We start from the raw sequence: 144,179 nt of genomic DNA, 5'->3' as shown, positions 1-144,179 counted from the left end.
GACGAAGCTACACGATTTCAAAAGCTGTTCTACATAAAATTAATACTGTTAACAATCTGAGGCTTTCGGTTTAATTATCTGTCAAAGACTCCCGCCCTCTCACACCATTCAATCTGAAAGTGCTGATGCTGTTTAGCACAACAAGTCACGATACAACATCACGAGCAGCGGTTATAGTTACATCCGACACAGCTGGCTGAACAGTCATCCTTACATAAAATCGTTATTCAATTAAAAAGCAGCCGCCAAGTCATGAATCTATAATTAGAAATCCTGAGATGAGGTGCGCCGGACGGGTGGGTGTTTGTGCAATAAACATATACTGTCAATCAAATACAGCGTGATGTTATATAATAGTGCTATGGGAACTAATCAATGTCTTAAAGACATTCATATTACGTGAGGATGATTTATGGAATTCTCTTTTAACGTGTGAATGTCATCACCATCACTTGGTATCAATCAACATTGAATATGCACTATATCTCCTGTATCTAATCACATTTAATTAATTCAATGGTAAATTCCTATATCACACCACTTTTTAATTGATTCAATGGTAAATTCCTATATCACACCACTACTTATTGATTCAATGGTAAATTCCTGTATCACACCACTTTTAATTGATTCAATGGTAAATTCCTATATCACACCACTTTTAATTGATTCAATGGTAAATTCCTATATCTCATCACTTTTAATTGATTCAATGGTAAATTCCTATATCACACCACTTTTAATCGAATCAATGGTAAATTCCTATACCTAATCACTTTTAATTGATTCAATGGTAAATTCCTATATCTCACCACTTTTTATTGATTCAATGGTAAATTCCTGTATCACACCACTTTTAATTGATTCAATGGTAAAATCCTTTATCTAATCACTTTTAATTGATTCAATGGTAAATTCCAATATCACACCACTTTTAATTGATTCAATGGAAAATTCCTATATATCACTACTTTTTATTGATTCAATGGTAAATTCCTGTACCACACCACTTTTAATCGACTCAATGATTAATTCCTATATATCATATTTTTTGATCGATTCAATGGTAAATTTCTAAATCACACCACTTTTAATTGATTTAATGGTAAATTCCTATATCACATCACTTTTAATTGATTCAATGGTAAATTCCTATACCTAATCACTTTTAATTGATTCAATGGTAAATTCCTTCATCATACCACTTTGAATTGATTGAAATGGTAAAATCCTTTGTTTAACCACTTTTATTGATTTAATGGCAAATTCCTATATCACACCACTTTTAATCGATTCAATGGTAACTTTCTATATCTAATCACATTTAATTAATTCAATAGTAAATTCCTGTATCTCACAACTTTTGATTGATTCAACGGTTAATTCCTATATCACACCACCTTAACTTGATTCCATGGTAAATTCCTAAATCTACTTGATTCAAAAACATGACGTTTCTACAACACAGCAGAGAACAATTCAACAGACATGACGTTTATATCTGAACAAAGCAGAGAACAGTACAACAGACATGACGTTCATACCTGAACAAATGAGAGAACAGTACAACAGACATGACGTTTATAACTGAACAAAAGAGAGAACAGTACAACAGACATCACGTGTATACCTGAACAAAGGAGAGAACAGTATAACAGACATGACGTTTATACCTGAACAAAGGAGAGAACAGTACAACAGACAGGACGTTTATACCTGAACAAAGGAGAGAACAGTACAACAGACATGACGTTTATACCTGAACAAAGGAGAGAACAGTACAACAGACACGGCGTTCATACCTGAACAAATGAGAGAACAATACAACAGACATGACGTTGATACCTGAACAAATGAGAGAACAATACAACAGACATGACGTTCATACCTGAACAAAGGAGGGAACAGTACAACAGACATGACGTTGATACCTGAACAAATGAGAGAACAGTATGACAGACATGACGGTTATACCTGAACAAAGGAGAGAACAGTACAACAGACATGACGTTTATACCTGAACAAAGGAGAGAACAGTACAACAGACATGACGTTTATACCTGAACAAAGGAGAGAACAGTACAACAGACATGACGTTTATACCTGACAAAGGAGAGAACAGTATAACAGACATGACGTTTATACCTGAACAAAGGAGAGAACAATACAACAGACATGACGTTTATACCTGAACAAAGGAGAGAACAGTACAACAGACATGACGTTCATACCTGAACAAAGGAGAGAACAGTACAACAGACATGACGTTGATACCTGAACAAATGAGAGAACAGTATGACAGACATGACGTTTATACCTGAACAAAGGAGAGAACAGTACAACAGACATGACGTTTATACCTGAACAAAGGAGAGAACAGTACAACAGACATGACGTTTATACCTGAACAAAGGAGAGAACAGTACAACAGACATGACGTTTATACCTGAACAAAGGAGAGAACAGTACAACAGACATGACGTTTATACCTGAACAAAGGAGAGAACAAGTACAACAGACATGACGTTTATACCTGAACAAAGGAGAGAACAGTACAACAGACATGACGTTATACCTGAACAAAGGAGAGAACAGTACAACAGACATGACGTTTATACCTGAACAAAGGAGAGAACAGTACAACAGACATGACGTTTATACCTGAACAAAGGAGAGAACAGTACAACAGACATGACGTTTATACCTGAACAAAGGAGAGAACAATACAACAGACATGACGTTTATACCTGAACAAAGGAGAGAACAGTACAACAGACATGACGTTTATACCTGAACAAAGGAGAGAACAGTATAACAGACATGACGTTTATACCTGAACAAAGGAGAGAACAGTACAACAGACATGACGTTTATACCTGAACAAAGGAGAGAACAGTACAACAGACATGACGTTTATACCTGAACAAAGGAGAGAACAGTACAACAGACATGACGTTTATACCTGAACAAAGGAGAGAACAGTACAACAGACATGACGTTTATACCTGAACAAAGGAGAGAACAGTACAACAGACATGACGTTTATACCTGAACAAAGGAGAGAACAGTACAACAGACATGACGTTTATACCTGAACAAAGGAGAGAACAGTACAACAGACATGACGTTTATACCTGAACAAATGAGAGAACAGTACAACAGACATGACGTTCATACCTGAACAAAGGAGAGAACAGTACAACAGACATGACGTTCATACCTGAACAAAGGAGAGAACAGTACAACAGACATGACGTTTATACCTGAACAAAGGAGAGAACAGTACAACAGACATGACGTTTATACCTGAACAAAGGAGAGAACAGTACAACAGACATGACGTTTATACCTGAACAAAGGAGAGAACAGTACAACAGACATGACGTTATACCTGAACAAAGGAGAGAACAGTACAACAGACATGACGTTTATACCTGAACAAAGGAGAGAACAGTACAACAGACATGACGTTTATACCTGAACAAAGGAGAGAACAGTACAACAGACATGACGTTTATACCTGAACAAAGGAGAGAACAGTACACAGACATGACGTTTATACCTGAACAAGGAGAGAACAGTACAACAGACATGACGTTTATACCTGAACAAAGGAGAGAACAGTACAACAGACATGACGTTTATACCTGAACAAAGGAGAGAACAGTACAACAGACATGACGTTTATACCTGAACAAAGGAGAGAACAGTACAACAGACAGGACGTTCATACCTGAACACAGGAGAGAACAGTACAACAGACAGACGTTATACCGGACAAAGGAGAGAACAGTACAACAGACACGGACGTTTATACCTGGAACAAATGAGAGAACAGTACAACAGACATGACGTTTATACCTGAACAAATGAGAGAACAGTACAACAGACATGACGTTCATAACCTGAACAAAGGAGAGAACAGTACAACAGACATGACGTATATACTGAACAAAGGAGAGAACAGTACAACAGACACTGACGTTCATACCTGAACAAAGGAGAGAACAGTACAACAGACATGACGTTTATACCTGAACAAAGGAGAGAACAGTACAACAGACATGACGTTCATACCTGAACATAGGAGAGAACAATACAACAGACATGACGTTGATACCTGAACAAAGGAGAGAACAATACAACAGACATGACGTTTATACCTGAACAAAGGAGAGAACAGTACAACAGACATGACGTTTATACCATGAACAAGGAGAGAACAGTACAACAGACATGACGTTGATACCTGAACAAAGGAGAGAACAGTACAACAGACATGACGTTTCATACCTGAACAAAGGGGAAAACAACGACAAATTTATCCTGAACAATGAGGGAGAACATACAACAGACGATGTTCATACCGAAAAAAGAGAGAAAACCCGTTTTTGAAAAAGAAAAGGGGTTTTTAAATTGGAAAACAAAGGGGAGAAAATAAACAACATGAGTTTATACCTGGCAAAGGAAGACTACAACAGACATGACTTTTACCTGGACCAGGAGAAAACAGTACAACCACATGACGTTTATACCGAACCAGGGGAAAAACAGTACAAAACACTGGGTTTTAACCCGAACAAAAGGAGAGAAAAGTACAAAAAAAACTGAGCATACCGAACAAATGAGAGAACATACAAAAGACATGACGTTCTACCCGAACAAAGGGGAGAACAGTACAACGAATACGTTCATACCTGAACAAAGGAGAGAACGTACAAAAGACATGACGTTTATACCTGAAAAAAAGGGGGAACAAAAAAAATGACATTTTCTGGACAAAAGGGGAGAACGTACAACAAAGGACGTTATACCTGGACAAAGGAGAGAACATAAACGACATACACTGAACCGGGGGAAAAGGGGAGAACTACAACAAACGACGTTTTACCGAAAAAAATGAGAGAACATACAACAGACAGGACGTTTTACCGAACAAATGAAGAAAAAGTACAACAGACAGGGCGTTATACCTGAACACAGGAGGGGGAAAAATACAACGACGTGAGTTTATCTGTCAAGGGGGAAAGTACAAAGAAACGTTATAACGAACAAAAAAGAACAGTACAACAGAATGACTTTTACCAAAAAGGAGAGAACAGTACAAAGACATGACGTATATACCTGAACAAAGAAGAAACAGTAAAAAGACACGGCGTTATACCTGAACAAAGGAGAGAACAAAACAACAGACGACGTTATACCTGAACAAATGAGAGAACAGTCCAGACAGACATGACGTTAACTGAACAAATGAAGAGAACAGTTACTACAGACAGGACGTTCATACCTGAACCGGAGAGAACAGTACAACAGACGTGACGTTTATACCTGTACAAAGGAGAGAACAGTACAACAGACATGACGTTTATACCTGAACAAAGGAGAGAACAGTACAACAGACATGACGTTTATACCTGAACAAAGGAGAGAACAGTATAACAGACATGACGTTTATACCTGAACAAAGGAGAGAACAGTACAACAGACATGACGTTTATACCTGAACAAAGGAGAGAACAGTACAACAGACATGACGTTTATACCTGGACAAAGGAGAGAACAGTACAACAGACATGACATTGATACCTGGACAAAGGAGAGAACAGTACAACAGACACGACGTTTATACCTGAACAAATGAGAGAACAGTACAACAGACATGACGTTTATACCTGAACAAATGAGAGAACAGTACAACAGACAGGACGTTCATACCTGAACACAGGAGAGAACAGCACAACAGACACAGCGTTTATACCTGAACAAAGGAGAGAACAGTACAACAGACATGACGTTTATAACTGAACAAATGAGAGAACAGTACAACAGACATGACGTTTATACCTGAACAAAGGAGAGAACAGTACAACAGACATGACGTATATACCTGAACAAAGGAGAGAACAGTACAACAGACACGGCGTTCATACCTGAACAAAGGAGAGAACAATACAACAGACATGACGTTTATACCTGAACAAATGAGAGAACAGTACAACAGACATGACGTTCATACCTGAACATAGGAGAGAACAATACAACAGACATGACGTTGATACCTGAACAAAGGAGAGAACAGTACAACAGACATGACGTTTATACCTGAACAAAGGAGAGAACAGTACAACAGACATGACGTTTATACCTGAACAAAGGAGAGAACAATACAACAGACATGACGTTTATACCTGAACAAATGAGAGAACAGTACAACAGACATGACGTTCATACCTGAACAAATGAGAGAACAGTATGACAGACATGACGTTTATACCTGAACAAAGGAGAGAACAATACAACAGACATGACGTTTATACCTGGAAAAAGGCGAGAACAGTACAACAGACATGACGTTTATACCTGAACAAAGGAGAGAACAGTATAACAGACACGACGTTTATAACTGAACAAAGGAGAGAACAGTATAACAGACATGACGTTTATACCTGAACAAAGGAGAGAACAATACAACAGACATGACGTTTATACCTGAACAAAGGAGAGAACAGTACAACAGACATCACGTGTATACCTGAACAAAGGAGAGAACAGTACAACAGACACGACGTTCATACCTGAACAAAGGGGAGAACAGTACAACAGATATGACGTTTATACCTGAACAAAGGAGAGAACAGTACAACAGACATGACGTTTATACCTGAACAAAGGAGAGAACAGTATAACAGACATGACGTTTATACCTGAACAAAGGAGAGAACAATACAACAGACATGACGTTTATACCTGAACAAAGGAGAGAACAATACAACAGACATGACGTTTATACCTGAACAAAGGAGAGAACAGTATGACAGACATGACGTTTATACCTGAACAAAGGAGAGAACAGTATAACAGACATGACATTGATACCTGGACAAAGGAGAGAACAGTACAACAGACATGACGTTTATACCTGGACAAAGGCGAGAACAGTACAACAGACATGACGTTTATACCTGAACAAATGAGAGAACAGTACAACAGACATGACGTTTATACCTGAACAAAGGAGAGAACAGTACAACAGACATGACGTTTATACCTGGACACAGGAGAGAACAGTACAACAGACATGACGTTTATACATGGACAAAGGCGATAACAGTACAACAGACACGGCGTTCATACCTAAACAAAGGAGAGAACAATACAACAGACATGACGTTTATACCTGAACAAATGAGAGAACAGTACAACAGACATGACGTTCATACCTTAACATAGGAGAGAACAATACAACAGACAGGACGTTCATACCTGAACAAAGGAGAGAACAGTACAACAGACATGACGTTTATACCTGAACAAAGGAGAAAACAGTACAACAGACACGGCGTTCATACCTAAACAAAGGAGAGAACAATACAACAGACATGACGTTGATACCTGAACAAAGGAGAGAACAGTACAACAGACATGACGTTTATACCTGAACAAAGGAGAAAACAGTACAACAGACACGGCGTTCATACCTGAACAAAGGAGAGAACAATACAACAGACATGACGTTTATACCTGAACAAATGAGAGAACAGTACAACAGACATGACGTTCATACCTGAACAAATGAGAGAACAGTATGACAGACATGACGTTTATACCTGAACAAAGGAGAGAACAATACAACAGACATGACGTTTATACCTGGAAAAAGGCGAGAACAGTACAACAGACATGACGTTTATACCTGAACAAAGGAGAGAACAGTATAACAGACACGACGTTTATAACTGAACAAAGGAGAGAACAGTATAACAGACATGACGTTTATACCTGAACAAAGGAGAGAACAATACAACAGACATGACGTTTATACCTGAACAAAGGAGAGAACAGTACAACAGACATCACGTGTATACCTGAACAAAGGAGAGAACAGTACAACAGACACGACGTTCATACCTGAACAAAGGGGAGAACAGTACAACAGATATGACGTTCATACCTGAACAAAGGAGAGAACAGTACAACAGACATGACGTTTATACCTGAACAAAGGAGAGAACAGTATAACAGACATGACGTTTATACCTGAACAAAGGAGAGAACAATACAACAGACATGACGTTTATACCTGAACAAAGGAGAGAACAATACAACAGACATGACGTTTATACCTGAACAAAGGAGAGAACAGTATGACAGACATGACGTTTATACCTGAACAAAGGAGAGAACAGTATAACAGACATGACATTGATACCTGGACAAAGGAGAGAACAGTACAACAGACATGACGTTTATACCTGGACAAAGGCGAGAACAGTACAACAGACATGACGTTTATACCTGAACAAATGAGAGAACAGTACAACAGACATGACGTTTATACCTGAACAAAGGAGAGAACAGTACAACAGACATGACGTTTATACCTGGACACAGGAGAGAACAGTACAACAGACATGACGTTTATACATGGACAAAGGCGATAACAGTACAACAGACACGGCGTTCATACCTAAACAAAGGAGAGAACAATACAACAGACATGACGTTTATACCTGAACAAATGAGAGAACAGTACAACAGACATGACGTTCATACCTTAACATAGGAGAGAACAATACAACAGACATGACGTTCATACCTGAACAAAGGAGAGAACAGTACAACAGACATGACGTTTATACCTGAACAAAGGAGAAAACAGTACAACAGACACGGCGTTCATACCTGAACAAAGGAGAGAACAATACAACAGACATGACGTTTATACCTGAACAAATGAGAGAACAGTACAACAGACATGACGTTCATACCTGAACAAATGAGAGAACAGTACAACAGACATGACGTTTATACCTGAACAAAGGAGAGAACAGTATGACAGACATGACGTTTATACCTGAACACAGGAGAGAACAGTACAACAGACGTGACGTTTATACCTGTACAAAGGAGAGAACAGTACAACAGACATGACGTTTATACCTGAACAAAGGAGAGAACAGTACAACAGACATGACGTTTATACCTGAACAAATGAGAGAACAGTACAACAGACATGACGTTTATACCTGAACAAAGGAGAGAACAATACAACAGACATGACGTTTATACCTGAACAAAGGAGAGAACAGTACAACAGACATGACGTTTATACCTGGAACAAAGGAGAGAACAGTACAACAGACATGACGTTCATACCTGGACACAGGAGAGAACAATACAACAGACATGACGTTTATAACTGAACAAAGGAGAGAACAGTACAACAGACATGACGTTTATACCTGAACAAAGGAGAGAACAGTATGACAGACATGACGTTTATACCTGAACAAAGGAGAGAACAGTATGACAGACATGACGTTTATACCTGAACAAAAGAGAGAACAATACAACAGACATGACGTTTATACCTGAACAAAGGAGAGAACAGTACAACAGGCACGACGTTCATACCTGAACAAAGGAGAGAACAATACAACAGACATGACGTTTATACCTGAACAAAGGAGAGAACAGTACAACAGACATGACGTTTATACCTGAACAAAGGGGAGAACAGTACAACAGATATGACGTTTATACCTGAACAAAGGAGAGAACAGTACAACAGACACGACGTTCATACCTGAACAAAGGGGAGAACAGTACAACAGATATGACGTTCATACCTGAACAAAGGAGAGAACAGTACAACAGACATGACGTTTATACCTGAACAAAGGAGAGAACAGTATAACAGACATGACGTTTATACCTGAACAAAGGAGAGAACAATACAACAGACATGACGTTTATACCTGAACAAAGGAGAGAACAATACAACAGACATGACGTTTATACCTGAACAAAGGAGAGAACAGTATGACAGACATGACTTTTATACCTGAACAAAGGAGAGAACAGTATAACAGACATGACATTGATACCTGGACAAAGGAGAGAACAGTACAACAGACATGACGTTTATACCTGGACAAAGGCGAGAACAGTACAACAGATATGACGTTTATACCTGAACAAATGAGAGAACAGTACAACAGACATGACGTTTATACCTGAACAAATGAGAGAACAGTACAACAGACAGGACGTTCATACCTGAACACAGGAGAGAACAGTACAACAGACGTGACGTTTATACCTGTACAAATGAGAGAACAGTACAACAGACATGACGTTTATACCTGAACAAAGGAGAGAACAGTACAACAGACATGACGTATATACCTGAACAAAGGAGAGAACAGTACAACAGACACGGCGTTCATACCTGAACAAAGGAGAGAACAATACAACAGACATGACGTTTATACCTGAACAAATGAGAGAACAGTACAACAGACATGACGTTCATACCTTAACATAGGAGAGAACAATACAACAGACATGACGTTGATACCTGAACAAAGGAGAGAACAGTACAACAGACATGACGTTTATACCTGAACAAATGAGAGAACAGTACAACAGACATGACGTTTATACCTGAACAAAGGAGAGAACAATACAACAGACATGACGTTTATACCTGAACAAATGAGAGAACAGTACAACAGACATGACGTTCATACCTGAACAAATGAGAGAACAGTATGACAGACATGACGTTTATACCTGAACAAAGGAGAGAACAATACAACAGACATGACGTTTATACCTGGAAAAAGGCGAGAACAGTACAACAGACATGACGTTGATACCTGAACAAAGGAGAGAACAGTATAACAGACACGACGTTTATAACTGAACAAAGGAGAGAACAGTATAACAGACATGACGTTTATACCTGAACAAAGGAGAGAACAATACAACAGACATGACGTTTATACCTGAACAAAGGAGAGAACAGTACAACAGACATCACGTGTATACCTGAACAAAGGAGAGAACAGTACAACAGACACGACGTTCATACCTGAACAAAGGGGAGAACAGTACAACAGATATGACGTTTATACCTGAACAAAGGAGAGAACAGTACAACAGACATGACGTTTATACCTGAACAAATGAGAGAACAGTACAACAGACATGACGTTTATACCTGAACAAAGGAGAGAACAGTACAACAGACATGACGTTTATACCTGGACACAGGAGAGAACAGTACAACAGACATGACGTTTATACATGGACAAAGGCGATAACAGTACAACAGACACGGCGTTCATACCTAAACAAAGGAGAGAACAATACAACAGACATGACGTTGATACCTGAACAAATGAGAGAACAGTACAACAGACATGACGTTCATACCTTAACATAGGAGAGAACAATACAACAGACATGACGTTCATACCTGAACAAAGGAGAGAACAGTACAACAGACATGACGTTTATACCTGAACAAAGGAGAAAACAGTACAACAGACACGGCGTTCATACCTGAACAAAGGAGAGAACAATACAACAGACATGACGTTTATACCTGAACAAATGAGAGAACAGTACAACAGACATGACGTTCATACCTGAACAAATGAGAGAACAGTATGACAGACATGACGTTTATACCTGAACAAAGGAGAGAACAGTATGACAGACATGACGTTTATACCTGAACACAGGAGAGAACAGTACAACAGACGTGACGTTTATACCTGTACAAAGGAGAGAACAGTATGACAGACATGACGTTTATACCTGAACAAAGGAGAGAACAATACAACAGACATGACGTTTATACCTGAACAAATGAGAGAACAGTACAACAGACATGACGTTTATACCTGAACAAAGGAGAGAACAATACAACAGACATGACGTTTATACCTGAACAAAGGAGAGAACAGTACAACAGACATGACGTTTATACCTGGACACAGGAGAGAACAGTACAACAGACATGACGTTCATACCTGGACACAGGAGAGAACAATACAACAGACATGACGTTTATAACTGAACAAAAGAGAGAACAGTACAACAGACATGACGTGTATACCTGAACAAAGGAGAGAACAGTATGACAGACATGACGTTTATACCTGAACAAAGGAGAGAACAGTATGACAGACATGACGTTTATACCTGAACAAAAGAGAGAACAATACAACAGACATGACGTTTATACCTGAACAAAGGAGAGAACAGTACAACAGGCACGACGTTCATACCTGAACAAAGGAGAGAACAATACAACAGACATGACGTTTATACCTGAACAAAGGAGAGAACAGTACAACAGACATGACGTTTATACCTGAACAAAGGGGAGAACAGTACAACAGATATGACGTTTATACCTGAACAAAGGAGAGAACAGTACAACAGACACGACGTTCATACCTGAACAAAGGGGAGAACAGTACAACAGATATGACGTTCATACCTGAACAAAGGAGAGAACAGTACAACAGACATGACGTTTATACCGGAACAAAGGAGAGAACAGTATAACAGACATGACGTTTATACCTGAACAAAGGAGAGAACAATACAACAGACATGACGTTTATACCTGAACAAAGGAGAGAACAATACAACAGACATGACGTTTATACCTGAACAAAGGAGAGAACAGTATGACAGACATGACTTTTATACCTGAACAAAGGAGAGAACAGTATAACAGACATGACATTGATACCTGGACAAAGGAGAGAACAGTACAACAGACATGACGTTTATACCTGGACAAAGGCGAGAACAGTACAACAGATATGACGTTTATACCTGAACAAATGAGAGAACAGTACAACAGACATGACGTTTATACCTGAACAAATGAGAGAACAGTACAACAGACAGGACGTTCATACCTGAACACAGGAGAGAACAGTACAACAGACGTGACGTTTATACCTGAACAAAGGAGAGAACAGTACAACAGACATGACGTTTATACCTGAACAAAGGAGAGAACAGTACAACAGACATGACGTTCATACCTGAACAAAGGAGAGAACAGTACAACAGACACGGCGTTCATACCTGAACAAAGGAGAGAACAATACAACAGACATGACGTTTATACCTGAACAAATGAGAGAACAGTACAACAGACATGACGTTCATACCTTAACATAGGAGAGAACAATACAACAGACATGACGTTGATACCTGAACAAAGGAGAGAACAGTACAACAGACATGACGTTTATACCTGAACAAATGAGAGAACAGTACAACAGACATGACGTTTATACCTGAACAAAGGAGAGAACAATACAACAGACATGACGTTTATACCTGAACAAATGAGAGAACAGTACAACAGACATGACGTTCATACCTGAACAAATGAGAGAACAGTATGACAGACATGACGTTTATACCTGAACAAAGGAGAGAACAATACAACAGACATGACGTTTATACCTGGAAAAAGGCGAGAACAGTACAACAGACATGACGTTGATACCTGAACAAAGGAGAGAACAGTATAACAGACACGACGTTTATAACTGAACAAAGGAGAGAACAGTATAACAGACATGACGTTTATACCTGAACAAAGGAGAGAACAATACAACAGACATGACGTTTATACCTGAACAAAGGAGAGAACAGTACAACAGACATCACGTGTATACCTGAACACAGGAGAGAACAGTACAACAGACACGACGTTCATACCTGAACAAAGGAGAGAACAGTACAACAGATATGACGTTTATACCTGAACAAAGGAGAGAACAGTACAACAGACATGACGTTTATACCTGAACAAAGGAGAGAACAGTATAACAGACATGACGTTTATACCTGAACAAAGGAGAGAACAATACAACAGACATGACGTTTATACCTGAACAAAGGAGAGAACAATACAACAGACATGACGTTTATACCTGAACAAAGGAGAGAACAGTATGACAGACATGACGTTTATACCTGAACAAAGGAGAGAACAGTATAACAGACATGACATTGATACCTGGACAAAGGAGAGAACAGTACAACAGACATGACGTTTATACCTGGACAAAGGCGAGAACAGTACAACAGACATGACGTTTATACCTGAACAAATGAGAGAACAGTACAACAGACATGACGTTTATACCTGAACAAAGGAGAGAACAGTACAACAGACATGACGTTTATACCTGGACACAGGAGAGAACAGTACAACAGACATGACGTTGATACATGGACAAAGGCGATAACAGTACAACAGACACGGCGTTCATACCTAAACAAAGGAGAGAACAATACAACAGACATGACGTTTATACCTGAACAAATGAGAGAACAGTACAACAGACATGACGTTCATACCTTAACATAGGAAAGAACAATACAACAGACATGACGTTCATACCTGAACAAAGGAGAGAACAGTACAACAGACATGACGTTTATACCTGAACAAAGGAGAAAACAGTACAACAGACACGACGTTCATACCTGAACAAAGGAGAGAACAATACAACAGACATGACGTTTATACCTGAACAAAGGAGAGAACAGTACAACAGACATGACGTTTATACCTGAACAAAGGGGAGAACAGTACAACAGATATGACGTTTATACCTGAACAAAGGAGAGAACAGTACACCAGACAGGACGTTTATACCTGGAAAAATGAGAGAACAATACAACAGACAGGACGTTTATACCTGGACACAGGAGAGAACAGTACAACAGACATGACGTTTATACCTGAACAAAGGAGAGAACAGTACAACAGACATCACGTGTATACCTGAACAAAGGAGAGAACAGTACAACAGACACGACGTTCATACCTGAACAAAGGGGAGAACAGTACAACAGATATGACGTTCATACCTGAACAAAGGAGAGAACAGTACAACAGACATGACGTTTATACCTGAACAAAGGAGAGAACAGTATAACAGACATGACGTTTATACCTGAACAAAGGAGAGAACAATACAACAGACATGACGTTTATACCTGAACAAAGGAGAGAACAATACAACAGACATGACGTTGATACCTGAACAAAGGAGAGAACAGTATGACAGACATGACGTTTATACCTGAACAAAGGAGAGAACAGTATAACAGACATGACATTGATACCTGGACAAATGAGAGAACAGTACAACAGACATGACGTTTATACCTGGACAAAGGCGAGAACAGTACAACAGATATGACGTTTATACCTGAACAAATGAGAGAACAGTACAACAGACATGACGTTTATACCTGAACAAATGAGAGAACAGTACAACAGACAGGACGTTCATACCTGAACACAGGAGAGAACAGTACAACAGACGTGACGTTTATACCTGTACAAAGGAGAGAACAGTACAACAGACATGACGTTGATAACTGAACAAATGAGAGAACAGTACAACAGACATGACGTTTATACCTGAACAAAGGAGAGAACAGTACAACAGACATGACGTATATACCTGAACAAAGGAGAGAACAGTACAACAGACACGGCGTTCATACCTGAACAAAGGAGAGAACAATACAACAGACATGACGTTTATACCTGAACAAATGAGAGAACAGTACAACAGACATGACGTTCATACCTTAACATAGGAGAGAACAATACAACAGACATGACGTTGATACCTGAACAAAGGAGAGAACAGTACAACAGACATGACGTTTATACCTGAACAAATGAGAGAACAGTACAACAGACATGACGTTTATACCTGAACAAAGGAGAGAACAATACAACAGACATGACGTTTATACCTGAACAAATGAGAGAACAGTACAACAGACATGACGTTCATACCTGAACAAATGAGAGAACAGTATGACAGACATGACGTTTATACCTGAACAAAGGAGAGAACAATACAACAGACATGACGTTTATACCTGGAAAAAGGCGAGAACAGTACAACAGACATGACGTTTATACCTGAACAAAGGAGAGAACAGTATAACAGACACGACGTTTATAACTGAACAAAGGAGAGAACAGTATAACAGACATGACGTTTATACCTGAACAAAGGAGAGAACAATACAACAGACATGACGTTTATACCTGAACAAAGGAGAGAACAGTACAACAGACATCACGTGTATACCTGAACAAAGGAGAGAACAGTACAACAGACACGACGTTCATACCTGAACAAAGGGGAGAACAGTACAACAGATATGACGTTTATACCTGAACAAAGGAGAGAACAGTACAACAGACATGACGTTTATACCTGAACAAAGGAGAGAACAGTATAACAGACATGACGTTTATACCTGAACAAAGGAGAGAACAATACAACAGACATGACGTTTATACCTGAACAAAGGAGAGAACAATACAACAGACATGACGTTTATACCTGAACAAAGGAGAGAACAGTATGACAGACATGACGTTTATACCTGAACAAAGGAGAGAACAATATAACAGACATGACATTGATACCTGGACAAAGGAGAGAACAGTACAACAGACATGACGTTTATACCTGGACAAAGGCGAGAACAGTACAACAGACATGACGTTTATACCTGAACAAATGAGAGAACAGTACAACAGACATGACGTTTATACCTGAACAAAGGAGAGAACAGTACAACAGACATGACGTTTATACCTGGACACAGGAGAGAACAGTACAACAGACATGACGTTTATACATGGACAAAGGCGATAACAGTACAACAGACACGGCGTTCATACCTAAACAAAGGAGAGAACAATACAACAGACATGACGTTTATACCTGAACAAATGAGAGAACAGTACAACAGACATGACGTTCATACCTTAACATAGGAGAGAACAATACAACAGACATGACGTTCATACCTGAACAAAGGAGAGAACAGTACAACAGACATGACGTTTATACCTGAACAAAGGAGAAAACAGTACAACAGACACGGCTTTCATACCTGAACAAAGGAGAGAACAATACAACAGACATGACGTTTATACCTGAACAAATGAGAGAACAGTACAACAGACATGACGTTCATACCTGAACAAATGAGAGAACAGTATGACAGACATGACGTTTATACCTGAACAAAGGAGAGAACAGTATGACAGACATGACGTTTATACCTGAACACAGGAGAGAACAGTACAACAGACGTGACGTTTATACCTGTACAAAGGAGAGAACAGTATGACAGACATGACGTTTATACCTGAACAAAGGAGAGAACAATACAACATACATGACGTTTATACCTGAACAAATGAGAGAACAGTACAACAGACATGACGTTTATACCTGAACAAAGGAGAGAACAATACAACAGACATGACGTTTATACCTGAACAAAGGAGAGAACAGTACAACAGACATGACGTTTATACCTGGACACAGGAGAGAACAGTACAACAGACATGACGTTCATACCTGGACACAGGAGAGAACAATACAACAGACATGACGTTTATAACTGAACAAAAGAGAGAACAGTACAACAGACATGACGTGTATACCTGAACAAAGGAGAGAACAGTATGACAGACATGACGTTTATACCTGAACAAAGGAGAGAACAGTATGACAGACATGACGTTTATACCTGAACAAAAGAGAGAACAATACAACAGACATGACGTTTATACCTGAACAAAGGAGAGAACAGTACAACAGACACGACGTTCATACCTGAACAAAGGAGAGAACAATACAACAGACATGACGTTTATACCTGAACAAAGGAGAGAACAGTACAACAGACATGACGTTTATACCTGAACAAAGGGGAGAACAGTACAACAGATATGACGTTAATACCTGAACAAAGGAGAGAACAGTACAACAGACAGGACGTTTATACCTGGAAAAATGAGAGAACAATACAACAGACAAGACGTTTATACCTGGACACAGGAGAGAACAGTACAACAGACAGGACGTTTATACCTGAACAAAGGAGAGAACAGTACAACAGACATCACGTGTATAACTGAACAAAGGAGACAACAGTACAACAGACACGACGTTCATACCTGAACAAAGGGGAGAACAGTACAACAGATATGACGTTCATACCTGAACAAAGGAGAGAACAGTACAACAGACATGACGTTTATACCTGAACAAAGGAGAGAACAGTATAACAGACATGACGTTTATACCTGAACAAAGGAGAGAACAATACAACAGACATGACGTTTATACCTGAACAAAGGAGAGAACAATACAACAGACATGACGTTTATACCTGAACAAAGGAGAGAACAGTATGACAGACATGACGTTTATACCTGAACAAAGGAGAGAACAGTATAACAGACATGACATTGATACCTGGACAAAGGAGAGAACAGTACAACAGACATGACGTTTATACCTGGACAAAGGCGAGAACAGTACAACAGACATGACGTTTATACATGGACAAAGGCGATAACAGTACAACAGACACGGCGTTCATACCTAAACAAAGGAGAGAACAATACAACAGACATGACGTTTATACGTGAACAAATGAGAGAACAGTACAACAGACATGACGTTCATACCTTAACATAGGAGAGAACAATACAACAGACATGACGTTCATACCTGAACAAAGGAGAGAACAGTACAACAGACAGGACGTTTATACCTGGAAAAATGAGAGAACAATACAACAGACAGGACGTTTATACCTGGACACAGGAGAGAACAGTACAACAGACAGGACGTTTATACCTGAACAAAGGAGAGAACAGTACAACAGACATCACGTGTATACCTGAACAAAGGAGAGAACAGTACAACAGACACGACGTTCATACCTGAACAAAGGGGAGAACAGTACAACAGATATGACGTTCATACCTGAACAAAGGAGAGAACAGTACAACAGACATGACGTTTATACCTGAACAAAGGAGAGAACAGTATAACAGACATGACGTTTATACCTGAACAAAGGAGAGAACAATACAACAGACATGACGTTTATACCTGAACAAAGGAGAGAACAATACAACAGACATGACGTTTATACCTGAACAAAGGAGAGAACAGTATGACAGACATGACGTTTATACCTGAACAAATGAGAGAACAGTACAACAGACATGACGTTTATACCTGAACAAATGAGAGAACAGTACAACAGACATGACGTTTATACCTGAACAAATGAGAGAACAGTACAACAGACATGACGTTCATACCTTAACATAGGAGAGAACAATACAACAGACATGACGTTCATACCTGAACAAAGGAGAGAACAGTACAACAGACAGGACGTTTATACCTGGAAAAATGAGAGAACAATACAACAGACAGGACGTTTATACCTGGACACAGGAGAGAACAGTACAACAGACAGGACGTTTATACCTGAACAAAGGAGAGAACAGTACAACAGACATCACGTGTATACCTGAACAAAGGAGAGAACAGTACAACAGACACGACGTTCATACCTGAACAAAGGGGAGAACAGTACAACAGATATGACGTTCATACCTGAACAAAGGAGAGAACAGTACAACAGACATGACGTTTATACCTGAACAAAGGAGAGAACAGTATAACAGACATGACGTTTATACCTGAACAAAGGAGAGAACAATACAACAGACATGACGTTTATACCTGAACAAAGGAGAGAACAATACAACAGACATGACGTTTATACCTGAACAAAGGAGAGAACAGTATGACAGACATGACGTTTATACCTGAACAAATGAGAGAACAGTACAACAGACATGACGTTTATACCTGAACAAAGGAGAGAACAGTACAACAGACATGACGTTTATACCTGGACACAGGAGAGAACAGTACAACAGACATGACGTTTATACCTGGACAAAGGCGAGAACAGTACAACAGACACGGCGTTCATACCTAAACAAAGGAGAGAACAATACAACACACATGACGTTTATACCTGAACAAATGAGAGAACAGTACAACAGACATGACGTTCATACCTTAACATAGGAGAGAACAATACAACAGACATGACGTTGATACCTGAACAAAGGAGAGAACAATACAACAGACATGACGTTTATACCTGAACAAAGGAGAAAACAGTACAACAGACACGGCGTTCATACCTGAACAAAGGAGAGAACAATACAACAGACATGACGTTTATACCTGAACAAATGAGAGAACAGTACAACAGACATGACGTTCATACCTGAACAAATGAGAGAACAGTATGACAGACATGACGTTTATACCTGAACAAAGGAGAGAACAGTATGACAGACATGACGTTTATACCTGAACACAGGAGAGAACAGTACAACAGACGTGACGTTTATACCTGTACAAAGGAGAGAACAGTATGACAGACATGACGTTTATACCTGAACAAAGGAGAGAACAATACAACAGACATGACGTTTATACCTGAACAAATGAGAGAACAGTACAACAGACATGACGTTTATACCTGAACAAAGGAGAGAACAATACAACAGACATGACGTTTATACCTGAACAAAGGAGAGAACAGTACAACAGACATGACGTTTATACCTGGACACAGGAGAGAACAGTACAACAGACATGACGTTTATACCTGGACACAGGAGAGAACAATACAACAGACAGGACGTTTATAACTGAACAAAAGAGAGAACAGTACAACAACAGACATGACGTTTATACCTGAACAAAGGAGAGAACAGTACAACAGACAGGACGTTTATACCTGGACAAAGGAGAGAACAGTATAACAGAAATGACATTGATACCTGGACAAAGGAGAGAACAGTACAACAGACACGACGTTTATACCTGAACAAATGAGAGAACAGTACAACAGACATGACGTTTATACCTGAACAAATGAGAGAACAGTACAACAGACAGGACGTTCATACCTGAACACAGGAGAGAACAGTACAACAGACGTGACGTTTATACCTGTACAAAGGAGAGAACAGTACAACAGACATGACGTTTATAACTGAACAAATGAGAGAACAGTACAACAGACATGACGTTTATACCTGAACAAAGGAGAGAACAGTACAACAGACATGACGTATATACCTGAACAAAGGAGAGAACAGTACAACAGACACGGCGTTCATACCTGAACAAAGGAGAGAACAATACAACAGACATGACGTTTATACCTGAACAAATGAGAGAACAGTACAACAGACATGACGTTCATACCTTAACATAGGAGAGAACAATACAACAGACATGACGTTGATACCTGAACAAAGGAGAGAACAGTACAACAGACATGACGTTTATACCTGAACAAAGGAGAAAACAGTACAACAGACACGGCGTTCATACCTGAACAAAGGAGAGAACAATACAACAGACATGACGTTTATACCTGAACAAATGAGAGAACAGTACAACAGACTTGACGTTCATACCTGAACAAATGAGAGAACAGTATGACAGACATGACGTTTATACCTGAACAAAGGAGAGAACAATACAACAGACATGACGTTTATACCTGGAAAAAGGCGAGAACAGTACAACAGACATGACGTTTATACCTGAACAAAGGAGAGAACAGTATAACAGACACGACGTTTATAACTGAACAAAGGAGAGAACAGTATAACAGACATGACGTTTATACCTGAACAAAGGAGAGAACAATACAACAGACATGACGTTTATACCTGAGCAAAGGAGAGAACAGTACAACAGACATCACGTGTATACCTGAACAAAGGAGAGAACAGTACAACAGACACGACGTTCATACCTGAACAAAGGGGAGAACAGTACAACAGATATGACGTTTATACCTGAACAAAGGAGAGAACAGTACAACAGACATGACGTTTATACCTGAACAAAGGAGAGAACAGTATAACAGACATGACGTTTATACCTGAACAAAGGAGAGAACAATACAACAGACATGACGTTTATACCTGAACAAGGAGAGAACAATACAACAGACATGACGTTTATACCTGAACAAAGGGGAGAACAGTATGACAGACATGACGTTTATACCTGAACAAAGGAGAGAACAGTATAACAGACATGACATTGATACCTGGACAAAGGAGAGAACAGTACAACAGACATGACGTTTATACCTGGACAAAGGCGAGAACAGTACAACAGACATGACGTTTATACCTGAACAAATGAGAGAACAGTACAACAGACATGACGTTTATACCTGAACAAAGGAGAGAACAGTACAACAGACATGACGTTTATACCTGGACACAGGAGAGAACAGTACAACAGACATGACGTTTATACCTGGACAAAGGCGAGAACAGTACAACAGACACGGCGTTCATACCTAAACAAAGGAGAGAACAATACAACAGACATGACGTTTATACCTGAACAAATGAGAGAACAGTACAACAGACATGACGTTCATACCTTAACATAGGAGAGAACAATACAACAGACATGACGTTGATACCTGAACAAAGGAGAGAACAGTACAACAGACATGACGTTTATACCTGAACAAAGGAGAAAACAGTACAACAGACACGGCGTTCATACCTGAACAAAGGAGAGAACAATACAACAGACATGACGTTTATACCTGAACAAATGAGAGAACAGTACAACAGACATGACGTTCATACATGAACAAATGAGAGAACAGTATGACAGACATGACGTTTATACCTGAACAAAGGAGAGAACAGTATGACAGACATGACGTTTATACCTGAACACAGGAGAGAACAGTATAACAGACATGACATTGATACCTGGACAAAGGAGAGAACAGTACAACAGACGTGACGTTTATACCTGTACAAAGGATAAAACAGTACAACAGACATGACGTTTATAACTGAACAAAGGAGAGAACAATACAACAGACGTGACGTTTATACCTGTACAAAGGATAAAACAGTACAACAGACCTGACGTTTATAACTGAACAAAGGAGAGAACAATACAACAGACATCACGTTTATACCTGAACAAAGGAGAGAACAGTACAACAGACATGACGTTTATACCTGAACAAATGAGAGAACAGTACAACAGACAGTACGTTCATACCTGAACAAATGAGAGAACAGTATAACAGAGATGACATTGATACCTGGACAAAGGGGAGAACAGTACAACAGACAGGACGTTTATACCTGCACAAAGGAGAGAACAGTATAACAGACATGACATTGATACCTGGACAAAGGGGAGAACAGTACAACAGACAGGACGTTTATACCTGAACAAAGGAGAGAACAGTACAACAGACATGACGTTTATACCTGAACACAGGAGAGAACAGTACAACAGACATGACGTTTATACCTGAACAAAGGAGAGAACAGTACAACAGACATGACGTTTATACCTGAACAAATGAGAGAACAGTATAACAGAGATGACATTTATACCTGGACAAAGGGGAGAACAGTACAACAGACAGCACGTTTATACCTGCACAAAGGAGAGAACAGTATAACAGACATGACATTGATACCTGGACAAAGGAGAGAACAGTACAACAGACAGGACGTTTATACCTGAACAAAGGAGAGAACAGTACAACAGACATGACGTTTATACCTGAACAAAGGAGAGAACAGTACAACAGACATGACGTTTATACCTGAACAAAGGAGAGAACAGTACAACAGACAGGACGTTCATACCTGTACAAAGGAGAGAACAGTACAACAGACATGACGTTCATACCTGAACAAATGAGAGAACAGTACAACAGACATGACGTTTAACCTGAACAAATGAGAGAACAGTACAACAGACATGACGTTTATACCTGAACAAATGAGAGAACAGTACAACAGACATGACGTTTATACCTGAACAAATGAGAGAACAGTATAACAGACATGACGTTTATACCTGGACAAATGAGAGAACAGTACAACAGAGATGACGTTTATACCTGGACAAAGGGGAGAACAGTACAACAGATATGACGTTTATACTTGGACAAAGGAGAGAACAGTACAACAGACATGACGTTTATACCTGGACAAATGAGAGAACAGTACAACAGACATGGCGTTTATACCTGAACAAAGGAGAGAACAGTACAACAGACATGACGTTTATACCTGAACAAATGAGAGAACAGTACAACAGACATGACGTTTATACCTGAACAAATGAGAGAACAGTATAACAGACATGACGTTTATACCTGAACAAATGAGAGAACAGTACAACAGACATGACGTTTATACCTGAACAAATGAGAGAACAGTACAACAGAGATGACGTTTATACCTGGACAAAGGGGAGAACAGTACAACAGACATGACGTTTATACCTGGACAAAGAGAGAACAGTACAACAGACATGACGTTTATACCTCACGTTATTAAAGTTAGACGATCGATCTTTTGTCGTTACTCGGTTGATTATTCTGTGGCCCGAAGTGATTTTCAAGCATAATGCTGCAATCATGTGATGGTTGATATCGTATACATCTAAGAAGTGATTCCAAAATTTCGCTGTTTTACAAGGTCGTGGTTACTAAAACACGCGTCCTCTTGTTTCAGGTATTCACGTGAATCTCAAACAGGACACGTGACGTTGTCTTGTTTATAAATTACCATAAGGTTCTCTCTGTATTTATATAGCAAATATTTTAGTTTACAATACTAATGTGATCCTTTTCCCGTGGGTTTCTCTGTGGTTAGGAAAACATTCCTTTATTTTTTAATTGTAGAGATCTACCGATTGACGAACACTTGGCGTCTTATTGAAGATTGCTTTAAACATTTACGATCAGTTATAAATTCCCCGAACAACAGTTACATTTGCTGTCGTTATGAATGTTTACCATTATTGAACAATTCCAAAAGGTAGCGTCTCGGATTTTTACTAAACGGTCGTTGAGGTAAACTCCTAATCGTTTATTTTCTGTAGCCATTTGTATTGATTTTCTGCTCGCATATTCCTTGAAAATTTGTTCCTATTCATTACTAGTGATCAATAAACATTCGCCTCAAAAAGTTAAGCTTTTTCTTACCGAAAAAAGTTTGTATTAAACAGTTGTTCTTTTTTGCTGATGGCTTTTATCTACCCACTGTCCTATTTAAGAAGAGTATTAAATCAACAAAATATGCTCTTTTCATAGTCATCAAGATTTTTTTTTAGATATTAAGAAAGTATTTTCATTCTCTTTTTAGAAGGTAAGTTATCCACGAGTCTGCCGACTATTTGTCATTATCAAAATAAACCGGTGTGTTTCGTTGTGCACAAGTGTGCTTTGTCTATTCCCGGTATACAAATTGTGCTGTCTATTCCTGGTATACAAATTGTGCTGTCTATTCCTGGTATACAAATTGTTCTGTCTATTCCTGGTATACAAATTGTGCTGTCTATTCCTGGTATACAAATTGTGCTATGTCTATTCCTGGTATACAAATTGTGTTATGTCTATTCCTGGTATACAAATTGTTCTGTCTATTCCTGGTATACAAATTGTGCTGTCTATTCCTGGTATACAAATTGTTCTGTCTATTCCTGGTATACAAATTGTTCTGTCTATTCCTGGTATACAAATTGTTCTGTCTATTCCTGGTATACAAATTGTGTTATGTCTATTCCTGGTATACAAATTGTGCTGTCTATTCCTGGTATACAAATTGTGCTGTCTATTCCTGGTATACAAATTGTGCTGTCTATTCCTGGTATACAAATTGTGTTATGTCTATTCCTGGTATACAAATTGTGCTGTCTATTCCTGGTATACAAATTGTGCTGTCTATTCCTGGTATACAAATTGTGCTGTCTATTCCTGGTATACAAATTGTGCTGTCTATTCCTGGTATACAAATTGTGCTGTCTATTCCTGGTATACAAATTGTGCTGTCTATTCCTGGTATACAAATTGTGCTGTCTATTCCTGGTATACAAATTGTGCTGTCTATTCCTGGTATACAAATTGTGCTGTCTATTCCTGGTATACAAATTGTGCTGTCTATTCCTGGTATACAAATTGTGCTGTCTATTCCTGGTATACAAATTGTGCTGTCTATTCCTGGTATACAAATTGTGCTGTCTATTCCTGGTATACAAATTGTGCTGTCTATTCCTGGTATACAAATTGTGCTGTCTATTCCTGGTATACAAATTGTGTTATGTCTATTCCTGGTATACAAATTGTGCTGTCTATTCCTGGTATACAAATTGTGCTATGTCTATTCCTGGTATACAAATTGTGCTGTCTATTCCTGGTATACAAATTGTGCTGTCTATTCCTGGTATACAAATTGTGCTGTCTATTCCTGGTATACAAATTGTGTTATGTCTATTCCTGGTATACAAATTGTGCTGTCTATTCCTGGTATACAAATTGTGTTATGTCTATTCCTGGTATACAAATTGTGCTGTCTATTCCTGGTATACAAATTGTGCTGTCTATTCCTGGTATACAAATTGTGCTGTCTATTCCTGGTATACAAATTGTGCTGTCTATTCCTGGTATACAAATTGTGTTATGTCTATTCCTGGTATACAAATTGTGCTGTCTATTCCTGGTATACAAATTGTGCTATGTCTATTCCTGGTATACAAATTGTGTTATGTCTATTCCTGGTATACAAATTGTGCTGTCTATTCCTGGTATACAAATTGTGCTGTCTATTCCTGGTATACAAATTGTGCTGTCTATTCCTGGTATACAAATTGTGTTATGTCTATTCCTGGTATACAAATTGTGCTGTCTATTCCCGGTATACAAATTGTGCTGTCTATTCCTGGTATACAAATTGTGCTGTGTCTATTCCTGGTATACATATTGTGCTGTCTATTCCTGGTATACAAATTGTGCTGTCTATTCCTGGTATACAAATTGTGCTGTCTATTCCTGGTATACAAATTGTGCTGTCTATTCCTGGTATACAAATTGTGTTATGTCTATTCCTGGTATACAAATTGTGCTGTCTATTCCTGGTATACAAATTTTGCTATGTCTATTCCCGGTATACAAATTGTGTTATGTCTATTCCTGGTATACAAATTGTGCTGTCTATTCCTGGTATACAAATTGTGCTGTCTATTCCTGGTATACAAATTGTGCTGTCTATTCCTGGTATACAAATTGTGTTATGTCTATTCCTGGTATACAAATTGTGCTGTCTATTCCCGGTATACAAATTGTGCTGTCTATTCCTGGTATACAAATTGTGCTGTGTCTATTCCTGGTATACATATTGTGCTGTCTATTCCTGGTATACAAAGTGTGCTGTCTGTTCCTGGTATACAAATTGTGCTGTCTATTCCTGGTATACAAATTGTGCTGTCTATTCCCGGTATACAAATTGTGCTGTCTATTCCTGGTATACAAATTGTTCTGTCTATTCCTGGTATACAAATTGTGCTGTCTATTCCCGGTATACAAATTGTGCTGTCTATTCCTGGTATACAAATTGTGCTATGTCTATTCCTGGTATACAAATTGTTCTGTCTATTCCTGGTATACAAATTGTGCTGTCTATTCCTGGTATACAAATTGTGCTGTCTATTCCTGGTATACAAATTGTGCTGTCTATTCCCGGTATACAAATTGTGTTATGTCTATTCCTGGTATACAAATTGTGCTGTCTATTCCTGGTATACAAATTGTGCTATGTCTATTCCTGGTATACAAATTGTGCTGTCTATTCCCGGTATACAAATTGTTCTGTCTATTCCTGGTGTACAAATTGTGCTGTCTATTCCCGGTAAACAAATTGTGTTATGTCTATTCCTGGTATTCAAATTGTTCTGTCTATTCCTGGTGTACAAATTGTGCTGTCTATTCCCGGTAAACAAATTGTGTTCTGTCTATTCCTGGTATACAAATTGTGTTCTGTCTATTCCTGGTATACAAATTGTTCTGTCTATTCCTGGTATACAAATTGCTCTGTCTATTCCTGGTATACAAATTGTGCTACGTCTATTCCTGGTATACAAATTGTGTTCTGTCTATTCCTGGTATACAAATTGTGTTCTGTCTATTCCTGGTATACAAATTGTTCTGTCTATTCCTGGTATACAAATTGTGCTGTCTATTCCTGGTATACAAATTGTTCTGTCTATTCCTGGTATACAAATTGTTCTGTCTATTCCTGGTATACAAATTGTGCTGTCTATTCCTGGTATACAAATTGTGCTGTGTCTATTCCTGGTATACATATTGTGCTGTCTATTCCTGGTATACAAATTGTGCTGTCTATTCCCGGTATACAAATTGTGCTGTCTATTCCTGGTATACAAATTGTGCTGTCTATTCCTGGTATACAAATTGTGCTGTCTATTCCTGGTATACAAATTGTGCTGTCTATTCCCGGTATACAAATTGTTCTGTCTATTCCTGGTATACAAATTGTGTTATGTCTATTCCTGGTATACAAATTGTGTTATGTCTATTCCTGGTATAAAAATTGTGCTGTGTCTATTCCTGGTATAAAAATTGTGCTATGTCTATTCCCGGTATACAAATTGTGCTGTCTATTCCTGGTATACAAATTGTGCTGTCTATTCCTGGTATACATATTGTGCTGTCTATTCCTGGTATACAAATTGTGCTGTCTATTCCCGGTATACAAATTGTGCTGTCTATTCCTGGTATACCAATTGTGCTGTCTATTCCTGGTATACATATTGTGCTGTCTATTCCTGGTATACATATTGTGCTGTCTATTCCTGGTATACAAATTGTGCTGTGTATTCCTGGTATACAAATTGTGTTATGTCTATTCCTGGTATACATATTGTGTTATATCTATTCCCGGTATACAAATTGTGCTGTCTATTCCCGGTATACAAATTGTGCTGTCTATTCCTGGTATACAAATTGTGTTCTGTCTATTCCTGGTATACATATTGTGCTGTCTATTCCTGGTATACAAATTGTGCTGTGTATTCCTGGTATACAAATTGTGCTGTCTATTCCTGGTATACAAATTGTGTTATGTCTATTCCTGGTATACAAATTGTGCTATGTCTGTTCCCGGTATACAAATTGTTCTGTCTATTCCTGGTATACAAATTGTGCTGTCTATTCCCGGTATACAAATTGTGCTGTCTATTCCTGGTATACAAATTGTGCTGTCTATTCCTGGTATACATATTGTGCTGTCTATTCCTGGTATACATATTGTGCTGTCTATTCCTGGTATACAAATTGTGCTGTGTATTCCTGGTATACAAATTGTGTTATGTCTATTCCTGGTATACATATTGTGTTATATCTATTCCCGGTATACAAATTGTGCTGTCTATTCCCGGTATACAAATTGTGCTGTCTATTCCTGGTATACAAATTGTGTTCTGTCTATTCCTGGTATACATATTGTGCTGTCTATTCCTGGTATACAAATTGTGCTGTGTATTCCTGGTATACAAATTGTGCTGTCTATTCCTGGTATACAAATTGTGCTATGTCTATTCCTGGTATACAAATTGTGCTATGTCTGTTCCCGGTATACAAATTGTTCTGTCTATTCCTGGTATACAAATTGTGCTGTCTATTCCTGGTATACATATTGTGCTGTCTATTCCTGGTATACAAATTGTGCTGTGTATTCCTGGTATACAAATTGTGTTGTCTATTCCTAGTATACAAATTGTGCTGTGTATTCCTGGTATACAAATTGTGCTGTCTATTCCTGGTATACAAATTGTGCTGTCTATTCCTGGTATACAAATTGTGCTGTCTATTCCTGGTATACATATTGTGTTATATCTATTCCTGGTATACAAATTGTGCTGTCTATTCCTGGTATACATATTGCTATGTCTGTTCCCGGTATACAAATTGTGTTATATCTATTCCTGGTGTACAAATTGTGCTGTCTATTCCTGGTATACAAATTGTGCTGTCTATTCCTGGTATACAAATTGTGCTGTGTATTCCTGGTATACAAATTGTGTTATGTCTATTCCTGGTATACAAATTGTGCTGTCTATTCCCGGTATACAAATTGTGCTGTCTATTCCTGGTATACAAATTGTGCTGTGTCTATTCCTGGTATACATATTGTGCTGTCTATTCCTGGTATACAAAGTGTGCTGTCTGTTCCTGGTATACAAATTGTGCTGTCTATTCCTGGTATACAAATTGTGCTGTCTATTCCTGGTATACATATTGTGTTATATCTATTCCTGGTATACAAATTTTGCTGTCTATTCCTGGTATACATATTGCTATGTCTGTTCCCGGTATACAAATTGTGTTATATCTATTCCTGGTGTACAAATTGTGCTGTCTATTCCTGGTATACAAATTGTGCTGTCTATTCCTGGTATACAAATTGTGCTGTGTATTCCTGGTATACAAATTGTGTTATGTCTATTCCTGGTATACAAATTGTGCTGTCTATTCCCGGTATACAAATTGTGCTGTCTATTCCTGGTATACAAATTGTGCTGTGTCTATTCCTGGTATACATATTGTGCTGTCTATTCCTGGTATACAAAGTGTGCTGTCTGTTCCTGGTATACAAATTGTGCTGTCTATTCCTGGTATACATATTGTGCTGTCTATTCCCGTATACAAATTGTGCTGTCTATTCCTGGTAAACAAATTGTACTGTCTATTCCTGGTATACAAATTGTGCTGTCTATTCCCGGTATACAAATTGCGCTGTCTATTCCCGGTATACAAATTGTGCTATGTCTTTTCCTGGTATACAAATTGTTCTGTCTTTTCCTGGTGTACAAATTGTGCTGTCTATTCCCGGTATACAAATTGTTCTGTCTATTCCTGGTATACAAATTGTGCTGTCTATTCCCGGTAAACAAATTGTGTTATGTCTATTCCTGGTATTCAAATTGTGCTGTCTATTCCTGGTATACAAATTGTGCTATGTCTATTCCTGGTATGCAAATTGTGCTGTCTATTCCCGGTATACAAATTGTTCTGTCTATTCCTGGTGTACAAATTGTGCTGTCTATTCCCGGTAAACAAATTGTGTTATGTCTATTCCTGGTATTCAAATTGTTCTGTCTATTCCTGGTGTACAAATTGTGCTGTCTATTCCCGGTAAACAAATTGTGTTCTGTCTATTCCTGGTATACAAATTGTGTTCTGTCTATTCCTGGTATACAAATTGTTCTGTCTATTCCTGGTATACAAATTGCTCTGTCTATTCCTGGTATACAAATTGTGTTATGTCTATTCCTGGTATACAAATTGTGTTCTGTCTATTCCTGGTATACAAATTGTGTTATGTCTATTCCTGGTATACAAATTGTTCTGTCTATTCCTGGTATACAAATTGTGCTGTCTATTCCTGGTATACAAATTGTTCTGTCTATTCCTGGTATACAAATTGTTCTGTCTATTCCTGGTATACATATTATGCTGTCTATTCCTGGTATACAAATTGTGCTGTGTCTATTCCTGGTATACATATTGTGCTGTCTATTCCTGGTATACAAATTGTGCTGTCTATTCCCGGTATACAAATTGTGCTGTCTATTCCTGGTATACAAATTGTGCTGTCTATTCCTGGTATACAAATTGTGCTGTCTATTCCTGGTATACAAATTGTGCTGTCTATTCCCGGTATACAAATTGTTCTGTCTATTCCTGGTATACAAATTGTGTTATGTCTATTCCTGGTATACAAATTGTGTTATGTCTATTCCTGGTATAAAAATTGTGCTGTGTCTATTCCTGGTATAAAAATTGTGCTATGTCTATTCCCGGTATACAAATTGTGCTGTCTATTCCCGGTATACAAATTGTGCTGTCTATTCCTGGTATACAAATTGTGTTATGTCTATTCCTGGTATACAAATTGTGCTATGTCTGTTCCCGGTATACAAATTGTTCTGTCTATTCCTGGTATACAAATTGTGCTGTCTATTCCTGGTATACATACTGTGCTGTCTATTCCTGGTATACAAATTGTGCTGTGTATTCCTGGTATACAAATTGTGTTGTCTATTCCTGGTATACAAATTGTGCTGTGTATTCCTGGTATACAAATTGTGCTGTCTATTCCTGGTATACAAATTGTGCTGTCTATTCCTGGTATACAAATTGTGCTGTCTATTCCTGGTATACATATTGTGTTATATCTATTCCTGGTATACAAATTGTGCTGTCTATTCCTGGTATACATATTGCTATGTCTGTTCCCGGTATACAAATTGTGTTATATCTATTCCTGGTGTACAAATTGTGCTGTCTATTCCTGGTATACAAATTGTGCTGTCTATTCCTGGTATACAAATTGTGCTGTGTATTCCTGGTATACAAATTGTGTTATGTCTATTCCTGGTATACAAATTGTGCTGTCTATTCCCGGTATACAAATTGTGCTGTCTATTCCTGGTATACAAATTGTGCTGTGTCTATTCCTGGTATACATATTGTGCTGTCTATTCCTGGTATACAAATTGTGCTGTGTATTCCTGGTATACATATTGTGCTGTCTATTCCTGGTATACATATTGTGCTGTCTATTCCTGGTATACATATTGTGCCATGACTATTTCTGGTAAACAAATCGTGCTTGTCAAATTAATTCCTTGTATACCAATACGGCTATGTCTATTCCTTGTATAACCATTGAGCTATATCTTTTCCTGGTATCAGATAATGTTTCTTTTGATTGTTATATTACCCTAATCAGATTCTTTAGGACATTACCCTAACATTTATCGTTTTGACTTTAGTTATTTTTAATTTGCTACTTATTTATTCATAACTTAATATGTTGAATCTTTTTAAGAATCAACATGACGTGGTTTAAAATATTTCTTTGAAATACGTTGTCACCATCCTTATTCTTTTGTAAAGAATGTGACTGATAACCGGGATTTGACCTAGATTTGTATGGCGCGGTTCGTCGATGAAGGAGAAGACACTTATTCTGCTGGAACACCTGGTCCTGTTCTCCTTGTACCTTTTCAAGGGTCTCCATACAAATGTATATTTATTGTTCATATCTATCTATTTTGTGTCAAGCTAAAATTGTGATCCAGAATGTTTACCTTAAGTTATTTCTATACTCTCTCTGTTGATACTTGACCCGTTTACATGAAAAGGAAAAGTAGGAAACACCAATAATTTTCATCAAATTTTTATTTTTGAAAATTTTTATGAAATAGTTGAATTAAGTATGACATTTTGTTCAGAACTGTAGGAATAAAAACATAGACAATATCAAACTGATGAAATCTATCACTATCCCAAATACAATACACAGGACACAAGGGGAATCGCTCAACACAGTATCACATTCACTGGATCTAGAACAATCCAAGCACTGTATTACAATGTACAAATCTCATATATAATCTCCAATACCATGAAGTATACAACATTTCACATGTTGAGGTGTAAGGACTGTATCAGGGGTTCCAGTGTATAAGACACGACGACTCCACAGGGCGACACCAGTCAGTAGGACAACACACCAACATGTGTGAAAAAATCACTTCTCTTGTGAGATTTAATCTTAACTTTATTAAAAATGCAAAATGATATACGAGAACTTGATTGCGATAGGAAAAACCATGATTTTGCTAGACAAATAGAATTATGATATACTAATCCATGGATCCAGTCGATCAAGAATGCCTTATTAAACTCTATGTGTGTGAATATCATTATATATAATTATATAATTTTCAACATCAATTACAACATGCTCCAGTTGATGAAAGAATCACAAAGTTAAAAGTAAACCCCATCCATCTTCCCTTGATTTATTAACTCCAAGATTGGTAAGTAATTATATCAATTACAATTTGTTCTCAATACTGATTTTCTATTTAATGCAGAATATTGACAATAATGTTACAAATCCATGGTAAAAGACACTGTCTTATAATAAAGCACTTCTAAACGAATTACAGAGGTGATATAATCAATCGGTATCAACAAAGCCATATTTACTGGTGTGTGATCCACCACTATCTATTCTGTTATCACACACATCATCAAAACAGTTATAACTGACAACAACAGCAGATTTGAAACTGTGAAAAAAAATCCACACTTTGGTAGAGATATCTTACCTCACGTATAAAAATTACAAAAGCTAAATACGTTAATGAAATTACAACGATGACTCGTCAGGAATGGTATTTACATTTACCAAGCTGTCGGTCCTTCCTTGTAACAATGGTATCCCCATGAATGCTTTAACTAGTTCTCAGAAACCATAACAAATACCTGGTTTGTATTTTTATATCGGAAGTTGTGTAACATTAGATATTTGTGTGAAAGAACTAGCTTCCTACTCTGACGATTTGTAATGATGTTCCATTAGAAATAATTCCACACAGTACATTCTGACAGCTGCTTGACAGTGTTTTTGGTATCACAAAGAGTTTCAATAAGAGTAACAAATAAAGATGTCATTAAAATCCTGAAAATCATCAGTCCATTCAACTTTTAGTGTTGTCCGACAAATTAATAAGCTGCAGATAGATATCAGATTCCAGAAATCTAGGGTAAGAGTCTTTTTCCATTAATGCTTGGATCCGTTTCTGGGCCTCAACAAAGGTTTCTCGCGAGGGTGCATCCAGGTTAGATATAGCCTGCATTCTTGTTTTGGAATCTAAGTTCACCTGAAAAACAAACATTCATTTATATTGTCAATCAAGTCAATCAGAATATTAAAAAGGAACAATAAAATTTGTGGTCTTTTTTTTTTACCCATTAAACAACGAGTTTGTTCTCTGTGACATATGAAATATTTTTCGGCATAGCTGTATAATATTCCTTTTTGCCCCGATTTAACACGACAGGTGGCGTTACTGGTCAAGATAAAGTACAAAAAACTGTATGTGATTGGTCAATGTAGCGTTAAATGCCAAATGCAGATATGCATTTAAAAAGAAACAAACTTAAGATATTGAATGCAAGCTGTATAAATGGATGTATCTTTTCTAATGACACATTAATAAAAATGTATTCCTGATTTAAATGCAGTCTTATTATCTCCAAAAATGATTCAAACTGATATAATTTTGTTATCCGTGCTGAAACGCATTAGTTTGTTAATTCATTTACCAGCAGTTTTACATTATAACCACCAGCATTAAAACTATGCCGTTCATATCTTGTAAAGATATTTCTTGTTATTTGTGAGAACTATATGGACGAGGGACAATTACAGTAATGTAATATTACGATATTACACATCTCCAGTCAAGGCACTACTTACCTCTTTAGGAGCCTGGAAAGCGACAAAATCGGAGTAAATTTTCTGTGCTTGCACCATCAGCTTACTGTCTTTACAGTTTTTATAATCCTGGCAAGCGATCCAGAACTCCAAATTTTCCTCACTAAATTCTGATCGGAGAAAGCCTTTGAACAATTCTACTCCACCTAAAAATAGAGCAACAACATAGTTCACACACTTTTTTTCCTTGTATTTAATTTTCTGTCAACACTAAATGACAAAAAAAAAAGAGAAAAAATAGATGAAAAGGAAAAAAAAACAACAAAAATAAACAGTTTTTGCAATAAAATCTTATATACATGAACATCTGTAACTTTAGAGCACTACAGGAGACCAGTTTAAACTTATTGAAAAAAGTCTCATTTTATATCACTTATGGTTCATTCATGTTAGATAACAGCCAGGCACTGTACTGCCATGAGGGGACACTTACATTTGTCGCCTAGCAACGTGTCGAATGACTGACTCCACTGTGAGGCCTGGTCTGACGATGGTCTGGCGTGAACTGACATCAGGCTACCCACTAAAGCTGTGTCTGTATTTCGGCGTCGTAAAAACTGGAATTTTCTCTTCATGTTCTTAGCTCTTAAATGACAAAGACTTGGTTTGAGAAACTTGCTTCAACTTAGATGTTTAAGAAAGTTATACGTTACCAAAGATATTAAATTGAAATGAAATCATTCAAAAATCCTAATTCCTTAATTTAAATCTTTTTTTTTGGTTTAACAAATATCTCAATTATGTTCTATTAAATTCATTCATTCATTCATTCATTCATTCATTCATTCTCATTAGTTTCATTCATTCAGCAGATTGCGTGAATTAAAACTTACATGTTACGAGATTTCGGTCTTGTTTGTGAGTTGTTGTTATTACTGGCAATGCCAAAGTCCTCTTTTGCCATCATAGCTGCATCTGCTGAACATGTTTTGTGAACTGGGCGACGTGGAAGGTTGGAATTGGCACTGTCAGCCTCGGCATCAACGTCTCCAAACAACTGTCTCTGATACATGGACAGGTCAGCTGCACGACTTTCAATCTGAACATGAGAAAGTAAAATTTGTGGTCAGGTGCTATATTGGAGTATTGATAGCATGTAATTTCAAACTATGGTTTATTTAATACAATGAGATGATAATGAATGTCTTTAAATTATATGTCATTTACATGTAATTATCTATATGAGAATCTTCATTACCATATATGGATACCAACGACCTGTAAATCATGACAGACTCTAATTTACTTGTATCTTAATGAGATTACCATGGCAACCAAAACATGTCTCCAGCATCAGTCTCATTATATACAGGTAAGTCCCATAATTACAGGAGTTACAGGAGGAAGCAGAAATTTACTGAGATGGGGAACATCTATTGCAATAATATTTTTTGATGTAAGTATTAGATACAGACAGAAGATAAAGAAGTAATTGAGGTGTAGGTAAAGGTATACATCTATTATTGTGTTAACCACACATAGTTACTGGTTAATGATATTGTGAACATACTGACGGCCACCTATTGAGTGGTCACCTGTTAATATGGCTCTTTTATTATCACACTTTAATGTCACTCTTTTGTTATCACCTGTTACTGTGACTATTTAGTTGTCACCTGTTACTGTGACTATTTAGTTGTCACTTAATTGTTACTGTGACTATTTAGTTGTCACTTAATTGTTACTGTGACTATTTAGTTGTCACTTAATTGTTACAGTGACTATTTAGTTGTCACATGTTACAGTGACTATTTAGTTGTCACTTAATTGTTACAGTGACTATTTAGTTGTCACATGTTACAGTGACTATTTAGTTGTCACTTGTTCCTATGACTATTTAGTTGTCACATGTTACTGTGACTATTTAGTTGTCACATGTTACTGTGACTATTTAGTTGTCACTTGTTACTGTGACTATTTAGTTGTCACTTGTTCCTATGACTATTTAGTTGTCACTTGTTACTGTGACTATTTAGTTGTCTCATGTTACTGTGACTATTTGGTTGTCACATGTTACTGTGACTATTTAGTTGTCACTTAATTGTTACAGTGACTATTTAGTTGTCACTTAATTGTTACTGTGACTATTTAGTTGTCACATGTTACTGTGACTATTTAGTTGTCACATGTTACTGTGACTATTTAGTTGTCACATGTTACTGTGACTATTTAGTTGTCACTTAATTGTTACAGTGACTATTTAGTTGTCTCCCATTACTGTGACTATTTTGTTGTCACTTGTTACAGTGACTATTTAGTTGTCTCCCATTACTGTGACTATTTTGTTGTCACCTTTAAATGTGACTATTTTTCGGCAGAGCCGTTTCATTTTCTTTTGGCCCCGGATATGACGCGACAGGTGGCGTTACTGGTCAAGATGAAGTATGTGATTGGTCAATGTAGCGGTAAATGCAAAACGCAGATATGCAGTTAAAAACGGAACAAAGATAAGATTGAATGCAAGCTGAATAAGTAGATTATCTTTTTAAATGACACATTAATAAAATCATATTCCTGATTCAAATGCAGTCTTATTATTACCAAAAATGATTCAAACTGATATAATTTTGTTAATCGTGCTAAAACGCTTTGGTTCGTTGATTTATTTCACCATCAGTTTTACATTGTAATCACCAGCATTAAAACTATATTGTTTATCTTTTTTAAAGATGTTTCTTGTTTCACTTGGTACTGTTGGTATTTGGTAAAATATGGAAAGCTGAGATTTACCGGAATTGTACCTAAAAATACTCACAGACTTTTGGATTACAATCTTCATAGATGTCAAAGATTGAAATAATTTTTTAACTCTATCCTGTAACAGTTGCTGATACATTATTATTAATATTATTAATACTTTATTATTACTTTATATTTATTAAGATATATCTACGTCAGAGTTTTATGATTCTAAAAGATCTTTCTTTTATATAATTCTTTTTGACTCGATGAATTAAAGGTTTTATATCACAGCTAACTATACTATCAATATAAGACTGCAAACATATTACTCATAATTCTGACAAATTTTGAGATGTCACATTTATCTTAGACAGGAAATGTTATCAGTTTTGAAGGGCTTACAGTTCTAATCCACAACAAATAGAAAAGTGATCTGCCTTGCAACCGGAAGATTTCCATATGTATTTTACAAAACCTCCATTTCATTATACCCTAGATATGGTAAACAATTTCCTAGAATAATCCAATCTACTTGGAGCCTTAAAGTGGAAACGCTACCACTGTCTGTGTTCCCTTTCTATCTGGAGGCGAAGATGTTTATTTTTTCATTGATGGAAGCTATTTCTGGTAGCTTGATCAATAATTGACAAGTAAACACGGCCCAAATATAGCATATGTTTCTAAAGATAGCACTGATGTTGTCTCATATAGCCTGGAATAAATTGTATAAACAGTCTGCTACAATTTAACAGTGACTATATCTCTATCATGTTTCTATGGGTATCTAGGATTCGTAAGAAATATAATTATGTACTAAGAATAAACTGAGGATCATTCCTGAAATCAAGATTGACAGATTTACGGGAATATTCAGAGACTGCAAATAAATAATTTGTTTTAGAAAATAGAAAGAGTGTAAAAACATAAAGGGAATATTTTGAAATCACAAATGTAGGAATCAACGATCGGACAGTTTCAAATGGAGAATAATATTAATTAGGATAGGAAGGTAATCATATTTTATTGCTTAATTTGGAAACTGTACTCTGAACCCAATATCAAACACCTTAAAAGAAAAAAAATATATTTAACCTATACATGTTAGGGTAGATATATATGCTGATAAGTTTTATTCAGAAATATTAAACCTAATACAACAATAACCGAAAGCTGGTTTAAAGCCCTTAACAAGCAGATTTAAATTTTTTTTTTTTTTTTTTTATGAGTTCAGATAAAATCGTAACATTATATAAATGCTAATATGTTTTAACTGTTATAGCTATAGCAATAGTACTATATTCAGAGGGACACAAGACACTGTGAACGAGTAATGTTTGATGGAGGTGGGAATGACATATACATGTATAGTTAAGCTTGTCGATACTTTGTGTATCAGTTTAACATAAATTTATTCTTCATATTTGTATATAACACAACCCTGTAAATGTTATCTAAGTATCTGTTTTACTTTGGTAAAAAGTTTCCATGTTTGAATTTTCAAAAAATATCTGTCCCCTAAAATTTTGACTTTTTTTTTATATATCAACAAGATTCAGCCCTAAAATGCATATAAGAAACTTACCGTATCTTTTTCTGGAGATACCTCTTCTGTACGATGTAGGAATAGAGCGTGGACTGGTATATCCTGCTCGCATCCAGCACTCTGACTCCGGCGCAAGGGGCGTGTTATCATGCGGCGAAACCGGCGCCTTTTCGATTCCTTTACTGCCTGTGTGTCTTTGTCCTTTTTAACATATTTTTGTCCATAAAGTGCGGATGATTTGTTTCCCTGTGTCAGTGTTGACTCTTGATCAGAATCCTCCGGTGTGGAATCACCATGAAATAAGACTTTGGAATCACGAAGCCCTGATGACGTACTGTCAAAAGATATTTCTTTGACATCTAGCCCCTCATCATCATTTGAACCAAATGAAATCTCCACAGCCTCGTCAATATCGGTGGAGTTTGTCCCAGATGAGACGCTCTTTCCATTGCGTCTCTGTAAAATGTGTTTCCGCCAGCTTTTACGAGGATTGTTTACTGCTTCACATATATGTTTCTCCTGTTTCTCAGCAATTTCTGGAGCAGATCGTCGAACACTATGAGTATCCCTCCCTGACGATTGTGATGATTCTAATTTCATTTTTCCTAATTTGTCAAGGGCCGACACGTCAATGGATTGTGAACGATCAACAGTTCCCTTTGGGTGTGTGAGTTGCCGGACAAATTCGTCCAGGTCTTCGTTGAGTTGTTTTGTTATTGGTGATGTTGGTTCTTCCAAATGCACACCCTGTCAACAGAGAAGTAAGCAAATCAATACAGGAACCCAGCATATATAGTGTGGTTGGAACATGGCAGGGAAAGCCCCAACACTTGTCCGTGTTCACTGGCAACGCTTAATAAAATCGCTCACAGCTAGCACTCGTTAAATTTCCAAGGAACTGAAATTACAAAACAGCTAGTTTTGCTACTGATGGATCAACTGGCAGACACACCCATTAAAGCAATACTGTCTGATTGCCAATGAAACACTATCTGCTTCATGTTTTACATCGGATAACTTGTTTATGAAAATGAAATAAACTTACACAATATCAATTGCAGTAACAAGATATCATTGAGGTCTCTGAAATGTCAAAGCTTTTAATGCTAATTAATCCTACATATCTCATATGACATCCCTACTATACCAAAACAAGTAGAATATATCAATGACCGGTTAATAACACAGTGGGAATACATGCTAGGGTTTCTCTGGTGGAAATTAACAATCAATGCTACTCTGTGACATGAATTAGTCTGTGTTAAAATGATGACGGTTGTCATCTAGTGTTACTTTAGTGACAAATGTCAGCCAGTGTTACTATAGTGACAGTTGTCAGGAAGTATTACAATGGTAACAGTTAATTGTCATCTCATTTTACTATGGTGACAGTTGTCAGCCAGTGTTACTATAGTGACAGTTGTCAGGAAGTATTACAATGGTAACAGTTGTCAGCCAGTGTTACTATAGTGACAGTTGTCAGGAAGTATTACAATGGTAACAGTTGTCAGCCAGTGCTACTATAGTGACAGTTGTCAGCCAGTCACTACTATAGTGACAGTTGTCAGCCAGTCACTACTATAGTGACAATTGTCAGCCAGTCACTACTATAGTGACAGTTGTCAGCCAGTCACTACTATAGTGACAGTTGTCAGCCAGTCACTACTATAGTGACAGTTGTCAGCCAGTCACTACTATAGTGACAGTTGTCAGCCAGTCACTACTATAGTAACAGTTGTATATTGTAATACATAAAAACCCTTATCCCAATGTAATTCCATCTGGATGTGAACTTGAATTCTAGTGAATAAAAAATGTACCTTTACATTTGGATAGATCACACTTTTGATATATATGTCACATGTCTGTTTTATCAGATTGATAAAAAAGCTAATGAAATCACAGTCACTATTAAGGTATAGTTCGGAATGAACTATCAAATTCAATATTCAAACAAACCTTGTCAGTTGGAAACGATCAGTGACTTATATATATATAGTTACATAAAGTGATTTCAGTACTTCAAAACCATTACTATCACTAGTACATCATTAACTTCTCATTATGAGGTATAAACATCATTAATGTACTAGATTTCATGAATATATTACTTAATTACCTTGCATGAAAGACACATCCATATGTTATTCATCCCTGAGAAGTTGGTCATTAGTTTGAATTTCATTTAAAAGTTTATGTATCAATGATTCCTAACTTCAAGAATGTTAAGGATTGAAAACAAAGCAAAACAGTTCCTCGCTTTTCACTGTTGCCAGATTTCTTCTGTTTGAGGAATAAAGACAAATATTTACATCGAAATTAAAACATCCAGAAATATGACACAAATATCCACCACAAAGCTGATTCCGTTGTGACCTGTTTTTTGGAGGCTGTGTACCTCTGAACATCCCATAGAAGTCTACATGTCAGCCACACTGACTGCGGTTCTGACACTGACTGCGGTTCTGGGTGAGTATCACTTGTGTTATGTTGATTGTTCTCGTTAGTACAGAAGAATTTGAAGTTGTGTATAGTAAAAGTGAAGAACTTCCTGAGGACACCGGATGCTAATCTGATTTGAGAAAGTAGCAAGGGCATATATAGGATAGTTTGTGAATGTACACAAGGAGTGTGTGTGCATGTAAAAATCTACACATAATCAATTATTTCAATCTGAATTATGATATTGTGCTTGAGTGATTTTAAATTCAGTTAAAAGTATAGATGAAAGTTTTTTGTTGAAAATAACAGACTTTCAAAAAAATCACAATGTAATATGAACATAATCATTCACGAGAAGCTTTAAAGTACGGGGACTTCCGCTAATCATTTTAACAAAATCACATTCTTCTAAGATTCATATCAAATCTGATAAAAAAAAAGATATATTGGTTAATAATAGAGTAGTGGCAAGACTGCATATAGATACTGTCACCAAATAATCAGTGAAACCCACAGCAACAGTCGTCACCCCATCCTGTTTAGATTTTCAAAATACAATGTACAAATTAAAAAAGAAAGATTTCTATAAAATAATTCTTTTGAAATATAATAAAAGGTTTTAAAACAACTATATACTGTTCCTTACCTTTCGTATTGGCCCGATTTGCACAGCTCAGTGTGTAATTGTTGTTGTGAGAAGCACATGTGAAAGGCCTACATATAGAACAACATTGATACTCCCGATGTCGTCACAAACATAATATTGACAGAATCAACGGGTTGATTATGTCAGAGAGAAATCATAGGACTGGCCAATGGAATACTTGGAAAAATGTCATCATGAATACTTGATAGGATTTCCTCATTATCAGCTGTCATGCCTTATATGGAAGTAGGTACATTACTCTATAGGAGCTGTTTGTGTTGGGAGATCACCTGTTTATAACATCGTCATCAGTGCCTTTGGGTATGGAACCGATAACTGATGTGACATAATAGCGGATAGAAGTCTGCTGACGTGTTTTTTGTTTGTTTTAGCCACAACTAATGCATTACAAATACACAATCGTCGTAAAGCCCAGCCAACCAATTCACTTGAAACATAGTCACCACACCAATTTTCAGATTAATCAACAAATCTGTTATCAATAAATTACTGTAAATTAGTGAGAATACTACAATGTATATTCATGTTTGGTTAGTTTAACGAGGGATTTCAATCATTATTTCTGTGTTAATTATCAAAGAAGGCAAAGTTTCTTCAGACATTGTTCTTTTTGTGACAATTACATAATTTTTAAGAGGTTTAAAAACCCTCTGACATTATACAACAAAGCTATATTTTGATGGTCCATATGAGGATACTGACTAACAGTATGGTATTAGTCTGTCACCCAACAAGTTGTTATTGTTGTTGTTACTGGAGTACAAAAGAGTAATCCCAAAACAAAACACACCCACAATGTTTACCGGATACTACAATACACTAAACAGATGATAGACATGTTTACTTGTTAAAATAATAATATTGTTTACAACAGGAGATATGATATATTTTCAATCAAATTTTCAGTGTTCTTAATGATACATTTCCACATCATTAGTGTTCTATTACTGCTAACAACAGATTTAACATGTTTACATTCACTCATATGACAAATAGATTCAGCTTTCAAATTTTCTTACTAAATAAATAAAAATTCTTTTTCTGGATTCGGAGGAAAATTTTCACTGGCCTTTATAATTAGACATACACAATTAGTAGAAACTGTGAATTGCTCATATCTAACTGAAACCCTGTGACATAATAGAAATTAAAAAAGATAGAAATATTTTGTTCTATATATGTCCCTGATTATATATAAGATGAAAAATATCATTAACTTTGACAACTCTCATTTTTGCTGATTGAATTCTGTTTTCACATCTTATATTGCTTTAAAGAAATGGAAAAAAATAGCTAATTAAAATTCTACATACAATATTTAAAAGAAATTCAGCTTGATTATGGCCATAGATCTTGGTTATCAATGTAAATCTTTATAAATATACATTTCTCAGGTGGTCTATATCTTTCCTGATTTATAAAAGTGAGGAACTCATAAGAAACTCCAATCTCATGTGTAAATCGGAAACACTATTGAAGGTCTCTTGTAAATCAATGTATTTTTTTTAGCTCTTCAAAATTAATTGAAATACATGTATAAACGAATATAATCTGGGAGGCAGGAAGCCATTACGCGCGCTACAATGAAAACATTGCGTAAATCCCGGCAAAATGAAAACAAGATGAGAGGTTTGTTGTTGGATCTTTTTACCCATGCTATATATGTCAAATGTAATACCGAGGACATCAACAGATCAATTTCACTTATCCTAGGTTTGTATCATAGCAGATAAAACGGCAAGATTAATTAATCTTGTAAGAATGATTTGTAAATATTGGGAGGGAGTAATGGCTGCACTCCTTAGCTCCTACGTCAGAGTTGTACTACACCAATAAAATGGTGGGGCTTCCAGGGTATAAAATACATCTCTATAAACTGAATACAAGTGTCCAGATTTAGCCATCTGATCCATACAACTTGTGTTTGTAAACTCTGAGGAATTCTATCAATGAAAGTAGATCTGTCATGGAAGTTCCATTGACATCAGACACGATGACGTCTGTTCTCCCCTAAACTAGTTAAGTATTTAACCAATATTATTTAATGAAACCATCCATTAGGAAATTTCTGATATCAGAAAATGGACTTGTAGGCGTGACACAAACTTTTCCAAGCGGTTCATTGCATCCATTAGGGCAGCACTTCGTTAAGAAAAATTGTGGTAATTTTAGAGAGGGAGCGACAATAAATTACATTATCAGGTGGTCAAAAAACATTGGTTCAGGAGGACATGTTCCTTTTATAGTCTCCAGCACATTTTGAAATAACGACAATCATTAACAGATTACTCCATGGGCAGTTCTGACCTTTCCGGAGATAGACACTTGGGAAATTATATTAATTACTGGTCAATGAATATCTGCTTGCATGGATACACATTTGGCCACTAAAGATCCTGAAATATTTCACTACTGTTCATTCAATCTTCGTTTGACCTTTCAGTGATTCATGAATTAGATTGTCAGCACAAATCTGCTTACTATACTAAATCTAGTATTGATGCGAGCTGATGCTTTATTCAACATTTTTACTCTGAACATTTTTTGGATGAAGAGCTTCATCAGTGCACTGAAATCAAGGGTAAGGGGGCACATAATTATCTGTAGATTGGGAGGTGGAACTGGTAATATCATGGTACAGCCACACATAATTATCTGTAGATTGGGAGGTGGAACTGGTAATATCATGGTACAACCACACATAATTATCTGTAGATTGGGAGCTGGAACTGGTAATATCATGGTACAGCCACACATAATTATCTGTAGATTGGGAGCTGGAACTGGTAATATCACGGTACAGCCACACATAATTATCTGTAGATTGGGAGCTGGAACTGGTAATATCACGGTACAGCCACACATAATTATCTGTAGATTGGGAGCTGGAACTGGTAATATCACGGTACAGCCACACATAATTATCTGTAGATTGGGAGGTGGAACTGGTAATATCACGGTACAGCCACACATAATTATCTGTAGATTGGGAGGTGGAACTGGTAATATCACGGTACAGCCACACATAATTATCTGTAGATTGGGAGGTGGAACTGGTAATATCATGGTACAGCCACACATAATTATCTGTAGATTGGGAGGTGGAACTGGTAATATCACGGTACAGCCACACATAATTATCTGTAGATTGGGAGGTGGAACTGGTAATATCACGGTACAGCCACACATAATTATCTGTAGATTGGGAGGTGGAACTGGTAATATCACGGTACAGCCACACATAATTATCTGTAGATTGGGAGGTGGAACTGGTAATATCACGGTACAGCCACACATAATTATCTGTAGATTGGGAGCTGGAACTGGTAATATCACGGTACAGCCACACATAATTATCTGTAGATTGGGAGCTGGAACTGGTAATATCACGGTACAGCCACACATAATTATCTGTAGATTGGGAGGTGGAACTGGTAATATCATGGTACAGCCACACATAATTATCTGTAGATTGGGAGGTGGAACTGGTAATATCATGGTACAGCCACACATAATTATCTGTAGATTGGGAGGTGGAACTGGTAATATCATGGTACAGCCACACACAATTATCTGTAGATTGGGAGGTGGAACTGGTAATATCATGGTACAGCCACACACAATTATCTGTAGATTGGGAGGTGGAACTGGTAATATCATGGTACAGCCACACATAATTATCTGTAGATTGGGAGGTGGAACTGGTAATATCATGGTACAGCCACACACAATTATCTGTAGATTGGGAGGTGGAACTGGTAATATCATGGTACAGCCACACAGAATTATCTGTAGATTGGGAAGTGGAACTGGTAATATCATGGTACAGCCACACATAATTATCTGTAGATTGGGAGGTGGAACTGGTAATATCATGGTACAGCCACACATAATTATCTGTAGATTGGGAGGTGGAACTGGTAATATCATGGTACAGCCACACATAATTATCTGTAGATTGGGAGGTGGAACTGGTAATATCATGGTACAGCCACACATAATTATCTGTAGATTGGGAGGTGGAACTGGTAATATCATGGTACAGCCACACATAATTATCTGTAGATTGGGAGCTGGAACTGGTAATATCATGGTACAGCCACACATAATTATCTGTAGATTGGAAGGTGGAACTGGTAATATCATGGTACAGCCACATACAATTGGCTATCATAAACCATATTCATCCATGAAGAATATTATCAAAAATAAATTTGTTTATTATAATATGTATGTCAGGCTGACATTCAGTGGGACACTGATTTTGTTCTTGACCTTCAAAGCAAAGATAAAATAGATCAGTTTCATAATAGCTACTTTGGATATTCATGAAAGGAACATCCAATTCCGAAATTCCAAGTTTGTGAATGGAAGCAGAAAATGACCATCCCAATGGGCTGAGAAGTGTTTTGATCAATGGCAGCAAGCTGGAGGATAGTTAATGACTAGATGACATTAACTAGCTGATAGAAGGCTATACAGAGGCAGTACAAAGATGAATGGAGCAGAAATCATTAGCTTTCAGGCATACAATGTGCATCAACAGTATGTATGTGATGACTGGTGAGTTTTGTAATCACCATGGGAGCTGCTAATGAGAAACCTTAGTTGTGTGTAATAAAGGGTTCCCATGGCAGTGGATTACAACCTGTAACTGTAAATATATATATATATACATACATGTTTCTATATTTGCCACTCAGTTCTATAAAAATCAATACACGTCCATCACCTAGCTGTTAACATCATTTGATAAATCAAATGTCTTTAAACATCATTTAACAAATTCTTCCTCTGAAAACATCATTTCACCTCAGTCCTGCCACACCTATATTTATTATATCATTAATACCAAATGTTGATAATGTCATTTAAGTTGAAAGCCTATATCTATATATAAATTTCTATAATCGTTGGAAGTTTGATAAGGGAGTTACATGAGTTCTAAATTTGGAGTCTTTGAAAAGAACATCCTGACAAATGAATGGCCTTAATATATTTTCAGCTGCATATTCTGTTGGACTAATTGTGTGTATAAATTATGAACAATGAAGTCTTTTACTGATTATTTATGTCTAAATGCAGGATAAAATTTGAGTCTTCCTTCCTCAATAGGAGAGTTAATATTGGAAAGAAATGTATCAGTCATCTATAGATGTTCAATTAAATATTCACCTACAGCAAATGTCACCACATCGGAAGTCTGTTACATTACACCCAGAATATCTGTATATAAATGTCACCACATCGGATGTCTGTTACATTATTAAATGTCACCACATCGGATGTCTGTTACATTACACTCAGAACATCTGTATATAAATGTCACCACATCGGATGTCTGTTACATTTCACCCAATATCTGTATATAAATGTCACCACATCGGAAGTCTGTTACATTTCACCCAATATCTGTATATAAATGTCACCACATCGGATGTCTGTTACATTTCACCCAATATCTGTATATAAATGTCACCACATCGGATGTCTGTTACATTACACTCAGAATATCTGTATATAAATGTCACCACATCGGATGTCTGTTACATTACATCCAATATCTGTATATAAATGTCACCACATCGGATGTCTGTTACATTATTAAATGTCACCAAATCGGATGTCTGTTACATTTCACCCAATATCTGTATATAAATGTCACCACATCGGATGTCTGTTACATTTCACCCAATATCTGTATATAAATGTCACCACATCGGATGTCTGTTACATTTCATCCAACATCTGTATATAAATGTCACCACATCGGATGTCTGTTACATTTCACCCAATATCTGTATATAAATGTCACCACATCGGATGTCTGTTACATTACACTCAGAATATCTGTATATAAATGTCACCACATCGGATGTCTGTTACATTTCACCCAATATCTGTATATAAATGTCACCACATCGGATGTCTGTTACATTTCATCCAATATCTGTATATAAATGTCACCACATCGGATGTCTGTTACATTACACTCAGAATATCTGTATATAAATGTCACCACATCGGATGTCTGTTACATTTCACCCAATATCTGTATATAAATGTCACCACATCGGATGTCTGTTACATTACACTCAGAATATCTGTATATAAATGTCACCACATCGGATGTCTGTTACATTTCACCCAATATCTGTATATAAATGTCACCACATCGGATGTCTGTTACATTACACTCAGAATATCTGTATATAAATGCCACCACATCGGATGTCTGTTACATTTCACCCAATATCTGTATATAAATGTCACCACATCGCCTGTCTGTTACATTTCATCCAATATCTGTATATAAATGTCACCACATCAGATGTCTGTTACATTTCACCCAATATCTGTATATAAATGTCACCACATCGGATGTCTGTTACATTACACTCAGAATATCTGTATATAAATGTCACCACATCGGATGTCTGTTACATTTCACCCAATATCTGTATATAAATGTCACCACATCGGATGTCTGTTACATTACACTCAGAACATCTGTATATAAATGTCACCACATCGGATGTCTGTTACATTTCACCCAATATCTGTATATAAATGTCACCACATCGGATGTCTGTTACATTTCATCCAATATCTGTATATAAATGTCACCACATCGGATGTCTGTTACATTACACTCAGAATATCTGTATATAAATGTCACCACATCGGATGTCTGTTACATTTCACCCAATATCTGTATATAAATGTCACCACATCGGATGTCTGTTACATTATTAAATGTCACCACATCGGATGTCTGTTACATTACACTCAGAACATCTGTATATAAATGTCACCACATCGGATGTCTGTTACATTTCACCCAATATCTGTATATAAATGTCACCACATCGGAAGTCTGTTACATTTCACCCAATATCTGTATATAAATGTCACCACATCGGATGTCTGTTACATTTCACCCAATATCTGTATATAAATGTCACCACATCGGATGTCTGTTACATTACACTCAGAATATCTGTATACAAGAGATCCCAGAGGGATCTTGGCGCCCACCATTGAATGTTCTTCATAGGTTCCATGTCAGATTGATTTTTTCTCTACTTTTCTCTTCTTCTAAGTCTTACTAATCTGTGTAAACTCAGAAGAAACCTCTAGTACTTTTCAAACAAGGGAAACCTATATATAAAATTTAAGATTTAGGCACCAAGGGGAACCTATATATATGGAATTTGAGAAAGATTCCTTCAGTGCTTTCTGAGAAATAGTGATAACAAACTTCAATTGTCAAAATCCAAGATGGCTGCTTGTCGGCCATGTTGTTTTCCGATTGGTCTCAAAATGCAATATGCATAACTAGGCACCTGGGGGAACCTACATATGAAATTTCAGGAAGATCCCTTCATTAGTTTCTTAGTAATAGTGTTAACCAGTTTCAATTTTCGAAATCCAAGATGGCTGCCTGTCGGCCATGTTGTTTTCTGATCGGTCCCAAAATGCAATATGCATAACTAGGCACCAAGGGGAACCTACATATGAAATTGGAGAAAGATCCAATCAAAACTTTCTCAGAAATAGCGATAACAAACTTCTATGGTCAAAATCCAAGATGGCTGCCTGTCGGCCATGTTGTTTTCCGATCAGTCCCAAAATGCGATATGCATTACTAAGCACCAAGGGGAACCTACATATGAAATTTGAGAAAGATCCCTTCAGTACTTTCTCAGAAATGGCAATAACAAACTTTAATGGTCAAAATCCAAGATGGCTGCCTGTCGGCCATGTTGTTTTCCGATTGGTCTCAAAATGCTATATGCATAACTAAGCACCAAGGGGAACCTACATAACAAATATGAAAAAGATCCCCTTAGTACTTTCACAGAAATAGCGATAACAAACTTCAATTGTCAAAATCCAAGATGGCTGCCTGTCGGCCATGTTGTTTTCAGATCGGTCTCAAAATGCAATATGCATAACTAGGCACTAAGGGGAACCTACATATGAAATTTGAGAAAGATCCCTTCAGTGCTTTCTTAGAAATAGCGATAACAAACTTCAATGGTCAAAATTCAAGATGGCTGCCCGTCGGCCATGTTGTTTTCCGATCGGTCCCAAAATGCAATATGCATAACTAGGCACCAAGGGAAACTAACATATGAAATTTGAGAAAGATCCCTTCAGTACTTTCTCAGAAATAGCGATAACAAACTTCAATGGTCAAAATCCAAGATGGCTGCCCGTCGGCCATGTTGTTTTCCGATCGGTCCCAAAATGCAATATGCATAACTAGGCACCAAGGGAAACCCACATATCAAATTTGAGAAAGATCCCTTCAGTACTTTCTTAGAAATAGCGATAACAAACTTCAATTGTCAAAATCCAAGATGGCTGCCTGTCGGCCATGTTGTTTTCCGATCGGTCCCAAAATGCAATATGCATAACTAGGCACCAAGGGGAACCTACATATGAAATTTGAGAAAGATCCCTTCAGCTCTTTCTCAGAAATAGCGATAACAAACTTCAATGGTCAAAATCCAAGATGGCTGCCTGTCGGCCATGTTGTTTTCCGATCGGTCCCAAAATACAATATGCATAACTAGGCACCAAGGGGAACCTACATATGAAATTTGAGAAAGATCCCTTCAGTACTTTCTGAGGATTAGCGATAACAAGAATTGTTTACGGACGGACGGACGGACGGACGGACGGAGGGAGGGACGGACGGACGGACGGACGACGGACCACGGACGCAGGGCGATTTGAATAGCCCACCATCTGATGATGGTGGGCTAATAAATGTCACCACATCGGATGTCTGTTACATTACATCCAATATCTGTATATAAATGTCACCACATCGGATGTCTGTTACATTATTAAATGTCACCACATCGGATGTCTGTTACATTTCACCCAATATCTGTATATAAATGTCACCACATCGGATGTCTGTTACATTTCACCCAATATCTGTATATAAATGTCACCACATCGGATGTCTGTTACATTTCATCCAACATCTGTATATAAATGTCACCACATCGGATGTCTGTTACATTTCACCCAATATCTGTATATAAATGTCACCACATCGGATGTCTGTTACATTTCATCCAATATCTGTATATAAATGTCACCACATCGGATGTCTGTTACATTACACTCAGAATATCTGTATATAAATGTCACCACATCGGATGTCTGTTACATTTCACCCAATATCTGTATATAAATGTCACCACATCGGATGTCTGTTACATTACACTCAGAATATCTGTATATAAATGTCACCACATCGGATGTCTGTTACATTTCACCCAATATCTGTATATAAATGTCACCACATCGGATGTCTGTTACATTACACTCAGAATATCTGTATATAAATGTCACCACATCGGATGTCTGTTACATTTCACCCAATATCTGTATATAAATGTCACCACATCGCCTGTCTGTTACATTTCATCCAATATCTGTATATAAATGTCACCACATCAGATGTCTGTTACATTTCACCCAATATCTGTATATAAATGTCACCACATCGGATGTCTGTTACATTACACTCAGAATATCTGTATATAAATGTCACCACATCGGATGTCTGTTACATTTCACCCAATATCTGTATATAAATGTCACCACATCGGATGTCTGTTACATTACACTCAGAACATCTGTATATAAATGTCACCACATCGGATGTCTGTTACATTTCACCCAATATCTGTATATAAATGTCACCACATCGGATGTCTGTTACATTTCATCCAATATCTGTATATAAATGTCACCACATCGGATGTCTGTTACATTACACTCAGAATATCTGTATATAAATGTCACCACATCGGATGTCTGTTACATTTCACCCAATATCTGTATATAAATGTCACCACATCGGATGTCTGTTACATTATTAAATGTCACCACATCGGATGTCTGTTACATTACACCCAGAATATCTGTATATAAATGTCACCACATCGGATGTCTGTTACATTACACCCAGAATATCTGTATATAAATGTCACCACATCGGATGTCTGTTACATTTCACCCAATATCTGTATATAAATGTCACCACATCGGATGTCTGTTACATTATTAAATGTCACCACATCGGATGTCTGTTACATTTCACCCAGAATATCTGTATATAAATGTCACCACATCGGATGTCTGTTACATTACACCCAGAATATCTGTATATAAATGTCACCACATCGGATGTCTGTTACATTTCATCCAATATCTGTATATAAATGTCACCACATCGGATGTCTGTTACATTACACCCAGAATATCTGTATATAAATGTCACCACATCGGATGTCTGTTACATTATTAAATGTCACCACATCGGATGTCTGTTACATTTCACCCAATATCTGTATATAAATGTCACCACATCGGATGTCTGTTACATTTCACCCAATATCTGTATATAAATGTCACCACATCGGATGTCTGTTACATTATTAAATGTCACCACATCGGATGTCTGTTACATTTCACCCAATATCTGTATATAAATGTCACCACATCGGATGTCTGTTACATTATTAAATGTCACCACATCGGATGTCTGTTACATTTCACCCAATATCTGTATATAAATGTCACCACATCGGAAGTCTGTTACATTACACCTAGAATATCTGTATATAAATGTCACCACATCGGAAGTCTGTTACATTACACCCAGAACATCTGTATATAAATGTCACCACATCGGAAGTCTGTTACATTACACCCAGAATATCTGTATATAAATGTCACCACATCGGAAGTCTGTTACATTACACCCAGAACATCTGTATATAAATGTCACCACATCGGAAGTCTGTTACATTACACCCAGAATATCTGTATATAAATGTCACCACATCGGAAGTCTGTTACATTACACCCAGAATATCTGTATATAAATGTCACCACATCGGAAGTCTGTTACATTACACCCAGAATATCTGTATATAAATGTCACCACATCGGATGTCTGTTACATTACACCCAGAATATCTGTATATAAATGTCACCACATCGGATGTCTGTTACATTTCACCCAATATCTGTATATAAATGTCACCACATCGGATGTCTGTTACATTACACCCAGAACATCTGTATATAAATGTCACCACATCGGATGTCTGTTACATTACACCCAGAACATCTGTATATAAATGTCACCACATCGGAAGTCTGTTATTTTCAACATTGTTTTTTTTTTCTTCATATCAGCTAGGTTGTATTCAATTTTTTTTTTTTTTTTTTAAATATGACACGACGATCACCAGGTATATACTCGGTGATCTTGGTGGTATAAGCAGATGTATGGCTCAACTGGTATTTCACTAACTAAATATGATCAATAACACACCACTGTCAACTTGCTAATTTATTGGAGATTAACACATATGCATTACCTATCTAAGCCTAGATCAAATCTGCCAAAGCAGGTGTTGGTATGGCATTGTGAGTTATTTCCATTATCCTGCTAAAGCTAACAATACACAGAAAAAACCATTGTCCTTAGATATCAAACTTTGGGCATCTTTATATGGCTGGTTAGCTTACAACCATTACAGAGTCCTACTTTCAAAAGCTGCTGTCAAGGATCCCAGTGGGGAAGGAGAAGAAATGGTGTATTGATTGAGGAGAAATCCTTCCATTTTCCTGACAATTAAGATTTAATATGTTTCTATAGAAATAACAGGGGGTAAAACCTATGATCAGTGCTACAATTATGACAACTAATTTCAGGTTTAAGGTCGGTTCTATTCTTATTTATGTGAAAAAGGGTGTATTATTGGTGCCAGATAATTCATTCCAAATCAGCCATAAATGCTTGTTCTTACAGAGTGATGGAGATATTGCTCCCAAGCTTTAGGTACATTCCCAATTTTGATACCGAAAAGATTAATAGAATATCTGTATCCCTCTTGTGTGAGACAGGGTCATCTCAACCTGAAGTGAAAGATTCTTAGTGATAAACAGGAGTCTTGCTGAATGTTTGGCAGCTTAAGAATCTTACCCCAAGGGTTGAGATTAATAATACCTTTTACCCCCTTGGGGGTGAGACAGGGGAATCTCAACCTGAGGGGGGAGATTTAAAGTTGCCAAACATGAGGCTTGCCGAGTTTTTGGCAGCTTAAGTATCTCACCCCAATGGTTGATTCCCTAGTTAATAAGGTCTCACTTCCATGGGGTGAATGATTACTTTTCTCTTACCCTGTTTACCCTCTAATGTATCTAATATCAACGTTACATCAATGCAAGGAAATGTTGACATAACGTGAATGAATTGTCAATATGACATCATTGTACTGTTGCCATGATGTCATGGTATTGTTGACTTGACAACATGCAATTGTTGAGAACATGCAAAGAGCACATGTAGCTTGTCTCAACCCAAAGGTGAGATAAAAAGATCTCTTACCAGTAAAATTGTGGATATCCCTGTCCAGGGTAAGAGAATTCCTTGTCTCACTCCCAAGGGGATCAATGATTATTTTTCTTTTAATGATCTGGTGGTTTTCTTAAGCAAAGTATATTTTACTGACCTTATAAATGAATTGTCAACATGAGGTCATTATATTGTTGACATGACATCATAAAATTGAAGATGGGGGATTCCCTCTCTCAACCCTATCCAGGGTAAAGGTTTGGATATAAACATGTTCAGGGTAAAGACTTTCGTGAAAATTGGAGAATTTCTATTTTTTTTTGGTCAGATTGTCGTAGTCGAATAACCGAAAAATACGTCATTTCCAACCCAATTAAACAAATTTGTTTAAACATGATTCAAGAGAAAATGGTTTTGGTTTTTGAAATTTTACCCCAATAAATGAAATACCCTATTAAGCGTTACCCGGTTAAGTGGATTGTACTGTATTAATTATCAGAGTGAACCCAGAGTGAACCGAGTGTTTGGTGTTTTTTTTTTGACAAGCTTATCCGAACTGTATTTTGTATGAAACAACATATCGTAAGGTGTAAAGCGTCTGCTTGCAGCCTTATCACAACAGTCATCCGTCATCTATGTGTTGTTGTTTACGTACGTTTCTATTTGGTTCACACTACGATTGGAAAACAGGGTAAGAGAAAAATAATCATTCACCCCTTTTTGGAATGAGATAGGGGGATCTCAACCCTTGGGGGAGATTGTTAAGTTCCCAAACACTCGGCAAGCCTCGTGTTTGGGAATTTAACAATCTCCCTCCTCGGGTTGAGATCCCCCTATCTCACCCCAAAAGGGATGAAAGATTCTATTAATCTTACCCTAGGATAGAGGTGTGGATACACCTGTCTAGGATAGAGGTGTGGATACACCTGTCTAGGGTAAAGGTGTGGATACACCTGTCTAGGGTAAAGGTGTGGATAAACCTGTCTAGGATAGAGGTGTGGATACACCTGTCTAGGATAGAGGTGTGGATACACCTGTCTAGGGTAAAGGTGTGGATACACCTGTCTAGGATAGAGGTGTGGATACACCTGTCTAGGATAGAGGTGTGGATACACCTGTCTAGGATAGAGGTGTGGATACACCTGTCTAGGATAGAGGTGTGGATACACCTGTCTAGGATAGAGGTGTGGATACACCTGTCTAGGATAGAGGTGTGGATACACCTGTCTAGGATAGAGGTGTGGATACACCTGTCTAGGATAGAGGTGTGGATACACCTGTCTAGGATAGAGGTGTGGATACACATGTCTAGAGTAGAGGTGTGGATACACCTGTCTAGGGTAAAGGTGTGGATACACCTGTCTAGGATAAAGGTGTGGATAAACCTGTCTAGGATAGAGGTGTGGATACACCTGTCTAGGATAGAGGTGTGGATACACCTGTCTAGAGTAAAGGTGTGGATACACCTGTCTAGGATAGAGGTGTGGATACACCTGTCTAGAGTAAAGGTGTGGATACACCTGTCTAGGGTAAAGGTATGGATACACCTGTCTAGGATAGAGGTGTGGATACACCTGTCTAGAGTAAAGGTGTGGATACACCTGTCTAGGGTAAAGGTATGGATACACCTGTCTAGGATAGAGGTGTGGATACACCTGTCTAGGATAGAGGTGTGGATACACCTGTCTAGGATAGAGGTGTGGATACACCTGTCTAGGATAGAGGTGTGGATACACCTGTCTAGGATAGAGGTGTGGATACACCTGTCTAGGGTAAAGGTATGGATACACCTGTCTAGGATAGAGGTGTGGATACACCTGTCTAGGGTAAAGGTGTGGATACACCTGTCCAGGGTAAAGGTGTGGATACACCTGTGTAGGATAAAGGTGTGGATACACCTGTCTAGGATAAAGGTGTGGATACACCTGTCCAGGGTAAAGGTGTGGATACACCTGTCTAGGGTAGAGGTGTGGATACACCTGTCTAGGGTAAATGTGTGGACACACCTGTCTAGGATAGAGGTGTGAATACACCTTTCTAGGGTAAAGGTGTGGATACACCTGTCTAGGGTAAAAGTGTGGATACACCTGTCTAGGATAAAGGTGTGGATACACTTGTCCAGGGTAGAGGTGTGGATACACTTGTCTAGGATAGAGGTGTGGATACACCTGTCTAGGGTAGAGGTGTGGATACACCTGTCTAGGATAGAGGTGTGGATACACCTGACTAGGATAAAGGTGTGGATACACCTGACTAGGATAGAGGTGTGGATACACCTGTCTAGGATAGAGGTGTGGATACACCTGTCTAGGATAGAGGTGTGGATACACCTGTCTAGGATAGAGGTGTGGATACACCTGTCTAGGATAGAGGTGTGGATACACCTGTCTAGGATAGAGGTGTGGATACACCTGTCTAGGGTAAAGGTGTGGATACACCTGTCTAGGATAGAGGTGTGGATACACCTGTCTAGGATAGAGGTGTGGATACACCTGTCTAGGATAGAGGTGTGGATACACCTGTCTAGGGTAAAGGTGTGGATACACCTGTCTAGGATAGAGGTGTGGATACACCTGTCTAGGATAGAGGTGTGGATACACTTGTCTAGGGTAAAGGTGTGGATACACCTGTCTAGGATAGAGGTGTGGATACACTTGTCTAGGATAGAGGTGTGGATACACTTGTCTAGGGTAAAGGTGTGGATACACCTGTCTAGGATAGAGGTGTGGATACACCTGTCTAGGGTAAAGGTGTGGATAAACCTGTCTAGGGTAAAAGTGTGGATACACCTGTGTAGGATTAAAGGTGTGGAAAGTTTTTCACCATGCCATCTTCAATGCTCCTTGGAATGTGCATCAAAATTGATGACGTCATCATTTACAAATTGGTTACTCAAGGTAAAATGATGACATTATGTTATTGTGAGCAGCGTCATATAGCGTGTGCCGACTGTCTTTACCCCTCTGTGTGAGATCGATTTATCTCTAGCAACCCCCCCCCCCCCCCACCTCCTCCCCCCTACAACATGCAGTTTCTAATGTCAGGAAAGTAGGGCAAAACCCACCCTTGTATGATGTACACAGAGAATATGTCAATGTTTGGTTTTAAGCTCTCTACAAGACCCTGTAATTACACATCAGTATATACTTAAGTAAAACACCTACTCGACCTAACCAACACACACATTGTCGGTAAGATGACATCTGACACTGTATTTGTAATTAATACTGTCATCTTTATAACCCATGGCTTCAAGTATCATTTGTGGTAAAATAAAGTTTAAATTAAACTCTCCTTGACTCTGTAACAACATGTAAAGTCTGCTAGCAATGGATAGAGTTTGAAACTTTATTTTTATTTGTTCAGGTGCAGAACTCTTATATAAGAGAACAACAAATTTATAGTATATAATATACAAATATATCATGAATGTCTGTTCAATATTCCAGACCATTTGACACAAAGGCCGAGTGTAATAGAACATCGGTCGATTACCAGTATCGAGGGTCAAATATCCTGGACAATTGCACAGACACCCATGATATTGTTTATTACATAATTATACTAAAACACACTTAGAATCACTGAAATCTCAACTTTCCTATAGGCATAAAAGTCACTATGCCATGACTCACAGTTGCCCGGCAGTGTTAACATCACAGTGACTAATGCTTGAAAGGATAAGACTTAATTCCGAAACTTCACCCAGTGTTCAATAGTTTGCACGTAGCCATGCAATAGTTCAAAATATAGCTTAAATTGAAATTATGCGTACACATATTTTATAAAAGAGAACAAACCGCTAGTTTATCACATAATTTATATAACAGCTATAAACCCATAGTTTTAACTCAAAAGTTTCTTATATCATTTCTACTTGACTTTTTACAGATTATATCCTACCTGTAGTATATTCACAAGTTGTCCTATCCTGTTACATTTATCCTCACAGCTGTTTCACAGAAAATAGTTAAATTGTGTCCTATATATACTCCAGCTAAATAACAGATGGCCACTGTATCTTTACATTTTAGCCGCCCCCGCTAGCATTAAATAGCAATATTATATCACGTATCATTTTTTAAATACATAGAAATGCATTTTTTTATGTTATAAATGGAGAATCCTGAAAACACTAGTCCAGTATGCAATTGATTATTATTTTTTTTTTCTTCTTCAATTCAAACTGTCAAAACATATTGAGTAGCTAATTAATATTAACTTGCTCCTACATCCATTTCATTAGTTTTATATAAAAGCCCTACCTGTTATGTTCCCTGTCCGGGGTACTGGTGAGGATGTGTTGTGATATAGAGTACACACACTCCCCCTCAATACCACCAGATGGTCCTATTACATCCGCCTGATGCTGAGTTGGGGAGTCTGGCATTGGAAGGGTGTGAAATGATTCAGACTCTTCCCTGTATTTACTTATGATACTTTATAAATAGACCACAGAGTATCTTGGGCTTATTAATATCACAGGGGCCCAGCATAAGGGGCTAATTTGGTAAAAGACAGAATATTCTAAAGGGGCCCAAATAGGGGACAGCGTAATCTATGGAATTGTGAGAGCAGCCTCTTGCCCTCTGGAGGGGCCAGAAGGGCCAGTAGCAGGAACATAATTAATTCTTTGGGTGACAAAATAGTGAATGGTGGGACTGCATGGAAGTAAAAGGCATTATGATAAGTCAGTGGATAGGCTATCGCTATGGGTTTGAGAAAAATATATGGACAGCTGAGGTGGGAGCGTGCTTTAGGGACTGTATAAATCTAATGAATGGTCCATCTTTAGGGACTGTATAAATCTAATGAATGGTCCATCTTTAGGGACTGTATAAAGCTAATGAATGGTCCATATTTAGGGACTGTATAAAGCTAATGAATGGTCCATCTTTAGGGACTGTATAAATCTAATGAATGGTCCATGTTTAGGGACGGTATAAATCTAATGAATGGTCCATGTTTAGGGACTGGATAAATCTAATGAATGGTCCATCTTTAGGGACTGTATAAATCTAATGAATGGTCCATCTTTAGGGACTGTATAAAGCTAATGAATGGTCCATCTTTAGGGACGGTATAAATCTAATGAATGGTCCATCTTTAGGGACTGTATAAATCTAATGAATGGTCCATCTTTAGGGACTGTATAAATCTAGTGAATGGTCCATCTTTAGGGACTGTATAAATCTAATGAATGGTCCATCTTTAGGGACTGTATAAATCTAATGAATGGTCCATCTTTAGGGACTGTATAAATCTAATGAATGGTCCATCTTTAGGGACTGTATAAAGCTAATGAATGGTCCATGTTTAGGGACGGTATAAATCTAATGAATGGTCCATCTTTAGGGACTGTATAAATCTAATGAATGGTCCATCTTTAGGGAATGTATAAATCTAATGAATGGTCCATCTTTAGGGACTGTATAAATCTAATGAATGGTCCATCTTTAGGGACTGTATAAATCTAATGAATGGTCCATCTTTAGGGACTGTATAAATCTAATGAATGGTCCATGTTTAGGGACTGTATAAATCTAATGAATGGTCCATCTTTAGGGACTGTATAAATCTAATGAATGGTCCATCTTTAGGGACTGTATAAATCTAATGAATGGTCCATCTATAGGGACTGGATAAATCTAATGAATGGTCCATCTTTAGGGACGGTATAAATCTAATGAATGGTCCATCTTTAGGGACTGTATAAATCTAATGAATGGTCCATGTTTAGGGACTGTATAAATCTAATGAATGGTCCATCTTTAGGGACTGTATAAATCTAATGAATGGTCCGTCTTTAGGGACTGTATAAATCTAATGAATGGTCCATCTTTAGGGACTGTATAAATCTAATGAATGGTCCATCTTTAGGGACTGTATAAATCTAATGAATGGTCCGTCTTTAGGGACTGTATAAATCTAATGAATGGTCCGTCTTTAGGGACTGTATAAATCTAATAAATGGACCGTCTTTAGGGACTGTATAAATCTAATGAATGGTCCATCTTTAGGGACTGTATAAATCTAATGAATGGTCCATCTTTAGGGACTGTATAAATCTAATGAATGGTCTGTCTTTAGGGACTGTATAAATCTAATGAATGGTCCATCTTTAGGGACTTTATAAAGCTAATGAATGGTCCATTTTTAGGGACTGTATAAAGCTAATGAATGGTCCATCTTTAGGGACTGTATAAATCTAATGAATGGTCCGTCTTTAGGGACTGTATAAATCTAATGAATGGTCCATCTTTAGGGACTGTATAAATCTAATGAATGGTCCATCTTTAGGGACTGTATAAATCTAATGAATGGTCCATCTTTAGGGACTGTATAAATCTAATGAATGGTCCATCTTTAGGGACTGTATAAATCTAATGAATGGTCCGTCTTTAGGGACAGTATAAATCTAATGAATGGTCCATATTTAGGGACTGTATAAATCTAATGAATGGTCCATCTTTAGGGACTGTATAAATCTAATGAATGGTCCATGTTTAGGGACTGTATAAATCTAATGAATGGTCCATCTTTAGGGACTGTATAAATCTAATGAATGGTCCATATTTAGGGACTGTATAAATCTAATGAATGGTCCATATTTAGGGACTGTATAAATCTAATGAATGGTCCATATTTAGGGACTGTATAAATCTAATGAATGGTCCATCTTTAGGGACTGTATAAATCTAATGAATGGTCCATGTTTAGGGACTGTATAAATCTAATGAATGGTCTGTCTTTAGGGACTGTATAAATCTAATGAATGGTCCATATTTAGGGACTGTATAAATCTAATGAATGGTCCATGTTTAGGGACTGTATAAATCTAATGAATGGTCCATGTTTAGGGACGGTATAAATCTAATGAATGGTCCATGTTTAGGGACTGTATAAATCTAATGAATGGTCCATGTTTAGGGACGGTATAAATCTAATGAATGGTCCATGTTTAGGGACTGGATAAATCTAATGAATGGTCCATCTTTAGGGACTGTATAAATCTAATGAATGGTCCATCTTTAGGGACGGTATAAATCTAATGAATGGTCCATCTTTAGGGACTGTATAAATCTAATGAATGGTCCATCTTTAGGGACTGTATAAAGCTAATGAATGGTCCATCTTTTAGGAATGTATAAATCTAATGAATGGTCCATCTTTTGGGAATGTATAAATCTAATGAATGGTCCATCTTTAGGGACTGTATAAATCTAATGAATGGTCCATATTTAGGGACTGTATAAATCTAATGAATGGTCCATGTTTAGGGACTGTATAAATCTAATGAATGGTCCGTCTTTAGGGACTGTATAAATCTAATGAATGGTCCGTCTTTAGGGACTGTATAAATCTAATGAATGGTCCATCTTTAGGGACGGTATAAATCTAATGAATGGTCCATATTTAGGGACTGTATAAATCTAATGAATGGTCCATGTTTAGGGACTGTATAAATCTAATGAATGGTCCGTCTTTAGGGACTGTATAAATCTAATGAATGGTCCATCTTTAGGGACGGTATAAATCTAATGAATGGTCCATCTTTAGGGACTGTATAAATCTAATGAATGGTCCATCTTTAGGGACTGTATAAATCTAATGAATGGTCCATATTTAGGGACTGTATAAATCTAATGAATGGTCCGTCTTTAGGGACTGTATAAATCTAATGAATGGTCCATGTTTAGGGACTGTATAAATCTAATGAATGGTCCATGTTTAGGGACGGTATAAATCTAATGAATGGTCCATGTTTAGGGACTGGATAAATCTAATGAATGGTCCATCTTTAGGGACTGTATAAATCTAATGAATGGTCCATGTTTAGGGACTGTATAAATCTAAAGAATGGTCCATCTTTAGGGACTGTATAAATCTAATGAATGGTCCATCTTTAGGGACTGTATAAATCTAATGAATGGTCCATATTTAGGGACTGTATAAATCTAATGAATGGTCCATCTTTAGGGACTGTATAAATCTAATGAATGGTCCATGTTTAGGGACTGTATAAATCTAATGAATGGTCCATATTTAGGGACTGTATAAATCTAATGAATGGTCCATCTTTAGGGACTGTATAAAGCTAATGAATGGTCCATCTATAGGGACTGTATAAATCTAATGAATGGTCCATGTTTAGGGACTGGATAAATCTAATGAATGGTCCATCTTTAGGGACTGTATAAATCTAATGAATGGTCCATCTTTAGGGACTGTATAAATCTAATGAATGGTCCATATTTAGGGACTGTATAAATCTAATGAATGGTCCATCTATAGGGACTGTATAAATCTAATGAATGGTCCATCTTTAGGGACTGTATAAATCTAATGAATGGTCCATGTTTAGGGACAGTATAAATCTAATGAATGGTCCATGTTTAGGGACTGGATAAATCTAATGAATGGTCCATCTTTAGGGACTGTATAAATCTAATGAATGGTCCATCTTTAGGGACGGTATAAATCTAATGAATGGTCCATCTTTAGGGACTGTATAAATCTAATGAATGGTCCATCTTTAGGGACTGTATAAATCTAATGAATGGTCCATCTTTAGGGACTGTATAAAGCTAATGAATGGTCCATCTTTTAGGAATGTATAAATCTAATGAATGGTCCATCTTTAGGGACTGTATAAATCTAATGAATGGTCCATCTTTAGGGACTGTATAAATCTAATGAATGGTCCATCTTTAGGGACTGTATAAATCTAATGAATGGTCCATATTTAGGGACTGTATAAATCTAATGAATGGTCCATGTTTAGGGACTGTATAAATCTAATGAATGGTCCGTCTTTAGGGACTGTATAAAGCTAATGAATGGTCCATCTATAGGGACTGTATAAATCTAATGAATGGTCCATGTTTAGGGACTGTATAAATCTAATGAATGGTCCATGTTTAGGGACTGTATAAATCTAATGAATGGTCCATCTTTAGGGACTGTATAAAGCTAATGAATGGTCCATCTTTAGGGACTGTATAAATCTAATGAATGGTCCATGTTTAGGGACTGTATAAATCTAATGAATGGTCCATCTTCAGGGACTGTATAAATCTAATGAATGGTCCATCTTTAGGGACTTTATAAATCTAATGAATGGTCCATCTTTAGGGACTGTATAAATCTAATGAATGGTCCATCTTTAGGGACTGTATAAATCTAATGAATGGTCCATCTTTTGGGACTGTATAAATCTAATGAATGGTCCATCTTTAGGGACTGTATAAATCTAATGAATGGTCCATCTTTAGGGACTGTATAAATCTAATGAATGGTCTGTCTTTAGGGACTGTATAAATCTAATGAATGGTCCATCTTTAGGGACTGTATAAATCTAATGAATGGTCCGTCTTTTGGGACTGTATAAATCTAATGAATGGTCCATCTTTAGGGAATGTATAAATCTAATGAATGGTCCATCTTTAGGGACTGTATAAATCTAATGAATGGTCCATCTTTAGGGACTGTATAAATATAATGAATGGTCTGTCTTTAGGGACTTAATAAATCAATAGAAGTAACAACAATGGGGACACCATAATATAAAGATGCTTGATGAATGGGACAAAATATAGAAGGTGCTAGATCACGAGATGTGTAGGTACTCTTTAAGGTACACAAAACAGGTACATGAAACAGGTACATGAAACAGGTACATGAAACAGGTATCTAAACAGGTTTATAAAACAGGTATATAAAACAGGTACATAAAACAAGTATATAAACAGGTACACAAAACAGGTATATAAAACATGTAAACAGGTACACAAAACAGGTACACAAAACAGGTATCTAAACAGTACATAAAACAGGTATATAAACAGGTACATGTATCTAGACAGGTACACAAAACAGGTATCTAGACAGGTACACAAAACAGGTATCTAGTCAGGTACACAAAACAGGTATCTAGACAGGTACACAAAACAGGTATCTAGTCAGGTACACAAAACATGTATCTAGACAGGTACACAAAACAGGTATCTAGTCCGGTACACAAAACAGGTATCTAGACAGGTACACAAAACAGGTATCTAGACAGGTACACAAAACAGGTATCTAGTCAGGTACACAAAACAGGTATCTAGTCCGGTACACAAAACATGTATCTACACAGGTACACAAAACAGGTATCTAGACAGGTACACAAAACAGGTATCTAGACAGGTACACAAAACAGGTATCTAGACAGGTACACAAAACAGGTATCTAGACAGGTACACAAAACAGGTATATAAATCAGGTATATAAAGTAGTAGCTTGAAGGACTGAAACAACTTCTGGAAATAGCCTAATGGTGCACCAGGGAAAAGTGATTTTATCTTTAGGTCTGTCAGCAGGTTTATTTAGGGAATCATATATCCCATATCCCACTCTCTCCATCTTTAAATAGACTATCAATGAAGCAAGCTGTGATAGGGATGGTTTCCAGTCCCAGTACTATTTTACTAAGAAACAGCACAGCTGCTGAGGTAAATCACCTCAAGTTTTGTGTGGGCTGTATTATAAATTTTCATTATTTTTTTATGGTAGTAATTGATAAAACTGCATAAGTAAAATGCAACAGCTGTATCATATATATATGTGTACCTTATATAAGTGAGATTGATTATATCCCTCCTTACCCCTCCTGGCTTATTAATATATACAACACCAGGCACTGCAGCGGGTCATAAAACAAACACAGATAAATGATGCACCCTGGTTTCAGTGGACCTTTACACCCACACATAGGAAGGAGAGACGTTTCAGTGGACCTTTACACCCACACATAGGAAGGAGAGACGTTTCAGTGGACCTTTACACCCACACATAGGAAGGAGAGACGTTTCAGTGGACCTTTACACCCATACATAGGAAGGAGAGACTAGTGGACCTTTACACACACACATAGGAAGGAGAGACGTTTCAGTGGACCTTTACACGCATACATAGGAAGGAGAGACGTTTCAGTGGACCTTTACACCCACACATAGGAAGGAGAGACGTTTCAGTGGACCTTTGCACCCATACATAGGAAGGAGAGACGTTTCAGTGGACCTTTACACGCACACATAGGAAGGAGAGACGTACCAGTGGAACTTTACACCGATACATAGGAAGGAGAGACCAGTGGACCTTTACACCCACACATAGGAAGGAGAGACGTTTCAGTGGACCTTTACACCCACACATAGGAAGGAGAGACCAGTGGACCTTTACACCCATACATAGGAAGGAGAGACGTTTCAGTGGACCTTTACACCCATACATAGGAAGGAGAGACGTACCAGTGGACCTTTACACCCATACATAGGAAGGAGAGACGTTTCAGTGGACCTTTACACGCATACATAGGAAGGAGAGACGTTTCAGTGGACCTTTACACCCACACACAGGAAGGAGAGGCCAGTGGACCTTTACACCCATACATAGGAAGGAGAGACGTACCAGTGGACCTTTACACCCATACATAGGAAGGAGAGACGTACCAGTGGACCTTTACACCCACACATAGGAAGGAGAGACGTTTCAGTGGACCTTTACACCCATACATAGGAAGGAGAGACCAGTGGACCTTTACACCCATACATAGGAAGGAGAGACGTTTCAGTGGACCTTTACACCCATACATAGGAAGGAGAGACCAGTGGACCTTTACACCCATACATAGGAAGGAGAGACCAGTGGACCTTTACACCCACACATAGGAAGGAGAGACCAGTGGACCTTTACACCCATACATAGGAAGGAGAGACCAGCGGACCTTTACACCCATACATAGGAAGGAGAGACGTACCAGACTACCAGTGGACCTTTACACCCATACATAGGAAGGAGTGACGTTTCAGTGGACCTTTACACCCATACATAGGAAGGAGTGACGTTTCAGTGGACCTTTACACCCATACATCTGAAGGAGAGACGTTTCAGTGGACCTTTACACCCACACACAGGAAGGAGAGGCCAGTGGACCTTTACACCCATACATAGGAAGGAGAGACGTTTCAGTGGACCTTTACACCCATACATAGGAAGCGGAGACGTACCAGTGGACCTTTACACCCACACATAGGAAGGAGAGACCAGTGGACCTTTACACCCATACATAGGAAGGGGAGACGTACCAGTGGACCTTTACACCCATACATAGGAAGGAGAGACGTTTCAGTGGACCTTTACACCCATACATAGGAAGGAGAGACGTTTCAGTGGACCTTTACACCCATACATAGGAAGGAGAGACCAGTGGACCTTTACACCCATACATAGGAAGGAGAGACGTACCAGTGGACCTTTACACCCATACATAGGAAGGAGAGACGTACCAGTGGACCTTTACACCCATACATAGGAAGGAGAGACGTTTCAGTGGACCTTTACACCCATACATAGGAAGGAGAGACGTTTCAGTGGACCTTTACACCCATACATAGGAAGGAGAGACCAGTGGACCTTTACACCCACACATAGGAAGGAGAGACGTTTCAGTGGACCTTTACACCCATACATAGGAAGGAGAGACCAGTGGACCTTTACACCCACACATAGGAAGGAGAGACGTTTCAGTGGACCTTTACACCCACACATAGGAAGGAGAGACGTTTCAGTGGACCTTTACACCCATACATAGGAAGGAGAGACCAGTGGACCTTTACACCCATACATAGGAAGGAGAGACGTTTCAGTGGACCTTTACACCCATACATAGGAAGGAGAGACGGTGCCTCAGTGGGCAGAACCTCATTACAACCACAGGCGTCTGCATCTGGTAAGTATTTATAGAAAAAAATATTAGCCCCTACTTCAATTACATCAACAAGGTGTAACACTTGTAAAGTCAGATGTGGGGGTGGAGGGTTGGGGATGGGGGTGAGCTTCGATTCACTTTCAAGTTCAATCCGACCAAAACCTCAAATGAACAGAAATCTCAGTAATGCACCTCAGTATCAATGCATGTTATTCTTTTGTCATATGATAATGATTTAAAGTTGAGAAAATGTACCAAAAGTGGCCGTGATAGCCGAAAATGCATCAACTGTGGAACGGGAAGTAGGCTATATATTTAAGATCGGTTTTGCAACAGGTAATCTGATTGGTTGACAGCTTTGTAAACAATGCTATATATAATTGTCAACCAATCAGTCTGTCTGTTTTAAAAACACTCCAAGATAGACAGCTCACTTCCCTTACACAGTAGACGCATCTTCTGATCTCCATGTGTTACTCCTTGTTGATATATTTGGGAGTGGGGGCTGATTTTTTTCTATAAATACTAACCAGATGTAGACAACTGTTACAAATGACACAGAGTTATAACGGATAATATGTCAGCTGTAAAATGTCATATCTATCCTGACATAAACCCCCTCCTTTTGTTTAAGCTTACTACAGTAAAAATGATGATTCAGCCATAATGAAGAAGGGGACCTCTTTGTGGACAGCTCTTTATTTTAGGATATACAGTATATTGATAGGCTAGTTATATGCCGGTATATACTGGTTGGTGATGAGACATCATTTCTAAAGAGAAAATTTATTCTGGAAGCAAAATGCACCACTTTTTATCTTATTGATAGTCATAAAGCATCCATAAAGGAAATTCTATACAAAAAAATAGCAACTGATAGATGGAATGATTTCATGCATTGTAAAGAGCCTTATCAACAGCTGGATTTCAGATATCAAACCTTAAGCTCAACCTAGAGTTATTCTTTATTTAAAACTTTCAAATTTACAGGATATTTACCATACGACACCCATAATCAATGAGTCACATCAAACACAGAAGCATTAGTCAGAAAAAAGGTGTTGCTGTTAGTCTTTTAATAGGAATTAAATTGAACAGATACCAAACTGAATATGCAGCCACTTTTTCAGTCCAGATGTTTTTTAATACCAAATACATGAGTACTAGATAAACCTGTCCACTGACACAAGATGTCTTGTGGTAGTTGATTGATTAGATACCTTCTCAGATGCATTATGAAATATCAGAAAATATATTTGACACTTTCTTTAATGTCATAAGATTAAAACTGAAAATTGAATGGTTAAATTTCAATCTTAATTTAATAAATTATAAAATCCCAGATTTGATGAATTGATTTAAGTTATTTTCTATCATATGATACACAGGCAATATTAAAGAAAAGGATGGGTGGGTGTGAGAGGAAAACGGGAAGTAATAGTGGGTTACTGTGTCAGAAAAATGGGGAGTAAGAGAAGAGTGGGTGAGTGTGAGGAAATGGGGAGTAAGAGAAGGGTGGGTGAGTGTGTGAGGAAATGGGGAGTAAGAGAAGGGTGGGTGAGTGTGTGAGGAAATGGGGAGTGAGAGTAGGGTGGGTGATTGTGTGAGGAAATGGGGAGTGAGAGTAGGGTGGGTGAGTGTGTGAGGAAATGGGGAGTAAGAGAAGGGTGGGTGAGTGTGTGAGGAAATGGGGAGTAAGAGTAGGGTGGGTGATTGTGTGAGGAAATGGGGAGTAAGAGAAGGGTGGGTGAGTGTGTGAGGAAATGGGGAGTAAGAGTAGGGTGGGTGATTGTGTGAGGAAATGGGAGTAAGAGAAGGGTGGGTGAGTGTGTGAGGAAATGGGGAGTAAGAGTAGGGTGGGTGAGTGTGTGAGGAAATGGGGAGTGAGAGTAGAGTGGGTGATTGTGTGAGGAAATGGGAAGTGAGAGTAGGGTGGGTGATTGTGTGAGGAAATGGGGAGTGAGAGTAGGGTGGGTGATTGTGTGAGGAAATGGGGAGTGAGAGTAGGGTGGGTGATTGTGTGAGGAAATGGGGAGTGAGAGTAGAGTGGGTGATTGTGTGAGGAAATGGGGAGTAAGAGTAGGGTGGGTGATTGTGTGAGGAAATGGGGAGTGAGAGTAGGGTGGGTGAGTGTGTGAGGAAATGGGGAGTAAGAGAAGAGTGGGTGAGCGTGAGGAAATGGGGAGTAAGAGTAGGGTGGGTGATTGTGTGAGGAAATGGGGAGTAAGAGTAGGGTGGGTGATTGTGTGAGGAAATGGGGAGTGAGAGTAGGGTGGGTGAGTGTGTGAGGAAATGGGGAGTGAGAGAAGGGTGAGTGATTGTGTGAGGAAATGGGGAGTAAGAGTAGGGTGGGTGATTGTGTGAGGAAATGAGGAGTAAGAGTAGGGTGATTGTGTGAGGAAATGGGGAGTAAGAGTAGGGTGGGTGATTGTGTGAGGAAATGGGGAGTAAGAGAGAGGGGGGGGGGGGGGGGGGGGGGGGGGTGAGTGTGGGGAAATGGGGAGTAAGAGAAGAGTGGGTGAGTGTGTGAGGAAATGGGGAGTAAGAGTAGGGTGGGTGAGTGTGTGAGGAAAAGGGGAGTAAGAGTAGGGTGGGTGATTGTGTGAGGAAATGGGGAGTAAGAGCCTTGTCCCATCATCTGTTAAATTCAGTGAAATGGGAAACGTGACTACAATTCGGTTATCAGATTTAGGTTTGTTCATTGAACAGAGGGCTGCCCTGTGTCTACAAACTATATATCTTATTTAATGAGGCAGGGCTGGGAATACTAGACAAACACTCTGCCTTAAATTCATTATGATCTACATAGTATTGGCTTTATTGAAGCAATATTTCTTTGTTAATAAATCATGGCATCTTCATATTGTAAGATCAAAGCAAAAATGAAAATCAGTTAGACAGTCATTGTCTCCTGCAAGTGTGAATTAGTAAGTTATGGTAGGTAGATTCCAGACTAAAGTGTGTTCAACAGTGTGAGTGAGGCAGACTGCAAACAAGATTATAGTCAAAACATGCTGGAACATAAAATATCACGAAAGCCATCCAAACATCATGTTAGATCTCAATGTCTTTATACCACTGGTCACATTGAAACTGTCACAGTAATAGGCCTAGGCCTCTTGGTTATTGAGAAAAAACATTCAAATATTTCAACATATTTGACAATTGTGACCTAGACAGAAGTTAAGGTCATTCATTTGTGAACAAACCTGGTAGCTCTTCATCCAAACAGAAGAAGGCATTTAAAGATTTCAACACATTTGATCCCTATGACACTAAAAGTGCGTCACTGTCATTCATAAACTTTGTAGACTTTCATTCCAGCACACACTACTGGCCCAATATCATGACCCTGCATGTGCATCTTGGTTTATTTTAATCAAAAATTTGTTGAATTTTTTTTATCACATACCCCTGTGACCTTAAAAGTAGGTCAAGGTCATCCATTTGAATAAATGTGGTAGCCCGATCATCTTAGCATGCTTTTGGCCTAATATCATGACCATGCACTTCTTCATTAATGAGAAGGCAAAAATGTAAATTACTTAAGATGGCAACCTCAGGACAAAAGGTGATAGTGACCTAGTATCAAAATATTGTCTGTATATCCTTTGAAGATTCCTACCTGAATCAACCAGTATGACATTTCTAGAATCCTACCTGTGTGACCTCTGTAGAGTCCTACCTGTGTTACCTTTGTAGAGTCCTACCTGTGTGACCTTTGTAGAGTCCTACCTGTGTGACCTTTGTAGAGTCCTTACCTATCTGTATGACATTTGTAGAGTCCTACCTGTATGACCTTTGTAGCGTCTTACCTGAATGACCTTTGTTAAGGTAGTTTTCAGCATTCTTGATCTTTGTAATGTCTAAATTTATTTTCCAGAAGAAAGAATATCATTGAACTGAATTATACATCAATATATTGACTTGGTATACCAAGTGTAAGGAGTGCTGTAATGATATTGGATTGAGATAAGAGAGCGACTGCCGATCCTTAATGAACCTCATTCACATTATTTTTTATGATACATTATCTGAATCTGCACTAATGACAATTACAACTTCACTACCAAACCATGAATTTTTACATATTGTTGAATCATTGATTATTTCAGGTTACCTGGTGCAAACCGTCATTGAAACAGCTTAGAGTTGATGATTGATTGTTTCCATTATCAACAGCAACAGGAGCTAAATGACACACCACACCTATATGTGAGGTGTACTATATCTACATTACCATAAGTTATTAATGTTTAGATGGTATATGATAGTGATAGGTCTCTGTGGTACAGATTTTGGTTGATATCAATATTACATAATTAATTTGGTTCCTGTTTGCATTCCACTGTTACTGGTAATGGTAAACTATGTCCTATAGACACACTGGTAATGGTAAACTATGTCCTATAGCCACACTGGTAATGGTAAACTATGTCCTATAGACACACTGGTAATGGTAAACTATGTCCTATAGCCACACTGGTAATGGTAAACTATGTCCTATAGCCACACTGGTAATGGTAAACTATGTCCTATAGACACACTGGTAATGGTAAACTATGTCCTATAGCCACACTGGTAATGGTAAACTATGTCCTATAGCCACACTGGTAATGGTAAACTGTCCTATAGACACACTGGTAATGGTAAACTATGTCCTATAGCCACACTGGTAATGGTAAACTATGTCCTATAGCCACACTGGTAATGGTAAACTATGTCCTATAGACACACTGGTAATGGTAAACTATGTCCTATAGCCACACTGGTAATGGTAAACTATGTCCTATAGCCACACTGGTAATGGTAAACTATGTCCTATAGACACACTGGTAATGGTAAACTATGTCCTATAGCCACACTGGTAATGGTAAACTATGTCCTATAGCCACACTGGTAATGGTAAACTATGTCCTATAGCCACACTGGTAATGGTAAACTATGTCCTATAGCCACACTGGTAATGGTAAACTATGTCCTATAGACACACTGGTAATGGTAAACTATGTCCTATAGACACACTGGTAATGGTAAACTATGTCCTATAGACACACTGGTAATGGTAAACTATGTCCTATAGACACACTGGTAATGGTAAACTATGTCCTATAGCTACACTGATAATGGTAAACTATGTCCTATAGACACACTGGTAATGGTAAAATATGTCCTATAGACACACTGGTAATGGTAAACTATGTCCTATAGCCACACTGGTAATGGTAAACTATGTCCTATAGCCACACTGGTAATGGTAAACTGTCCTTTAGACACACTGGTGGTGGTAAACTATGTCCTATAGCCACACTGGTAATGGTAAACTATGTCCTATAGCCACACTGGTAATGGTAAACTATGTCCTATAGCCACACTGGTAATGGTAAACTATGTCCTATAGCCACACTGGTAATGGTAAACTATGTCCTATAGCCACACTGGTAATGGTAAACTATGTCCTATAGACACACTGGTAATGGTAAACTATGTCCTATAGCCACACTGGTAAACTATGTCCTATAGCCACACTGGTAATGGTAAACTATGTCCTATAGCCACACTGGTAATGGTAAACTATGTCCTATAGCCACACTGGTAATGGTAAACTATGTCCTATAGACACACTGGTAATGGTAAACTATGTCCTATAGCCACACTGGTAATGGTAAACTGTCCTTTAGACACACTGGTGGTGGTAAACTATGTCCTATAGCCACACTGGTAATGGTAAACTATGTCCTATAGACACACTGGTAATGGTAAACTATGTCCTATAGCCACACTGGTAATGGTAAACTATGTCCTATAGCCACACTGGTAATGGTAAACTATGTCCTATAGCCACACTGGTAATGGTAAACTATGTCCTATAGCCACACTGGTAATGGTAAACTATGTCCTATAGACACACTGGTAATGGTAAACTATGTCCTATAGACACACTGGTAATGGTAAACTATGTCCTATAGACACACTGGTAATGGTAAACTATGTCCTATAGCCACACTGGTAATGGTAAACTGTCCTATAGACACACTGGTAATGGTAAACTATGTCCTATAGCCACACTGGTAATGGTAAACTATGTCCTATAGACACACTGGTAATGGTAAACTATGTCCTATAGCCACACTGGTAATGGTAAACTGTCCTATAGACACACTGGTAATGGTAAACTATGTCCTATAGCCACACTGGTAATGGTAAACTATGTCCTATAGCCACACTGGTAATGGTAAACTATGTCCTATAGACACACTGGTAATGGTAAACTATGTCCTATAGACACACTGGTAATGGTAAACTGTCCTATAGACACACTGGTAATGGTAAACTATGTCCTATAGACACACTGGTAATGGTAAACTATGTCCTATAGACACACTGGTAATGGTAAACTATGTCCTATAGCCACACTGGTAATGGTAAACTATGTCCTATAGCCACACTGGTAATGTACTGATTAATAAGTTTACATTTGAGAAAGAGTTGTTTCACCTCTCACTATAACTAATCAATCATGCCTTTTTATGATCGATTACGGTTTGAATTTCAAGAGTCAATGCAATTTATGTCAGACTTGAAAAAAGAGTTAATTGGACAAATTTACAATACATTAAGATAACATTTCTAAACATATCCAACGCATTTTACACATTTTATTGATATGGTTTGTTAGATTTCCCTTTTTGTTCCTGATCTATCAAAAATAGATTATTGATCATAATGATGATTGGATATATCCTGGTAGCTTCAAAAGTGATTCCCAATGCTACATCCTGGAAGTCTATGATTCCCAACGCTACATCCTGGAAGTCTATGATTCCCGACGCTACATCCTGGAAGTCTATGATTCCCGACGCTACGTCCTGGAAGTCTGTGATTCCCGACGCTACATCCAGGAAGTCTATGATTCCCGACGCTACATCCTGGAAGTCTATGATTCCCAACGCTACATCCTGGAAGTCTATGATTCCCAATGCTACATCCTGGAAGTCTATAATTCCCGACACTTCATCCTGGAAGTCTATGATTCCCGACGCTACATCCTGGAAGTCTTTGATTCCCAACGCTACATCCTGGAAGTCTATGATTCCCAACGCTACATCCAGGAAGTCTATGATTCCCGACGCTACATCCTGGAAGTCTATGATTTCCAACGCTACATCCTGGAAGTCTACGATTCCCGACGCTACATCCAGGAAGTCTATGATTCCCGACACTACATCCTGGAAGTCTATGATTCCCGACGCTACATCCTGGAAGTCTATGATTCCCGACGCTACGTCCTGGAAGTCTGTGATTCCCAACGCTACATCCTGGAAGTCTATGATTCCCGACGCTACATCCAGGAAGTCTATGATTCCCGACGCTACAATCCTGAAGTCTATGATTCCCGACGCTACATCCTGGAAGTCTACGATTCCCAACACTACATCCTGGAAGTCTATGATTCCCGACGCTACATCCTGGAAGTCTATGATTCCCGACGCTACATCCTGGAAGTCTATGATTCCCGACGCTACATCCTGGAAGTCTATGATTCCCGACGCTACATCCTGGAAGTCTATGATTCCCGACGCTACATCCTGGAAGTCTGTGATTCCCAACGCTACATCCAGGAAGTCTATGATTCCCGACGCTACGTCCTGGAAGTCTATGATTCCCAACGCTACATCCTGGAAGTCTATGATTCCCGATGCTACATCCTGGAAGTCTATGATTCCCAACGCTACATCCTGGAAGACTATGATTCCCGACGCTACATCCTAGAAGTCTATGATTCCCAACGCTACATCCTGGAAGTCTATGATTCCCAACGCTACATTCTGGAAGTCTATGTATATTGATCTGTAGACAAGAGTACAGGGTATTGATTCGGTGAGTGTCCGCTGTCTTTGTCCTATAACCAGGACACCATTACAGATCCACTCATCATCCATTTGCTGATTGTTGACAATAATAATCCAATCAGCTACTCTTGATGTATTCAGTCAGATAATCTACAACCCTAGGCTAGGTCACATTTCAGGGGTGTAACATGAGCCAAGGTCATCACATAACTCCTGGATAGGACCTGTGTATTACTTTTTATTGAAATTCTGGATTCATCTTCATAATTACCATACATACAGATTAGATCTATGGTTTATTGTTATAACAAACATACCTGATTCTCTACATAGATATACATTATCAGAACAAAATACAAGAGCACCACAAATGGGTCCTTCTGACCATAATCGTAACTTCAACCAAATAAAAATCCCCAAAATAATAGAATAAGTCCAGACGGACACAGATGGTGTAAAATCTCCGTCAAAATTAAGAACAGTCCATCCACAGGTGCCTGACTCGTTTGATAAAATAATAACATATAAGAGTACAAATAAATAACATTTATATGTACTCTTATATGTTATTGTTTTATAAAACGAGTCAGGTACCTGTGGTCCATCCCAATACAGTATATATGTAGCATCAGGGCTACACATCAACATATAGTATGTATACTCTTGACAGGACACCCACACTTGAGAGGCCTATATAACTAATTGACAGACAAGTCAGCCTATATGCTTGCTTTGCTTTGATTAAGGGAGACCCTATAGCTAATATAATAGTCACAACTAATCCCCTGTAAGTCCGACCATCATGTCAAGTAATGGGTCTTTAGAGGCTGTGGACGTACAAGGACTGGTAATGAGGTAATGGATACATCGCTGTGTCCACCTGTCAATGTATTGTTGATGTTCTGTTTTAGAACCAATCCCCCATGTCTCGTGTCACACATGGTAAACACACATCAATCCCAATTAATGATCTTGGATTTATTTGTTGATAATACCACACTTCAATTAACAGTTCTAATCCAAAACACAAGGTCTCAGCTGATGCTAAACTTGTCAACAACAAGAATGTACCTTTAAAGGAATACTAAACCTGTCAACAACTAGAATGTACCTTTAAAGGAATACTAAACCTGTCAACAACAAGAATGTACCTTTAAAGGAATACTAAACCTGTCAACAACTAGAATGTACCTTTAAAGGAATACTAAACCTGTCAACAACAAGAATGTACCTTTAAAGGAATACTAAACCTGTCAACAACTAGAATGTACCTTTAAAGGAATACTAAACCTGTCAACAACTAGAATGTACCTTTAAAGGAATACTAAACCTGTCAACAACTAGAATGTACCTTTAAAGGAATACTAAACCTGTCAACAACAAGAATGTACCTTTAAAGGAATACTAAACCTGTCAACAACAAGAATGTACCTTTAAAGGAATACTAAACCTGTCAACAACAAGAATGTACCTTTAAAGGAATACTAAACCTGTCAACAACAAGAATGTACCTTTAAAGGAATACTAAACCTGTCAACAACTAGAATGTACCTTTAAAGGAATACTATCTATATCTTTAAACGGGGTAATATTAGTATAAAAGGGTACATTTAAATAAAGGTATGCTTCTTATGTACTGCTGCCCTGCAGGTAGGGCGTAAGAATGGTACCTGCTGCCCCCATTGCATGATCGTAAGAGGCGACTAAATTTGGGATCTTATCTTTTCTCTTTCTGAACAACTTTCTTCTTCCTAATGTCTCCCTTGACAATGCCTCACTTTTAGCCTTCAGTTGAGCGTTCGCCGCCGTGAGGAAGGCTTTGGGTTCTGTCCCCTAGCCGAGACATACCAGAGTCTTTAAAAATGGTAGTTGCTGCTCCTGCTTAGCGCTCAGCATATTAGGAGTGGGACGTCTGGTTCGCCCGTTGTCAGTATAAATATGTGACCGGGTGGGGTGTGCTGCTGGGTGTCTTCGGCAGTATGCTTCAGTGAGGTAGCACTATAATTTGGCAAAAGTTCCGGCCTATCACAAGGAGACTTAACATGAACATACCGCAGCCTCCCAAAACACACATACACACTCGCCACACACATGCATGTCGCACGCATGGGAGGCCGTCCTTAAATGACCTTAGCTGTTAATAGGACGTTAAACAAAATAAACCAAACCAAACCATTCTTATGTACTGAACATCAAATCAAATTGGGATAAACACATTAACACATTAGGCAACATCTTAAAGAGAAGCTATAAATTAACACACACCCCTAGACAGACAAATCAATTACCATTCATGTACTCCTTACTAAAAGAAAGTCAGTCAAGTCAAATACTCCTGTATTTTGAACTATATTTGCCTATATAACTAATTAATTGACAGACAAGCAATAATTAAGTATTATAATTAAGTATACTATATATATACGTATTTTAGTGGTAATCTGATTTTAGCGTTTTTTCATGCTTGAAGCATTCCACTATGTCCTGATTACGTTAATTATATTTTATCTACAATGGTTTATATATTTCAACCATTGTTGGTTGGCTAATTCATCATTTCACTAATCTCTAATTAATTTGGTTTTGCACTAAAATATGAGTGTCGATATATATAATTAAGTACGTTTAGAGTACTTTAACACTTCTGTTGTACATCCATATCTGCCTATAGTTTCACTTTAATTCTGCTTTGTTTTCTCATTTCTAACTTTACACCTAAGGTATTTTTATCATAGTGAAAAGCTATCATAACTTGGCCACAACACACAATAATATTTCGGGAAGTACAGCTATATAAATTGAAATTGATTTAATTCCTGATGGGGGTTCATTCAATAGCTATTTGTGAAGGCAGACTAGATAACAGGGAACTTGAGATGGGATTTTTGTCAAAATAACAATCTAAATGTTCCCTAAACATAAATACATATGCACACACCAAACTTTGTAACGTGAACTCTGTCAGTCCAACAGGCCTAGTTAGAGAAGATGTTATTACGATACCTATGAAGTAATTAATGAAATACTTTGTCAGTGTTTTCACAATGTAATGATGACTTTACCCTGATGGCTTATATTTAACTTCACTCCAATTCAAAGAAAGGAATTTACATACAGCCATCCATGAAGCTGCTCAAGCTGGCACTGCAGCAGATCTGATTATCTCCCCTGTATTGCTGCAGGCATCCTTTCTATTTACAGAGCAGTTCTCAAAATATTGTGACAAGGATGTGCAAACACAAGACTACCAGAATAGCCCACCTGAGTGTATCCATGGCAACACACCTGATCTCTGTAAACAAGACCCTTGCCAAGTCCCTATCATCAAACTCCATGAACCAGCAGTCACTACAGATCACTAAATGTCCAACAACATATCTTCTGTGTTTGACACTTCATTCAATCTAAAGGCCAATAGACATTTCTAAAATTATTGTGAACATTTTTTATTAATGAAAGTGAAAACCTGTTGGTAGAAAAAGAAAATGTTTTTTCTATAAATTATGGACAAGAAAGAGGTAGGTCAACTGCCAATTCTTAATTATTGAGAAAACTTTTTTTTATTTAAGCATATATACATCAACAGGTAGAAAAAAAATTTCTTCAATAAAATATAAACCAGAGTATATTTATGTTTAATGGGTAATATCTATTGTAAATGCACACCTGCAAGCTATCAATAATTCGTGGACATCTGAAACAGGCATGCAATATATCCTAATAGTGCAGCTTAATTAGTTTATTGATGTATCTGTACATTTGATCAAAAGAGTCTTTAATAAATACTAAATCAATTAATAAATGTACAAAGCAGAACATAATCATACATAAACTAGGTCATTGTATTTCTACCAATGTTAATATCATTCATATGAAACTGTGCGCATGCAAACGGAACTCACCAAGTTTGTGTAGGGGGGAAATCCCCATTAGATTACACCTAAATATGTGGAATCCACCAAGATGCCTCTACACAAGCCAACAAGACTTTAAACGAGGCCTACATATGTAAATACCTGTAAATTACCTGGAGATAATAAGTTGTTGGGACTATATGCACAGTGCTGACAAAATATTAGATAGCTTGTATACATTAATTAGCTCTAACTGCTAGGAGACTATGGTAACTACATGTATACAAAAGAGAACATCGTAATTATCAGAGCTTCTAAAAGTAACGGTCAATTTAATTTACAGCATCCTAATTGTTATTTTAGAGTAAAATATAGTAAAAAATATATACATCTTTCATGATTTCACAAAGAAATACAAACAAAAACGATTCTGTCCAACCGGATAATTTTGGAAATTTCTGTGAAATTGTGTGCAGGTAATATACCCCCAGTAGATGAACCTGATTTTTGCTACTGGTTGTGTGTAATGATAGGGTTGGCTTCACGCCTATATACTTAGTTGCCTACATGCTTGAGGTATCACTGTACAATCTCCTACTACCAGTGCCAAGAGCATTCTACACCCCTGATCTACATACAAGTGTAGGTGTTGATACCAAGGTAAAAATATCCATGTCACTTTTCCTCTGGTGCCTCCCTCCCCCATATCACTTCTGCACTCTCCGACAGAAAACCTTCTACCTAAGCAAGTGCTCAACCTACCATTCAACTGTAGTCCTGAAGTCAACCCTCCTTTTTAATTCATACCCTTCATAACATTTCTTCTACTCCATTTCATCTCCTATTAACTAAGATTGTCCCTCTAGTTTACCTTTACTCTCAAGCACACTCTTCTTATCAATGCCCACTCACATTTTATTGTACCCTCATCCTCCAGTTTACCTGTACCCTCATGTCCACCCTTACTATCAATGCCCACTCACATCTATTGTACCCTCATCCTCCAGTTTACCTGTACCCTCATGTCCACCCTTACTATCAATGCCCACTCACACTTTATTGTACCCTCATCCTCCAGTTTACCTGTACCCTCATGTCCACCCTTACTATCAATGCCCACTCACATTTTATTGTACCCTCATCTTCCAGTTTACCTGTACCCTCATGTCCACCCTTCTTATCAATGCCCACTCACATATATTTGTACCCTCACCCTCCAACTTACATGTACCCTCATGTCCACCCTTACTATCAATGCCCACTCACATTTTATTGTACCCTCACCCTCCAGTTTACCTGTACCCTCATGTCCACACTTCTTAACAATGCCCACTCACATCTATTTGTACCATCACCCTCCAACTTACCTGTACCCTCATGTCCAACCTTCCTGTCAATGCCCACTCACATCTATTTGTACCCTCACCCTCCAACTTACCTGTACCCTCATGTCCACCCTTCTAATCAATGCCCACTCACATCTATTTGTACCCTCACCCTCCAACTTACATGTATCCTCATGTCCACCCTTACTATTAATGCCCACTTACATCTAATTGTACCCTCACCCTCCAACTTACCTGTACCCTTGTGTCCAACCTTCCTGTCAATGCACACTCACATCTATTTGTACCCTCACCCTCCAGTTTACCTGTGCCTCATTCCTACCTTTCTTATCAATACCCACTCAAATCTAATTTTACCCTCACCCTCCAGTTTACCTGTGCCTCATTCCTACCTTTCTTATCAATACCCACTCAAATCTAATTTTACCCTCACCCTCCAGTTTACCTGTGCCTCATTCCTACCTTTCTTATCAATACCCACTCAAATCTAATTTTACCCTCACCCTTCATCTGACCAAGTCCTCACCATTACCTTTAATGCTGATGCACCCTTTACTATGAAACTGTACCCTCACTCTAAAAGTAACTTCCATCATGTCTACCATTCTATTCTGTAACCTCTTTGTTACTTATATTTCTTACTCTTTATTCCTTTCTATTCTCAACTCAATATTCTTACCTCTATAACTTAAAGCTCTACTATTTTGTTACCTACCTACACCCCCAACCTCTACTCTATTGTTACAAATCTGTCCCCCACCCCCCTATCTACAGGTTTCATCCACTTTTTTTTGCCTATCTATGGTGCACCATCAGTCTAGCAGTCACCCTTGCCCCCTGACAATACTCTATAAAGTACCCTTACCCTTTGCCAAATTCTAGGAAGCTCTACAGAACCCTTTCCTATCCATGCCAATTATCATAAAAAGTCACTCCAACCTGAGTAATTTGTCTGTCTCAAATATTCAGACCACTTTCTCATCCTGTCCATTTAGTCAGGATTCTGTTCTTCTCTTTATCATCCCTATAACATCCCTTCAGTAAAGCCCCCTTTTCTGCCCTTTATTATTATCCCTATAATATCCCTTCAGTGAAGCCCCCTTTCTCCCCCTTTAATACCCATATGATATCCCTTCAGTAAAGCCCCCTTTTCTGCCCTTTATTATCCCTATAATATCCCTTCAGTAAAGCCCCCTTTTCTGCCCTTTATTATTATCCCTATAATATCCCTTCAGTGAAGCCCCCTTTCTCCCCCTTTAATACCCCTATAACATCCCTTCAGTAAAGCCCCCTTTTCTGCCCTTTATTATCCCTATAATATCCCTTCAGTAAAGCCCCCTTTTCTGCCCTTTATTATTATCCCTATAATATCCCTTCAGTGAAGCCCCCTTTCTCCCCCTTTAATACCCATATGATATCCCTTCAGTAAAGCCCCCTTTTAGTACCCCTATAATATCCCTTCAGTGAAGCCTCCTTTCTCCCCCTTAATACCCATATGATATCCCTTCAGTAAAGCCCCCTTTTCTGCCCTTTATTATCCATATAATATCCCTTCAGTGAAGCCTCCTTTCTCCCCCTTTAATACCCATATGATATCCCTTCAGTAAAGCCCCCTTTTCTGCCCTTTATTATCCATATAATATCCCTTCAGTGAAGCCTCCTTTCTCCCCCTTTAATACCCATATGATATCCCTTCAGTAAAGCCCACTTTTCTCCCCTTTTAGTACCCCTATACTATCCCTTCAGTGAAGCCCCCTTTCTCCCCCTTTAATACCCATATGATATCCCTTCAGTAAAACCCCGTTTTCTCCCCTTTTAGTACCCCTATAATATCCCTTTAGTGAAAAAGCCCCTTTTTCTCTCTGTCAGACTAGTGACAACCCATCTATAATGAACTATTATAGTAGCAGAGTTGGATTTATTTGATTCGGAGACATATCTTCTACATGGATATACATTTTGATCAACACCCTGGTATATCAGTTGTATATATTGTTGTATTTTATATATTTGTACTCAAGCACTCGACGAAATAAAGAACTTGAACGAGAGCTGTCATTACCCTGAGCATGAATGGTTACATATTATCAAATAGCAAATCTGATCCACATCGGAATGGTAAATAATTAACAAGAATTCTATTCAAGATTTACCAATTGTGGTTGACAGATAAATAAAAGCTGTGCTTGTCACCTGTGAGAGTAGCAGGAATCCATTGATCATGTTTGACAGTACAGTTTACTTACAGTCCAATAACTAACGAAAAGTTAAACATTTTATTTAGATCTTATAAATCACTCAAAGAACAATAGCTAACTCAAAATTTAAGAATGCATCATCAGATTTTAAATTCATATTCATTCTGAAAGCCATGCCTTTGGAAAAATTTTCCGTTGTTTTCTGCAAGTTCAATCTGCAGATAAAGTTTTGTCACCAGAAATCTGTTTCCAATATATTCCTCACCCTTGTGTGGATTGGTTCTTGCGCCTCCAACATCTCTTGTACTATATTGGTACACATACACCTTCCATACTATCCAATCACAAGCATTTTAAACTTAGTACCCAGACACCTTCCATACTATCCAATCACAGGCATTTTAAACAAGTACATGTATCACAGCTTCTTCCAGTTATGGCCAAAAGCACCCAGGCTTCCCCCGAGTGCAATTAGATCAGTTTCATTGATCTTATACGAACCAAATTTCTAACAAGAATTAAAGTGTTGGTAGAGAGTAACAATGAAATTATCTTTGATTTTTATGGTTTTTATACTTCTACTTGAACACTTTTGAGAATTATATTATATGAAACAAAGTGCATGAACGACAAGTCAGAATAAAAAACAATAATAAGATTTCTACCATACAAGCCTAGAGCAGGCACATACACAGTCGTATATAAGTGTGAAGAGAGGCAGGGCATTTTCACTTCTTATTCCTATTACAAATGGTGCCATTGACCACTCCCAGTGTAATAGCTACAGAAGATTGAGAGGCTTCCTTGAAGTTTGGGGATGGAGAGTTTGGTACATAGAGGTGGCTTCAGTTGCTGGGAGTTGCCTTTTTGATTATTCCTGAAGTGGTAGGGCATTTTCTTAGTTCAATTCTTGTTCCTATCTAGACCCTTTGGCCTAAATCCTAACTTTTCTCTACAATGAACTGTCTACTGCCTCCTATATCAAATTGACTGGCCCTCACACTCCTATAAATAGCCCCTTGGGCAAAAGATGTAGGTTAGAATTCAATACTGGAAAATAATGGCTACTCTGCAGGACTAAGCTGCAACCCATTTTGAATAATAATCAAGCCAGTCCTTCTCAATTTAAAGTCAATATTATAACTTATGGGCCATTTATTTTCTATTTTTGTCCCATATTTCCCAGTTTGATTATAAAGGGACCTCTGGAATGACCATTAAATAAAAGATTATCCCTCCTCACCAGCACAAACTGCCATAAATGGGGGAGATTAGACCATGGAGGAGACACACAGAGGTGTTTTATTTCTCCCAAGAGACTTGTGTAGTGTGGAGTCGGCCAATGCTCCTGGACCAAGATAATGGATTTCAACTCTATATGATATGGTCTATGCTTGTATCCTTTCCTTGACCTTGCCTTCTGTAAGATAAAACTTTGGTCTTTTTTCAACCACAAAAAAGTCTAGTTGTTTTTAATTTCCTGGTCAATTAAGACAGAAAGGGTCATATTTTAGGCAGACCTTGAAAACAGGCAATATTAGCTGTCTAAAACTCTCACGATGTGATGGATTACTGCAACAGAGCTTTACAACAGGGTATTCAATCTGTTCATCCATAGAATACCATTTCTATTACTACATATGCTCATACTAAACTAATATTACAAAGTTCGATCAAATGTTGATAGAGCATATATGACTAATTTACTGCAATTTGACAAAGATTTTTCTATAAATAATAACTGTCCTTGAATCACAAACTCTACAATACTTTCTATCTAGTGGTACTACAAACTCTGATCATGTTTCAGATTGTTTTAAATGAGAAATGATGCTATTCAAATATTGGCTTCAATCTTGTTCTATCTGACCAAGGTATACTGTACACTATCACCAACACATTCAACATAGCAGTTACATGAACTGTCAGCTTCAGTCTATAAAATAACCGTAATTTGAATAGAAATTCCATACTTAACATTCTCTTACAATGCAGAGCTGATTGATTATTCTTTACAAGCTTGAATTTACTATTCCTCTAAATTTTCCTTCAAGAGCTGGGAATATATTGATCCAACAGTTTAATGGCAACCTCTATAAATTAGAATAACAAATTGTATTTATGGACCTGTGACTGTCTTAAATCACCTCTAGGATATCTAGAATGTAAAACTTTAACCTAATCAAACCCCATCCAACACAGCCCAACATCTACAGCTATGCTTATCATCAATCTATATTTTCAAATTTAAAGGTAAGATAATTTTCCTTATATTTCATTTCTTTTTCTCATGAATAAACCTGATCCAATATAAGGTGCAGTATAACCATGCCTGATAAAAGTCAGTGTTAACAAACGACATTGTAGACAATCAATACCATAAATGGACAGGTTTGTCACTGCTGTGAAACTCTGTCTTCCTAGTTAATGGTTTATTTTGTCTTGGATAAATTGATCTTCCACGAAGATGTATAAATTACCGGGTCTTTAAAGCACATGAAGTCACACTCCGAGAGGAATTAGTATTCCTGACTATAGTATTATCTGGGAGGAATTAGTGTTCCTGACTGTAGTATCATCTGGGAGGAGTTAGTGTTCCTGACTGTAGTATTATCCGGGAGGAATTAGTGTTCCTGACTGTAGTATTATCCGGGAGGAATTAGTGTTCCTGACTGTGGTATTATCCGGGAGGAATTAGTGTTCCTGACTGTAGTATTATCCGGGAGGAATTAGTGTTCCTCACTGTAGTATTATCCGGGAGGAATTAGTGTTCCTCACTGTAGTATTATCCGGGAGGAATTAGTGTTCCTCACTGTAGTATTATCCGGGAGGAATTAGTGTTCCTGACTGTAGTATTATCCGGGAGGAATTAGTGTTCCTGACTGTAGTATTATCCGGCAGGAATTAGTGTTCCTCACTCTAGTATTATCCGGGAGGAATTAGTGTTCCTCACTGTAGTATTATCCGGGAGGAATTAGAGTTCCTCACTGTAGTATTATCCGGGAGGAATTAGAGTTCCTCACTGTAGTATTATCCGGGAGGAATTAGAGTTCCTCACTGTAGTATTATCCGGGAGGAATTAGAGTTCCTCACTGTAGTATCGTAGTTTATCTATTCTGTGTATAGGCTCCTGTTACCATTATGAGATATTACCTCCAGCCAGATTCCTGAAACCAAGGGTGGATTTGATTGACCACCTTGGCATTGTTTTTCAGAACGCAGCAGTCAGTAAAATAGACAAAAACATACCACATTGTCAAAACTTGTAATCATCAAACATCTTTGTTGATAAACCTGATAGCTAGTTGCAATCACTAATAATTCTCATAAAGACTGGTTTGGTATTGAGCCTCAATTGTAACAAATAGAGTCCCATCAAGTCTCTATTATATGGTTCGTTTAGTGTCCGTAATCATCTCTGGACAAGGGAGCTGACCCAGACAATTAGGATTTATACCGACATTCATTACAAGGCAATACATCATAATCCAGACTAATTTCCATCATTCATCTTACCCTGGCAGCTCTCAGATGAGCATGCAGTAAAAAAAACTAGAGAAACTGAGCAAACCTTACCATTATCCTCAACCCCTTGTTGACTTCTAGTTACTTCATCAATATTCAATATGAGCCGTGCTGACTGAAAAAGCGTGATATGAAGCTGAAATATTTGTAATATGATATTGATACTGTTATGATACTTGGTATAGCTGAAATCATGCAGCCTTTCAAGGGTGCTTGATGAAATACAAAATCACCTCTAAAGATTCATCGAAACCTCTTGAGTATTGGCAGAAGAATGGATGGTCAGAGGAATTGACAGAAGGATGGACAGACAGGACAAATGGACAGAAGAATTGACAGATGGAGGAACAGACAGATCAATTGATAGGATGGACAGACAGAAAATTGAGAGAAGGAATAACAGACCAAACAATTTTACAGAAGGATGAATGGACAGAACAAAAAAAATTAATTGACAAGAAGGATGGACAGACAGGACAGATGGACAGAAAAATTTCACAGAAGGATGGATGGATTACAGAAAAAATTCACATTAAACTGCATTAGTGGGCGAGCCTTTTAAAACAAATTTAAAAGCATCAACAATTACCTTCTGCAATCATATTGGTGACAGTGTACGAGTACTGGAGTCATATTGGTGACAGTATACGAGTACTGGAGTCATATTGGTGACAGTGTACAAGTACTGGAGTCATATTGGTGACAGTGTACGAGTGTTGGAGTCATATTGGTGACAGTGTACGAGTACTGGAGTCATATTGGTGACAGTGTACGAGTGTTGGAGTCATATTGGTGACAGTGTACGAGTACTGGAGTCATATTGGTGACAGTGTACGAGTACTGGAGTCATATTGGTGACAGTGTACGAGTACTGGAGTCATATTGGTGACAGTGTACGAGTACTGGAGTCATATTGGTGACAGTGTACGAGTACTGGAGTCATATTGGTGACAGTGTACGAGTACTGGAGTCATATTGGTGACAGTGTACGAGTACTGGAGTCATATTGGTGACAGTGTACGAGTACTGGAGTCATATTGGTGACAGTGTACGAGTACTGGAGTCATATTGGTGACAGTGTACGAGTACTGGAGTCATATTGGTGACAGTGTACGAGTACTGGAGTCATATTGGTGACAGTGTACAAGTACTGGAGTCATATTGGTGACAGTGTACGAGTGCTGGAGTCATATTGGTGACAGTGTACGAGTACTGGAGTCATATTGGTGACAGTGTAGGAGTACTGGAGTCATATTGGTGACAGTGTAGGAGTACTGGAGTCATATTGGTGACAGTATACAAGTACTGGAGTCATATTGGTGACAGTGTACAAGTACTGGAGTCATATTGGTGACAGTGTACGAGTACTGGAGTCATATTGGTGACAGTGTACGAGTACTGGAGTCATATTGGTGACAGTGTACGAGTACTGGAGTCATATTGGTGACAGTGTATGAGTACTGGAGTCATATTGGTGACAGTGTACAAGTACTGGAGTCATATTGGTGACAGTATACGAGTGTTGGAGTCATATTGGTGACAGTGTACAAGTACTGGAGTCATATTGGTGACAGTGTACGAGTACTGGAGTCATATTGGTGACAGTGTACGAGTACTGGAGTCATATTGGTGTCAGTGTACGAGTACTGGAGTCATATTGGTGATAGTGTACGAGTACTGGAGTCATATTGGTGACAGTATACGAGTACTGGAGTCATATTGGTGACAGTGTACGAGTACTGGAGTCATATTGGTGACAGTATACAAGTACTGGAGTCATATTGGTGACAGTATACAAGTACTGGAGTCATATTGGTGACAGTATACGAGTGTTGGAGTCATATTGGTGACAGTATACGAGTGTTGGAGTCATATTGGTGACAGTGTACAAGTACTGGAGTCATATTGGTGACAGTATACGAGTACTGGAGTTATATTGATGACAGTGTACGAGTACTGGAGTTATATTGGTGACAGTATACGAGTACTGAGTCATATTGGTGACAGTGTACGAGTACTGGAGTCATATTGGTGACAGTATACAAGTACTGGAGTCATATTGGTGACAGTGTACAAGTACTGGAGTCATATTGGTGACAGTATAGGAGTACTGGAGTCATATTGGTGACAGTGTACGAGTACTGGAGTCATATTGGTGACAGTGTACGAGTACTGGAGTCATATTGGTGACAGTGTACGAGTACTGGAGTCATATTGGTGACAGTGTACAAGTACTGGAGTCATATTGGTGACAGTATACGAGTACTGGAGTCATATTGGTGACAGTATACGAGTACTGGAGTCATATTGGTGACAGTGTACGAGTACTGGAGTTATATTGGTGACAGTATACGAGTACTGGAGTCATATTGGTGACAGTGTACGAGTACTGGAGTCATATTGGTGACAGTATACGAGTACTGGAGTCATATTGGTGACAGTGTACGAGTACTGGAGTCATATTGGTGACAGTATACGAGTACTGGAGTCATATTGGTGACAGTGTACGAGTACTGGAGTTATATTGGTGACAGTGTACGAGTTCTGGAGTCATATTGGTGACAGTGTACGAGTACTGGAGTTATATTGGTGACAGTGTACGAGTACTGGAGTCATATTGGTGACAGTGTACGAGTACTGGAGTCATATTGGTGACAGTATTCGAGTACTGGAGTCATATTGGTGACAGTGTACAAGTGCTGGAATCATATATTGGTCATTATAGACTCACTGTTTGCAAGAAAATCTATATCAACCATATTTTGAATTAGACCTACATCTCTATTACCAGGAACGACTAATCCTGTACTTCTTCAAATTATATGATATATTTACAAGATGATATTGTGTATATTAAAGTTTCTTACTAATCAGTTGAAAAGACATCATATGAAGAACGACAAACAAATATAATCAGACTGCAGCTTTGGTTTCCGTTTGAGTCAATTCTAACTGCTTCGACTAAAGATATGAAAGATTTTATTTGTAAGGAATCGACAAACAGTCTGATTGTAAAAGTATAGAGTGTCACATTTACAAGGTTTTTGCTAAATCATGAATCACAGTTTTGCTGAATTCATACAGTGGCATCACTTGATTATGTCATTATAAGAATACACATCCGAATGGAACAGGAGTTTCTCACAGAAATTGGGGAGATTTTTGGTTTCTTGAAATAGCAATCATATTTCATAAAAGAAATAGAAATTCCTTAAAATGATCCAAAGGAAAGAATTACAAAATTCAAGGAAGGTTTCTTTGACTTCACTCTTAATTAAATCCATATAATGCTTTCCTATGAAAACATTTAGGTTAAGAAATTCTTAAAGTTCAGTAATGTTAATGAAACCAGGACAAAAGCATTTCACTAGAAGTCATTTACAACAGACACTTTTAAGAAAAATGGAAGTAATGAATGAGCTCAACAGAGAAACAGGTAGGACTGTACTGAACAGTTTATTTTTCAAAATGTTGCCAATTAATTTTGTCGACAATTAAAAAATGCAATATCGTAAGGTACAGCAAAAGATTTAGAGATGCTACTGATTTCCATATTTTATGACAACTTTTCTTTTTAACTTTAGAAATGTAATAATATTGAAAATAATGGTTTAATGTTGAAAATTAAATGTAGTTTTACCGTTTGAATGCTGTTATATTCATTATCATATATGATGTGTATTAGTACAAGGAACTTATCAAATACCTATATAACCTCTTTTTATTTGTCAGTTTGCAAAAAAAAAAAGTCCTTTAGAAGATATTATATTTACTTTATCAGGTACCTACCTGATATCTTAATAGTTGATTTCCTTGTCAAATACAAGGATAAATGTCTCTTTACATATTTATATTTTCTAGACTTTCACATCGACTTATGTATAACCACAAAAATATTTCACAACAATATAACACTACAATAATTGAAAAGTCAAAAATATATTAATTTAAAAAAAAAAAAAAAAAAATTATACTGAAAGAAATGATTACATTAATTATAGAGGATCAGTTTTTATGAAGACTTCTAAGATGTTGATATTCTGCCCACTTATAATCTTGTATTTAGCCTCCCTGTTACACTCTTCCAACAGCTATATACAGCGATTCACATCCAGGAACAGTTAATTATCTTAATATATACTCAAGAGTTACAAGCATAGCTTAGCACTTTTGAATTGGCACAAAACCATTAAAATGCTGTTTAACCAATGAATCTCTGTATGCCTTGATATGCCGGATATGTTCCGAGATAATAACAAATATACACAATATTTTCATCAATTATCTTTTTTTTGTGTATACCTAGGGTTTTGTATCTAGTTAAAATTGATGTATACAGCATTAGCTGTCAAACTAGTAACTTCTTGTAATGTCTCCCAATCAGTTGAAAGTGTTTCTAGGCATCCCAATATCACAGTCAACTGTAACACAAACTACACTCACATTTAGAAAAGAATCTACAGCCATTTGATGTCCATCCTCAATTAATTTTTGCACATTCTGTCTACTTGTCATATTTTCTTCTTTAAATAGATGAATATATTATAGTAACTGATAATATGTGATGTATATTCTTCTAATAAAAAAAGATTATTTGATTTATAAAAGTGTATACAAACAACATGGTAGAACTTTATGTAACAATATCATCATTATTTTTCCATCAATATTCTAAACAAATGTCAGTTGTATAAGGTAAACTATGTAAATGTATAATGATTGCATGGTGGTAATCAAGGAAGACGATGAAACAAGGGAGATCCTATAGTGACGCTTTAGATCATTTTTCTCTGCTAAAACCTTTTATCAATTCATATGTACAGCCTGGATTTTAATTTTTCAGAATACAAATGTAAACTTTTCATTTTTAATGTTGAGCTCTTTTCAAATCCAACATCAAACTCTGTATATAAGTCTTGTGTAGTTAATTTTGATACCATTCAAATCACAGCCTAATTTTTTATCCAGACAGCATATACGAAACCAATATTTATAGAGATATACTCAAAAGTCAGTTAAGAAAACATTGTAAAAATATAAAAACTTCATTTCAGAAAACTTTTTTAAACATAAACTTTAATTGGACTGGTCATCAGCCTGATAATAAATATAAATTGTTAAGATTTCATGATGTTTTTTTTCATTATTGTCCCAACTTTTTTTTCTCCCAATAAAGATAATATAAATCTATGATAACTCTATATAGAAGCAAAGTCAGAGATTTTAAATGTTTAAGTAACAAAGAATAATGGAGAGAAGAGCTAGTGGTGTAAAGAAACAGACCAAGATGATGTTTAACCAACAAGAGAGCACTTACCCTCATGGTAATCTTTTGAGTATCCACAATTGATAGGTATATGCTTGGTCTACTCGAGAACCAGTCCTATATATAATCCGGATCTGTACACAGGGCTGCCCAGTCCCTCTTGCGTCTGTTTTGTAATATAAACACTGTACCACCAACTGGTCAACGTCATAAGCCTAAGGTCATCGAAAAGAAGTATTCACACACCACTTAAATTTTACTTGAAAACTTTTTGATGTCCTCAGAATTAATTCATCTACAGTCCTCAAGTTCTCAATTGCATTACACAATTTTTCCAAGTATTTATTTTCTACAGTGTCTCCAGCAAAGTTTCCCAAGGACAGCAATATTTCCTGGTGTATAGGTATGTGTTAGAGGTAACCTCTGATGACTCAAAGCAATACCAGCATTGTCTGTGATGGAAGTTAGGGCCCACAGAGTATCACCAGTGTCCTGGTACCACTGCAGCACCAATCACCAACCAGCATGTGACAAACTACAAATTATCTCCAGTGTCTGTGTCCAATAAACAGTGTCTCCCTCTAGTGACTAAAACAAAAATGAAGATTCTAAGTTGTGAGCATTTTTTGTACTGAGGCTATCTAGTAGTACTAGTGTGTGTGCCTGTAGGGCTGCTAAATTCACTGGGTGCTGGTGCTGTCTATATCTTACGACTCCCAGAGAAATCCATACACATGAGCCAATTTCTGAGTCAGCCTGTTACTAAAAGCAGGATACCGATGATAACACATTTTTTTTCTATGTACTACAAGACATTTGCCCTACCAAGTTGGTTTTAGTACGTGTGTGCGACTTTTGGTACTTAAACAGAATTCTAAGCCTTTTTAGCTATTACTCCACAAAGGATTTCTGCATGTGCATTACAAATCATTTTTATTGGTACAATATGTACATGCATGTGCATATGTTTCAAATATTGATTATGAAGTTTTCACTCAACTTTTATATCATGTCAAAATCCTGTCTTTATATCTGTTAACATAAAAATGTATTTTGAATGTTGAGAACTTTGATAAGTGATGTTTCACGCCCGCACTAACTGGTCTGTCAGTTAATATTCTAACTTCAAACCTTAAAGACATATTGGTAAAGGTCACCATCTCACATACCCTTAGTTTAATGGTAGCTGATGAGACACCATCCTCATTCTATACCACTCTAAGACACCAATGGCTTCCCCACTAACATTTTACTACTTCATACTTTTGGAATTGAAAAGGTCATATGCTAAAAACCCCGGTTTCCCTTTGACAATGACTTCACCTTTTAACATAAAAGGAAATATTTGTTAAATCAAAGTCCATCTTTGAAAACAGTATGATATTTAAGAATGTCTAACATCACATTACCAGACTGTCAACTAAATGAAAGACAAAAATATTTTGTAATCATATACTGTAAAGTTGTTAAATTTTGCGGGTTTAATTATTTGTGGATGTCTCAGTCAGACCTAGTTCATGGGTATGAAAATTCATGTAGCTATATACATTTGTACCTTGAAACATACTGCAGCACTTCTATATCTTTGTTAGTATATAGATTTTTACTGGTTGTTTATATTAGTGCTTTATTTAATGACTATGAATATAGAGAAATTAAATCCCCCACAAATATTTATCAACTACAGTATTTACCAGTCACTTCTCACTATCCTCAAACCTGACTTCAATTTCTTCAACAAGGACAGTTGTAGATTGTGAATGTTAAAGTTAGTTTTTTGAGGAATAATTTAAACAATTCTATAAAAGTCTACAGATTCTAAAAGATTTACTCTATAGACTATTAGGCTATGAACCTTAAGGTGAATGTCATATCAAATTAATAAACAAGTTTAATATCCACAGATTTCTGATGACATATGATAATAGTATTATTACACATGTGTTTTATGATATTTATGACATGACAGAATGGGCCAGTTAAGTGATAAATACTGCTATTTTAACTTATGATGATATCATTTTTATCATTTTCTTTTTTGAAAAGATGAAATAAAATGTTTTGAAAACATACCTCACTAACTCCACAAATAATGAATGATGATGTAATGTCTCCAGTGATTGACACAGAATATGAAGGAACTTAAAGTAGTCACTTCTTCTTTTTGTAAATGTCCAATGCTACAGTTAAACTGTCCCACAGTATAGGTAATTAAACATCTAACAGAAACACTTCTTTTGGATTTTGTGATTCCAAAGATCAATAGACATGAAAATTGCCTTTTGTGCTAGTGCAGCACAATCCCAGATACTCTCCTATACCACAGAGATGGTAAACTTCTGTGACACAAAAGCTGTTTGATGTAATCAGCAATGTTGGTCAGTTGTATGTGGCATAAGTGGTCAACATAACTGACCACCCTTTCATTTTGTATCTCTCTAACTATTGACCACACAACTGATGAATCAACATCTACTTTTAAGTCTAGTTAACTTTCTGATTAAAAATCTAACCATGAACTTATTAACCTATATCTAGGTGTTTACCATATGGTATATTGATTATGGTCAACAGAATCCTTCAAACATTAACAATGTTCTACCTTGAAACAGAACACACACTGTATATTTTCAATTAATTTTATAATACTGATAAGTACACTAGCCATTGTCAGGATGTGGTCAGCACTGGTATCTGTATGCTTTATTGACCATCTGGACCAGTAACCTGTGGCTATCACAATCTAATGAATGAGCACCCTGCCGGAGTCCATATTACTCCTTGGAGGATGTTTAACTGGTATTGACTGATGATCGGTTAACAAGGTGACAAGTGCACCAGACCCATTTCCTAATTATGCCATTACACTGTCCGAGCTCATGTCCATCACACACAGCCCAGTACCTTTGACAATGTCATATTTATCCTCAAATTCTTTTCACTAAATTCTTTTCACTTTATCAGGGGCTATAGGCAGTTGTGATTTGATCCTTTGAGTATAATCTTCTGTTGTGCATACCCTTTCAATATTGTTTTAGAATTTATATAAATAAATATGTCAATAATTTGTATATAAAGTTGACAATACTTTTAAAACAGACAGTTGTCATCATAGCCCAACTTTCTCAGCTCTAATACAATAGAACCTGAATGAACTTGTGTGCCTATTGTTGTTGTACAAAAGCTGCTAATATGAAGGCCTGTTCCTGTATGGATAGCTGTATTGATTGTGAGCAGGGATATTTAGGTCTGTACAATCAAGTAATTACTTTTATGTAACTCCTCAATGAATCCCAATATTCCAAAATAACTGTTCCAGCTGACTTTTATGTGGTTAACAGGACGTAACAATGGCAGGCATTGTTTGAGAAGTCTATTGTCAGGAATACATAGATATTTCATTATATCCTCTCCCCCCTCTCCATTAACACACTGGACAGGAAATTGTAATCAAAGGGATTTAGTAGCCTGATCCATGTCTCCCTGTCACAGTAACATATAACATCAGTTCTTTTAAATTTCAACATTTCAACATTTACAAAAAAACAACAACAAATATAATTTAAAGTCTTACATCAGCATTTTCAAGTACAATGTTCTTGGAAATTCTCCTTCCACAATGTATAAATACAAACTATTGTGCCAGTGTTTATTCATTTGATTCTTTCAGAATTTATCAAAAGAAGGTAAAGAGTTGTAAATAGTCTAGATTTCCATGTACATGGACATACATACACAAGGGCTATAACTCTACATAGCAGAGAAAAAGGGCCATAACTCTACATAGCAGAAAAAAATGCCATTTATATATCTATAACCACAAAAGTACAGTACAAGGGCCATAACTCCAAATAGAAAAGGAACAAGGGCCATAACTTCAAACAGTAGAGTTCAATGGCCATAACTATAAATGGAATAAGCATACAAAACTCAGTTGTTTTTTGTAATATCACACACATTTGATGATATACATTATTGTATACTGATTTACATAAATATGGCCAAGAATAAACTTGATAGTGTACTAGCTGCCATTCCCTTATTCTTGTAAATGATTGTCCAGATTTGGTTAGTTATCTCCCCCTTTGCCTGGTTTTGGTCACTTGCTTATCTCCCTTTATAAGTTTGAAATTATTTATCAGACATGCTTATCTCCCCTTTGTAAGCTTAACAAGAGATCCCAGAGGGATCTTGGCGCCCACCATTGAATGATCTTCATAAGTTCCATGTCAGATTGATCTTTTCTCTACTTTTCCCTTCATTTTACTAATCTGTGCAAATTGAGACATCCCTCCAGTACTTTTCAAACAAGGGAATCCTAGCTATATAAGAAATTTGAGATTTAATGATAATGGCTGTTTGTTTGCCAGGTTGTTTTGAGGACAGACTGGTCCAAAAATGCAATACAAGGGACCAGGGGGAACCTACTTATGAAATTTGAGCAAGATCCATTCAGTACTTTGAGAAATAGAGATAACAAACTTCAATTGTCAAAATCCAAGATGGCGGTCTGTCGGCCATATTGTTTTCCAATTGATCTCAAAATGCAATAAGCATAAAGAGGCACCAAGGGGAACCTCCATATGAAATTTGAGAAAGATCCCTTCAGTACTTTCTCAGAAATAGCGATAACAAACTTCAATTGTCAAAATCCAAGATGGCTGCCTGTCGGCCACATTGTTTTCCAATTGATCTCAAAATGCAATAAGCATAAAGAGGCACCAAGGGGAACCTCCATATGAAATTTGAGATAGATCCCTTCAGTACTTTCTCAGAAATAGCGATAACAAACTTCAATTGTCAAAATCCAAGATGGCTGCCTGTCGGCCATGTTATTTTCAGATTGGTCTCAAAATGCAATAAGCATAAAGAGGCACCAAGGGGAACCTCCATATGAAATTTGAGATAGATCCCTTCAGTACTTTCTCAGAAATAGCGATAACAAACTTCAATTGTCAAAATCCAAGATGGCTGCCTGTCGGCCATGTTATTTTCAGATTGGTCTCAAAATGCAATAAGCATAAAGAGGCACCAAGGGGAACCTCCATATGAAATTTGAGAAAGATCCCTTCAGTACTTTCTCAGAAATAGCGATAACAAACTTCAATTGTCAAAATCCAAAATGGCTGCCTGTCGGCCATATTGTTTTCCAATTGATCTCAAAATGCAATAAGCATAAAGAGGCACCAAGGGGAACCTCCATATGAAATTTGAGATAGATCCCTTCAGTACTTTCTCAGAAATAGCGATAACAAACTTCAATTGTCAAAATCCAAGATGGCTGCCTGTCGGCCATGTTATTTTCAGATTGGTCTCAAAATGCAATAAGCATAAAGAGGCACCAAGGGGAACCTCCATATGAAATTTGAGATAGATCCCTTCAGTACTTTCTCAGAAATAGCGATAACAAACTTCAATTGTCAAAATCCAAGATGGCTGCCTGTCGGCCATGTTATTTTCAGATTGATCTCAAAATGCAATAAGCATAAAGAGGCACCAAGGGGAACCTCCATATGAAATTTGAGAAAGATCCCTTCAGTACTTTCTCAGAAATAGCGATAACAAACTTCAATTGTCAAAATCCAAGATGGCTGCCTGTCGGCCATTTTGTTTTCCAATTGATCTCAAAATGCAATAAGCATAAAGAGGCACCAAGGGGAACCTCCATATGAAATTTGAGATAGATCCCTTCAGTACTTTCTCAGAAATAGCGATAACAAACTTCAATTGTCAAAATCCAAGATGGCTGCCTGTCGGCCATGTTATTTTCAGATTGGTCTCAAAATGCAATAAGCATAACTAGGCACCAAGGGGAACCTCCATATGAAATTTGAGATAGATCCCTTCAGTACTTTCTCAGAAATAGCGATAACAAACTTCAATTGTCAAAATCCAAGACGGCTGCCTGTCGGCCATGTTATTTTCAGATTGGTCTCAAAATGCAATATGCATAACTAGGCACCAAGGGAAACCTACATATGAAATTTCAGAAAGATCCATTCAGTACTTTCTCAGAAATAGTGATAACAAACTTCAATTGTCAAAAACCAAGATGGCTGCCTGTCGGCCATGTTGTTTTCCGATTGGTCTTAAATCGCAATATGCATAACTAGGCACCAAGGGGAACCTACATATGAAATTTGAGAAAGATCTCTTCAGTACTTTCTCAGAAATAGCGATAACAAACTTCAATTGTCAAAATCCAAGATGGCTGCCTGTCGGCCATGTTGTTTTCCGATTGGTCTCAAATCGCAATATGCATAACTAGGCACCAAGGGGAACCTGCATGTGAAATTTGAGAAAGATCCCTTCAGTACTTTCTCAGAAATAGCGATAACAAACTTCAATTGTCAAAATCCAAGATGGCTGCCTGTCGGCCATGTTGTTTTCCGATTGGTCTTAAATCGCAATATGCATAACTAGGCACCAAGGGGAACCTACATATCAAATTTGAGAAAGATCTCTTCAGTACTTTCTCAGAAATAGCGATAACAAACTTCAATTGTCAAAATCCAAGATGGCTGCCTGTCGGCCATGTTGTTATCCGATTGGTCTCAAAATGCAATATGCATAACTACGCACCAAGAGGAACCTTCATATGAAATTTCATAAAGATCCCTTCAGCACTTTCTCAGAAATAGCGATAACAAACTTCAATTGTCAAAATCCAAGATGGCTGCCTGTCGGCCATGTTGTTTTCCGATTGGTCTCAAAAAGCAATATGCATAACTAGGCACCAAGGGGAACCTACATATGAAATTTGAGAAAGATCCCTTCAGTACTTTCTCAGAAATAGCGATAACAAGAATTGTTTACGGACGGAGGGACGGACGGAGGGACGGACGGACGGACGGACGGACGACGGACCACGGACGCAGGGCGATTTGAATAGCCCACCATCTGATGATGGTGGGCTAAAAATTCAGTAAATAACGTGGTCCTAACTTTGTTTGTTCTACTTGCCATTAATCCTGTCTATTCAGATGAGATATTCCTGATCTAGACATGAATTAGCATTTGAACTGAAAATCCCTATGATCAGATAAATGATTAACATTGTTTTTAAGCAAAGATGACCATAATCAAACTGATGTCACAGTGTCATTTAATTGTGACAGTCAAATTTATCCTGTCAATTTTTATTGAACTTGCCCAATGTTACTTATATACCAGTATAACACTCCTGGATTATGTCAATTCTGTCTGCTAGGTTGATCCATAGTTTTAGGCTAAAAACACAGGTATAATTACTCCTCTATATAGACACTAGCTAGACTCTCCTCTGTAAGAAAATTATAGTCAAACTTACCTAATCTAAATCAATTAAATTGAAATAATGCTTCATTTGAAGTTTCTTGTCTAGATTAATTCTTTGTATTAGTATCCAAATATACATGTGTATAAGAAAGTTCTTAATATGAAACAATTTATTGAAAAAGCCTTAATTTCATTTCACATTACTTAATATGCCTTTGTCAAGTGTAGAAATACACATTTCAAACATGCCCTTGAGGAAAATGTCAAAGGTCTAATAGAAACTGTTGTGTGCATAATTTTGGTATATACAATACTGGGTGCCTTTTCAGGTAATTTCTTCAAAAAAAAAAGAAAGTCCAACATTAATCGACACCTTAAACATTGGCCAAGATATTGTGACACTATATGTCAAGATCAAAGGTCAAAGAGAAGATGGTATATACACATTTTGTGTAAAAGTCCTTCTATTTACAGAAATAAAAAGAATATTCATTCTGGAAAGACACACACCATCAGAAATTAAACTGCCTTAGTTGTTGATATCTGAGATCAGAAAGAGGTCATAACATTTTTATTTTTTAAATTTTTTTTGGCGGTGAAATTATGCAGCCACTTATATATAAAAGCATTGCCACAAAAATATTCACAATAAATCAAAATTGCAGACTTAAACAGAAATCAGCTGTCTCCGATAACAAAGGTAACAAGAAGTAGGATTGGTTAGACGTCCCCTGGACATAATAACCATCAATATTTGATATACAGCTTTCATACATTCAGCAGTCAATAGAATATTTACCGTGAAGAACAGTGGAAAGTCCAGAGAGAAATGGACATTTGAGGCCACGTTTTGGAGTTCACATCTTAATCCTGTGAGCCACATTTTCTCTATAAAACTGAAGACATGGGATGACATGACTAGACCATTAAAGGGTCGGAATGTGATGGTGTTACAGACACCTTGAGTGTGGAATTTTGTCAGCGGAACAATTGTTATCCTGGATTTGGTGTAATCCTGGCATTGGTGTAATCCTGGATTTGGTGTAATCCTGGCATTGGTGTAATCCTGGCATTGGTTTAATCCTGGTATTTGGTGTAATCCTGGCATTGGTATAATCCTGGCATTTGTGTAATCCTGGCATTGGTTTAATCCTGGTATTGGTGTAATCCTGGCATTGGTGTAATCCTGGTATTGGTGTAATCCTGAATTTGGTGTAATCCTGGCATTGGTGTAATACTGACATTGGTGTAATCCTGGCATTGGTGTAATCCTGGTATTGGTGTAATCCTGAATTTGGTGTAATCCTGGCATAGGTGTAATCCTGGCATTGGTGTAATCCTGGCATTGGTGTAATCCTGAATTTGGTGTAATCCTGACATAGGTGTAATCCTGGTATTTGGTGTAATCCTGGCATTGGTGTAATCCTGGCATTGGTGTAAACCTGGTATTGGTGTAATCCTGGCATTGGTGTAATCCTGGCATTGGTGTAATACTGGCATTTGTTTAATCCTGGCATTGGTGTAATCCTGGCATTGGTGTAATCCTGGCATTGGTGTGATCCTGGCATTGGTGTAATCCTGGCATTGGTTTAATCCTGGCATTGGTGTAATACTGACATTGGTGTAATCCTGGCATTGGTGTAATCCTGGTATTGGTGTAATCCTGGCATTGGTGTAATCCTGGCATTGGTGTAATCCTGAATTTGGTGTAATCCTGACATAGGTGTAATCCTGGTATTTGGTGTAATCCTGGCATTGGTGTAATCCTGGCATTGGTGTAAACCTGGTATTGGTGTAATCCTGGCATTGGTGTAATCCTGGCATTGGTGTAATACTGGCATTTGTTTAATCCTGGCATTGGTGTAATCCTGGCATTGGTGTAATCCTGGCATTGGTGTGATCCTGGCATTGGTGTAATCCTGGCATTGGTATAATCCTGGCATTTGTGTAATCCTGGCATTGGTGTAATCCTGGCATTGGTGTAATCCTGGCATTTGTGTAATCCTGGCATTGGTATAATCCTGGCATTTGTGTAATCCTGGTATTGGTGTAATCCTGGCATAGGTGTAATCCTGGCATTGGTGTAATCCTGGCATTGGTGTAATCCTGGTATTGGTGTAATCCTGGCATTGGTGTAATCCTGGCATAGGTGTAATCCTGGCATTGGTGTAATCCTGGCATTGGTGTAATCCTGGCATTGGTGTAATCCTGGTATTTGGTGTAATCCTGGCATTGGTATAATCCTGGCATTTGTGTAATCCTGGCATTGGTGTAATCCTGGTATTGGTGTAATCCTGGCATTGGTGTAATCCTGGCATAGGTGTAATCCTGGCATTGGTGTAATCCTGGCATTGGTGTAATCCTGGTATTGGTGTGATCCTGGCATTGGTGTAATCCTGGCATAGGTGTAATCCTGATTTTGGTGTAATCCTGGCATTTGTTTAATCCTGGCATTGGTTTAATCCTGATTTTGGTGTAATCCTGGCATTTGTTTAATCCTGGCATTGGTTTAATCCTGGCATTGGTATAATCCTGGCATTGGTGTTATCCTGGCATTGGTGTAATCCTGGATTGGGTTTAATCCTGGCATTGGTGTAATCCTGGCTTGGTGTAATCCTCACATTGGTGTAATCCTCACATTGGTGTAATACTGAATTTGGTTTAATCCTGGCATTGGTGTAATCCTGGCATCGATGTAATCCTGGCATTGGTGTAATCCTGGTATTGGTGTAATCCTGGCATTGGTATAATCCTGGCATTGGTGTAATCCTGGCATCGATGTAATCCTGGCATTGGTTTAATCCTGGCATTGGTGTTATCCTAGCTGGCATTCGTGTCATCCTGGATTTGGCGTAAGCCTGGATTGGGTTTAATCCTCGCATTGGTGTAATCCTGACATTGGTGTAATCCTGAATTAGGTTTAATCCTGGATTTTGTGTAATTCTGGCATTGGTGTAATCCTGGCATTGGTGTAATCCTGGCATTGGTGTAATCCTGGTATTTGGTGTAATCCTGGCATTGGTATAATCCTGGCATTTGTGTAATCCTGGCATTGGTGTAATCCTGGTATTGGTGTAATCCTGGCATTGGTGTAATCCTGGCATAGGTGTAATCCTGGCATTGGTGTAATCCTGGCATTGGTGTAATCCTGGTATTGGTGTGATCCTGGCATTGGTGTAATCCTGGTATTGGTGTTATCCTGGCATTGGTGTAATCCTGGCATTGGTTTAATCCTGATTTTGGTGTAATCCTGGCATTTGTTTAATCCTGGCATTGGTTTAATCCTGGCATTGGTATAATCCTGGCATTGGTGTTATCCTGGCATTGGTGTAATCCTGGATTGGGTTTAATCCTGGCATTGGTGTAATCCTGGCTTGGTGTAATCCTCACATTGGTGTAATCCTCACATTGGTGTAATACTGAATTTGGTTTAATCCTGGCATTGGTGTAATCCTGGCATCGATGTAATCCTGGCATTGGTGTAATCCTGGTATTGGTGTAATCCTGGCATTGGTATAATCCTGGCATTGGTGTAATCCTGGCATCGATGTAATCCTGGCATTGGTTTAATCCTGGCATTGGTGTTATCCTAGCTGGCATTCGTGTCATCCTGGATTTGGCGTAAGCCTGGATTGGGTTTAATCCTCGCATTGGTGTAATCCTGACATTGGTGTAATCCTGAATTAGGTTTAATCCTGGATTTTGTGTAATTCTGGCATTGGTGTAATCCTGGCATTGGTGTAATCCTGGCATTTGTGTAATCCTGGCATTGGTTTAATCCTGGCATTGGTGTAATACTGGATTGGTTTAATACTGGATTTGGTAGCTTTCTATGGTAGGAGACTGAGTATTACAATGTCTCATCCTGTTAGATACTACGTCCCCATCATACCGTGGACCTATCACTGGTGTTGGGTGTGGGATTGTGGGAGGTGGCGACATGCTTGGCCTCGGGCAATCTGTAGAAATAAGCTGGTTTTCATCAGAAAGCTGTAGCAATGTGACATCAATGTACCATCTGAACGATAACTATGTTATGATCAAGTCAGATATGTATATACTATCTGTACATATACTCTCCTGGAATCTGTGAAGGGATCACAACAAACAAAATATGAACACTATACAATTCTGACTTCATTAAATGTAAGGTACATCAAACTATCCATGTGAAGGTCAAATGTACATATATTTACCACTAATGACATTGCCAGTTTTTGCCACTATATGACCTTACTAACTGGGCGTTACCAACGCATAACTGCCAACTGGCATATGAATATAACAGTGAGGAAATAGAGGTAATAAAACAATGGGGGAAAAAACCCTTTCTGTTGTAGAAAAGTAAATCTAACAAGTGTAATATTCATTATGCTCATGTCTAAATGTATTAAATATCAGTATTACATTGATTATTCTTATCGTGTATTCTATTGTTCCACAGGCTAGTTTTCTAAGGGCAAGAACTTGGAACCTGGAGGTTGACAGGACTCGTGGACGATTAAGAAGGAAAATTTGAATTCTGTTAATAATAGAAAAATGGAATTAAAGTCACAAGTGATAAATATAAGCCTTGAACTGCTTTCAGTTGGCATTCATAGACTTATGAATGCCAATTGGACAAAAGCAAATTCAACATGAAGTGCTAGTGCGATTCATTAAATTTGCCTTTGTCCAGTTGGCTTTCATAAGTGTCTATGGAGATTACACTGTCCTTACTATAGCGTCCAAACTGTTTGTTTATGATGATAGTATTTTAAGTGAACAAGCATAATAATAAATGAGACTAAGTCAAGTAAGGTCCTTCACATGAAATTTGAGAAAGATCCTTACTGCACTTTCTGAGCAATAGCAATAACAAAATTCAACTGTCCAAATCAAAGATGTTAACTACATGTATAAAGCATTTTCCCAATCCATCTCAAAACTGAACATGCACAACTACAGACCAAAACGAACCTTACATATATAAATCCTGCAGTATTTCCCAAAAAATAGCAATACCTTTGGCTTAGGACTGATGGCTATAGACCATGCACGAAGGATTGTTTGAACAGTCTGATGAACAGGGCTATTAGGAACAAGGCAATTCTTCCAATTACAGTCCCCCAACAAATGTGATATCATATATATTGTCACATTTGTATGACCTGTCACATTTGTACAGGTGAGTTGGTCATCAGTCTTATAGTTTACAATGCAGCCACCAGCCTCCATCTCACACAATTTAATCTGAAAATGGTGGCCCAAGTAACACTAATTATAGTCTATAAGCAAAGGGTTACAAACAGACAGCTGGTTTAAGTAGAAAGGAAGGCAAGCATCTTTAAGGCTAAATAATCATTCAACACTGTGCTAGGGATTTGTTCCACCAAATATGTGTCAGAATTAACCACACACAATGGTTTACACAGGAACAAGTGTGTTCCAATCTCTCAGCACCCTACTTAACACTAACACATCATACAGGAACCATAAGGCTCATCTTGTTAGCGTTCTTTAATTTTTTACACATCTGCTTAATTGTTGTTATTTTTGAGGTCACATATTGGTAGAGCTAATAGACTAGTTAGCATACTCGCCATTGAACAATAACAATAGAAGTTTGATGGGCATCTATAGTGGGAAAACTTTGTTATACAGTACTTCTGTAGTTAGGGATTGTAGTCTTACTACCAGACTTTACCTTGTATTATAACTATAACTTTGTATTATAGCTATAAACGTTTATTATAACTATAACCTTGTATCATAACTGTAACTTGTATTATAACTATAACCTTGTATCATAACTGTAACCTTGCATTATAACTATAACCTTGCATTATAACTATAACCTTGTATTTTAACTATAACCTTGTATAATAACTATAACCTTGTATTATAACTATAACCTTGTATTATAACTATAACCTTGTATAATAACTATAACCTTGTATTATTACTATAACCTTGTATTATAACTATAACCTTGTATCATAACTGTAACCTTGTATTATAACTATAACCTTGTATTATAACTATAACCTTGTATCATAACTGTAACCTAGCTTGTATTATAACTATAACCTTGTATTTTAACTATAACCTTGTATAATAACTATAACCTCGTATTATAACTATAACCTTGTATTTTAACTATAACCTTGTATAATAACTATAATCTCGTATTATAACTATAACCTTGTATTATAAATATAACCTTGTAAAATAACTATAGCCTGTATGATAACTATAACTTTGTATTATTTGTAACTATTACCTTGTATCTTAACTATTACCTTGTATTCTAACTATGACCATGTAATATATATCTATAACCTTGTATTATAACTATTATCTTGTATTATAACTATTATCTTGTATTATAACTATAACCTTGTATTATAACAATAACCTTGTATTCTAACTATTACCTTGTATTATAACTATAAACTTGTATTATAACTATAACTTTTAAGGAAGAGATCAGTTCGCTTACTTCACCTTGTAGACTAACTGCATTGGAGAAGAAGATAACCTAGTTATCAGTTAGGTAAAGTTAAGTCTTGAGGTAGCATAAATCACATTGTAAAGTAATAATAGTTATAAAATATACTTTACCTTGTAAACTAACTAGTTAGGTAGAAGTAATCTGGTTAGCATACTTTACCTTGTAAACTAACTTGTTAGGTAGAGGCTATTCTAGTTAGCATGCTTTACCTTGTAAACTAACTAGTTAGGTAGAGGTTAGTCTGGTTAGCATGCTTTACCTTGTAAACTGATTAGTTAGGTAGAGGTTAATCTAGTTAGCATACTTCCCCTTGTAAACTGACTAGTTAGATAGAGGTTAGTCTGGTTAACATGCTAGCTTTACCTTATGTGCTAGTAGAGGTCAGTTGTTGGGCAGAAGTGCAAATAGTGAATCCTCTTTTAACCTCTTAGCTTTTTACCTAGATATATATTCCTTAACAGAGTGTTTATTTACTTATAATTTTAAACAATTTCTATTAAATACACCTTTCCTTTTACATAGAAAGTATCCTTCTCTGACTATTTAACAATAGTAATAATCATTTTGTAATACACACAGCAACACAACAGTTTCCTGGTAAACAGGGGTGGAAGCCACAAGGTACGTAAGCAATGAGTGGGAGATGTAAACAAAACCTAACTATAAATTAGTGAGGTGAGGTGTTTGCGTTAAGGACTCATCATCAGTGGACGAAGGATGGCTGGATTTACGTCAGAGTGTGATCAGGATTTACCCATCTGACGAGAATAGACCCAAAGGTCTTTATATTCTTGGGCCAACTGTTAACTCAGCTCACACCATGGGAGATAGGTACAAATAACGCATGCAACCTCACCTCAGGGTTGTGGTTATAACTGATTTCCCACGAGTGAAAGTGCCATAAAAAAAATATTTTCAATTGTCATTAGGCAGTTTTTTGAAAGTATTTACGTGCCATCCAAACATAACTGTGTGATCCCCGCATCCACACAGCCATAATTCAACACCTCCATTGGTGACTGAAACAGTGCCTGATCCCTGGGTGTGAGTCTGTTTTTTGTACATGATAAGCCAGTATTGTTGCAGAGCAGCAGTATCTAGGTGGGATGCACCTCCTGTGATTGGTAAATGGCTTGTGTAACAACACTCCCAAGCACCTGATAAGGGCCAACATCTACTTCCTCCTCAGTCTCCTTCAAGTGTAAATAGAAATGTTAATTATATACACACTTTCCTCCTGTTACCATTTGTATATATGCCTGGTGTCTTTGTATACTTGGGATATTAAATAGAGATTGAACTGCATTTTTATTGCATTTATAATGGTATAAACACAATTATATACAGAAATATTCTATGGTAGTATAGTAGCAATGGGGATTCATTGATATATAGATAGTAGTATTTTTTGTGAATGCAATTGTAACAGGAGAAGGAGAAAATGTAGCAGCCAGACCGGGGTTCGAACCTGTGACTCTTAGAACACTAGCCGGATGCTCTACCAATTGAGCTACCTGGTCGCCAATTATCGACCAGGTCCAGTTCCGCTACACTACAATGTATCTGGGGTATTGTATTTGTGTGCTGCATTCAAGCTTTAATAGGAATATTTTCAGTTGTATGCTTCATAGAAGAAAAAGCTCAATTGCAAACTGAATTAATAAGTTTCAGGTGTGTGTTTTAAAGGTATCTTGGCACTGTGGTATATGCAATACCAGGCTAGATATGCCATTGTTCTATCTTAGGGAGGACTGGTGCAGCATATTGCAGCTGAAAAAGACAATGGAGTCCTGATAACATCTCTCTACACCAACACCGCTCATTTAATAGCTTTTATCAGGGATTATCTCAACTCCAACAGGCACAGACTGCCTTATCTTACCTGGGCCTGCTTTACAGGGTCAACTGACACACAAATCCTGGTGGTTAGACTGGATTCACACATTTTACCATTAATTGGTGCCAGTGTAGAGTCTATACTTATAGCAGCACCTCTCTAATATCTCCTCCCTCCACAGTTCTGTCAGACTTCACAGCCCCACCCTACTAGACCCCTCCACAGTTCTGTCAGACCTGACAGTCACACCCTACTAGACCCCTCCACAGTTCTGTCAGACCTGACAGCCACACCCTATTAGACCCCTCCACAGTTCTGTCAGACCTGACAGCCACACCCTACTAGACCCCTCCACAGTTCTGTCAGACCTGACAGTCACACCCTACTAGACCCCTCCACAGTTCTGTCAGACCTGACAGCCCCACCCTACTAGACCCCTCCACAGTTCTGTCAGACCTGACAGCCACACCCTACTAGACCCCTCCACAGTTCTGTCAGACCTGACAGCCACACCCTACTAGAGCCCTCCACAGTTCTGTCAGACCTGACAGTCACACCCTACTAGACCCCTCCACAGTTCTGTCAGACTTCACTGCCCCACCCTACTAGACCCCTCCACAGTTCTGTCAGACCTGACAGCCACACCCTACTAGACCCCTCCACAGTTCTGTCAGACCTGACAGCCACACCCTACTAGACCCCTCCACAGTTCTGTCAGACTTCACTGCCCCACCCTACTAGACCCCTCCACAGTTCTGTCAGACTTCACTGCCCCACCCTACTAGACCCCTCCACAGTTCTGTCAGACCTGACAGTCACATCCTACTAGACCCCTCCACAGTTCTGTCAGACCTGACAGCCCCACCCTACTAGACCCCTCCACAGTTCTGTCAGACCTGACAGCCACACCCTACTAGACCCCTCCACAGTTCTGTCAGACCTGACAGCCACACCCTACTAGACCCCTCCACAGTTCTGTCAGACCTGACAGTCACACCCTACTAGACCCCTCCACAGTTCTGTCAGACTTCACTGCCCCACCCTACTAGACCCCTCCACAGTTCTGTCAGACCTGACAGCCCCACCCTACTAGACCCCTCCACAGTTCTGTCAGACCTGACAGCCACACCCTACTAGACCCCTCCACAGTTCTGTCAGACTTCACTGCCCCACCCTACTAGACCCCTCCACAGTTCTGTCAGACCTGACAGTCACACCCTACTAGACCCCTCCACAGTTCTGTCAGACTTCACTGCCCCACCCTACTAGACCCCTCCACAGTTCTGTCAGACCTGACAGCCACACCCTACTAGACCCCTCCACAGATCTGTCAGACCTGACAGCCACACCCTACTAGACCCCTCCACAGTTCTGTCAGACCTGACAGCCACACCCTACTAGACCCCTCCACAGTTCTGTCAGACCTGACAGCCCCACCCTACTAGACCCCTCCACAGTTCTGTCAGACCTGACAGCCACACCCTACTAGACCCCTCCACAGTTCTGTCAGACCTGACAGCCACACCCTACTAGACCCCTCCACAGTTCTGTCAGACCTGACAGCCCCATCCTACTAGACCCCTCCACAGTTCTGTCAGACCTGACAGCCACACCCTACTAGACCCCTCCACAGTTCTGTCAGACCTGACAGTCACACCCTACTAGACCCCTCCACAGTTCTGTCAGACCTGACAGACCCACCCTACTAGACCCCTCCACAGTTCTGTCAGACCTGACAGTCACACCCTACTAGACCCCTCCACAGTTCTGTCAGACCTGACAGCCCCACTCTGCTAGCCCACCTTTCACAGTCATCAATCATGCTGGTTTGCCTTTTACAATTTTAATTTCTTTTCTTAGCAAATCTTTCCTTTAGATATAGAAATATTGCCCTTGACCTTCAACTTTAAGACTTGATACATTTTCACAAACGAGCACTTTCAATAAGAAACAACTGCATTAGGTTTTATGGGTGTGAGGGGGCTCATATGTAATCAAGCTAAAAATCATGCAATTTTAAAATTCATAATGAAGAGTGAATTTGACCTTTGACATAAATGTATTTCAACCTGAAAAGCCATCCCAAACAAGCACTAAGAAAAGAAATATTTTATGCAGACAAGTTTGAAGGACTGATGTTAACACAATTTATTGTATGGAAACCAATTTTCTATTTAGAGTAGATAGGACCTTGACCTGTGATCTTCTGACCAGCAAAGCAACGTCAATCAAACACCTTTAAACAAGTAAGTACTGGATGGTGTTCAGGTTTGATGGGCCCAGGGACATTCAATAATTGTAAAGAAGCCATTTTTCTATTTACAGCATCAGGGACCTTGAGTTTTGATGTTCACACATCAAACCTGACAAAATCATCTTGATATGGCACCTTTTCAGACATCCGAAGGATTCTTCACCATCATTGAATCAGATTTAAATAAAAGGAGTAAAGGAGTAAACAGCATCGATGTCCTCCTCCTAATTTCTACAGCTATGTAATTAGGCCTGATATCCCAATAAAGTTTGTTTCCAATTATAGAGTAGTAAACTAGAGTTCCAGTCTCTCTGTATTGACACGAATCTCCCAGGATCCACTCTGATTCAGATTTAAGAGTATTGAACTCTAATATTACCCATCATCAATCACTGCTAATTTATTTATTTATTTTTGGGGAATTGAGATACATTAACTTTTTATTCCAGCAACAAAAATTGATTTAAGTTTGTTTCTGTAACTTGTCTGGAGCAGACAGCTAGTAAAACTGATCACAAAAATGCTTCACAATAGAAAACAATGTTAGAATTTATATCATCACATCTGTAATAAACTTCTGTAAACATTGCGTAACATTCAAATACTAGGACTAGAACAGAAATAGCAAAATAAATGATAAATTGGGAGCATTGACAATATTGTAAATCTATATTCAGTTACTGCAGAAAACTATATTCATGCAGTTACTGCAGAAAACTATATTCAGTTACTGCAGAAAACTATATTCAGTTACTGCAGAAAACTATATATAGCCACTATAGAACATATACATTTACTGTAAAAAACAATATCCAGTTACTGTCGAACACAATATCCAGTTACTGTAGAACATGTACTATGCAGTTACTAACAATATCCAGTTAATGTTAAAAAAAAACCTACAGTCTCCATAGAAAACTATATTGGTTACTGTAGAAAACTATATACACATTTACTGTAGAAAACTATACCCAGTTAGTGTAGAAAAGAACTATAAAGAGTTACGGTAGAACACTATGTACAATAACTGTAAACAAGAGGCTCATGGGCCTTAACTTTCACCCGAAATTGAATTTGAGGGCAATGTCATTCACCCCAGCATGCTACAGGTTCACTATCAGGTCTCTGGACCTCTTGCATAGTAAAACAAAGTCATTTAAAGATTTTAGGATATTTGACCATTGCGACTTTGAATGAAGGTCAAGGTCATTCATTTGAACAATCTTGATAGCCCTTCACCCCAGCATACTACAGGCCAAATATCAGGTCTCTGGACCTCTAGCTTAATGAGCAGAAGTCATTTAAAGATTTTAGTATATTTGACCTGTGACCTTGAATGAAGGTCAAGGTCATTCATTTGACCCGTGAAGGTCAAGGTCGTTCATTTGAACAATCTTGAGAGCCCTTCACGCCAGCATGCCAAAGTCCCAATATCATGTCTATGGGACTTTTGGTTCTCAAGAAGATGTCGAGAATGTAAACTATTTATGAAGGGACGATGGTTGACACAAGCCGAATAGAATAGGTCACCTGAAACTATATAGAGTTACTGTAGAAAACTATAAACAGCTACTGTAGAAACTATAGTTAGTTACTTTAGAACACTATATCGAGTTACAGTAAAACACTATATCGAGTTACTGTAGAACACTATATCGAGTTACTGTAGAACACTATATACAGTTGCTAGAACACTATATATACACCGTCAGTGTAGAAACTATATACATGTATACCAGCTGTCAATGAAGAAAAGTTTACAGAGTTACTGTAGAAAACAGCATAAAGTCACATGGCTCTACATGGGCCTCCTGGTTACTGAGAAGAAGTTGCCTAAAGATTTTAAGACTTTTGACCCCTGTGACCTTGAAAGTATGTCAAGATCATTGATTTGAACAGAATTTGTATCCATTCATCCCAGTACGCTACTGACAAAATATCATGACCCTGGACCTCATTGTTACTGAGAAGACACCGGACAAAATTAATGGTCTGCTGTTTTTGTAGACTGTAGACTTTGTCTCAGGTGAGCTAATAAATTAGTTTTTGATACTTTTCAAAAAAAAAATATATCTCACCTGGGATGAAGACATTTTGAGAGCTTGTGTAATAATACCACATTCAAGGTCACAGAAATTGTCCTCTAATATCACTACTCAGAATCAGTGAGACCTGTACAGTGTTGGAATCACCAGAGGATAGTGGATGTACGGAGTTTAGTGTCCTTACATAGGGTCTGGTCAAATCAGTGCTCGCATAATATCCAGGCATACCTTGCTCAACACAATGCATTCTAACCGATCAGCTCTCTCAAATTATGTATTCATTAAATGTCAATATACATTTTTATCAAAGTGAATAATTTCTGTGAGTTTTAAGCCAATTTAACCACCGTTTGTCTTCAATTTGTGTGTGAGCAGATCAGAAATAGAAAAATACACACCTAGGTTTCTTTGTAATAATCTAAACAGAATTCTGTCCACTGCCAACTTCTCTATAAATTGTAACAAATTTCCTGTTCCCAACTGTTGTCAGTAACTTGATCAATGAAATAATTTTCTGAAGGTTTGGAAATCATTTTCTCAGCAATCTGTTTACATGTGGAAACAAGTCATTTCTATTAATTAGTATCTGAAGAAACGAGGGGAAATTCAAGAAGACAAGCCAGAGTTAATGCATTTCAGCTAGTTGAAAAATTTCAATCCTTTTAAAGAAGACATCTGAACAAATTCAAATGAATTGACTAAATTTGTTTCTTCTTTTTTTCTCTCCTTTTATTTTTTTTATGGAAATGTCACCTTTTGTACACACTTTCCGCACAATAAGATTATTTCTTGATTTCTTTGTATGCACCTTAATATTGAAAACAAATTCATATTAATTACATGGCATTGTAATAAACTGTATAAATGATGCCAGCAAAATAATTTTTATTTTCACATATCCAAAATAAAATCCTACAGTCACTAGGTGGAACGTACGTGTTAAAATTGTGTCAGATCAATATACCATCTGTTTGATGATCATCGTCGTGTTTGCATTAGAATGGACAATAAATACATTTTTGTATAGCAGTGTAATATGGTTCATTGTAAGTTGTATTTGACCTATTACGTATCAAAACAATACCAAAGTCTGTAGGACTGTATTAGCATTTAGTTAGTTACTAGTTTACCAGAGTCAAGTAGGCAGTAAACCAGGTACTAGCTAAAGCCATCTTCCAGTCTAGACATTGTATCCTGGTGTGGACTCTTTAGATGACAATGTCACATATGTAAAAATGTTTTCTCCTACTTTTTAAATATCTACCTGATATACATGCCAACTAAAATAAAAGCATTCCAACTCCAACACAATATACACCCCCCCCCCCCCCCCCCCCCAATAGGAAAGATACCATGAAACACAGTTGTTAAGTGACAGTCTAATGGAAGCTACAATGTAATTAATACAAGTTATTACTTCTGAATTTATTTTCATTTACTTATAGAGTTGTATAACTTGTAGTCATAAAAACCTAGTTGTCTCCCTTTCCATATTGTAAACATGCAGACCCAATAGACCTTTTGGGTCATGGAACTGAAGTGACCTTTCACTTCAGTTTGTCATGGTGAACAAAACCCTTCCACCCTTCCCCTTAATTTGGAGTGGATTTCTGGGCCAGCGATTTTCTTGTAGATTATTCCTAGGAGCATCAAGGGAGTCTGGACTTGGTTCGGAGGACACCTGACCGCGGTGTGCTATTAATGTACAAGTGTTTATAGATGATTCCTCTATTCCCATGGCAAGCTTGTTAGACTTGTAAAGCATAAAGAATTAACAAAACACCTAAATTGAATTGAAATATGGCCGTTTTATTAACGACGTAAGGATATCAATGTACATATACATTTTACATACATTGTTACATATCTAAAGTTTTTAGATAAACAGTAGGTTATAAACATCAAGTCTAAGATGGGGGTATACAAAACGCCCCATCATGAAATTAATATTGCGTAATAAAATGGATCATTTTACCAGTGTGGAAATTGAAATTAGCTTTTGTCCCACCCTATACCAGAGTTAAGTCCTTTTGAAATAATTTTGCTTGTTTTACTGTGATTTAGAATATGAACAGACTTGATACCAATTTATGTGGCTTAGATTTAAACAAATGTCAAAAAGTAGTACAACTGACCTTCCAATGAAACATGATATCTTGTCCATTTAAGAACATCCAGCAGCTAATTTTAACTTTATTGAGTAAAACTACAATTCACATGTTGGATTTGTTTCTTTCATCAGTATTTTGGCAAATAATGCATCAGCAAAAACAGATATTTTTTTAATTTAGCAAGTACAACACTTACAAAGATAGAATTTTGGGTTTACTATTTTTTTTTTTGGTTCTTTATCGTTGACTACGCCATAATAGTCTATCGAATATATCTCAGAGGAACACTGGTAACAAAACAAACAATTAACAATTGTCAAGAGCCTTCTTGCGATTGACTTCTTCTTTCTGCTCTAAAGAGTTTTAGAAATTTGATGATAATAGACATGATGTAGAGTTAGTTGCCCGATACTGGGGAATAGGGTTATAAACACACAGAATGATATTATGACATACGACATTTACAGGTGTATAACTAAATGACACCCCAGAGGGATCTTGGTGCCCACCATTGAGTAATTTTGATTGGTTCTATATAAGACTGATCTTTTCTCTACTTTCCTTCTTGATAATCAGATAACAAGGAAAACATTGAAAAAGCTAGACAACACTGTATATGAAATTGTATAAACATCCCTCCAGTACTTTTAAAGACATAGTTATAACAATCTCCCACTGTCAAAATACAAGATGGCCGACCCTTGGCCATTCTGTTTTTCAAATCACTCAGAATTGAATGGGCACAACCAGGGAACAAGAAGAGCCTATATGTTAAGTTGAGAAATATCTGTGTATAGTTCCCAAGAAAAAGTGATATAAACTATTCTTTACAGACGAACGGACACCAGACAATGGGCGAATTGAATAGCCCACCATCTGACCATCTGATGTAGGTGGGCTAAAAATCAATACTCTGGGTAATCAATATAGTTAAAAATAACATATTCCAAATATACATAGTGGAAATGTATTTCTTGATGTGGACAGACATAACATGGGGTAATAATCCATTGGTAGAGCCGTTAAACACTGACCGTGACATCTTCATTTGTTCCCTGGGTAACCAAGAAGCTCAACCCAAAGTCGTCCATCTTAACAAAACTATTGCTTCCCTGATGGATTACAGTCTTAATAACAGGTGAAAGGACGCCTGGTAAGAAAAGCGAAGAAAATGTATTAACCTCTCTTGAAATTTCATGAAAAAGGTCGACACCATCAATCGCCTGCTCTCAAGGGCAATAACTCAAGACTAATCATGGACCAAAAAAGTTTTATGTGGCACAAACTGGGTGCTACTGGCTGAGATATGCTGCTGAGATTGTGAGATGGAAGCCAAGTCTTGTTCCTCTTTGGCCTTTCCAGTGGAGTCAAGCTAATTTAGGTAGTCACAGGACAGCTGTTAACCTTATGTGAATTTTTAAAGTGTTCTGTGACATCTAGCAATGGAGGTGTATACACCAACAAGACAATTATAAATCAATTTAAATCTGTTATTTCTCCAACCACACAGACAAAAGGAAATTAGTGTCCTTCGAAAGGTTGTGAGAGACCAACATTGAAAAGGTGAGCTGGAAAAAACATCCAATTTTCAGTTAAAACCAAGCAGAATAAAGGAAGAAATTAGGCATGTCACCTATTTATGTTTGTATTGTGAGAACCTGCTAGCTCAAACTCCTCTAGAGACCATGTTATGAGGCCTAAGAATACAAGTTATTCTAATTATCCAAGGATTAAGACTGTATAAAGGTCATTTGTTAACAACCAACTTAATGTATAATAAATGAACTGAACAATACATTTAGTCTCCAATAATAAGGTGATATATAGTACTATATATCAAAGACAAGGAAGACAACTAAAGATTTGCAACAATTGATTTTCTGAATAATATACAACTAGCACAATGTAGTCATCCAATTACAGGAATTTTTAGTCTGAATCTGCAAATGTGAAAAATGTTTTGAGTAAAATACAATAACTGCTTGCATACTTATATGTCATTTTGAATGGTGAAACATTGCATTGATCTGTCAATAAAAACAAGGGAGGTAACAAACTCTACTCAGGTGAAAATACATTGTATGTGAATCCTCACTATATACTGTCACCATTAATCTAAACGGCCTGCCCCTTACCCTACATCTGTGTGACCTTGACATTCTGTACCTACAACAGTGTGAACTTGATACTCTATACCTACATCTGTGTGACCTTGATAATCTATACCTACATTTTTGTGACCTTGATACTCTATATCTACCTCTTTGTAAAATTGATACTCTATACCTACATCTGTGTGACCTTAATAATCTATACCTACATCTTTGTGACATTGGCATTGTACCTACATCTGTGTGACCTTGACACTATGTATCTACATCTGTGTGACCTTGACACCCCGTACCTACATCTTTGTGACCTTGATAATCTATACCTTCATCTTTGTGACCTTGGCATTGTACCTACATCTGTGTGACCTTGACACTATGTACCTACATCTGTGTGACCTTGACACTATGTACCTACATCTGTGTGACCTTGACACCCTGTACCTACATCTTTGTGATCTTGACACTCTTTATCTACATTAGTGTGACCTTGATAATCTATACTTTCATCAGTGAGACCTTGATAATCTATACATACATATGTCTGGCCTATAGACCACATGGACCTCTCTGTACTTCTGACTATCAATAAGTTAGGAAGCTCACAGCGAAAACAACCTGAAGTTGTAGCCTGTTTACATGTTTTACTGTTTCCCTACATTTCCAATGTTAACCTGAAGTTGTAGCCTGTTTACATGTTTTACTGTTTCCCTACATTTCCAATGTTAACCTGAAGTTGTAGCCTGTTTACATGTTTTACTGTTTCCCTACATTTCCAATGTTAACCTGAAGTTGTAGCCTGTTTACATGTTTTACTGTTTCCCTACATTTCCAATGTTAACCTGAAGTTGTAGCCTGTTTACATGTTTTACTGTTTCCCTACATTTCCAATGTTAACCTATGTGTATTTACTAGAGCCAAAGAAACTAAAACTAAATTAGAAAGTATTGGCATTCACTGTTAAAACATCAAACCTTGAGAATTACATTTAATTGTATCTAAACAATGTTTACCAAAGGATTCAAAGTAGTAAGTCCTGCAATATGCTGACACATATTTTCACCACATGGAGGAGAAATTAGCCTCATTCAGGGCAGGGGAGACCCATGAAAGGTAAAGACAATACCGCAAACCAGCAGGGATAATTAGAAACCACAAATTGGACATATTGGAATTGAAATCAACTCCAGTTGTTAGAGAAGCAGATTATTTAGTTTATAATCATTAACTTGAAATCAGTTTAGTAGATTGACTTTCCTAAAAATCAATATTCATTCACAGATAGCAAACAAACCATTGTAACCAAAGTGGCCTGACAAACAAACCAATAAATGTTTAACCCAGTCTCCAAGTCTTTTGTAATTTTTAGTTGAACTCTAATACTAGAATGTTCTCATTCTAGTTTGAAACTAAGGACCAGACCTCTCCTAGAGACAAAAATAATGAAGCTCAATCTTATTTATAATTGTAATGTTCTAGGGACAGCTTTACCTTTGGTTGTTCATTAGCTCAAATAGATTATACATTATTAAATGGAATGAATTCAAAGTCAGGAATGGTGACATTGTATATTGTCATGACAACCATATGATATATTTGTGTAATGTTATCAGGGATGGTGACATTGTATGTTGTCATGACAACCATACTGATATACTTGTGTAATGTAATCAGGGATGGTGATATTGTATGTTGTCATGACAACCATATGATATACTTGTGTAATGTTATCAGGGATGGTGACATTGTATGTTGTCATGACAACCATATGATATATTTGTGTAATGTAATCAGGGATGGTGACATTGTATATTGTCATGACTACCATACTGATATATTTGTGTAATGTTATCAGGGATGGTGACATTGTATGTTGTCATGACAACCATACTGACATACTTGTGTAAAGTTATCAGGGATGGTGACATTGTATGTTGTCATGACAACCAAACTGATATACTTGTGTAATGTTATTAGGGATGGTGACATTGTATGTTGTCATGACAACCATACTGATATATTTGTGTAAAATATTCAGGTCATGTGGCACAGCTATATACTGCTTGTGTATGGTTAGTGGCAGCATATGTTGTCATGGCAACCACTGTGTTAAACTTGCATAAAGTAACTATAGCTGGTGGCAGCTATTGTCATGGCAACCACACTAGTATACTTTTGTAAAGTTTATTTTCATTTCCAAATCCACTGAGACATTAAGTCACATTTAAAAGTTAGAAGTTTTTGTAGCCCTAATGTTCTCTGCTGTGTTCCTGGCACACGTATATAGAAACTTGTTATACAATGAACATTGAGAATGTCAGATCAATGTTCCTTGCAGCATCCCTTTCTTTTCTGTCCGTTAAAGTCGTGTCACTTGGAAACACAGCTAGACTCAATTGTTTCTATTCCAAGGGCGGAAAAACTACATAAATTTTTTATCATGATTGACATTTTGTGTGACTCTGCAAATGTCGAGAGGTCGAAGATCGACTGCCACTACTGTGATTTCCTGTCAGCAGGAACAAAGTCCTATACTGCCACCAAATAACACTTACTGGGTGTAGAGCATGGAGTAATCCAGCCAAAATATCTGGGGATTTCATAACGATTGTATTGGCTACATTACTTATCATCATAGCGCTTGATTAAACATACATACAAGGACCAACAGATGCCGCATCCTGCACACAACTCAAAAAAAAAAAAAATAATGCAAGTTATAAATAATCATTTCAAGTTTTCTATCACATCAATAAAATGAATTTGCTATACATTTACAGATAGTAGGCGTGATTCTAGCTAAGCAAATACATTTGAAAATTCCATGCTCATCTTTTATGCATCTGCTATAAATACAGAATCAGGAAAAAGGTCTGGCTCTCTTTGATAATTTCTCCGATACAAATATAACTGTGATCCTATGTTGCTTAACATAGAACAAATCACAAACTGTCTGGAAACTACCATCACCAACAAGAGATCCCACGGAAACTACCATCACCAACAAGAGATCCCACGGAAACTACCATTACCAACAAGAGATCCCACAGAAACTACCATCACCAACAAGAGATCCCATGGAAACTACCATCACCAACAAGAGATCCCAAGGAAACTACCATCACCAACAAGAGATCCCATGGAAACTACCATCAACAACAAGAGATCCCGTGGAAACTACTATCACCAACAAGAGATCCCACAGAAACTACCATCACCAACAAGAGATCCCACGGAAACTACCATCACCAACAAGAGATCCCGTGGAAACTACCATCACCAACAAGAGATCCCAAGGAAACAACCATCACCAACAAGAGATCCCACGGAAACTACCATCACCAACAAGAGATCCCGTGGAAACTACTATCACCAACAAGAGATCCAACGGAAACTACCATCACCAACAAGAGATCCAACGGAAACTACCATCACCAACAAGAGATCCAACGGAAACTACCATCACCAACAAGAGATCCAACGGAAACTACCATCACCAACAAGAGATCCTATGGAAACTACCATCACCAACAAGAGATCCCACGGAAACTACTATCACCAACAAGAGATCCCACGGAAACTACCATTACCAACAAGAGATCCCACGGAAACTACCATCACCAACAAGAGATCCCGTGGAAACTACTATCACCAACAAGAGATCCAACGGAAACTACCATCACCAACAAGAGATCCAACTAAACTACCATCACCAACAAGAGATCCTATGGAAACTACCATCACCAACAAGAGATCCCACGGAAACTACCATCACCAACAAGAGATCCCACGGAAACTACCATCACCAACAAGAGATCCCACGGAAACTACTATCACTAACAAGAGATCCCACGGAAACTATCATCACCAACAAGAGATCCTATGGAAACTACCATCAGTTCAGAAACTATGTTTGCAGTAAAAATGGAGTAGGTAGAAATAGTCAGAAAAGTGTTGAAAGAAGTAAATGCAATATATTTTCCATTTCAAAAATTATTTTCAGAAGAAAATTCAAGAAAATTATACCCCCAGCTTTCCTGACATATTGTAGGTAAACATTTTTTTGGTTAGGGGTAAACATGTCAATACAGCTTTACGGAATGGCAATTTCTGTTGAGACATCATGTATAGCTTGAAAATTGAAGAAAAAGGAAAAGCCTTGTACAGAAGTTAGATGTTTATTGAACATTTTTCATAAATCAAGGGGTGATAACTCTGTATTATTTGTGGGAGATATTGCATGGAAACAGCAGAAAACAATTTTTTTCATTAATCAAGGGGCCATAACTCTGCCAAATAACGTCCAGCAATCAAACTTGGCGTAGCCCTTGAGGCATTCAATCTTGCTACCACAATTTGAAGAAAATCAATTAACATTAAATGTTGCAGTTATTTCATGGAAATGGCAGAAAACGACAGTTTTTGTTAATCAAGGGATCATAACTCCAAATAAAGTCTAGCAAAAGTGGCATTCAAACTTGGCTGAGCTCTTAAGACATTCAAATAACCTTGTAAACAAGTTTGAAAACAACTGGTTAACATTTGTTGCAGTTATTGCACAGAAACAAAGTGCGATAGACAAACAGATAAACCAAAATTAATATTCCCGTTTCGGTGAAAGCATCGGATAAAAATTTGACAAAAATCTGAAAAGGAAAATTAAACCCAAAAATTATCACTGTGGTCATCAGATCATCAATTATGATTTTTGATCAATTTAATGAAAAATTTGCTGGACAACAGTGGACAACATATGTACTGAATGACTAGATTTGGACTTTACAACATCAAAGTGATCTTCATTCAAGGGTCCAAGAGGCATGCTAATTGATAGAAGAACAAAATCTTATATCATCTTATCACTTCCTGCTTGAGACAATTTCAGCCAATGAACATTATATCGAGTGAACATTAAAAACCCCAACATCTGACAAAATCATCTTTTGTATGTGTCCAGCTGACTCTAGGAATTGATTTTAGCTTTCCTGCAAGTCCAAAGCATAATTCTTCTTTCATGATATTTCATCAGTGCAGCCAGAATTTTTTCTAAGAATTTGACTTAGGCAAAATAAATAAAAATGTTTCTTGTCCTAAGATATCTTCTGACAAAAATGTATAACAAAGACCTGTCCATTTTTAGCTCACCTGGACCGAAGGTCCGGTGAGCTTATGTCATGGCGCAGCGTCCGTCGTCCGTCCGTCGTCCGTCCGTCCGTCCGTCGTCCGTCCGTCCGTCGTCCGTCAACATTTACTTCAAATCGCTACTAGTCAAGAAGTTCTTATTGGATTTTGACCAAATTTGGCCAGAAACATCCTTGGCAGAAGGGGAACAGATTTTGCATAAATGGTGACTCTGACCTCCGAGGGGCCAAAGGGGCGGGGCCCAATAGGGGAAATAGAGGTCATTCTTTTAAATCGTTACTAGTCATAAAGTTATGAATGGATTTGAACCCAACTTGGTCAGAGACATCCTTGGGGGAAGGGGAACAGATTTTGCATAAATGGTGGCTCTGACCCCTGAGGGGCCAAAGGGATGGGGCCCCAATAGGGGAAATAGAGGTAATTCCTTTAAATCGCTACTAGTCATAAAGTTATGAATGGATTTGAACCCAACTTGGTCAGAAACATCCTTTGGGGAAGGGAAACAGATTTTGCATAAATGGTGACTCTGACCCCCGAGGGGCCAAAGGGGCGGGGCCCAATAGGGGAAATAGATGTAATTCCTTTAAATCGCTACTTGTCATAAAGTTATGAATGGACTTGAACCCAATTTGGTCAGAGACATCCTTGGGGGAATGGAAACAGATTTTGCATAAATGGTGACTCTAACCCTAAAGGGGCCAAAGGGGCGGGGCCCAATAGGGGAAATAGAGTTAATTCATTTAAATCGCTACTAGTTATAAAGTTATGAATGGATTTTAATCCAATTTGGTCAGAAACATCCTTGGGGGAAGGGGAACAGATTTTGCATAAATGGTGGCTCTGACCCCAAAGGGGCCAAAGGGGCGGGGCCCAATACGGGAAATAGAGGTAATTCCTTTAAATCGCTACTAGTCATAAAGTTATGAATGGATTTGAACCTAATTTGGTCAGAAACATCCTTGGCAGAAGGGGAACAGATTTTGCATAAATGGTGACTCTGACCCCCGAAGGGCCAAAGGGGCGGGGCCCAAAAGGGGAAATAGAGGTAATTCCTTTAAATCTCTACTAGTCATTAAGTTATGAATGGATTTTAACCCAATTTGGTCAGAGACATCCTTGGGGGAAGGGGAACAGATTTTGCATAAATGGTGGCTCTGACCTCAAAGGGACCAAAGGGGCGGGGCCCAATAGGGGAAATAGAGGTAATTCCTTTAAATCGCTACTAGTCATAAAGTTATGAATGGATTTGAACCCAAATTGGTCAGAAACATCCTTGGGGGAAAGGGGAACACATTTTGCATAAATGGTGACTCTGACCCCCCGAGGGGCCAAAAGGGTGGGGACCAATAGGGGAAATAGAGTTAATTCCTTTAAATCGCTACTAGTCATAAAGTTATGAATGGATTTGAACCCAATTTGGTCAGAAACATCCTTGGGGGGAAAGGGGAACACATTTTGCATAAATGGTGACTCTGACCCCCCGAGGGGCCAAAAGGGTGGGGCCCAATAGGGGAAATAGATGTAATTCCTTTAAAGTGCTACTAGTTATAAAGTGATGAATGCATGCATGTTCTAAAAACTATTCTTGAGATCTTTCAGACCTTTAGAGAGTCTGGACTTCATTAATCTTTTAAGCAGTTCGGATTCCCACACTATAACCATATATAGCATTGTTAGAGATTTACAAATAAAACAAATTCAATATGAACATTATTTTGACATTTGGTCCAATTCAACCAGGTGAGCGATACAGGCCCCATGGGCCTCTTGTTATTTTAACTGCTAGAAATCTCCATTTCCACATTTTATATCTAGAGTAGGATTTAACTTCCTTTCTATATGTGCCCATCCTTAAACATGTCACAAGAAGATTAGTCAAATCAACTGTTTTAAAATCATGCCATAGTAACAAAGTTTTTTTTTTTTTTTTTTTTTTATAAGATCAGTAGAAAACAAAGTGAGCAGTTCCCTAGATAAGACTGAACTATGATATTAATAAGTGACAGTCCTATTCACTGGAATCAAAGTATGGTCTGAGATAGACATTCACAACCACATCTTATGGCTATTAAGTCTTTCAAGTTTCAAAGAAATCGGTTGAAGGCAGAGAAAGCAAATCTCTGGTTAAGTTCAAATATTGCATTAAACAAAGGGTAGTAATTCTTTTTAAAGACAGCTGAATCAAACTCCAGATGAGGAAGACACAATTACATCATAATGGTTTTAGAAGCCTTCAAGAAATCAGTTGAACACTGACCAAAGTGACCTTCATATGCCAGCCTATACAGTCAGATTACAGTCTATACAGTCAGACCACAGTCTATACAGTCAGACCAGTCTATACAGTCAGACCACAGTCTATACAGTCAGACCACAGTCTATACAGTCAGACCACAGTCTATACAGTCAGACCAGTCTATACAGTCAGACAAGTCTATACAGTCAGACCACAGTCTATACAGTCAGACCACAGTCTATACAGTCAGACCAGTCTATACAGTCAGACCACAGTCTATACAGTCAGACCACAGTCTATACAGTCAGACCAAAGTCTATACAGTCAGACCACAGTCTATACAGTCAGACCAGTCTATACAGTCAGACCACAGTCTATACAGTCAGACCAGTCTATACAGTCAGACCACAGTCTATACAGTCAGACCACAGTCTATACAGTCAGACCACAGTCTATACAGTCAGACCACAGTCTATACGGTCAGATTACAGTCTATACAGTCAGACCGTAGTCTATACAGTCAGACCACAGTCTATACAGTCAGACCAGTCTATACAGTCAGACCACAGTCTATACAGTCAGACCACAGTCTATACAGTCAGACCACAGTCTATACAGTCAGACCACAGTCTATACAGTCAGACCACAGTCTATACAGTCAGACCACAGTCTATACAGTCAGACCACAGTCTATACAGTCAGACCACAGTCTATACAGTCAGACCACAGTCTATACAGTCAGACCACAGTCTATACAGTCAGACCACAGTCTATACAGTCAGACCACAGTCTATACAGTCAGACCACAGTCTATACAGTCAGACCACAGTCTATACAGTCAGACCACAGTCTATACAGTCAGACCACAGTCTATACAGTCAGACCACAGTCTATACAGTCAGACCACAGTCTATACAGTCAGACCAAGTCTATACAGTCAGGACCCAGTCTATACAGTCAGACCACAGTCTATACAGTCAGACCACAGTCTATACAGTCAGACCACAGTCTATACAGTCAGACCAGTCTATACAGTCAGACCACAGTCTATACAGTCAGACCACAGTCTATACAGTCGGACCAGTCTATACAGTCGGACCACAGTCTATACAGTCAGACCAGTCTATACAGTCAGACCACAGTCTATACAGTCAGACCACAGTCTATACAGTCGGACCAGTCTATACAGTCAGACCACAGTCTATACAGTCAGACCACAGTCTATACAGTCGGACCAGTCTATACAGTCGGACCACAATCTATACAGTCAGACCAGTCTATACAGTCGGACCACAGTCTATACAGTCAGACCAGTCTATACAGTCGGACCACAGTCTATACAGTCAGACCAGTCTATACAGTCAGACCACAGTCTATACAGTCAGACCAGTCTATACAGTCAGACCAGTCTATACAGTCAGACCACAGTCTATACAGTCAGACCAGTCTATACAGTCAGATCACAGTCTATACAGTCAGACCAGTCTATACAGTCAGATCAGTCTATACAGTCAGACCAGTCTATACAGTCAGACCACAGTCTATACAGTCAGACCGTAGTCTATACAGTCAGACCAGTCTATACAGTCAGACCACAGTCTATACAGTCAGATCAGTCTATACAGTCAGACCACAGTCTATACAGTCAGACCAGTCTATACAGTCAGACCACAGTCTATACAGTCAGACCACAGTCTATACAGTCAGATCAGTCTATACAGTCAGACCACAGTCTATACAGTCAGACCACAGTCTATACAGTCAGACCACAGTCTATACAGTCAGATCACAGTCTATACAGTCAGATCAGAGTCTATACAGTCAGACCAGTCTATACAGTCAGACCAGTCTATACAGTCAGACCACAGTCTATACAGTCAGACCACAGTCTATACGGTCAGATTACAGTCTATACAGTCAGACCAGTCTATACAGTCAGACCACAGTCTATACAGTCAGATCAGTCTATACAGTCAGACCACAGTATATACAGTCAGACCAGTCTATACAGTCAGACCACAGTCTATACAGTCAGACCAGTCTATACAGTCAGACCACAGTCTATACAGTCAGACCACAGTCTATACAGTCAGACCACAGTCTATACAGTCAGACCACAGTCTATACAGTCAGACCACATTCTATACAGTCAGACCAGTCTATACAGTCAGACCAGTCTATACAGTCAGACCACAGTCTATACAGTCAGACCACAGTCTATACAGTCAGACCACAGTCTATACAGTCAGACCACAGTCTATACAGTCAGACCACAGTCTATACAGTCAGATTACAGTCTATACAGTCAGACCACAGTCTATACAGTCAGACCAGTCTATACAGTCAGACCACAGTCTATACAGTCAGACCAGTCTATACAGTCAGACCACAGTCTATACAGTCAGACCACAGTCTATACAGTCGGACCAGTCTATACAGTCGGACCACAGTCTATACAGTCAGACCAGTCTATACAGTCAGACCACAGTCTATACAGTCAGACCACAGTCTATACAGTCGGACCAGTCTATACAGTCAGACCACAGTCTATACAGTCAGACCACAGTCTATACAGTCGGACCAGTCTATACAGTCGGACCACAATCTATACAGTCAGACCAGTCTATACAGTCGGACCACAGTCTATACAGTCGGACCACAGTCTATACAGTCAGACCAGTCTATACAGTCAGACCACAGTCTATACAGTCAGACCAGTCTATACAGTCAGACCAGTCTATACAGTCAGACCACAGTCTATACAGTCAGACCAGTCTATACAGTCAGATCACAGTCTATACAGTCAGACCAGTCTATACAGTCAGATCAGTCTATACAGTCAGACCAGTCTATACAGTCAGACCACAGTCTATACAGTCAGACCGTAGTCTATACAGTCAGACCAGTCTATACAGTCAGATCAGTCTATACAGTCAGACCACAGTCTATACAGTCAGACCACAGTCTATACAGTCAGACCACAGTCTATACAGTCAGATCACAGTCTATACAGTCAGATCAGAGTCTATACAGTCAGACCAGTCTATACAGTCAGACCAGTCTATACAGTCAGATCACAGTCTATACAGTCAGACCAGTCTATACAGTCAGACCACAGTCTATACAGTCAGACCAGTCTATACAGTCAGACCAGTCTATACAGTCAGACCACAGTCTATACAGTCAGACCACAGTCTATACAGTCAGACCAGTCTAAACAGTCAGACCAGTCTATACAGTCAGATCACAGTCTATACAGTCAGACCACAGTCTATACAGTCAGACCACAGTCTATACAGTCAGATCACAGTCTATACAGTCAGACCACAGTCTATACAGTCAGATTACAGTCTATACAGTCAGACCACAGTCTATACAGTCAGATCAGTCTATACAGTCAGATCACAGTCTATACAGTCAGACCACAGTCTATACAGTCAGATTACAGTCTATACAGTCAGACCACAGTCTATACAGTCAGATCAGTCTATACAGTCAGATCACAGTCTATACAGTCAGACCACAGTCTATACAGTCAGACCACAGTATATACAGTCAGACCAGTCTATATGGTCAAGCAGCACTATACAATAATAGTCATTTTGACTGGCATTAAAATCAGAATCAATGTTCCTAAATAATTATCCCTATAGCAACAGGAGCATGTCAGTACATTTATACTTCAATAACAGAAAATGGACATGTCAAGTTAGTACCAGCAAATCTGAGAGCAGTCCCAAAATAATTAGGGAAATATTTTGTGTTAGATTCAGAAACACATAAATTTCTGGCATGTTCTGCCATCAGAGAGAACTGATCAGGTGGAGTAGGTATTTTACGTTCAATATTTGGGGAAATAAGAACCATCTATGTCATGCAACATCTCATCTTTTATCCCCTTCCCTGATGTGTCTGTAAATAATAGCATCAACTTTATAGGATGACTGTGTGCTGAAATGGCACCCTGCAAAGCCTTCAGCTTTCATCTACATAAAAGTGTCATGCTTTACTCTAAATATGGACAAGACCTTACAATATGTGATTATAAACCATGCTATAACTAGCTATCTTTAGATTTTAATTTTTGCTTTGTTCATTTTGAACATATTCCAGTCCCTAAGGTCATCAATCTATCCTAGCCTACATGAATATTTTAGACATTCCATTATGATTCATACATTAGGTCTACTAAAACACTGTCTTTTGTCATCAAACCTTCTAAGAAAGGAACATCATTAATCTGCCCTGAACAAGATATTTAGTCCTGGCAGAAAAGTCCACGATATGCAGAGAATTCAGAACCATGTGACTTGTAAAATCATTAATTTTATTTTGGGAAATAAGTTTCTTTAGCACACTAATCCTAAACTACAAAAGGTAGTGCTTCAAGTGCACCCAAGGCACAAGGATGGCGTAGACATGCAATGTGTACAGATTCCAATTCTGCCACTCCTATGCATGTCATTTGCATACATCAACATTTGAATGTTTCATTTATTTTGATCAAAACACTCACAAGCCTATATATACAAATAGTGTTGCAGGTTTTGCCTATTTCAATGAAATTTGTAAAAAAAATAAATGAAATATTACGGTTCAAGAAAACTGTGTTACTGTTGACTTTTAATTGTGACAAATGAAAAGGAGTAAAAGGCTCTCTTATATTGCCAGTTCTGAATGATAATACCAGCAACAATTTTCTAACCATAAAAACTATGAGTTCCTTTTACATTTAAAGGTAAAAAGCAAAAGCATGTTTACAAGTTCTTCTCTGTGAAATGCCCCCCACTAAAACCCTGGCATTGTTAATTTCTTCATTTTCCAGTCTGTGCCTGCATTCACCAAAGATTCACCAAACATGACTTCACTTTCATAATGAAGCAGGTACATTAAATTGGTTTAATGGTAAGTGGGACACAGGACAACACGGCCTATTAGGGTCACTTAACATATAGCTGTAATCCTGGTACAGGAACAGTTCTGTATCCTTAGATACTTTACTCCGTTGTGTTCCATTTCCCTCAGCTGTAAATGAGTATGTGATAGGTCACTGCAAGAAATGTCCTTTGGCTATGTTATCTAGCTGTTAAGCACCAAAATGGCAGCTCCATGCAGCTGAATTAAAATTACAAATGTTGTATAGTTTTAAGGATTGTAACTCATTTTGACTGCGTATATGGAAGCATGCCCGCAGTTAAATGGCAACGAACATTTCCTATGGTTAGGGTGTTAGCGCTCCATAGGACATGTCCGTTGCCTAACTGTGCTAATTTAATCGCAGTCAGAGTTTACTAAGCTGAAGAAGGGAGATATGTAAATATATTACAAATATATATTTACATTCTGTGTGACAGTCTCCCATTACTCCTGTGTTAAACCAGATGGTATTTATTACCATATAAATGCAGCCCAGATCACATGACGTCACTTCCGTCAGCGTCAAAAAAATGTTTGCCAATGCATTGCGGGTGAATCAAACCTAGCAAAAATTTTGACTTAATTAGAACAATCGCGTAATTATGACGTCATTTTGGTGCTTTGTTGATCAGTCACGCCGAGGCTTTGTATTACACATCAATTTGAATGTAAACCAAGCACTACAATGGAATCGATTTCACATGTGCCGTTCTTTCAATTGAACAAACAGGGGAAAAGCTGAACTTAAACCCCAGATTTAGTAAAGAGAAAGTGAAGTTTAACGTATCTTAGTGTAAATATAACAATTAAACTCTTGTTAGATTGTATTTATTGTCAATATCAATGCAATCTGGGTGGCAGATAAATATAACGGGCGTCATTCTATTTATCTGTCACCCAGATTGCATTGATCTTGCATTGATCGATTATAGGTAATTATATATATATATACTTTATATAATATGCAGGGTTAACTGGCTATGTTTACATATCTAAAACATGTGCCTTATTTTTCAGAATTGGGCATTTTTACTGTACACTACTACCTATGTTAGCTATGGTAGCTTCAGCTGTATGATCCTCCTGGGTTTTAGAAAGACATTTTACCTAGCTGTTAAATTAGCACCAAAATGGGAGCTCGGCTGTATGATCCTCCTGGGTTTTAGAAAGACATTTTACCTAGCTGTTAGCACCAAAATGGCAGCTCTGGCTGTATGCTCCCCCAGAAGTTAAGAAAGAAAGAAAGGCAGGAAGCTAGTTAAGTTAACCACAGATAATCATTTGTGAACCACTTTGAGATGGCTGATATAGCAGTATATAAGAATGTTTAAATTAAATCTTTGCAGTTAATCTCAACAGCAACTTAAAGGATTTGGAGGACTAACCATCCTTAGAAAGAAGGGAATTCTCGTTTTTGCATTTTTGTTGAATATTTACTTTCTAACAAAATTCCTCCACTCTAGCATCTTCAGTATTTCTACCACGACACTATAGCATTATAAAAGACCTTAAAGACTAATGACTTGGCCATTAAGCCAATACGACCATAGCTGTATAAAACTAAGCAATTGTCAGGAAGCTTCTCCTAATACAGGCTTTTGAGAAAGGACCATGATCTGTCAATAAAACATTGAAAATTTTTATAAATAATGTCAATGACCTCGACTCAGTCTGTGTTTTGTGTATCTGAAATGTGATTTCAAGTCAAGAATTACGGCACTTCAAGCTAAGAATCAAAATACAAAAATAATTTAAGCATGCGGTAAGAGAATCTTCATTCATCTCCATCCTTATTTTTATCCAGGGAATGACACTTCCCTTGATGTTTCATGATTACAATCATCATGTGTTTTCTCAGATTTAAGCTATAAATGGTCCAGACATCTCCTGTTTGCTATTCAAATATGACCTTGGTTTGTCTCCAAAGAATGCAGAGTGTTAATTTGGTAGCATAACAAACTACAGAATCACATAACATGACACCAAATTATAAGTGTCAATTATCCACCTTGAGAAACATGATTTCTCATCTTCATTTCAGAGAAGATATATGTTTAATTATCTTTTAGAAGTCTGCACCTCACTCTGGATCACAAGATTCCTGATTTAAAAACCATTTCCATACTTTTTACGGAGATAAGAAATGTTCAGGTTTGAATGCGCTACAGTGTCGTGTATAAATGTATAGGTTACAATATTGAGCAGCAATGGTCAGTGTAATGTCTACAGGGCTGACAATGCTGTTTGTCAGAGTGACCTTTAGACAACAGGTTGCAAATTTGAATATTTTCGTTAATTTCACACCATGGTGCTGATGGTGTCCATATCTCATAATTGCCCCAAAGACTTATAACAAAGAGAGACAAATGATGACAGACTTATATAGACAAAAGGTGATAAACAAGTCCCCTAGGTCTGTTGTCATTTCAGATAAAGTAATGTTACAATAATAACTTCATCAATAGGTTAAACCAGTCTACCCCCAGGAAGAGTTACATCATTTAATTTCTAAAGATTTAAAACGTTTGGTCTTGTGATGCTCGAAATAATCCATTGAACAGAAAAAAGGTTACCACTCTAACTCTAATCACTTATAACACATTGAGTCCACTAGGTCTATGCACTTTCAAATTCAATTTGTTTGGAATGTATATATAACCAACCTGTTCAGAGGTCAGGTTTTCAAAGGAACACTGTGACATAAGGATGAGCGATAGCATTTGCTTGTATTTTAACAGAATGGGATACTAAAGACATTACAGTCTTAGTATTGAGGTCAATGTAGAATGACCTTCACTAGGCCGAGAGGTGTCATTTCTAATAATGATATACATATAATGTTTACTAACTAGCAGTGCCAGGAACCTGTACTGGTGCCATATCCACCCACACATTATCTTCTCAACTCTCTCAGGACGATGGCCCTACATATGACTTTGACCTCTCAACACATGACAAGTATTGTGTATAATAAAGAGCCAACACTCTGATGCAGTGTCAAACTGAAAATTACTCCGCATTCAGTTGTCTGTAGCCAGGAAACGAGTAAAATTATAGTCAGTAAACCCTTCAGTTGTCTGTAGCCAGGAAACGAGTAAAATTATAGTCAGTAAACCTGTCAGTTGTCTGTAGCCAGGAAACGAGTAAAATTATAGTCAGTAAACCCTTCAGTTGTCTGTAGCCAGGAAACGAGTAAAATTATAGTCAGTAAACCTTTCAGTTGTCTGTAGCCAGGAAACGAGTAAAATTATAGTCAGTAAACCCTTCAGTTGTCTGTAGCCAGCCAAACAGTAAAATTATACTCAGTAAACCCTTCAGTTGTCTGTAGCCAGCCAAAGAGTAGAATTATACTCAGTAAACCCTTCAGTTGTTTGTAGCCAGCCAAACAGTAAAATTATACTCAGTAAACCTTTCAGTTGTCTGTATAGCCAGCCAAACAGTAAAATTATACTCAGTAAACCTGTCAGTTGTCTGTAGCCAGCCAAACAGTAAAATTATACTCAGTAAACCTTTCAGTTGTTTGTAGCCAGCCAAACAGTAAAATTATAGTCAGTAAACCCTTCAGTTGTCTGTATCTTATAGTCAAACATCATTTCAATAAACCCATGTGTATGGTATTAACTCATTCACCCCTGAAGTGCCATAATGAACTCTTCCAATGTTTGAATTGGAAGAGTTCAAATGTGTCTTTAGGGGTGAATGAGTTAAGATGTGAAAGTCCATGATGGGCCTTTGTATATTTGAATGATATCATTTCAATTCATTTAAACATATATTATTTAATACAGTTAAGTGTGATCAGGGTTATCAACAAACTAACAATGCCCTACCGACTCGGATCTACTGCCCGACTACCTGGTCACAAACCCAGATCTACAAAGATTGATCTATACTGTCCGACTACCTGGTCACAACACTCGTAATGGATTGATCTACTGCCCGACTACCTGGTCACAAACCCAGATCTAAATGTACAAAGATTGATCTATACTGCCGACTACCTGGTCACAAACCCAGATCTACAAAGATTGATCTACTGTCTGACTACCTGGTCACAAACCCAGATCTACAAAGATTGATCTACTGCCCGACTACCTGGTCACAAACCCAGATCTACAAAGATTGATCTACTGTCTGACTACCTGGTCACAAACCCAGATCTACAAAGATTGATCTACTGCCCGACTACCTGGTCACAAACCCAGATCTACAAAGATTGATCTACTGTCTGACTACCTGGTCACAAACCCAGATCTACAAAGCTATACTCTGGAGCCCTCCTAATTGATTGATCTACTGCCCGACTACCTGGTCACAACACTCGTAATGGATTGATCTACTGCCGGACTACCTGGTCACAAACCCAGATCTACAAAGATTGATCTACTGCCCGACTACCTGGTCACAACACTCGTAATGGATTGATCTACTGCCGGTCTACCTGGTCACAAACCCAGATCTATAAAGCTTTACTCTGGAGTTCTCGTAATGGATTGATCTACTGTCCTTCTACCTGGTCACAAACCCATATCTACAAAGATTGATCTATACTGTCCGACTACCTGGTCACAAACCCAGATCTACAAAGCTATACTCTGGAGCCCTCCTAATTGATTGATCTACTGCCCGACTACCTGGTCACAACACTCGTAATGGATTGATCTACTGCCGGACTACCTGGTCACAAACCCAGATCTACAAAGATTGATCTACTGCCCGACTACCTGGTCACAACACTCGTAATGGATTGATCTACTGCCGGTCTACCTGGTCACAAACCCAGATCTATAAAGCTTTACTCTGGAGTTCACGTAATGGATTGATCTACTGTCCTTCTACCTGGTCACAAACCCAGATCTACAAAGATTGATCTATACTGTCCGACTACCTGGTCACAAACCCAGATCTACAAAGCTATACTCTGGAGCCCTCCTAATTGATTGATCTACTGCCCGACTACCTGGTCACAACACTCGTAATGGATTGATCTACTGCCTGACTACCTGGTCACAAACCCAGATCTACAAAGATTGATCTACTGCCCGACTACCTGGTCACAAACCCAGATCTACAATGCTATACTCTGGAGCTCTCATAATAGATTGATTCTGCCTTGTAAATGATGATACAGTAAAGACACTGCCGACCTATGGTGGTCGGTTATGTTTGGAAATCTATGATAAAGTAGTCTTGGCCCTAACCTTTCACCTTAGTCCAGGAAAAATTCTATGGAAACCTTGGAAAACTAGTAATGTGTTCATATTTCACTGATCTAAGCAGTACCTGTCAAACAGAGTTCCCAAACTCTGATGAATTTAACATTCAATAATGTATTTCACCAAGCTAATGAATGACACCCCTATAATTAAAATGGATTATAGTGTTTCAGTGGCAGGGCAGAAAAAATATAACAAACAAGTGCTTGATTCCAATAAATATCATTTAAAATGTTTGACAGGTGCTCTACCAACTGTTCCATCACTGACTAGCTAATTAGATACATCTTGGTTTTATAATTTATCATTGAATAATGTCATACTCAGAATTGTCAGTACAATGAAATCACTGTGTGGTGGAGAATACTGACATACTCAGAATTGTCAGTACAGTGAAATCACTGTGTGGTGGAGAATACTGACATACTCAGAATAGTCAGTACAGTGAAGTCAATGTTTGATGGAGAATATTGACATACTCAGAATTGGCAGAATAGTGAAATCACTGTGTGGTGGAGAATACTGACATACTCAGAATAGTCAGTACAGTGAAATCACTGTGTGGTGGAGAATACTGACCTACTCAGAATTGTCAGTACAGCAAAGTCATGTTTGGTGGAGAAGATTGACCTACTCATAATTGTCAGTATAGTGAAATGACTATTTGCTGGAGAATATTGACATACTCAGAATTGTCAGAACAGTGAAATGACTGTTTAATTGAGGTTATGACATACTCAGAATTGTCAGTACAGTGAAATCGCTGTGTGGTGGAGAATACTGACATACTCAGAATTGTCAGTACAGTGAAATCACTGTGTGGTGGAGAATACTGACATACTCAGAATTGTCAGAACAGTGAAATCACTGTTTGATGGAGAATACTGACATACTCAGAATTGGCAGAACTGAAATCACTGTTTGGTGGAGAATACTGACATACTCAGAATTGTCAGTACAGTGAAGTCACTGTTTGGTGGAGAATATTGACATATATACTCAGAATTGTCAGAACAGTGAAATCACTGTTTGCTGGAGAAGCACTGTGACCCACACCATTCTAAATGAAGGACGAAATATTTGCTAAGATGATTAGCCAAGATAAGTGGATAAAACCTAAACTCCTTGTAAGTCCTTATAATTAATCACCATTTTGCCTTATTGGAAAGAGAGTATCTCCCCAGCTAGAGCAGTAAAGCTGGTCTCAACTCCCAGAGGCTTTGTTCATGCCTATCTAAAACCCTACAATAACATATGATTGCTTCAGTGAGAGAAATTATTCTCGTTGATAAGACAGAAGAATTAGGATGAAGCTCAGAGGGGGGAAATACAGATTTACTACTGGTCATCTGAGGGGAAATATACAGCCTTCCTGGACAAATGAGGAGGAACAGACTGTGGAAGATCATTACTGAGTATACGACATACCAATACGGTACAGTAACAGTATATTGATAGATACAGTCAGTTGTTAAAGAGCAAATGTACAAGTATATACTGTATATTGACACAGATATATCAGTCTATAGGACATTACTAATGACATTTTCTAAATTAAGTTGACTCTATATAAAATCAAACCTAATGACCTTAGTGATGTATTTACCAATGAAGAGTAAACCATGTCATGGTATATACACAAAATCATCAATATGATTCTAAAAGGCTTTAACATATCAATGTGTGGCAGGTTTTAATTGTACATAGTGATATGGTCGCCATCTATTGGTATCTTGCTAGGGAGAATTTCCCTTTAGCTCAGTCTGTAGAGCGATGGATCAGTAAGCTGAGGGTCACTGGTTTGATCCCCGGTCGAGGCACACTACTCTCTTTCCTGTTACATTTGGTGTTGTTGACCACTCCAAGTGCAAGCTATAGGAGAATGAGAGGCTTCGTTGGAGATAAAACCTGGGTTGTGTGTTCGGGGGCAAACACATTTTAAAGGGGGGAGTAGTGTGGCAGGTTTTAATTGTACATAGTGATATGGTTGCCTTCTAGCTTCGCGCTAGGGGGAATTTCCCTTTAGCTCAGTTGGTTGTTTGGCTCAGTAGGCCGAGGTCGCTGGTTCGATGCCCGGTGGAGGCATACTACTCTCTTTCCTGTTACAAATGTATACACACAAAATCATCAATGTAATTTCTTAAAGGACAATACATAATTATAATGCTTGAAAATCTTCAATACCAGACTGGAAATCAAATCTCCAAACTCTATCTTACCAGTAGAGTAGTCATCATTAATCAACTTAATATCCACTTCAAACCTTGGAGTTCAAAATCAGTATCCTGTGTATGTAAATTTCCATAAGCAGATTCCAAAATTATCAATTTTTCATGAATTAATTTATGAAAATTTAAGCATATGACACCTAAATTATGATGAATGAACAACACAAAAAAAGTATTGAATATTTTTAATATCAGCTGCTCCAAACACAAATCAAGCAATATGTAATTTGTATGTCATTAATCATGATATCCGCATTTCCTGTATTTTCCGAATCTCGCCATTAATAACGATTTGATAAACTTCAACACATCCATCTTCACAGTACCTTTGAACTTCAGCTTGTTCTGCAACAAATTAGATCATCAATGTTGATTATACTTATATTTGCACTCATATCGACCACATTTCATACAAAAGCTTAATTTACCGAAGAGTATGATATCATACTCATACTCAGGACATTTTTTTTAGTAGAAAGTTTTGAGGTAGAAACTAAATGCCAGACTTCATTACACATCACTATGAGCGACTGTTGTGAAAGACGACTGAATACAATATACAACAAGGTATGATATACCGACAATGGCGAGTATAGTCTACAATCACACTTGCTCAGCTACTGATTGACGTGTAGTCAAGCATGGCTGCATCACAACAACCACAAAAATCCTCCTTGTTTTAATAATGGAGTGTGCTCTAAACATCTTAACATTTGTAGCTTAACATGAACCACCAGGCCAGCCCGCCCTCATGACAGGACAACACGAGAAATGGCGATTCTCCTTTGCAGCAGGAACCGATGGGCCATGTCGATCCTACCTCTGCAAAAAAGCTCCAACTCCAATGCTACATCCTTCCTAAGTGACTCTAAAACATGCCAACACACACAGACCAGAAACTCCAATATGACGTGGACCTCATCAGTCACATCCGACAGTCCCAAATTCCCTATGGCCTCCTCTAGCAGACAGCTTTCTCACCTCCAAGTTCAGGCTGACACAGATTTGACTGTCTTGGGCAAATGGCCACCACTCAGACAGCTTGGTAAACCATCTCAAATGGCCGACATTTCTGGACAAACCCTGGGACAGCAGGGAACCTACAACTCTGTGTCGGAGCAAGATAAGCAACAGCCACACTCTTGCAAGCTTCCAAAGCACCTAAGGCTAGCCATGGTAAATTGTTCCCCCCAATGGCACATCTGCACAATTGGCCACAGGCAAGGCTAAGAGTACATCCCCACATGGCAGAACTTGATGTTGACACCACCCTCATTCTACGAAGTATCAACAATGCGTCAGCTTTGCACAATATCAACCCCCATACAACACCTGCAGATGTGCCTTTTTCCTCAGTCTATCAAGCACAATGCCAGTGATGCTCCTACCAGAGAATTGCGGCACCATAAATTAGACTTTGATCCCAAAGGTAACTGGCGAACACACACCGTCCCTCCCAATGGGCACTGCACGATCGCCCCATGGTGAGAAACCTCACTAGAAAAGCACAGCTTCGACCTATGGATGGACCAGGAAGACATGCCACTGCTGTTTGTCCATCAGTTATAGACAATAATGACTGCAGAGCCACCTTTCTTTCCCCATCATAATTCAACAAATATTCTCCCAACAGAGCCACAATAGACTGAAAGACAACAACTGCAGGTGTGATGGCATCAGACTTGAATGTCACAACCGATAAAAGCTCCAGTCAGTCTCTGATCAGGTGTGAAACCAATCAGAAACCAGCCCAACATCCATACATTCCAACCATGATAACTGTCCCTTGTATAGAGACACAGGGAAAGACATACACAAAGGTATAGATAGAGACACAGGTAAAGACACACACAAAGGTATAGATAGAGACACAGGTAAAGACAGACACACAAAGGTATAGATAGAGACACAGGTAAAGACACACACAAAGGTATAGATAGAGACACAGGGAAAGACACACACAAAGGTATAGATAGAGACACAGGGAAAGACATACACAAAGGTATAGATAGAGACACAGGGAAAGACAGACACACAAAGGTATAGATAGAGACACAGGGAAAGACACACACACAAAGGTATAGATAGAGACACAGGGAAAGACAGACACACAAAGGTATAGATAGAGACACAGGGAAAGACAGACACACAAAGGTATAGATAGAGACACAGGGAAAGACAGACACACAAAGGTATAGATAGAGACACAGGGAAAGACACACACAAAGGTATAGATAGAGACACAGGGAAAGACAGACACACAAAGGTATAGATAGAGACACAGGGAAAGACAACACACAAAGGTATAGATAGAGACACAGGGAAAGACACACACACAAAGGTATAGATAGAGACACAGGAAAGACACACACACAAAGGTATAGATAGAGACACAGGGAAAGACAGACACACAAAGGTATAGATAGAGACACAGGGAAAGACACACACAAAGGTATAGATAGAGACACAGGAAAGACACACACACAAAGGTATAGATAGAGACACAGGGAAAGACACACACACAAAGGTATAGATAGAGACACAGGGAAAGACAGACACACAAAGGTATAGATAGAGACACAGGGAAAGACAGACACACAAAGGTATAGATAGAGACACAGGGAAAGACAGACACACAAAGGTATAGATAGAGACACAGGGAAAGACAGACACACAAAGGTATAGATAGAGACACAGGGAAAGACACACACAAAGGTATAGATAGAGACACAGGGAAAGACAGACACACAAAGGTATAGATAGAGACACAGGGAAAGACACACACACAAAGGTATAGATAGAGACACAGGGAAAGACACACACACAAAGGTATAGATAGAGACACAGGGAAAGACACACACACAAAGGTATAGATAGAGACACAGGTAAAGACACACACACAAAGGTATAGATAGAGACACAGGTAAAGACAGACACACAAAGGTATAGATAGAGACACAGGGAAAGACAGACACACAAAGGTATAGATAGAGACACAGGGAAAGACACACACAAAGGTATAGATAGAGACACAGGGAAAGACAGACACACAAAGGTATAGATAGAGACACAGGGAAAGACACACACAAAGGTATAGAGACACAGGGAAAGACAGAAACACAAAGGTATAGAGACACAGGGAAAGACAGACACACAAAGGTATAGATAGAGACACAGGGAAAGACAGACACACAAAGGTATAGATAGAGACACAGGGAAAGACAGACACACAAAGGTATAGATAGAGACACAGGGAAAGACAGACACACAAAGGTATAGATAGAGACACAGGTAAAGACAGACACACAAAGGTATAGATAGAGACACAGGGAAGACAGACACACAAAGGTATAGATAGAGACACAGGGAAAGACACACACAAAGGTATAGATAGAGACACAGGGAAAGACACACACACAAAGGTATAGATAGAGACACAGGGAAAGACACACACACAAAGGTATAGATAGAGACACAGGTAGAGACACAAACACAAAGGTATAGATAGAGACACAGGTAAGACAACACACAAAGGTATAGATAGAGACACAGGGAAAGACACACACACAAAGGTATAGATAGAGACACAGGGAAAGACAGACACACAAAGGTATAGATAGAGACACAGGGAAAGACACACACAAAGGTATAGATAGAGACACAGGTAAAGACACACACAAAGGTATAGATAGAGACACAGGGAAAGACAGACACACAAAGGTATAGATAGAGACACAGGGAAAGACAGACACACAAAGGTATAGATAGAGACACAGGGAAGACAGACACACAAAGGTATAGATAGAGACACAGGGAAAGACACACACACAAGGTATAGATAGAGACACAGGGAAAGACAGACACACAAAGGTATAGATAGAGACACAGGGAGGACAGACACACAAAGGTATAGATAGAGACACAGGGAAAGACAGACACACAAAGGTATAGATAGAGACACAGGGAAAGACACACACACAAAGGTATAGATAGAGACACAGGGAAAGACAGACACAAAGGTATAGATAGAGACACAGGGAAAGACAGACACACAAAGGTATAGATAGAGACACAGGGAAAGACAGACACACAAAGGTATAGATAGAGACACAGGGAAAGACAGACACACAAAGGTATAGATAGAGACACAGGGAAAGACAGACACACAAAGGTATAGAGACACAGGGAAAGACACAGACAAAAACATATGGAGACAATGGGACAGAAACATATCACACACTCCGTTAAACAAGACATACATCCTAATCACTGACATTTTGATTTTGCATGCAATCAAGACACTTGTTTTAATTGCATACAAGAAAATTGAACTACCAACTGTTTGAATTGGATCTTGACTTGCACATAGAGACAAATTGCCTTAACCCAAGATTGCTGTCTTCATTTAGATGTCATTGTGCTACTGGGGAATTTGACGCCCCTTAATAATGTTTTAGCATCACTGACGTCATAGCGCTGGATTTTATTGAGCCGAATTTCCCACAAGGGAGAAAACGACAGAGAAAATTCTCTCCCTAGTTGAAGGAATTGGATTTATGTCAGAATTAAGCAAAGACAAAATTCCAATGAAAGAAAAAATAAGATAAGCAAACTGAAGCCATTTCCATCTCCTGTTGACTTTTTATTTGATAAGGTTAAGATAGTGTCTTCAACTCTAATTTCAATATCTTTTGAAAATTTCATCAGGTAAAATTTAAAAAGGTATCTTTTCTATTTTTAACATTTTATGGCTTATACTGCTGTAATCCAGAATTGGTCATCACAGTGAAAAGAAAGACATTATGAAATCAAAAAAATTCCATGTTGTTCTTTATCTGTTGTCAATTCATGATTCTATCATTTGTATTGCAAACACATTCATTAATGCTCCAATCAATTGATTTACAATTTACTTAATAGTCAATACAATCTATTCAAACAAGATATTAATGGTGATATAGGACTGGTACAGCTGATGCTAAATTTACTTCAATAATCCTTTGACAACCCCTACTCATATAAGCCTGAATTGTTTTTTTAAAGTTTTGATGTTTGTTATTAAATTAAATTTCAAATTTGGTTAAAAGCACATTGCTTTCTGAGCTTTTGTATTTTAAAGTAGAAATGTGATTTTTTCATTTGGGTATAGTGACTTAAAAACTGGGCACATCGTGGAAAATAAACAAACTGGTTAACCATGACAACCAGGGAAGACACAGGTGAAAGCATTGTGTGGTGAAACAACCACTTGCATTAGTCAAGAACAAAGGTTAATTCACAATACTGTGGGTTTTTTCTTCTATGCTAAACACAAATCCAGATTCTTAATGTGAAAAGCCTAAACAGAAAAGTCAATGGGTTTAAATCTTGGAGCCTCCATAACAGATATCCTGTATTCCAAAGTAGCATTCTGGGACCTATCTGTAGTCATAGTAACAACATGTCTAGCAGAGTGAAAGCAACCAATAATTATCTGAAGATTTATATGTGTTAAATGTTGAGAGATGGAAGACTAGGACTGATAAAACCAGGGCCATCTATACCCTACACATTCTGTACAGGCCTACTACAATGACCACCTATATCCTACAGAGTCCTACTACAATGACCACCTATATCCTACACAGTCCTACTACCAGGGCCATCTATATCCTAAACAGTCCTACTACCAGGGCCACCTATCTCCTACACAGTCCTACTACCAGGGCCATCTATATCCTACACAGTTCTACTAGGGCCATCTATATCCTACACAGTCCTACTACCTAATGACCTGCACCTATATCCTACACAGTCCTACTACCAGGGCAATCTATATCCTACACAGTCCTACTACCAGGGCCACCTATCTCCTACACAGTCCTACTACCAGGGCCACCTATCTCCTACACAGTCCTACTACCAGGGCCATCTATATTCTACACAGTCCTAATACCAGGGCCATCTATCTCCTACACAGTCCTACTACCAGGGCCATCTATATCCTACACAGTCCTACTACCAGGGCCATCTTTCTCCTACACAGTCCTAATACCAGGGCCATCTATATTCTACACAGTCCTAATACCAGGGCCATCTATCTCCTACACAGTCCTACTACCAGGGCCACCTATATCCTACACAGTCCTACTACCAGGGCCATCTATATTCTACACAGTCCTAATACCAGGGCCATCTATATCCTACACAGTCCTACTACCAGAGCCACATATCTCCTACACAGTCCTACTACCAGGGCCACCTATCTCCTAAACAGTCCTACTACCTAATGACCTGCACCTATATCCTACACAGTCCTACTACCAGGGCCAACTATCCCCTATACAGTCTTACTACCTGGGCCACCTATCTCCTACACAGTCCTACTACCAGAGCCATCTATATCCTACACAGTCCTACTACCAGAGCCATCTATCTCCTACACAGTCCTACTACCAGAGCCATCTATCTCCTACATAGTCCTACTACCAGGGCCATCTATATCCTACACAGTCCTACTACCAGGGCCATCTATATCCTACACAGTCCTACTAGGGCCACCTATCTCCTACATAGTCCTACTACCAGGGCCACCTATCTCCTACACAGTCCTACTACCAGGGCCACCTATCTCCTATACAGTCCTACTACCAGGGCCATCTATATCCTAAACAGTCCTACTACCAGGGCCACCTATCTCCTACACTGTCCTACCAGGGCCATCTATCTCCTACACAGTCCTACTACCACAGCCATCTATCTCCTACACAGTCCTACTACCAGGGCCATCTATCTCCTACATAGTCCTACTACCAGGGCCATCTATATCCTACACAGTCCTACTAGGGCCACCTATCTCCTACACAGACCTACTACCAGGGCCACCTATCTCCTACACAGTCCTACTACCAGGGCCATCTATCTCCTACACAGTCCTACTACCAGGGCCATCTATCTCCTACACAGTCCTACTACCAGGGCCACCTATCTCCTACACTGTCCTACCAGGGCCACCTATCTCCTACACAGTCCTACCACCAGGGCCATCTATATCCTACATAGTCCTACTACAAGGGCCACCTATCTCCTACACAGTCCTACTACAAGGGCCACCTATCTCCTACACAGTCCTACTACCAGGGCCATCTATATCCTAAACAGTCCTACTACCAGGGCCACCTATCTCCTACACAGTCCTACTACCAGGGCCATCTATATCCTAAACAGTCCTACTACCAGGGCCATCTATCTCCTACACAGTCCTACTACCAGAGCCACCTATCTCCTACACAGTCCTACTGCCAGGGCCACCTATCTCCTACACAGTCCTACTGCCAGGGTCATCTATCTCCTACACAGTCCTACTGCCAGGGCCACCTATCTCCTACACAGTCCTACTGCCAGGGCCACCTATCTCCTACACAGTCCTACTGCCAGGGCCACCTATCTCCTACACAGTCCTACTACCAGGGCCATTATATCTCCTACACAGTCCTACTACCAGGGCCATCTATCTCCTACACAGTCCTACTGCCAGGGCCATCTATCTCCTACACAGTCCTACTGCCAGGGCCACCTATCTCCTACACAGTCCTACTACCAGGGCCACCTATCTCCTACACAGTCCTACTACCAGGGTCATCTATACTCTACACATTTTATGAAGAAATGAAGGAACTTATCTAAGAGTGACTTCACTGATGGTATCAATTCAAGTTACCTCAGTACAAGACTGGACAGCAAAGGTTACACTATCAACCCCATTAATGAGCAGGGCAAACATAAATTTGAAAATTGAATTGCATTTGCCAACCAAATTACTAGAGGTCATGAAAGTTGGGAATGAAGGATGCGTCACAGAAATGCTACAACATCTGAAATTACCAGCTTGACAAGGAAATCACAGCAGCTAGTTTGAATGTACAATAGAGGGGTTTATACTAGCCCTACCTACAGATCAGATGATTAAATATTCAGCAACCAACATCAAGCCTTATTGGAACTATCAAACATCAACAACCTTAAACAGAACCATTGTCAACAACTCAAAGCCATTAACCATCCCAGGATACAAACTAGAAACATACAAAAGAACTCTTCTTCCCTAAACCTTACAGCTTGAGTTGAACCAATAGCATGATGATGTAGTACGCACAGATAGCATAGACTCACATCTCAGCCCTTAATCTTCTACAAAATCAACATTTAAGATAAGTAAAAGGTTTCTCTCTCTCTTGTCATACCATTATTGGTACCTACAAAGTACTCATTCATTAAAAGAAAATCTACTTGTGGCCTTAAAACAAGGTAATCATGGACAAATTGTTAGCACTGAAATGATGCATTCATAGACATTCATAGACATTCATAGACATCTACTTGTGGCCTTTAAATAAGGCATTCATAAACATCTACTTGTGGCCTTTAAATAAGGCATTTATAGACATCTACTTTAAATAAGGCATTCATTGAAATCTACTTGTGGCCTTGAAATAAGGTATTCATAGAAATCTACTTGTGACCTTGAAATAAGGCATTCATAGAAATCTACTTGTCACCTCTAAATAAGGCATTCATTGAAATCTACTTGTGACCTTGAAATAAGGCATTCATAGAAATCTACTTGTGACCTTGAAATAAGGCATTTAAAGAAATCTGCTTGTGGCCTTTGAATAAGGCATTCATAGAAATCTACTTGTGACCTTGAAATAAGGCATTTAAAGAAATCTGCTTGTGGCCTTTGAATAAGACATTCATAGAAATCTACTTGTGGCCTTTGAATAAGGCATTCATAGAAATCTACTTGTGGCCTTTCGGTAACTAAGGCATTCATAGAAATCTACTTGTGGCCTTTAAATAAGGCAGTTATAGAAATCTA

At 38.1% G+C, this 144,179-nt stretch overlaps 2 protein-coding genes across 6 annotated transcripts; both read right to left on the bottom strand.

Moving 5' to 3' along the window:
• Positions 1-32,823: 32,823 nt before the first annotated feature.
• Positions 32,824-93,680, bottom strand: LOC117318148. 5 transcript variants are annotated; one of them, XM_033873182.1, is made up of 7 exons: positions 93,552-93,680; positions 91,530-92,066; positions 39,216-39,923; positions 35,785-35,990; positions 35,385-35,536; positions 34,934-35,097; positions 32,824-34,334 (listed from the first exon to the last, which is right to left on the bottom strand). In XM_033873182.1, exons 2-7 carry the CDS (start codon positions 91,533-91,535, stop codon positions 34,152-34,154), a joined length of 1,419 nt encoding a protein of 472 aa, XP_033729073.1. In that variant the 5' UTR covers positions 91,536-92,066; positions 93,552-93,680; the 3' UTR covers positions 32,824-34,151. The 5 variants fall into 5 exon arrangements, with proteins under 5 accessions (XP_033729073.1, XP_033729089.1, XP_033729081.1 ...); XM_033873198.1 differs by lacking the exons at positions 91,530-92,066; positions 93,552-93,680 and adding an exon at positions 58,948-59,094; XM_033873190.1 differs by lacking the exons at positions 91,530-92,066; positions 93,552-93,680 and adding an exon at positions 42,265-42,397.
• A 6,559-nt stretch (positions 93,681-100,239) lies between these two features.
• LOC117341701 lies at positions 100,240-101,172 on the bottom strand. The gene has a single exon (XM_033903562.1). It carries the CDS (start codon positions 101,170-101,172, stop codon positions 100,240-100,242), a length of 933 nt encoding a protein of 310 aa, XP_033759453.1.
• Positions 101,173-144,179: the final 43,007 nt, after the last annotated feature.

Source organism: Pecten maximus, chromosome 2 (assembly GCF_902652985.1).
Source record: "Pecten maximus chromosome 2, xPecMax1.1, whole genome shotgun sequence".
In the NCBI taxonomy this organism is placed as follows: domain Eukaryota; kingdom Metazoa; phylum Mollusca; class Bivalvia; order Pectinida; family Pectinidae; genus Pecten; species Pecten maximus.
This window is presented reverse-complemented; position numbering and strand designations above follow the sequence as displayed.

Excerpts from the sequence above, each read along its gene's own strand:
- LOC117318148 (XM_033873167.1), bottom strand. The coding sequence starts at position 41,584 with ATGTTCAGAGGTACACAGCCTCCAAAAAACAGGTCACAACGGAATCAG. Across the intron at positions 35,098-35,384 it reads CACGTTGCTAGGCGACAAAT|GTGGAGTAGAATTGTTCAAA; the intron begins GTAAGTGTCCCC and ends CTCTATTTTTAG. Across the intron at positions 34,335-34,933 it reads CTTTCCAGGCTCCTAAAGAG|GTGAACTTAGATTCCAAAAC; the intron begins GTAAGTAGTGCC and ends TTTGTTTTTCAG.
- LOC117341701 (XM_033903562.1), bottom strand. The coding sequence starts at position 101,172 with ATGCCAGGATTACACCAAAATCAGGATTACACCTATGCCAGGATTACA.